At 41.7% G+C, this 105,723-nt stretch overlaps 4 protein-coding genes across 12 annotated transcripts; 2 read left to right on the top strand and 2 right to left on the bottom strand.

The window, feature by feature from the left end:
* Window positions 1-18,031: 18,031 nt before the first annotated feature.
* On the top strand, window positions 18,032-39,680 carry emp3 (epithelial membrane protein 3 (MAM blood group)). 5 transcript variants are annotated; one of them, XM_008118440.3, is made up of 5 exons: window positions 18,032-18,351; window positions 27,593-27,678; window positions 35,554-35,656; window positions 35,799-35,939; window positions 37,729-39,680. In XM_008118440.3, exons 2-5 carry the CDS (start codon window positions 27,601-27,603, stop codon window positions 37,896-37,898), a joined length of 492 nt encoding a protein of 163 aa, XP_008116647.1. In that variant the 5' UTR covers window positions 18,032-18,351; window positions 27,593-27,600; the 3' UTR covers window positions 37,899-39,680. The 5 variants fall into 5 exon arrangements, with proteins under 5 accessions (XP_008116647.1, XP_003225892.1, XP_008116644.1 ...); XM_003225844.4 differs by having other exon boundaries at window positions 18,034-18,351; window positions 27,590-27,678; XM_008118437.3 differs by lacking the exon at window positions 18,032-18,351 and adding an exon at window positions 23,017-23,168 and having other exon boundaries at window positions 27,590-27,678.
* A 7,589-nt stretch (window positions 39,681-47,269) lies between these two features.
* On the bottom strand, window positions 47,270-60,648 carry tmem143 (transmembrane protein 143). Its single transcript, XM_003225853.4, has 8 exons — window positions 59,949-60,648; window positions 59,298-59,494; window positions 56,115-56,222; window positions 54,533-54,727; window positions 52,809-52,945; window positions 51,627-51,906; window positions 49,885-50,083; window positions 47,270-49,787 (listed from the first exon to the last, which is right to left on the bottom strand). Exons 2-8 carry the CDS (start codon window positions 59,490-59,492, stop codon window positions 49,627-49,629), a joined length of 1,275 nt encoding a protein of 424 aa, XP_003225901.1. The 5' UTR covers window positions 59,493-59,494; window positions 59,949-60,648; the 3' UTR covers window positions 47,270-49,626.
* On the top strand, window positions 56,144-80,241 carry syngr4 (synaptogyrin 4). Of its 5 annotated transcripts, none has more exons than XM_062957749.1 (5): window positions 56,144-56,266; window positions 64,185-64,329; window positions 67,788-68,025; window positions 75,747-75,883; window positions 79,969-80,241. In XM_062957749.1, the coding sequence occupies exons 2-5, from the start codon at window positions 64,234-64,236 to the stop codon at window positions 80,185-80,187; spliced, it is 690 nt and encodes a 229-aa protein (XP_062813819.1). In that variant the 5' UTR covers window positions 56,144-56,266; window positions 64,185-64,233; the 3' UTR covers window positions 80,188-80,241. The 5 variants fall into 5 exon arrangements, with proteins under 5 accessions (XP_062813819.1, XP_008116641.1, XP_062813821.1 ...); XM_008118434.3 differs by lacking the exon at window positions 56,144-56,266 and adding an exon at window positions 60,705-60,807; XM_062957751.1 differs by lacking the exon at window positions 56,144-56,266 and adding an exon at window positions 60,759-60,908.
* A 1,394-nt stretch (window positions 80,242-81,635) lies between these two features.
* Window positions 81,636-91,047, bottom strand: kdelr1 (KDEL endoplasmic reticulum protein retention receptor 1). Its single transcript, XM_062957754.1, has 5 exons — window positions 90,602-91,047; window positions 87,153-87,253; window positions 85,103-85,261; window positions 83,480-83,732; window positions 81,636-82,393 (listed from the first exon to the last, which is right to left on the bottom strand). Exons 1-5 carry the CDS (start codon window positions 90,690-90,692, stop codon window positions 82,359-82,361), a joined length of 639 nt encoding a protein of 212 aa, XP_062813824.1. The 5' UTR covers window positions 90,693-91,047; the 3' UTR covers window positions 81,636-82,358.
* Window positions 91,048-105,723: the final 14,676 nt, after the last annotated feature.

Here is a 105,723-nt window from a genome sequence, read left to right as displayed (position 1 = left end):
CCAGAACCTCCCAGCATTCTTCTGATAAGATTGCATCTTAAAAGACAACATCTTCCCCATCACACATTACCAAATATTTATATTTATCAGATACTACCAAATGTTAAACGATTCCCCAAATGTGCTTATATTCCACTGAAAGAAAAACATCTCACCAGCTGAATAGTTTTAATCATTATTCTACACATTATGATGTATATTAGAACCATTTTATTTGTTCTGTTAAGCATCACCTTCTCTTCAATAGTAGTTTTTTTTAAAAAAAAATTCACAGCATGATCATAATGTCCATTCAGGCCTGTAAATACGGACCAGGCCACTCCCCAATTTTCTGGGTTACGAAGGAACTGCCTCTGGGTGGCCAAGAAAGGAAGCTTTACCAAAGATTATAATCATGCTTCCCCATCTTTTATTTTCTTTACATTGGCAATGAATTACAAACATATGAATACGTGGGTAGCAGTTGAGTAAGAACATTGTAGACTACAAGCTTGTACAGATCTGTTTGCGAGAATGCAAATGATACTCAACAAGATGGCCAATGAAAACCTTTGATATGATGTGAATGATTTCTTGCATCTCACACATTAAAGGTAACATGTACATAGGGGATTCCCATGGCATGAACTGAGCACAACAGCTGAGCGCTATGAAATTTCAAAATAGTTTACTCTATATCATCTCCAGCATTTCACTTTAATAATCGATTTGCTGTCGATTATTAAAGTGAAATCTATTATCTGCAAGCTAACCCAAGCCTAATATTGAACTAAACTGTTGTTAAATCAATGTTGTAATTAATTCTACTATCTACCCAAAATGCTTAGCATCTAGTAACTAAACATGTGCATTATTTTTTAAAAATTCATTGTATCCAATTCTTCCTCTAGGACAGTGGTTCCCAACCCCAAGTGTTTTGGCCTACAACTCTCAGAAATCCCAGCCAGTTTACAAGCTGTTAGGATTTCTGGGAGTAGAAGGCCAAAATATCTGGGGACTCACAGGTTTAGAACCACTGCTCTAGGATCTGTGCCCTGCTGCAAGGCTCTGAATCACATATGATGATTCCCCCCACCAACCAAGCAATAATAAATTTCCTAAGCTTTTTCAATCTCCCACCCAACACCTCCCATTCTCTATAAATTTCTATCAGAAAACTCAATTCCACCTAAGCCTCCCATAAAACTGCATGCCTTTGAATGCATATCTGAAACCCTTTTGTGAACATTTATTAAAAGTTCAATTTTTCCAGCTTCTACAACCTGAATTAAATGACCAACATCCATTCTTAAAGCAGCTAAAGGGTACCTTGATCTCTACTGGAGAAACTCTTGTGATAGAGGTGTTTAGGCAGACTGTTTTTCGATGTGCACTGGTAAAAACAGCCTCTTGGTGTCTCCTGCCAATGTCAGCTGTTGCCTTTGTCAACTCAGTTGTTAGCAACTGTCTCCAAGAAATCTATCTCCACCAATCCGGATGAGAGGGAAAGGGAGGGAGGCAAGGAAGGAGAGCAACAAAAGAGCACAGGATGCACAGAAGTGTATCCAGAAGCAGCAGGATTCCTAGATCTGGGCCAGGAGCTGAAAAACAGACAAAATGTGTATTACTACAGAGAGAGGAAGGTGAAGCCAATATTGGAGTTCAAAGACATTGCTGTGTTAGTTTGGAACATCAGTATCCAAAAGGATCTTGTAGCACCTTAGAGACTTAATAAAATGAAGTTGGCAACATAAACTTGCTCTACACTGTAGAATTAATACAGTTTGACACCACTTTAACAACCATGAGATGGGATGGAATCTTGGGATTTGTAGTTTGGGGAGTAACCAGCAGTCTTCGGCTGAGAAAGACACAGACCTTCTAAAACTACACCATCCATGATTCCACAGTGCCTTGCCATGCTAGCTAAATTGCTGTCAAACTGTATTAATTCTACAGTGTAGATGTGCCCCAAGATCAATTATCCTGTTATTTTGCTAGCAAGCAAAGGCCTTTCTATTTAAACAGGCACTTGATGGTTAAGTACTTCAATGAAGCCTGCTTATTGTATGTTTGATTACGGTATACAGTATTAGCTTTAATGTTATGTTTTAAAATAATTGCACATCTTTAAAATTAGAATATTTTAATGATACCTTGTTTAAACGTTTTTAACTGTTTTTTACCACAAGATTTTTAACTGTTGTCTTATTTTAACCTTGCTGTAAGTTGTCTTGGGTCCCATACTGCGAGAGAGAAAAACTGAATATAAATAAAACAAATAAAATAAGGAATTATGGAAATGATAGTCCAATAACCTCTGGAGCAACACAAATTATTCACTCCTGATGTAGACGAAAACTTCACAATGTTAATGGATGAGCAATAGGGCCAAATGAGTTAGAGCTGGAGAATACTAAGATGCACATATTTCCCATTAAAGGCAGAATAATTAGATGTCCTATCTATAATATTTGAGGTCATTGCTATATTCATTTTAATCAATTCGATCTGCCCTTTAGTTAAAAGGTTTCCCTGAACAGCTTACAGGGAAAGCCATATGACCATCCATGCTGTTAGGCTTACATTTCTGCGTTGCCTTATCTTAAATGCAAAATCACAACATATCACTCTGATGGCTGAAAGTGAGGAGCTGAGGAGCCTTATCACCAAGGTGAAAGAAGAAAGTGCAAAAGCCGGGCTGCAGTAAAACATCAAGAAAACCAAGACTAAACCAATAACGAGCGGCGTTCAGGGAGCGTACTACTCCTCTGTTACGCCAGTTCCACTGGCTGCCAATTAGCTACCGAGCACAATTCAAGGGCTTTAGCCTATAAAGCTCTAAACGGTTCCGGCCCAGCTTATCTGTCCGAACGTGTCTCCCGCTACGAATCACCTCGAAGCTTAAGATCGTCAGATGAGGCCCTGCTCGTGGTCCCGTCAGCCTCACAGGTGCGGCTGGCGGGGACGAGAGACAGGGCCTTTTCAGTGGTGGCTCCCCGCCTATGGAACGCCCTCCCCATTGAAGTCAGGCAGGCTCCCTCCCTCCTGTCTTTCCGAAAGAGGACAAAAACATGGTTATGGAACCAGGCATTTGAGCATGAGTAACAGCAAAAATGAGATAAGAACATATGACCTACTGACAGACCCCACATGAACATGGAAAGCGCCTTAAATGTATATTTAAATGTATAATTATGTATATTTTAATGGATGTTCTTAATTTTATTGTAATTTTTAATCTTGATGGATTTTTAAATTTGATGACAACTGTTTTTAATGTGTATGTTTATATTGTAAGCCGCCCTGAGTCCCCTGATGGGTGAGAAGGGCGGGGTAGAAGTGATGAAATAAATAAATAAATAAATAAGACTATGGCAACCACACCTATTGACAACTGGCAAATAGAAGGAGAAAGCGTGGAGGCAGTGACAGACTTTATATTTCTAGGCGCAAAGATCACTGCAGATGCAGACTGCAGCCAGGAAATCAGAAGACGTTTACTTCTTGGAAGGAGAGCAATGGCCAACCTTGACAAAATAGTGAAAAGCAGAGACATCACACTGGCAACGAAGGTCCGCATAGTCAAAGCAATGGTATTCCCCATAGTAACCTATGGATGCGAGAGCTGGACCATAAGAAAGGCTGAGAGAAGGAAGATAGATGCTTTTAAACTTTGGTGCTGGCGGAAAATCCCGAGAATGCCTTGGACCGCAAGAAGATCCAACCAGTCCATCCTCCAGGAAATAATGCCTGGCTGCTCACTGGAGGGAAAGATATTGGAGGCAAAGTTGAAATATTTTGGCCACATCATGAGAAGACAGGAAAGTTTGGAAAAGATCATGATGCTTGGAAAAATGGAAGGAAAAAGGAAGAGAGGCCGACCAAGGGCAAGATGGATGGACGGTATCCTTGAAGTTACTGGCATGAACTTGAAAGAACTGGGGGCGGTGATGGACAACAGAGAGCTCTGGCGCAGACTGATCCATGAGGTCATGAAGAGTCAGAAACGACTGACAGAATAAAGAAGAAGAAAGTATTATTACAGAGGCTGGATGGCCATCTGTTGGGAGTGATTTGACTGTGCTTTTACTGCATGGCAGAATAGGGTAGGACTGGATGGCCCATGGGGTTGCTATTATTATTATTATTACTCATCATTAAGCAGAGGCTGGGTGGCCATCTGTGGGGGGTGCTTTGATTGTTTTTGCTGCATAGCAGAAACTGATTGGGCTGGATAGCCCCTGGGGCCTTCTACTGAAAAACTGTTAAGTTTATGTTGGTTCATTTTAAATACTGTATTGTTCTCTCTTTTTTTCCACTACAAACAAGACACGTGCAGTGTGCATAGGAATGTGCTCATGTTTTTTTTCAATTGGTTCACACAAACATTCTCCATCCATCTTCCACTGACCTGCCCCGCCTGTCAAATTTTAAAATGCAATGGTGCCTGTTTGTCCAAAAGTTTATTGGGGCTAAACGAGAATTTTTTCCTTCTAAAAGGGCTCCACGGCTTTAAAAGTTTGAGATCCCCCCTACTTTAGAGAAATACTTGCAGCAGCTGTAAACCTTATTTATTGCTATGTTTTGTGGTGTAAAATCATTATCCGTAGATTGTGTTCTGCCTTCCCATTCCTGTCCCTTTGCTACGACAGCTGCTGCTGCTTCTTTAACAGTCTTTTCACGACCACCTTGTCTTCAGCTAACCTTTCTTCTGCTGCCAATATGACTTTTCCACATACAATATTCATTGCTTATTTCTGATGACACTGCCATGCCTTCTACAGACCCATGAGCCACACTGATTTTATATTCTGTGTAGACTGCATTTCGGGTTCCCATAACAACAGCCTGACAAAATAGAAATTTAACATTTTCTATACCACCTGTTGCCAAAAGCATTTCACTTGCTGCATTTCCATGCTCCAAGGCTATTAGTTAAAAACACAAGAATACAGCAGCCCTGCCTAGCATACATTGTTAAAAAGACTAATAAAAGTGCATCTACACTTTAGAATTAATGCAATTTTAACATCACTTTCAGGAGCCCCTGGTAGAGCAGTGGGTTAACTGCAGGACTACTGACTTGAAGGTTGGGTTGCTGACCTGAAGGTTGCTGGTTTGAATCCAACCCGGGGAGTGTGGATGAGCTCCCTCTATCAGCTCCAGCTCCATGGGGGGACATGAGAGAAGCCTCCCACAAGGATGGTAAAAACATCAAAACATCCAGGCATCCCCTGGCCAACGTCCTTGCAGATGGCCAATTCTCTCACACCAGAAGCGACTTGCAGTTTCTCAGCGGGAGCTCACCCCACTTCCCCGATTCAAACTGCCGACCTTTTGGTCAGCAATTCAGCAGCTCAGCGGTTTAACCCGCTGTGCCACCGGAGGCTCCTGGTAAAATCCACCAAAGTTCAAAGCCAATTATTGAAAGAGTCTACCCAATATACTTGTGAATAGTATCGTCTGAAAGGGAAAATTCTGCTCTACAAGACTGATATGTTTTTCTTTTGCAATGGGTCAACTTGTTTGACTGGATTTTGCACCCATAATGTTAAAATTTATTTCACTGGAATCAGCAGGGAAAAACTGTACAGGATTTCAATTTACAGTAGAGTCTCACTTATCCAACATAAACGGGCCAGCAGAATGTTGGATAAGTGAATATGTTGGATAATAAGGAGGGATTAAGGAAAAGCCTATTACACATCAAATTAGGTTATGATTTTACAAATTAAGCACCAAAACATCATGTTTAACTACAAATTTGACAGAAAAAGTAGTTCAATACGCAGCATGCTATGTAGTAATTACTGTATTTACAAATTTAGCACCAAAATACCACAATGTATTGAAAACATTGACTACAAAAATGTGTTGGATAATCCAGAATGTTGGATAAGCAAGTGTTGGATAAGTGAGACTCTACTGTACTAGCAATTCTTATAGATTTAGTTTCAATTTTATTTGACCCCAAAAATTGCATTTTGTTAAATTGTGCACACACTGACTGACTACCCTTCAGATAAGGGGGTGTAGAGCAGATTACAGGCTGCGTTGGATGGGGTTACACTCCCCCTGAAGACGCAGGTTCGCAGCTTGGGAGTCCTCCTGGACTCCTCACTGAACCTGGAACCCCAGGTTTCGGCGATAGCCAGGGGAGCTTTCACACAACTAAAACTTGTGCGCCAGTTGTGCCCATATTTTGGGAAGTCAGACATAGCCATGGCAGTCCACACTCTGGTTACATCCCAAATAGATTACTGCAACGCGCTCTACATGGGGTTGCCTTTGAAGACTGTTTGGAAGCTCCAAATGGTCCAAAGGGCAGCAGCCAGATTGCTCACTGGAGCAACGTACAGGGAGCACACTACTCCCCTGTTACGTCAGCTCCACTGGATACCAGTCTGCAACCAAGCACAATTCGAAGTGCTGGCTTTACCCTAAAAGCCCTAAACGGTTCTGGCCCAGCTTACCTGTCCGAACTATCTCAGAGTTTAAGATAATCTTGGGAGGCCCTGCTCTCAATCCCGCCTTCTTCGGTGGGGACGAGAGACAGGGCCTTCTCAGTGGTGGCCCCCCGGCTATTGAACCCCCTCCCCAGGAACATTAGATCAGTGTCCTCCCTCCTGATCTTCCGCAAGAAAGTAAAAACATACCTCCGTGACCAAGCCTTTGGAGAACTTGTGCAATAAACAGTTATGGAATGACATGTTATGACTAGAGGAACGGCCCGGTTTATGCTTGTGGATTATGTGATCAGCTATGATTGTATGGTTTTTAAGTATTTGTAACTGTTTTAATTGCATTTTATTATTGCATTTTAAATGTCTGTTTTAATTCTGTATTGTTTGCTAAGGCATCGAATAGCTGCCGTTATGTGACGCTGCCTTGGGTCCCCTTCGGGGTCGAGAGGGGTGGAATAGAAATATCGTAAATAAATAAACAAACAGAACAGCCACTATTGCAGTTAGAGACCTCACATTTTGGGAAACTTAGTTGAACAGCTAACTGGCACTACAGCTAAAATCTGAACAAAACTAGAGACATGATGGTGGGAAGGTTTAGAGCACTTGGCATGAAATGACCCCATACCAATCATATGGTTTTTCTTGTCATATCAAGGCTTTAGGAACCTTAACAGTCCTTACTATGATTACCTCAAAGGAGACCCCACTTTGCTCTCTTATTTACAGAGATTCGAAGCAGTTACCCCTCACAGGTTTGCAAAACCCCATGCAAATCTGGGGCTCAACTACATTGCTACAGTTGCTACGGTTGCTACAGTTAGCAGCGAACGCCTTTCGAATGGAAGCTTCTGGAAGGCTGCTATGAAGTCCTATGAAATAATAGATTAATCAGAGCTATTACTAAATCCTATCAACTTCCATCTATTCCCCTTGCACTCCCCTCGGCTCTCTCCCATTCGACTGCCCTTTAGCCAAACTAAAAACCACAATCAGCCCTTAAGCCACGCCCCAGCCGTTCAGCCCTGCCCTTACCTCAGGACCTATCATCCTACTGCGCATGTGCGAACCGAACAGCTTGTTGATAATCTCTTCTCGCTTCTTCCCCCTCTCCGCATGCGCACTACGAGCCTCCCTAGTTGTAGGACGCGAAGGGGTTGCCATAGCAACGTTCCATCGCCAAACCGCCGCGCAAGACCATGTTTGTCTCTCGCCTGCTGGTTTCTATGGAAACCGTTTTCAGAATGGAAGCTGGGAAGGAAGGGAAGGGGGGAGAGTTATAATTGGGCGCGCGAGGAAGGAAAAGGGGGGGGGGGGAACCCACAAATTCTTTTTATTATTATTGTTATCCTATTTTCTTCAAATAAAAGAGACTGTTGACGACTGTATAAAGCAGATGATTTTCCAGATTATCTACTTTGAATTGGATTATATGGCAGTGTAGACTGGTCCTGGGCAAACCTGGGCCCTGCAGGTGTTTTGGACTTCAACTCCCACCATTCCTAACAGCCTCAGGCCCTTTCCTCCCTCAGTCACCTAAGTCGAGTGACATGAATGGTCATCTTCAATGTGGTGTCTCTATTTACCAAGGTCCCGGTAGCAGACACCATTGCGCTAATCAAGCAGAATTTCCAAGACGACATCACAGCCCTGTTTCACCATTGCCTCACCACACGTGTACTTCCAGTGGAACAATGAATTCTATGAATAAAAATATGGAGTAGCCACGGGGAGCCCTCTCGGCCCCGTCATAACAAATTTCTACATGGAACACTTGGAGAAACAAGCCCTGGAATCAGCACCAAAAAAGCCCACTAAATGGTTCAGATTTGTGGATGATACCTTCACCATTTGGAGCCATGGAGGAGAAGAACTCGACAAGTTCCTGGGCCACCTCAACAGCATCCACCCAAACATCCCATTCACCATTATTTATTTATTTTATTTCGAATATTTATATCCCACCCTTCTCACCCGAAGGGACTCAGGGCGGCTTACAACACTGGCACAATTAGATGCCTATACAAAATCAATCCACAATACATAAAATCAATTTAAAACTATTAAATACAATATAAAATTACAGTATATAATTTTTTTTTAAATGCATGGAAAAAGAAAATGAAGAGAAACTGTCATTTCTAAATGTCTTAGTCACCCACAAACCCAGTCAACAATTGGGGCACACAGTTTACAGAAAACCTACACACACGGATAGATACCTACATAAAAACTCCAACCAACACCCAAGTCAAAGAAGAAGCACAGTTAAAGCCCTGGCAGACGGTGCAAAAAGAATCTGTGAAGTCCACCTCCTCCAAGGGGAACTGAACCACTTATACTGGGCTCTACAGGCCAATGGGGACTCCACCACAGACATCCGAAGAACTGCAAGACCAACAACAAGCCAGGAGAGCAAAGACAAAGATCCACCCAGAGAAAAAGTGTTCTTACCATACATCAAGAGAAACACTTATTGCATAGGGAAGCTAATGAAGAAACACAACCTACAAACTATCTGTAGACCCACTAAGAAAATCCAACAAATGCTATGTTCAGCAAAGGACAGAGGGATCCTCTCACTTCTGCAGGAGTCTACTGTATACTGTGCAACTGTGGACAAGTCTACATAGGGATCACCAAATGGAGCATTGCCCAGACCCGAATCAAGGAACATGAAAGGCACTGCAGGCTAACTCAACCAGAGAAGTCCGCCATAGCAGAGCACCTGATGAACCAACCTGGACACAGCATATTATTTGAGAACACAGAAATGCTGGACCACCATATCAGACTACACAGAGAAGCCATTGAAATCCACAAGCATGTGGACAGTTTCAACAGAAAGGAGTAAACTATGAAAATGAACAAAATCTGGTTACCAGTGTTAAAAAAATTCTAAAATCAGGACAGTAAATAAAAAAACAACACTCAAAAACAGGGAAATTCCAGACAGGAAACAAGGAGGGCCAGCTAACACCGCCCAACAAAGGATTCCTACAGGCAGGAAGCAGCCAGGCTTTGAGGCTGCAAGGCCATTCAATGCTAATCAAGGTGATCAATTGCAACATTCACACTTTCCACAAACAGACAAGAGTTTTTTTCTCCCACCCTGGACCTCCCACAGATATATAAACCTCCCTTGTTTAGTTTCCAACACACCTCACAACCTCAGAGGATGATTGCCATCAGGGCCGTAGCCAGAAAAAAAATTCGGGGGGGGGGGGGGTTTGAAAATTTGGGGGGGGTTGAACCCCTGGCACCCCCACCCCCGCTACAAACCTGTCAATATCTGTTTGAGATAGTGCCTGGAGGGACTCTTAATGTTTTGCGTCTCATAGATTTAGCATGGGGATTTGGTTAACCAGTTAAAATTAATGAGTAAACCAGGGTTTTTTTTATAACCTGAAAAATTTCGGGGGGGGGGGGCGGGTTGAACCCATAAAACCGCCCCCTTGCTACAGGCCTGCCTGCCATAAATGCTGGTGAAGCATCAGGAGAAAATGCTTCTGGATAATGGCCATACAGCCCAGAAAACTCACAGCAACCCAGTGATTCTGGCCATGAAAGCCTTAAACAACACATTGTTTTAAATTTGATTTTTGATATTTTTCATGGAACCCATACAATGGTTGCGTGGAACACTATGGTTATGTGTAACACAATTCAGGAACCACTGGTTTTTCAGTTGAATCTGAATCTCCAGGGCCTTTTCTATGCATTCATTTGCTAGAGTTCAATTTAATAATTTGGGGAAACTCCTTCAGTATACAATAATCAGTTTGGGCTTAAGGTGAAATTCTGGCAAGCACTGCAAAAGGCTTGCCTTATAACACAGCAAAATATGATCGAAGTCTTAAGGTGATAAAATTAGTAATTATTGATTAAGGTGGAGGATCCCAACTTTGAATAGTTCCCTCTGCTTTACAAAAACCATTGCAGGTAGAAAGACAGCATGTTGGGTAATAGATTGGGCTAGAAGATTTATCCCTAATATTCTAAGTGTATTCATTTGTTTACTTGCAGGGGAAAATATCTGGTTGCTGTAGAGTAACATTTAAGACAGTACTGCCTACTTACAGCCTGAAGCAGTTCATTTCTCTTTATGACCATGAGATTCCACCATTTTACTGTCTTGTTTTAACAAGGTAAATGGTGGGAATCTGCCTGGGACTATTTTTAATCATGAGATGTTATTTCCATTTATGTCCTCCAGCTTGTTATTATTTTTGGAAAATAAATACTTTCATTGAAAAGCCAATTAATCCAGCCACTCCCTCTTTTGTTTGTTCTCTTGCAGGTCTTTTAATTCCCCACACGTTTTATCCAATTCCATCTCACAAAACCATAGACATGATCACACTATTGTGCTTCATGTTAATTATCCTCAAACAGCTACTCTGCTCTAGTTCCTTAATCACAGCTTAAGTGCCCATTAGGCAGAATGATGGAAATTATCTTTTTAAAATGCCATGTTTTTAAAATGTCTGAAGGGACGCAGGCAGCCCTAATTATATTTTTTATTATTTTATACAAGATACCATAAGCATTCTTCTGAAAAGAAAGGCATTAAATAAGAAAATGGAGGAGGGGGATTCACGATATCGAGGAGTAGTACTTTAAAGTCATGGCACCTCTGTGATGCTCTTCACAGTGGAAGGCTAGTTGAGTATCTAGCCAATCAGTGCCAATACAGAAAATGTGTGGATTTTGCAACATTCATTTTACACACATCCCTAACTTCTGGTTTTATTCTTCTTTACAGACCAAGCATTTAAAGGCTAAATAAAAGCAATGATAGCCTCAGAAGATCATCAGATTGGTGCCCTGGGTGTCTGTAAATGTAATGCAATGGATCCAGCATTGCCCCAAGCATAGCCAAGTGCTGTAGACACCTTAATCCCTCAATTATAAATCAATCTCTCTCTCTCTCTCTCTCTCTCTCTCTCTCTCTCTCTCTCTCTCTCTCTCTCTATATATATATATATATATATATATATATATATATATATATATATGAGTCAACGTCTATCTGTACCACAACAGCGGTTGCTAGGTGAAGTGGATCTTTGTGATGTCACGGAAAGAAAAGTGACTGTGTATGAGGAAATGGGAGGAAGGAAGGAGCCACAAAGAGAACCAATTTGCCATGGAGGGTGGCAAATTGAAATAGGCCCTCTCAGCTAGAGAAGGGAGAAAAGTGAGGGGAGTGAAGGAAAGCAAGAAGCAGAATAAAGGAAAAGAGAAGGAAGGGAGGGGGAAAGAAAAAATGGAGGAAGGAAGGGGAAGGAGAAAGAAGTGGGAAAGGAATATAGAAGAAAGGGAAGGAGGGTGAGAAAGAACTGAGCCAACAATGTGATGTAGCAGCTTAAAAAGCCAATGGGATTTTGGCCTGCATAAATAGGAATGCTGTGTCCAGTTCTGGGCACCACAATTTAAGGGAGATGTTGACAAGTTGGAATGTGTCCAGAGGAGGGCAACTAAAATGATAAATGGCCTGGAAAACAAGCTCTATGAGGAGCACCTGAAAGAGTTGGGCATGTTTAGCCTGCAGACATGATAGCCTTGTATAAATATGTGAGGGAAAGTCATAGGGAGGAGGGAGCAAGCTTGTTTTCTGCTGCCCTGGAGACTAGGACACGGAACAATGACTTCAAATTACAGTAAAGGGGATTCCACCTGAACATGAAGAAGAACTTCCTAATTGTGAGAGCTGTTCAGCAATGGAACTCTCTGCCACAGGAGTGTGGTGGAGGCTTCTTCTTTGGAGGTTTTTAAATAGAGGCTGTATGGCTGTCTGTAGAGGGTGCTTCGAATACAATTTTCCTGCTTCTTGGCAGGGGGTTGGCCTGGATGGCACACGAGGTCTCTTCCAACTCTATGATTCTATGAAAAAGGTGGGAAGGAAGAAAAAGAAATGAAAGGAAAAAGGGTATGAGAGAGAAAAGGAAAAAGATAAAAAATTAAAGCAGGGGGCAGCAGTCCCTCGTGCACCCAGGCAACACTGAAGATGCGTGCTACATTGTGTATATATTGTAAATAGTTAAAGTTCATTTCAAGTTATGTAATTACCCCCTGGTATCAGATTTGTTTCAGCCAATGCCTTTGTTTCCACATGTGAAAAGTTAACAATTTGTAAATCAAACTATGGAATGAAGAACATTTACACAATATCACAACTCCCAGACAGACAAAAGTAACAAAGATGTCAAGTAGCAGCTTTAAAAAGTGACAGACTGGGAAAGAAAGATGTGGCAGGACATCCTTGAGGTCATGTGCATACCCTTTCCAATTCTGAAAAAAAGCAATTTTAAAATTAGAAGAAAGAGTGCTCTATGGAGTTCACCTTGATGGTCCCAACATGTCCCACCAGTAAAAGTTGTGCAGGTTTACAAGCTCAGGTTTCCTGCTTTTCCATCATCTTCCTGGCTGGTCATTTGGTTCTCTCTGCTATGGATAGGTCACAAGAGCGCTTTTATCTGCACCAATGTGTCTGATCTATCAGAGTTTACATTACAAGTAAGTTATTTTCCCCAGTTTTTCTCTTCTAGCTCAATTTATTGTTTTCTCTGCCGTTGCTGTTGTCCTAAATCTTCAAATTGTCTCTGATTTATGGCAACCCTATCATGAGGTCTCTTGGCAAGATTTGTTTAGACAAAGTTTGACATGGCCTTCCTCAGAGATTGGGAGAATGTGATTTGCCCAAGGTCACTTGATAAGTTTCCATAGCTGTTTAGACTCTAGTTTCCCAACCATCAAAGCATAATAATATAATTATTATTTATTTCTTATAGCCCGCCTCCATCTCCCCGAAGGGACTCAGGGAGGCTCACATGGGGATAACCCCTAAAACATCAAATTGATCTGGATCTCTTCTGGCATGCGATCCAGAAATCCTTCTCTGGATGAGTATGTAGTAACCCATTTAGGATCAAAGGACTCTAAACCATTACACTATGCTGGTGGTTATTGTACCAATGTGTGTGTTTGTGTGCATTCAAGTTGGCTGTCAATTTATGTTAAGGTAAAGGTTTCCCCTGATGTTAAGTCCAGTCGTGTCCTACTCTGGGGGTTGGTGCTCATCTCCATTTCTAAGCCGAAGAGCCAGTGTTGTCCGTAGACACCTCCAAGATCATGTGGCCGGCATGACTGAATGGAACACCATTACCTTCCCACCGGAGCAGTACCTATTGATCTACTCACATTTACATGTTTTCAAACTGCTAGGTTGGCAGAAGCTGGAGCTAACAGCGGGCGCTCACTCCTCTCCCCGGATTTGAATCTGGGACCTTTCGGTCTGCAAGTTCAGCAGCTCAGCACTTTAACACACTGAGCCACCAGAGGCTCCGAATTTATGTTAACCCCATTAATTTCATACCACTTTATTATGCAAGGAATCCTCAGAGATTACTTGCATAATATTCTAAACATAGCCAACAGCACTTGATATACTACGACTCCATCTACACTGCCATATAAAATCCTGATTATCTGCTTTGAACTGGATTATATGAGTCTACACTGCCATATCATCCAAAACAGATAATCTGGATTTTATATGGCAGTGTAAAAGGGGCCTTAATACTAACTAAGGCTGATTTTGCTTCACTTCCGGAATCAGACAGGATCTAGCGCCTTGGGGAATAATAATAATAATAATAATAAGAAGAAGAAGAAGAAGAAGAAGAAGAAGAATTTAAAAAAACTTTATTTCTAGACCGGCCTTTCTCCCCAGAGGGACCCAGGGCTGTTAACATACATATAAACTGCAAACATTCAATGCCACAATTTCATCACTGGTATCAAAAGCATAAAATGACAATAACGTACACATTATAATAAAAAAATCCACATTAGAAAAAACAATAAATTAAACGTAACAGTCAGTACTAACATTATTGCACACAGAGAGCATATACCTGGACCAATTTAAGTGACCAAGTTGCTTAAAATGTTCAGTCTTTGATCTAATTTCACTTATACCATAGCTGCTATGGGGTGGCAGTTATATTAATCTTCTTCCTCTCCGTATGCTAAAGTACATAGGTGTGTTTTTAACAGTTTCTTAAAGGAGAGGAGGGTGGGGGCCATTTTTATTTCTTTAGGGAGGAAGTTCCAAAGGCCGGGGGTGGGGGGGGGGGGAGATCATGGAGAAGGCCCCCTCTCTCATTCCCACCAGCTGCGCTTGTGACAGGGGTGGGACTGAGAGCAGGGCCTCCTCCGCTGACTGAAGTGCCCAAGATGGTCTATAGAGGGAGATGCAATTTGACAAATAGCTTGGACCAGAGCCATTTAAGGCTTTATAGGTAACGGCCAGTACTTTGTATTTAGCTCGGAAACATACTGGCAGCCAGTGGAGCTGCCACAACATGGGAGTGGTTCTCTCCCTGTATGGGGCTCCAGTTAGTAACTTGGCTGCTGATTGCTGAACTAGCTGTAGTTTCCAAACTACAGTATTTAGGATCTCTGTTCTATGTTCAATCATTGTGGTGATTGAGTGTTACTAAAAGTAGAAGTGTGGTTATAGGTAATTATTTAAAGATAACAAGGTAATACGGGATAAAAATCAACAGGCAGTGAGTGTGAGGTTCATAGAATTGTCTGTGTATGTGTGCTTGTTGGTAAATATAGCTTGTGTAAATGTTAATGTGGGTTAGTTTATTGTCGGTGTGTTTGTTTGTGTTTTGGTTCTGTAGCAGATAGTAGTAGCCCACTAACTGCATAGTTTTAGTAGTACATATTATAAAATGTGGCTTCTTTCTTGTATTCACCTTGTTCTTTCACTGTTTTTTAAAATTATGAATTAATTTTTTTAAGTTGCAGTAAATTGACAAAGTCAATTACTGCTTATACAACCTATAACTGCTTTTATAAGAACTACATATTTTATGCCCTTCCTGCTTTTTGACCCTGTGTTTACATATCCCCCTGTACTCTGATGTATGTATGCATGCATGTATTTACATGTCAACATCTGCCAGATGAAGATAATGCTAATGCATACCTGAAGAAGTGATATGCCATCTGGGAAAATGTGTGCCATTGTGTCACTACTGTTAGCCATTATGGTAAGTGTCTTTCAGGTTGCAGGTCAATTTTAATTACAGAAGAGGTTTCGGGGGAGCACATTCCAATACTGGGTGAGGCAAAAGGTTGAGACCAAAAATACCAGCATAATTGAGCTTGCAGCTCTTAGTTTCAGTCACAGAGACCAAAGGAGGGGCATTTTAGGCTTCTGAAATAGGGGTCAGTGGGAGGGAAATGAAAACTTCTTTTAAAGTTGGGAAACCACCAGAGACGATCGATGGTGTCATCTGGAATGAGGTGTGGTGAGCTGAGAAAAGCCAGAGGACCAGACTGAAGGGGTGGGGTAGAGTTTGCTTGTCCAGCTTTAAAGTGTCACATATGTGTACACTGTGGAACAGACAGGGTAAATACTAAAAATAGAGGCTTGGATCTAGATTGCGGGACATGTAAACAAAGCAATCAAAAACAGACTTCACCATTAACTCCCTACAGCACCTTCTCTAGCATCATCATAATATCATCATCATCATTATCATCATTAATACCCACTTTCCCTCTAATATATTAGGACTCAAAACAGTTTACTGCCAGGATTAAGATGAATTAAGACCTCTAAAGGCCCTAAACTTAAAGATTTTGGTGCCCACATATAGACCTACTTGAAAATATGAATAATAATAAACTGTAAAATTATTGTAGTTTTACAAGGTGTCATTCACCTCCTCTGCCAAAGAATGTTGGCACCTCAACAAACTACAACCTCCAGGATTCCATAGCATTGAGTTGTGGCAGTTCAAATGGTCCCCAACTACATCAATTCTACAGTGCACCCTTTCCCAGCAAAAAAAAATGTCAGCGTTTTAACACAGAGGATTGCAGAAATCCAACCTGTGAAGAAGTTGTTCTTGTTGTGTGTATCGGCATATGTATGTTTTCTCTCCTTGGGAACATACTGTAGAATTAATGCAGTTTGACTCTACTTAAACTGCCATGGATCAGTGCTATGGCATCTTGAGAGGTATACTTTGGTAAGGCACCAGCACTCTGGCAGAAAAGGTCACAGCAGTAGTTCTCAACCTGTGGGTCCCCGGATGTTTTGGTTTTCAACACCCAGAAAGCCTAACAGCTGGTAAACTGGCTGGGATTTCTAGGAGTTGTAGGCCAAAACACCTGGGGACCCACAGGTTGAGAACCACTGGGTTACAGACCTTGGCCCCTTCCACACAGCTGAATAAAATCCCACATTATCTGCTTTGAAACTGGAATATATGGCAGTGTGGACTCAAATAACCCAGTTCAAAGCAGATATTGTGGGATTTTCTGCCTTGATATTCTGGGTTAAATGGCTGTGTGGAAGGGCCCATTGTCAAACTACAACTCCAAGGATTTCATAACCAGGGCAGTTAAAGTGGTGTGAAATTGCATCAATTTGACAATGTGTAGATGCACTCTACATGTGTTAAATTGAGATTGGGGAGACACAGGACCCTTCCACACAGCCATATAACCCAGAATACCAAGTCAGAAAATCCCACAATATCTGCTTTGAACTGGGTTATATGGCAATGTGGACTCAGGGCCCTTCCACACAGCCATATAACCCAGAATACCAAGGCAGAAAATCCCACAATATCTGCTTTGAACTGGGTTATCTGAGTCCACACTGCCATATATCCCAGTTCAAAGCAGATAATGTGGGATATTATTCAGCTGTGTGGAAGGGCTCCATTCAGTCATGAATTCCATTGGATGACCCTCAACTAATGGCAGCTTGACCTGTCTTAGGCTCCTTCCACCCAGCTGAATAAAATCCCACATTATCTGCTTTGAACTGGAATGTATAGCAGCATGGACTCAGATAACCCAGTTCAAAGCAAATGCTGTGGGATTTTCTGCCTTGATGTTCTGGGGCCCCTTCCACACAGCTGAATCAAATCTCACATTATTTGCTTTGAATTGGAATATATAGCAGCGTGGGCTCAGATAACCCATTCCAAAGCAGATATTGTGGGATTTTCTGCCTTGATATTCTGGCTGTGTGGAAGGGCCCCAACTATATTCCAAAGCCCTACTTTTGGTGTGGCGCTAGCACTATTGGGCGGAGAAGGCTCAAGAGCCTTGTCAAATTCCAAATCTCATTATTCCATTGCCTTGAGCCATGGCAGGCAAGTGGTGCCAGATTGCATTACTGTGTAATGCAGGCATGGGCAAACTTTGGTTCTCATGTGTTTTGGACTTCAACTCCCACCATTCCTAACAGCCTCAGGCCCTTTCCTTTTCCCCCTCAGCCACTTAAGCAGCTGAGGGGGAAAAGGAAGGGGCCTGAGGCTGTTAGGAATGGTGGGAGTTGAAGTCCAAAACACCTGGAGGACCAAAGTTTGCCCATGCCTGGTGTAATGCAAACGTTGTCTGCATGGGATAAGCCTAAAGGAAAGGATGAAAAGAGAGCTGCCAGGGCGCAGAGGGGGGAAAGTGGTAGAGAAGAGCAGCAAAAGAGACTTATTAATAGGCACAGGCTACAGACAGGCATGTGGGGGGAGGAAGAGTAGGCAGGGCTCCCCCATCCTGTGCCAGGGGGGATCCAGTCCTCCTCCTCCTCCCTCCCCATTTCGCCCCCTTCTTTGGGGCACCAAGCCAGCCACGCGCTCCCTGGTCCCACCCACGGGGCCAGATGCCAAGGGCAGGGCTGGGTGAATGTGGTGATGCGATGGGGATGAACTGAGTCGAGTTGGTTATTTTATATATTTTTTTCAAAAAGGAAGGAAGAGGAGGAGGAGGTGGTGGTGGTGGTAAAGAGGGCGAGGGGGTGAAGTCAGAAGAGGAAAGTTCAGGCGCAAGAAGAGCCGATCCCGAAAAGAGACCCCCAGGAAACATCCAGGTACCCTTTTCGAGACGAATCTTGGGGTGCTAGGATTCAAAGAGGGGGTTGGACAGATCTGGGGGATCCGGTGGGGTTGAACAGATCCCCAGGGGGTTTATTGTGGAGGGAGGAAGAGCCGATCCTTTAGAACAGAACCACTGGGTCAGGCAGGGTGGGGTGAAACGGGCTTCCAAGAATGGGAGAAAAAACGACGCGCATCCCTTTGACGCATTAGGATGTCGGAGGAGGGAAATTTTTTTGGGGGGGGGGGTCTCAGAGACGCCACAAACTCGCCCTTCTCGCCCCTTGCCAGACCCTTCGTGGCTTTAACCCCCCCCCCCCCCCCGAAAACCCTACACCTTCCACGAAATAGGAAGTGCGTCTCCATCCAGCCCTCCCTTGCCACGATCACGAGTCTTAGCAGACTTTTGGTCTCTTCTCTAGAGCTGAAGCTTTGGCATTTTTATGTCTTCCTAGGGAGCATTTACACTGTTGAAGTAGTGCAGTTTGACACCTCTTTAACTGCCATGACTTAACGATTGAATCCAAAGAGATGTAGGGCCCTTCCACACAGCCATATAACCCTGAATATCCAGGCAGAAAATCCCACATTTTCTGCTTTGAACAGGAATACATGGCAGTGTGGACTCTGGCATTTTCTGCCTTGATATTCTGTGTTATATGGCAGTGTGGAAGGGCTCCTAGTTTTACAGGGCCTTTAGGTAAAGAGTACTGTAGATGCAATGCAGATTGGTATTACTTTCATGGCTCAGTACTTTGTGATCCTGAGAGCTGTAGTTTTACAAAGTCTCTGCCATGCACCGTTGTCTTACCAAACTGCGGGTCCCAGGGTCCCATAGCATCGAGGCCCCTGCTACACACTGCCATGTGACCCAAATGATCAAAGCAGATAATCCACATTATCTGCTTTGAACTGGATTATCTGAGTCTACACTGCCATATAATCCAGTTCAAAGCAGATAATGTCAATTTTATACAGTTGTGTAGAAGAGGCCTGAGCCACGGCAGTTCAAGTGGCTTTAAGTTGCATTAATTCTACTATTCCTGCCAACCTAGCAGTTCGAAAACATGCCAATGTGAGTAGATCAATAGGTACCGCTCCGGTGGGAAGGTAACGGCGCTCCATGCAGTCATGACCTTGGAGGTGTCTACGGACAATGCCGGCTCTTCAGCTTAGAAATGGAGAAGAGCACCAACCCGCAGAGTTGGACACGACTAGACTTAATGTCAGGGGAAACCTTTACCTTACTAAAACCTTACTAAAACCTGTAGTGAAAGGACCAAGGCATTGACATCTCTGGCCCACCATGACATGACTGGACTTAACGTCAGGGGAAAACCTTTACCTTTACCTAATTCTACTATGTGGATGCAGCCTTCGCCATTCTTGGTTATTATTTGTTGGTGATTTAGGGCCCTTCAACACAGCCATATGACACAGAATATCAAGGTTGAAAATCCCACAATATTTTCTTTGAACTGGGTTATCTGAGTCCATAGTGCCATATATTCCAGTTCAAAGCAGATTATGTGGGATTTTATTTAGCTGTGTGAAAGGGGCCTGAGAGCTGTGGCAGTGCATCAACAGCATTTCTGTTCCTGTTTGTTTTTTCAAGCAAGCAGATTCTCAGGCTGGATCTACACTGCCATATAATTCAGGTTATCTGATCAGATAATTCACATCTGCTTTGAACTGGATTATGTGAGTCTAGGTAAAGGTAAAGGTTTTCCCCTAACATTAAGTCAAGTTGTGTCCGACTCTGGGGGTTAGTGCTCATCTCCATTTCTAAGCTGAAGACCCGGCGTTGTCCGTAGTCACCTTTAAAGTCATGTGGCTGCCATGACTGCATGGAGCGCCGTTACCTTCCTACCAGATCAGTACCTATTGATCTGCTCACATTTGCATGTTTTCGAACTGCTAGGTTGTCAGAAGCTGGGGCTAACAGTGGGCGCTCACTCCGCTCCCCAGATTCAAACCGCCAACCTTTTGGTCAGCAAGTTCAGCACTCAGTGCTTTAACATGCTGCGCCATTGGGGGCTACCTTTGTGAGTCTACACTGTGATATAATGCAGATCAACCCGGATAATATATGGATCTTAAATGGCAGTGTAGATCCAGCCTCACTGGGTGCATCTACACTGTAGAATGAATGCAATTTGATGCCACTTGAACTGCCATGACATGGTCAGGGACATTGTAGTTTTATTATTTAGCCTTTGTTAGCAAATATGCTGTGCCTCACCAAACTATGACTCCAAGGTTCTATAGCATTGCGGGCACATAGCAGTTCAGGGTCAAATTGCTTGCATTCTACAGTGTAGATAGGGCACAGATTATGTGGGGGGATTAGGCAAAGACTCTAAATGTAATCTACAAAGTGGCCCACCTTTTTTTTAGAATTGCCCCACCCTTGGTTTTGGCCCAAACTGTGACCTCAACCCCAGAGGGTTTCCAAAGCAGAAGTTAGGGTGGGGTTTTGCAAGAAAAGAAGGAGATCCCCACTCACACATCCGTCTTTTTTAGTTAGAAGTCTGAGGGTGTGTTAAAGTGGGGTCAGACTGCATTAATTTTATATTGTAGATGCATTCATATTTGAAATCTTAATGTCAGAACTACCTTAATAATCTTTAAATGTCAGTGATGCATTGGAGAAACAGAGGGAGACCTTATAGGGAGATATGTTTCTCCCTTCCTGAGTCTCTTTTAATCTTTGTAAATATCCTGAAGGCACCAGATCTTGGAAGATAAGCAGATTCAGACCAGATTAGTACTTGGATAGCAGACCACCTACCAATATCTGTTTCTGTATTTTTCAAAGGAGGGAAATGGCAAAACCACCTCTGAGTATTCCTTGCCTTAGAAAACCTTACAAAAATCATGGGGCCACCATAAACCGACAAGCAACGTAAAGGCGCGCACACACACTAGAAGTACTGTATTCCCTTTTACTTTCATTTTTCTGCTTCTTCAACTGATTAAACTCAATCCAGATATTTTTAGGGCATTTTCATATGCGAGGATTCAGACAGACTTCTTGAATCAGCCTCTGCTAAAATTGAAAAGGAAGAAAAACAAAGAAGTTGCTGGCTAGATTTTAGGTTTTCTTCCCCCACTGGCAACACGTGGCATAAAGGAGAAACGAAAGGGCTTTAGATAAAAAGCAGTCTCTTGGAAGAAACTGTGTTCCTAACAGTAGGCTTAAAGTGAAAATCATAATAAAAGATGTAAAGGAATCCTGTGGCATTTTGAGATAAAGGAACGGACATTTCTAGCACAAGCATTCTTGGGCTCCCGTGTTGGATGAAGTGGCCTGAAGCCCAGAAAAGCTTTATTTTCGTAGTCTTAGAGGATTTCTTTTTTACAGCCACTTCCCCGCCCCCAAACAAAACAGTCTTTTATGTTATTTTAATAAAAATTTGCACTTTGTTGAAAGGTAGGCTAAGGCTGCAGTCATATGTACATGGATTCAAAAGTCAAGGTCCATTGAATATAGGAGGCAAAACCTAGTGATTCATCCCATCTAGAGGAAATCATTTAAAATTGTTGAATGGTGAATCAATGCTTAAGTAAATCAAGTAACTATTGTCTATTCTGGATGGAGAATTGGGACCAGATTTGGGCATGTCCCAAAATGTGGGAAAATTCCTTTCTGAATGATAATTCCCAGAATCCTGTAGCTCAGACATGGGCAAACTTCGGCCTTCCAGATGATTTGGACTTCAACTCCCACAATTCCTAACAACCTCAGGCCCCTTACTTTCCGCCCCGCAGCCACTTAAGCAATTAGGAATTGTGGGAGTTACAGTCCAAAACAACTGGAGGGCTGAAGTTTGCCCACACCTGCAATAGCTGATACGGATTCTGGAGAAAATCCATGCCGACTGGAGTATTGTGAAAAAAATAGTCCAGAAAAAGGAATTTTGCCACACTGGTCATGTACTGAAGTGTTTGGGGAGGAAGCTGGAAGAGGGCAATCCCCATAAATTGGGCATCAAGGGAGACTCCAGACCCGTATTTCTACATCATAGGCAGCATATACACTCTAGAACAGTGGTTCTCAACAGTAGGTCCCCAGATGTTTTGGCTTTCGGCTTCCAGAAATCCTAAGAGCTGGTAAACTGACTGGGATATCTGGGAGTTGTAGACCAAAACACCCGGGGACCCACGGATTGAGAACCACTGCTGTAGAATGAATGCTATGAATGGGTGAATGCTATGGGATCCTGGGAGTCATAGTTTGTGGAGGCACCAGCACTCTTTATCCAAATCCTGTGCAAAATGACAACACTCAAGATTCTATTCCATTGAGCCATGATAGTTCAAGTGGTGTCACGCTGCAATCATTCTACAGTGTAGACACACCCATAGACTAATCCCACTCTGAAAGGATTAATGGCTCTCTGTCTTCAGTGGCTGGATGGGTTGTCCTTGGAGAAAGGATGATTTAACGTGCACACACTCTCATCCAAAAGTAATGGAGCATTGTTCAGAACAGAAGCAACCTCAACATCCAACATGGAGACAGTAAACTGAAAATACTGTAGTGTTTGGGGTAGAGGTGACTGGGAGGTGACTGCCATAGGGAGGGGCAGGTGGGTGGGCTGGAAACAGATGTAAATTTCCACCTTTCCCATTTGTAAGCTCCTGGATCTATTTCCAGCCCACCCACTGCTGAGTGAGTTTGTGTTTAGGATTGTCCTGCAAGGGCAGAATTCAAGGTAAACTCTCTTGGTTATAAGCAATCTAACCCAGCTGGGTTTCTGAGGAAGCATGTATGGAGTTTTAATTCTATGGGATTCCCCACTAACTTTGGGTAAGTAGTTTGGTATATGTTTTCAAAGCTTTATTTTGTACATGTATTTTGTATTTGTATGTGTTTTACTGAATTTATCCAATAATCTCTGGTTTGATCTAGCTCAAGTTTTTGTCTCTGTGTTTCTATTGCCGACCTGGCCCTTTCTGCATAGTATGTATGTATGTGCTTTACAGTTGCCTGTCGACTTGTGGTGGCCCCATTAATTTTTTAGGGTCATAGGATCAAAATAATTGAGATTCATGTTTGTGTTCCAGGTCTCTCACATCGGATGTGAAATTCTTCTCACTGTTTAAACCATCTCTTATTGGTTTGGAGAACTTTGAACTGTTTAACTCAGGCATGGTCAAACTTGGGCCCTCCAGGTGTTTTGGACTCCAACTTCCACCATTCCCAACAGCCTCAGGCTCCTTCCTTTTCCCCCTCAGCCGCTTAAGCGGCTGAGGGGGGAAAGGAAAGGGCCTGATGTAACACTGAGGCTGTTAGGAATGATGGAAGTTGGAGTCCAAAACACCTGAAAGGCCCAAGTTTACCCATGCCTGGTCCAACTGGTGAATTATTTTTGCCAGTTCCACCCTATGAAATATAGCCTACAGCACTTGGTATTGGTTGGTGGTCTCTTGTCTAAGTATTAACCAGGGCTGACTCTGTTTAGTGTCCAATTATCAGACTAGATCTGGTGCCATTAAGGTGCCGTAATATTTACATCAGCTTGTTAAATGCCAACGCCATCCTGAAATTTTATTAACTCGGCCAATTCTACCAGGAATGTTTTTCAACCTGGAAAGCACCATTTGCAAAAGCGTATTATACTAAACAGTAAGTACAATAGAATTATTTGTGAAAAACACAATCAGGCATAATCTATATATCACAAGGTGCTCCAAATTTGGTTGGATTTCTGCTTTCATTGGCCCTTCTCAGCATAGCCAGTGATGAGAAGGGTGTTACAAACCACAAATATCTGGAATAGCCCATCTCTTTCAATTTCCGTGCACATATTTAGGAAGAGGGCTTCCACACGTACACATGCAAGCACAATTTTGCAGCACTGAAAAGGAAGCAGAACAAAACAGCATATGGGCAAGAGTTCTTTCTCCCACCCTGGACTTTCCACAGATATGTAAGTCCCACTTGCCTAGTTTACAACAAACCTCACCACCTCTAAGGATGCCTGCCATAGATGTGGGTGAAACATTAGGAGAGAATGCTTCTGGAACATAGCCACACAGCCCAGAAAACTCAAAGCAACCCAGTGATTTTGGCCATGAAAGCCGTAGACAAAAACATGGAAGATGATAAGATCCCAAACAGCTGCCTTGATATATCCTTGACTGTCTTAGTTTAAAATCCTCCTGGCACATCTTGATAATTTTTCTCCTCCATAATATATTATTTTGATCATAAAATTAAAGATTTCTCTGTTTCTTTCCCCCTCTCCCCCTTCCTTTCTTCTTTTTGTGTGTGAAAGGAAACAAGGATATCAAATTCCTTATTTTTCACGGCTACCAGCAGCCTTGAGTTGGAGATAACAAGTCTGTGAAGCTTGTAGTTTATGTGATGGTAGTAGATTAAGGGATAAAGGATTAACTCAGAGAGGAATGTATGCCCTCCAACTATCTCAATGTGGGAGACATCCCACGTTTTAGCTACTTTTAAAATTCCCCAGGTTTCCTTTACTCCTTCTGCTTTTCCCTCAGTTTACTTCAATTGGTGTAAAAAATAGTTTGCACTTATATTAATTCAACAGGGGGAGAGTTTTGACCTCCCTATAGATTCAGACACAAGCAAATTGTTGCAGCCTCCCTTAGTTTTTGTGTCTTAATTAATAATTCAAGCCATCTTGACTGCACTTTGATGTTGCTTGACCACATGTGTCACAAGTTTCACCTGGAGCGTAAAGGACTGGGATGTAATAGTTTGATATTGGAGAAGTTAGAAGCTAAGGTTTGTGAGAGTACATCTACACCAGGCATGGGCAAACTTTGGCTCTCCAGGTGTTTTGGACTTCAACTCCCACCATTCCTAACAGCCTCAGGCCCCTTCCTTTTCCCCCTCAGCCGCTTAAGCGGCTGAGGGGGAAAAGGAAAGGGCCTGAGGCTGTTAGGAATGGTGGGAGTTGGAGTCCAAAACACCCAGAGGGCCCAAGTTTGCCCATGCCTGATCTACACAGTAGAATTAATACAGTTTATCACCAACCATGACTCAATGCTGTGGAATCCTGGCATTTGTAGTTTGGTGAGGCACCAGTACTCTTTGGCAGAGAAAGAGAAAGATCTTGTAAATCACAACTCTCAAGATTCCATAGCAATGAATCATGGCAGTTAAAGCTGTTTCAAACTGCATTAATTCTGGAGTGTAGACATGCCTTGAGTCTTCTACATTGAAATTTTTTGGAAGAAAGTAAACAATTGCCTGAATCCAATTGTTTGTCCCAGCTACAATAATAAATCCTTTAATTCAATTGCTAAATGGCAAATCAACACTTCTGTGAGCCACCTCGATTCGGTGAGTCTACTCTAATTAGGATTAGCAGCTGAATGTGCATCAACATTTTTTCCCAGAGGGAAAATGAATAATTTTTAGTTTTGGCAGCCCAGTAATCTATTTGTGAAGACTCATCTTCAAAACGGAGCGTGCAATGGGTTAAACCTTTATGCCCGCAGGATTGCTGACTGACAGGTCGGCGGTGAGTATCAGGGGAGAGCGGGTGAGCTCCCTCTGGCAGCTCCAGCTTCCCATGTGGGGATATGAGAGAAGCTTCCCGCAGGGATGGTAAAACATCAAACATCCGGGCGTCCCCTAGACAACGTCCTTGCAGACGGCTAATTCTCTCACACCAGAAGCAACTTGCAGTTTCTCAAGTCGCTCCTGACACGGAAAACAAAAAATCTGCAAAACACTGGTGGTTTCATAAACATTTATTTCCTTTTAACTAACATTATTTTAAAGCATATATCACAAACTGCAAAATTTAAAAGCAGCAAAAGTATGCTTGCATATACATGCATCATGCCGATACTCTTATTGGGAAGCCAGGATTAGCTATGGCTTCTTTTGCAATGCATACATGGTGGCAAAATTGAAACAGTTGTGAAAAAAAACTAAAGTTTGTCTCTAATTGTGTGTTTGTGTGCCTTCGAATCACCTGTTGACCTATTACAACCCCATGGAGCCCCTAGTGGTGCAATGGGGTAAACCCTTGTGCTGGCAGGACTGCAAACAAAAGGTTGGCAGTCTGAATCAAGGGAGCGGGGTGAGCTCCCATCTGTCAGCTCCAGCTTCCCATGCAGGGACATGAGAGAAGCCTCCCATAGGATGGTAAAACATCAGGCCATCCCCTGGTCAATGTCCTAGTAGATGGCCAATTCTCTCGCATCAGAAGTGACTTGCAGTTTCTCAAGTAACTCCTGACACGAAAAAAAAAACAACGCATGGATTTCATGGGACCTTCTTAGCCAAGGAATGGTCAGAGATGGCTTGGCCAGTTCCTTCCCTTGGAATATAACCTACAGCACCTGGTATCCATTGGTGGTCTCCATTCCAAGCAGTAACTCAATCACATATAATTCTTCCCTTTAATAAGACACCAAAATGATTAGGGGAGCTTGTGTCCGGCTGTAAGGAAAAAAAGTAAACCAAGAAATTGTAAAAGGCTTCATTAGAAGCCAGGGCTCATATTCCTGGCTTCCAGCTTTCTTTGGCATTTATTTTTGTTTTGCCATTTATTTTACTACTGTAATTCCCTCTTTTTGCTGCTTGACAAACCACTGGAGGGGCCTCGCATCGGGGCTGAAGCAGGGTGGGAACAGCACAGAGACAAGCTGTTTGCTCCCTCCACCCCTGGCTTGCCCACTGCTCACGTGACCCTGCAACATCTGGATCATATTAAGCAAGGCCTAAAGCCGCAGGAATGCGAGCTGCTGAGTGGATGAGTCTTCATCCTAACTTTTCTGCTGTGTGTTTGTTGGGCGGGAGATCCGTTACCGACAACAGAGAGGATCCAGGCGTCCTGGGGCAATTTTGAACAAACAGGTGAAGTTTGGATCATAGTTTATGACTGATAGAAACTTGAGAATACAGAGGTTGTGGGAGTTCTCTGGGAGGGAAGGGAGGAATTACTGAATTAAACATTAGGAGTTGGGACTTGGCTCTCTAAATATAATTGTGGGCCGTGGAAGAGAAATGGCTTTTAGTAGTTAAATTTACAAATGACAAATTATGGGCTCAAAATCTGGGGTTCTGCCACTGGGGAGCAGAGATGCCCAGTTGCTTAAAAGGAAACTGGGGAAAGGATTTGGGCGAAGATGGAGGTTTCTAGACGTAGTTAAAGGTTAATCAGATTTTTGTCACTCCAAGATTGTGAAGAAGACAACTGGCTTCTTCAGGAGTCTAATGTTACTGTCATTGTTTTTCCCCAGCAGGTCTCACAATGGGCTTCCTCCTCTTTGCAGTCACAGCCCTCCATGTCCTGATTCTCATCTTACTCTTCGTAGCCACATTGGACAAGGTGAGACCAATAGGACTTCCAACTTTTCCAGTTTCCCCATTATTCCACTTTTTAATATGCCTTTAAAATGTCTCAGATCTTTTCTGTCTCCCTCCAGTTTTCCTCCCTTGTCCTCAGCTGGCTTCAATTACTACAAACTGAATTCTAAGTGCAATACTCATTTAGCAGGTAGAAGAAAAGAGGAGGAATTGTGCCTTTCCCAGGGCCCTTCCACACAGCTATATAACCCCAGAATATCAAGGCAGAAAATCCCACAATATCTGCTTTGAACTGGGGAATCTGAGTCCACACTCCCACATATTCTAGTTCAAAGCAGATAATGTGGGATTTTACTCAGCTGTGTGGAAGGAGCCCCAGTACGTTGAGGCAAAAGCAAACTCCTGTAACTTCTCCTAGTTTGTCTGTTTTCCCCTATTAGTAATCTTTGCCATCTTGACTACATTCTGATATGGTTCCTGATTAATATGTTTCTTATGTTCAGTTTATATATTAATAAAAACAGTGAAGGTAAAGGTTTCCCCTGACGTTAAGTCCAGTCGTGACCAACTCTGGGGGTTGGTGCTCATCTCCATTTCTAAGCTGAAGAGCCAGCGTTGTCCATAGACACCTCCAAGGTCATGTGGCTGGCATGACTGCATGGAGCACCGTTACCTTCCTGCCGGAGCAGTACCTATTGATCTACTCACATTTGCATGTTTTTGAACTGCTAGGTTGACAGGAGCTGGGGCTAACAGCGGGCGCTCGTTCCACTCCCGGGATTTGAACCTGGGACCTTTTGGTCCGCAAGTTCAGCAGCTCAGTGCTTTAACACACTTCGCCATCAGGGGCCCCTAAAAACAGTGAAACTAATCTATATACATGTATATATGCATGAACCAATACAATACTTCCTAACTTCTATACAATATTTGTATTTGGTTATAACCAGGCATGGGCAAACTTGGGCCCTCCAGATGTTTTGGACTTCAACTCCCACCATTGCTAACAGCCTCAGGCCCTTTCCTTTTCCCCCTCAGCCGCTTAAGCGGCTGAGGGGGAAAAGGAAGGGGCCTGAGGCTGTTAGGAATGGTGGGAGTTGAAGTCCAAAACACCTGGAGGGCCCAAGTTTGCCCATGCCTGTCAATCCTCTCCCCTCTTCCCACTCCTACATTCTGCTATTGTTTGGCCACATGTGTCCCAGTTTTTATCTGTGAAATAATGGAGAGGACACAAGGAGGACAGAAGATCAATCTCATTCTTACTTCTTTGAACCAGGTTTGCTCAGTTAGTACAGCCTAAAAATAGAAGTTAACATTATGAGTAATGTAATTTTGTAGAGGGAAAAGATGGGCACATGACCATATTATATTTCAATACCAAGAGTGGAAACATGTCTGTATCACACAACAAGAAAAGTTTTCTCATTATTTTAGGACATTTGGGGAGAATTTTTGAATGGGATTTGTATATCATTTTCCCCAATACTGAGGGCCCTTCCACACAGCCATATAACCCAGAATATCAAGGCCGAAAAATCTGCTTTGACCTGGTTTATCTGAGTCCACACTGCCATATCTTCCAGTTCAAAGCAGATAATGTGGGATTTTATTCAGCTGTGTAGAAGGGACCTGAATCCTCCCTCCAAGACAGAGAACAACATAGAATTAAACTTTTGAGATACTGCAGTGGGTCACTTTAACAAACTACTTTTCTTTTAAAATGCTGGAATGCGTAATAAGAACAAATTACTTTTAAAAATACTTTTCCAAGGTCTGATGCAGCTTTCTCAATCATTCTACTGTTTGAGATGACATCAACTATCATCCCCAACCATTGACAGAGCTGGCTAGGGCTAATGGGAGATATAGCCAAAATGAGAGGGATTGCACATAAAAGGAAAGCTGTGTTAATGGCTTGGGAACCAATTTTGCACCCAATAAAAATCATTTAATGTGACATGGTATAGAGTGGGAATGGGCAAACTTCATCCGTCCGGGTGTTTTGGATTTCAACTCCCACAATTCCTAATAGCCGGTAGGCTGTTAGGGATTGTAGGAGTTGAAGTTCAAAACACCTGGAGGACCAAAGTTTACCCATGCCTATTATAGTGGTTTGAGCCTACAACTCTGGAATCCAGGTTATTTATTTATTTATTTATTTCGTGTCACAAGCATTGCATAACAAATACATTTTAAAAGGATGGAAAAAAAGGAAATCACAAGCAACTAAATAGTTTTAGACCAAAAACGGGCAACAGCAACCGCATTGTCCGTAGCTTTAAACAACTCCTCCTCCGTGCATGAATTCAGGTTTGAATCCCTGCTCAGGTATGGAAACCGACAAAACAATCTTGGAAAAGTCATGCTGTCTTAGCCTCAGATGAAATCACAATCACACACACTGTGATAAAATCTTGCCAAGATAATTTTGCCTTGGGGTTGCCATAAATCAGCAAAGACAAGACACACAACAAACAAAGCTCCTTATTTGGCTATCTAATGGCCCTTGCAAGTTTTAATCAAAGTGTGATAGATCATCTAGTTCCCCATCTCACCTGATATACGTAGAAGAAGAAGCAGCCAATCTGGGGATGTTTGAGACATTGTTTTGCTTGCAGCATTATCTTGTTCCCCTTTTCAGAAAGGCTGTGGATCCTTGGCCTGTCTGGCCTCGGGCGATCTTTCATAATGCTCTTACTGCTAGATGATGCCAAATTGATTACGAAACTAATAAATATATTTATAAAGACCTTGGATAATGCTGGCACCAACTCTCGGTCTGGAGAATTGACTCCCCTGCCCTTGAAAATGCAGACAATGGGCTTTTAAGTTCAAGATAAGTAGAGCTGGCCCCCAAAAAGGTAGAAAATGGCTTATTTCCCATAAAGTCAAAGCAGACAGTAAACATTATTTTGGCACTTGAAGCAAAAAATACCACGAATGCTTCACCTTTCTTAGCAGCAAAAATATAATGGTGATAAATGTACCATTTGCTTCCTTTTTGTGGCATACTTCAAATCTGCTGCTTAATGTATGTTTTCCCCTCTTTCTAGGGTTACAGTCAACCCTCCATAAAGTTGTTTCTCAAACAACAGGCCAGATTCTAGTATGTTATATATACACAAATATATATACATACACACACACATTTAAGCAAGCCTTTGAAAATGCAAAAGGAACTCTTTCATTGACAGACTCTCTTCGACGTCTGCCTAATACATCTCAAGCATTTCATAATCTATGTTAAGAGACAGCAGTTGTTTGTATCTCAAATAAGGAGTTTCTTTATCTTTGGGGATTTACAGTGTATCCTTTGGCAGAGCTCTCCCAAAAGAGAGAGAAAGGGATTCTTTATTTGGGAGACAAGAAATGACTTCAGCTTCTGCTGAGGAAATCTCCTGAAACATTTAAAGCAGGAATGGAGTGGAGACGATTTTTCTCAGCACCTTTTGAGATCTGCATCTTTCCCTTTTTCTGATTTAGAGATTGACTTTTTTTGGTTCCCTTCTGCTGCATATAGATCCCAAGTTGATAGTCATCTTCAAATATTGGACCCACAGTTTAAGAAGCAGTGGACTAGATGGCCTTTGCGATCCCTTCCAACTCTTAGATTCTATGTTCTGTGAAGAACAACAGCAACAGCAAAAATGGGGCGTGGGGGGGGGGACCTTCCACACAATAATTTAAATCATGATCTTCTTTTTGGAACTCCTAATCCAGCAAGAGGAGTCCCTGGTGTCGTAGCAGATTAAACCGCTGAGCTCCTGACCAAAGGGTTGGTGGTTTGAATCCGGGGAGTGGAGTGAGCTCCCGCTATTAGCCCCAGCTTCTGCCAACCTAGCAGTTCGCAAACATGCAAATGGTAGGGAAGGTAACGGCGCTCCATGCTTTCATGCTGGCCACATGACCTAGGAGGTGTCTATGAACAACACCAGCTCTTTGGCTTAGAAATGGAGATGGGCACCAACTCCTAGAGTCAGACATGATTGGACTTAATGTCAGGGGAAACCTTTACCTTTTTACTAACCCAGCAAACCTACTTGGATTTTTTATTACTCTTCCTAACCCGACCTAAGAAACACAAAGGGTGTTTTTTTGTTCCTATCTTTTCCTTTTCTTTTCCGTCTGATAGCTGTGCCAGCGGCTCCATCTTGAGCCTGTGTTGGGGGCGGATGTGCCATTTATTCTGCCACTGTGTCTGTGTGTACTTCCTTGTCTTCATTAAGTCCTGACAAGTATTTCCCTGAGAGCTGGCAGCTTGCTCAAAATGGAACAGCATGCCTATTAACATAAGTTAGGGGTTGTACCGTAGGCATGAATTTGGCTTCCGCTCAGCATAGACAATTTACATGTATTATTTTTAAAAATTCATTTAACATTTCAGACTTGATGTCATCGTTTTTTAGATTCTTCCTGCCCTCCTTCCCTGCAGGAAACAATTAACACCGGAACCCTATGCATGTAAATCCCTCAATGTTTTAGGCTCCATTTGGAGCAGAAGCATCACATTATGGGACAAATACTGAGTTATTGTCATTTAATTGTTGCTTCCTAAAGTTAGTCTTTTCCCCTGTAGCTTAGAGAAAAAAAGCTTATATAGAAGACAGTTTTCATGTATGTGAATGTAAGATCAATAAATGGGGAAAGGTCTAAAATTTCTTGCACCATTCATATATCTTGATTTGGCAGGGACAGTTCCCAGATCCATCTACATGGCCATATAATACAGTTTCAGGATGCGGTTTAACTGCATTGAGTCTACATTGCCATATAATGCAGTTCAATGCATTGAAATTGCATTCTGAAACTGCATTATATAGCAGTGGAGATGAAACGCACATTCTTCTTCATGGTCTTTTGTGAATCACAGAACTGAGCTATCTGTGCCTGCACAGCACCTCTCCGGAGTGCTCTCGTATTACTAAGCAAAACATACAGACAGCCCCCAAGTTATGAACAAGAGAGGTTCTATAGGTTTGTTCTTAAGTTGAATTTGTATGTAAGTATTTATGTGTGTGTGTGTATATATATATACAATATATATGTGTGTATATATATGAATATATGTATATATACATACACACACACACACACACATACATACATGTATTTTGGATAGCATAGAGAAGGGTTAACACCCATGTGGTGCTTGTTTTTCTGTCTGTGCCCCTGTTGAGAAGATTTCTCCTCACTTTCTGACCCTGGGACAACTGGATTTTGGGGGAAAAATGGCTTATTGTGGAAACAAAGGTTGGTGACAAAGCTTCAGCGGAGACACCTTTCCCCATGATAACTCTTTCAGGAGAGAATTCCCCCTCCTGGAAGTAGATTTCTCTCACTTCCTGTTATCACATCCCCATTCTTATAGCAGCCTCAGCATGGATCCACTTTAAATTCTGCTTTCTTTCTGCAGGATTCTGGGGCTTGTAGTTTAGGGAGGAGGCTTTAAACTGCTAAACTCACTAAACCACAAATCCCAGAATTCTGCAGGAGGCCGAAGCCGGATTTAAAGTGGATCCATGTTCTAGTTTGATTAGACATTAATAACATTCAATTCAATCAGGATAGATACAAATCCCATTCTATAGCTCTGCATTTTTGTGTTGTCTACATTTAGATTGCACAAAAATGCAGAAGTATAGGATGGAAGATATTTGGTTCAATGTGTGAAAAGGATCTTGGGGTTACTGTTGAACATGGACTGAACATGAGCTAGCAGAGTGATGCTGCAGCCAGAATGGCAAGTGCTATCTTAACCTATGGTAATACAAATATGGTTTCCAAGTCAAAGCACATAATAGCCCTACTATATTCTGTGCTGGTCATGCTTCCCCTGGAGTACTGCATTCAGTTGAGGGCACTCATTTTAAAAGGAGAAAATTTAGAGAAAGTATGGAAAATGTGAGGAAAGATTAAGGGAGGTGGGCATGTTCCATCTGGTGAAGATAAGATTGAGGGTGACATGACTGCATTCCGTAAATTCCTTAAAGATTGTTATAGAAAGGAGAGTTCAGGCTTTTTCTCTTCTGATGTAGGTCCCTTCCACACAGTTGAAAAAAATCCCACATAATTTGCTTTGAACTGAAATATATGGCAGTGTGGACTCAGATAACACAGTTCAAAGCAGATATTGTGGGATTTTTGCCTTGAAATTCTGGGTTATATGTTTGTGTGGAATGTCCCTCAGGGAGCAGGAGCTGGCCTAATGGTTTTAAGTTACAGGAAGGTAGGATTTGGTTGAACAATTAGAAGGAACTTCTTGACAGTCAAAGTGGATTTGGCAATGAAATCTACTGCCAAGAGAAGGATCTTCTTCTCTGGACATTTTAAAAAAAAGAGCCTGAACAGCAACCTTCTGGGAATACTGTAGCTAGGGATCCTTCATTGAGTAGAAGATTGGATTTGATGGCCCATGAAGTCAGCTCCAACTCTATGGGTGCATCTCCACTGTTGAAGTAATGCAGTTTGACAACACTGTAACCAACAGGGCAAAATGCTATGGAATCATGAGAACTGTAGTTTTGCAAAGTCATTCATTAGCCTTTTTCTGGCTCACCAAACCACAACTCCCAGGACTCCAATGCATTGAGCCACAACAGTGAAAGTGGTATCAAACTGTATTAATTCAACACTGTAGATGCACCCTTTTCCATTTTTCTTTCCTTCTCACGAAATAGGAAACACTTGCCTGGAGACATGTGTTGGAAGCTCTGCTGGGATCTGTACAAAACTCTCCTAAAAGTAGTAGTCACGTTGCCAAAATCAATGTGTAATCTGAATTCAGATAGTCTAAAAGCAACACAAGCACCGTATTGTGTCTGCTGCTATAGTACAGTAGCTAAAAAACACACCAGGAAGTCTGTCTTCCTTATCGCACCCCTGCCAGAAACACACAAAGGCAAATTTAGTTTTTTCTCTCTCTTATTCATGTTCAGCCTCCAACTACAATAGAGGGATAATAATGCTGACTGACCTTACAAGGTTGCTTTTAGCCAAGACTGGAACAAGAGAATGTGTCTAGAGTACTGAATATCATTATTAATTGGTGTATACCTAAAATGTGCTCAAAACCATTACGAATTGGTACATACATAAAATGTGCCATATAAATGAGACAAACCAATGTTAGAATTGAACGCTGATCTTCACACAAGGAAAAAAGATGAAAGAGGAGGCTGTCCCTCATTTCATTTGTAATGCCTGAATAACATTTATAACACATTTATATGTTGCTTTTGCAAATCACTGTAAACCATTGAAATAATCTTTTGACTTGTCTAGAAACCATTAGGCTAGATTTGCCCACAGAGGTTGCTGTTTTGCACTCACTTTCCTAGGTGTAAGCTGTATTGATGCAATTGGGCTTGCTTTTGAGTAGACATCAATAAGATTATACTGCAGTGCAGATGTCCAGATGTTTGTTTAGAAGAGATCTGTCTCTGGCTTCCTTTAACACTGAGGTGCATCTGCACTATAGAATTAATGCAGTTTGACACCACTTTAGTTGGCGTGACTCAAGGATATGGGATCCTTGGAGTTGTAGTTTGGTGAGACATCAACACTGATAGGCAGAAAATGCTACAGACCTTGTAAAACTACAATTTCCATGATTATATAGCATTGAGCCATAGGAGTCAAACTGCATTAATTCTACAATGTAGATGCACCCTGAGAGAGTGTAACTTCCCCAGTGATACCCAGTAGGTTTCCATGGCCAAGGAGGGATTCAAACTCTGGTCTCCAGATTCCCAGCCCAATGATGAAATCACTACGTCATGCTGGATACTACTCCTCCCAACTAGACAAACCAATGTAAACGTTGACTGTCTTTCCCCCCCCCCCCCCAAGTTTGATCTACAAAACCTGTAATTCTCCTCCTCTTCTTTTTTTCCTTCAGTCATGGTGGGTCCTCCCTGATAAAGAAACAGTTAACATCTGGTATGATTGCGTACTGAATGACACCACACACTCTTGGTTGTGTCACTCAGTGTCCGAAAGTGGTGAGTATTTAGGAGGCTACAGTGTGTCTCCTGGAGAGGACAATAATTGTATTCATAGCTACTTCCTATCCCAGATATAGCTATATTTGCACTGTTCCTTCTTTACTCTCTCTCTCCCCCTCCCTTTAATCTTTCCACCCAGCATGGCTTCAAGCAGTCCAAGCCTTCATGGTTTTAAGTCTTCTCTTCTCCAGTTTTGCCTTCATTATCTTCATGTGCCAGCTCTACACCATGAAGCGAGGAAGTCTGTTTTATGCCACTGGAGTTTTTCAGATTCTTACTGGTAAGGAATAATTTGGGTGGTTTTCTGTTTTAGTTGTAAATTGTGTTTTTTAAAAAATTATGCCAGAAGCTAATTGAGGCAAGTCACTTCTGGTGTGAAAAATTTGTCCGTCTAAGAAAGATGTTACCCAGGGATGCCCAGATGTGTTATCATCCTGCTTGGAGACTTCTCTCATGTCCCCACATGGGAAGCTAGTGCTGACAGATGGGAGCTCACCCCATCTTGCATATTTGAACCTTCAACCTTCAGGTCAACAGTTCAACCGGCTCAAGGGTTTAACCCTACATTGTGGTGTAGTAGTTGAAATGTGCTAAATGACACCAGTAGGGAGCTGAATCTGAGTCTTCCAAACATCAGTCCAGCATTTTATTTTAGTGCTACATTGTGATGTAGTGGTTGAAATGTTGGACTGGTGTTTGGAAGACCCAGATTCAGCTCCCTACTGATCCATGAAATTTACTGGGATGATGTTCACACCCTTCAACTGTCCTAATTTGACAGCCATGATTAATCCTCCTACATCCCACTTTTTCAGTTGCTTTTGAAATGTCCCAGTTTTTCTTACCACCTTCCACTTTCCCTCTTTTATGTTATGCTTCCGTTGCTGCAGACTGAGCTGCAAAAACAGTTTATAGTCAACTCAGCAGGAGAAAGAGGGGAAGGAACAGAATCTTGTCCTTCCTATTGGCTCTGGAAAACTGCTGCAGCCTCTCCAAGATGTGTTTTCTTCCTCCTCAATAACTTTTGCCATCTTGACCACATCCTGTTGCTCAGTCACATACGTCTCAGATTTCATTGTGAAATGTTGGAAGCGATGGACCTTCCATATACCACATATATCTCAAATTGACCTACCTCATAAGGTTTGCAGCAAGGATAAGTGAGGTGGAGGAGAATCTTTGGGAGGAAATGGGATATAAATATATGATGAATTTAATATAAATATTTAAAACAGTGGTATCCAACTTTTGATCCATGAGGTGTTTTGGATTTTACTTCCCAGAATTCCTGACCCTTGGACAACCTAGCCAGGGATTTTGGGAGTTGGAGTCTCAAACATGTGGAAAGCCACATCACTGATCTAAAATCTCAGAGGGAAAGAGAGTAAGAGTCACAAGAGGCTCATTCCCTGGGGGAAGAGGAAGATCTGATAGTGGCATGAAATGTATAATGAAGATGACAAAAAGGAGGTCTGCTATGTTTCCAACAGCATCAGTTAATGTACTATAGTAACACTAGGAGACATAGACTGTATGCTTTTTCCTCAGCAGAATCTCATGCAATACAAGTTAAATTTCCCTTTTCAGGAAATCCAAAATCCAAAGCTTTTTACTGCCAGCTAGCTGCTCCTACCTTCAAGACTTTTCTATGTTCATTTCTCTGATTCTCAGTCTCTTTCCAACCTCGCGTCTCATACAGAAATTAAATGTGAGGCTGGAGATAGGCTGAGGATTTGTGAAATGGCAGAAAGTGTGGAATTGCACCAGATACTACACTTAGATTTCTGCCATTTCATAAATCCTCGGCCTATCTCCAACATCACATCTAATGTCTGTATGAGGCGCGAGATTGGAGAGAGACACAACGATCTGTGAAATACAAGAAGGCATATATGTATATGCAAATACAGGTATTCCAAAATCCCTCCTCCCTCCCCAAAATACAAAGCACCTCATATCCCAAGTATGTCAGATAAGGGATATTAACCCTGTATTGCTAATGGGTACTATTGTCCAACAAGGATACAGCCAAGGATACACTCCTCATTTTCTGATGTCCCTTTTCCCAGCTATCTCCGTGTTCACAGCCGCTGTGATCTACACTGTTCATGTGGATGAATTCCAGGATAAACGGATGCCAGGAGGCTCCTTTGGCTACTGTTTTGTGCTGGCGTGGCTCTCCTTCCCCTTGGCAGTGATCAGCGGAATCATTTACATCCACCTTCGAAAGAAGGAGTGACCCTCAACTGGGAGATCTCTCCATTTGCCTTGAAAAGGGGTCCCGTTCTCCTCTGAATTTAGCTATGTCTTAACTCTTTTGCTGTTTCCAAAGGCAATCATGGTACAAAATCCTACACGATCCACTGGGGTTATTTGCACTGTGAGTGAATAACCTCTGCTCTGCGTGTTATCATGTACTTCACATGATAGGGCAAGTTAAAGGTGTGCCACCTTACCCTGGGCATTCCCTGGCCTTTTGAGGTATTTACATGCATTGCGCATGTGAATTGTTTGCTGGCAGAATGAAGTGCCATGGTATTCAGGGAACATATCTCTGGTGTTCTCTGGCTAGAAATGGTTGCTTTGTTCCTTTAAAAAATTATATACATGAGAATAGAGAACCAACTTTTGCTTTTCCAAACTTTCCATTTTTTAATAAAATAATATTCCACAGTGTGGCCAAGAACCAACCCTTACCTTTAATACCTATTTTGAAAAGAAGAATGTGTAGGTTGTGTGGGTCTATTTCCAAAATATTTGTTTTCAACACTGCAATGTAGAAATTATTCCAACATAAGCTTGTTTTAAAAGGGGGCTCATATTTAATATGTTTGAAACTCATGCTGAAAGATCAGGTGGGCTGAGATGTAGGAAATTGATAAATTCTAATAGAAAGTCCTAAAATCATTTACATTTTGGAGAAGAAGAAGAGATAGAAAATGAGTATGTTTTGTGCACAGCAGAGCTTTTCATGAACTCAAAATCGGAAGCAACTATCAACTGTTGAAATATATGTGAAGATAACACAACTCTAATTCGGCTATAGAAATTACTCATAGCGTTGAGTTTCATTTTCATTATGGTAACATAAGGGTGTTTTGAAATTACACACACTTTGAAAACAACATCAGCAGTTCAGGTGTTAACTTGACATATTTGAGAGTGCAACCTAAAAATATAAAGGGGTGATAATGTTTGCAAATATATTTTGCTTACTGAAGGAACCACGATTGGCTGTAATTCTTTGTTTACTGACCCCTCAATTGGCCAATCTGTTTGCCCTTGTGTAATATGTGAAATAGCTCTGAGAAAGATATTCTGGTTATGTGCATTTCGTTAGAGCAGAGACATAGGCAACAACCATCATAGCTCCCTTCCCATCTTGCATTCCAACTAAGTGTTTTCCTACTCTTTCTCGCTAAGTATGAGTCCATAGTGGTACTGAAATTATAAAAAGATGGCATGGGCTGGGGAAACCAAGCTCATAATTTCAGCTCCACTTCTAAAACTGGGGAGATCCTGCCTGCCTCCTTCTACAGCAGTGCTTCCCAACCTTTGGTCCTCCAGTTGTTTTGGACTTCAACGCCCAGAAACCCTAGCCAGCTTACCAGCTGTTAGGAATTGTGAGAGCTGAAGTCAAAAATACCTGGAGGTCCAAAGGTTGAGAACCACTGTTCTGTAGACATCCCCAATATGATGGCTTCCTGAGAAGTTGGAGTACAGCTCCCATTATCTCTTAACCATGGATAGAGTTGTAGTCTGACACAACCGGAGGGCACCATGTCGGGCAAGCCTGCCCTACTAATTGCACAAACAGTTGTAATTAGAATTGATTTTGCTCTTCCTGTTGCCTTAAACGGGCAGTTTGCTTCCTAGTCTCAAAAACGGGTTCCTTTCATGACATATCTATAACCGAAATCAGTATTGTACGTCCTGACCTCCCCATGTCCCCTTTTATCATCTTGATGTGGCCTTTTTATATTTTATATGCATTTTAAGAATAAAAGTAATTATAAATCAAGAGCTATGTCTTCCTTTATGGTTTAGATAGCAGTGTTTTATATCTACTTGTCCTTTAAGCAATGTAATTCTAGCACTCTTGAGAATGCAAGTTCTTCTTTGTGGGGAGGGAATCTCATATATGGTAATGTGGGCAATTGTGTTCCTCTGGATGCACTAGTGAGCATCGTATGGGATGATGGGAGTTACAGTCCAACATCGCCTGTAAGGCCACCTGTTGCCCACCCTAATTTACTTGTATTAGTATCGTAATAAACTGTTTATCTGCTTTAGGTGTAGACTCAGCAGGCGAGAGTACAGAAGCAAGTGTCCTTTACCAAATTCATAATATCCTGCATTTTGAACACTGTAATAAAATCGCCCTCTGGCAAAAGCAATTTTAACACCTTTATAACCTGCATTCGAAATTGCTGTTATTTATTCAGCATTTTTCTTTGATCCAACTGTGCCTGGGCAAACAATATTTTATTTATCATCACATTGTAATCTTTTATTTATTATGTTTTCATTTTTCATTTGTTTCCCCTTCCAGCCAGGTTTTTCTGAAAACAAAATATGTATAGATGTGCCTGGTGTTTATTTGTTTTTAAACCCACATAGAATTGAGACAGACAGACCTGGGAGGTGGGAAAAAGAGAAAGTCCATGGAAACAGATTTGACAAAGCCGCCTGTCCTTACTCTCTAGTTGTAGTCTCCTCCTATCGTCTCTGTGTACTGGTGTTTAGATAAAAGTGCAGCTTAATGCCCATTAAGGGTGCTAATTTACCATCTGCTGAAACTGAGATGTGGGCATGTGAAAGAATAAATATTTAATCTTATTGAAGTCTGAATTTAACTATCCACCTGCCACCAATGAGGCTTGGAATTTTGTAATATAAGCAACAGTCGAAACATTGGAGAATAGCCAGAGAGGGATAGGCACTAAATCCAGAAGAAGAAAACCCCAGCAGGGGGCACTCATGATTGATGGGATTTTAAGGTTAGGTAAAAAGGTTTTCCCCTGACGTTAACCGACTCTGGGGGTTGGTGCTCATCTCCATTTCTAAGCCGAAGAGCCAGCGTTGTCCGTAGACACCTCCAAGGTCATGTGGCTGGCATGACTGCATGGAGTGCAGTTACCTTCCCGCCAGAGTGGTACCTATTGATCTACTCACATTTGCATGTTTTCGAACTACTAGGTTGGCAGGAACTGGGGATAACAGCGGGTGCTCATTCCGCTCCTGGGATTTGAACCTGGGACTGCAAGTTCAGCATTCAGCGCTTTAACACACTGTGCCACCACCAGAGGCCCGGAGATATCAAGTAGAACACATACAGCACAGTCACAGCATCCCCCAATTCAATTGTACATGGCTTGAGAAAATAAAATAAGTCAATGTTTTTGCTTTTTTACTTTTAAGAGATACTATTTTACTATGCCATTGTATATAAGGAAATTTGAGCATCCATAGATTTTGCTATTCAGAGGGGGTCCTGGATTCAAACTCCAGTAGATATCATGGACCCACTATATTTTAGAAGACATACTTCTAGTCCTCAATGCACTTAAGAAAAACTTTTTAAAAATGAACAAGTCATTAAGGTGTTGGATTGTGATCCACTCTGGCGTTTAATCCTTTACTTCCTTGCCTTGATTATTTCTGTTCCTATGCTAATCAAAAAACAGTTGAGAACTGTCTTGCCTGTGTGAAGCATTGGCCCTTGCTCCAAGTAAGGCTATCAAAGCTGTTTATGAACTCATCACTGCCACAGCAAAAACTCTCTGAAAGTGATTTGAAGTTTTTATTTATTGGGTCAGAAGCGAACTGAGGGTACAGTTGTAATGTATTTAAAAACACAAAGTTCAAAACTTGACATTATACTAAATGTCCTTTGATCTGTAGCTGGCCACTTGGAGTGCCTCTGTGTTGCTGTAAGAAGTTTCCCCATTGTGCATGTGGCAGCACTCAGGATGTATTGTAATAGGTGATCTATGGTTTCTTCTTCTCCACACTTGCATTTCGTGGACTCCACTTTGTAGCCCATTTCTTAAGATTGGCTCTGCATCTCGTGATCCCAGAACACAGTCTGTTCATTGCCTTCCAAGTCACCTAGTCTTCTGTGTGCCCAGGAAGGAGTCTCTCATTTGGTATCAGCCATGGCTTGAGGTTCCTGGTTTTAATATGCCACTTTTGGACTCTTGCTGAGGTGTTTCTGAGAGTATCTCTGTAGATCTTAGAAAACTATTTCTTGATTTAATGCGTTGGCCTGCTGGTTGATATCCGAACAGGGGATGGGCGAGATATGTCACTGCCTTGGTCCTTTCATTATTGGCTGCTTCTTCCTGAAGGATGTCAGGTGGTGCAATATCGACTAAACGGTATAATTTCTCCAGTGGTGTGGGATGTAGACATTCTGTGATAATGCAGCATGTCTCACTAAGAGCCACGTCCATTGTGTTAGCATGATGAGATGTGTTCCACACTGGGCATGCATATCCAGCAGCAGAGTAGCAAAGCACAAGGGCAGATGTTGTCCCTGTGTCTGGTTGTGATCCCCAGGTTGTGCCAGTCAGTTTTTGTATATTATTTGTAGAGGCCACTTTTTGCATGATAGTCAGGCAGTGCTTCTTGTAAGCCAGAGCATGGTCCAGAGTGACTCCTTGGCATTTTGGTGTGCTGCAATGCTCCAATGGGATTCCTAATAATAATAATAATAATAATAATAATAATAATAATAATAATAATAATAATAATAATAAGTATCTCAAATACCACCTCCCAGCAGCAAAGAACTGGTGGGATCACAAACCTGCAAAAGTATTGGAAAATGAGCACGCAAAGATACTGTGGGACTTCCGAATCCAGACTGACAAAGTTCTGGAACACAACACACCAGACATCACAGTTGTGGAAAAGAAAAAGTGTTGGATCATTGATGTTGCCATCCTAGGTGACAGTCGCATTGACGAAAAACAACAGGAAAAACTCAGTCGCTATCAGGACCTCAAGATTGAACTTCAAAGACTCTGGCAGAAACCAGTGCAGGTGGTCCCGGTGGTGATCGGCACATTGGGTGCTGTGCCAAAAGATCTCAGCCGGCATTTGAAAACAATAGACATTGACAAAATTACGATCTGCCAACTGCAAAAGGCCACCCTACTGGGCTCTGCGCGCATCATCCGAAAATACATCACACAGTCCTAGACACTTGGGAAGTGTTCGACTTGTGATTTTGTGAAACAAAATCCAGCATATCTATAGTTTGCTGTGTCATACAATAATAATAATAATAATAATAATAATAATAATAATAATAATAATAATAATACTTTATTTTTATACCCCACCTCCATCTCCCCGAAGGGACTCGGGGTTACATGGGGCCAAGCCTGGATAAAACAGCAAACCAAAATAAAATAACATCAGATAATACAGACACAGAAATTAAATTAACATTCTAAACATAGTAAAAATATAAAATGATAATCATAATAAAAATATGGATTTGGCACCCAAGTAAAGGGGATAAAACGAACTGGGTAAAGTGTAACGAGTGGATATTGTATACAAGGTAGTTAAATAAATACTAAATAAATTCCTTCCCAGGTAATCCTCAGAGTATGAAGAGTGATCAGAAGTGATTTCAAATTGCTCAAAATGCCACTTCCAGTTCTTGCCAATGAAAACTGCTGGGGCTGGGGAGGCGCTGAAAGTGGGACTCCAGTCCTTGACACAGGGCAGGTGGACATAGTGATATTCCTAACTCAACATGCCAGGTTTCTTATGTTTGAATGTTCATTTTCCACCTCCAGGGAAACTGAGATTAGATTCAAATTTCTTACCATAATGTGGTGCTGCCAATGAATATTGACAGATGTTTGGTGTCTGGGCTATGTAGATACAGGAGATGAAACATCTGACACTCTTCTTTCACATAAGAGGCCCAAATTGTTTATACTGTCATACATGTGTGTGAATACTGAGGGTTGTTCTCAATTTGCTGGTTATTTTCAGATTTCCTGTTCTAGTCTGCTTGGGGAAAGGCAGAGAAGCCAAGGATTTTGGCTGAATGTTGTCACAGAATATGGACAAAGGACCTGGACCTTAGCTGTAGCTGACAGAAACATTCGTCTAGAAAGGAACTCTTGGAAGGGACATAAAGAAAGCACAGGGTCTAATGGGTTTGTTGCATTTCCTGGGAAGCATTTAGGTGGCAAGACTCAAGTTAAAAACACAGACTAGCTTTGGCTTGACATCACAGCATATTGTGAACCTGACATGCTCAAACAACTTAGTTTTGGTGACTTTGGAAACTTATTGGAAGGCAGAGAGATTAGCTGAATCCATTTATTTTAAATGGCCATTTCCTTGCTTTAAATGATAATGTCACACAATAATTTAACATAGAAGCACCCTCCTGATGCTATTAGATTAGCCATGATGGCTAGCAATAATTGAGTTGGGGATCAAATACCATCTGGGAGGCAAAAGGATCCCCACTTCTGAAATCCATAAAAAGCTGGCATATTTAATAACGGTAGCCTTCACAAAGGATATATTATTCAGCATTACCTGGGACTTTTATGTCTTTGAAAGACCTATTGTTTCAAACTTGGGGGCAGTAATATCATTGTAGGTGGTAAAATTATTCTCTGATGTTTCGAGAACTTCGGAGAGTTGATGGTAACTACCAACATGAAAGCAGTGGGGAAGTATTTTATTCTACACTACTCAGTACAAACCATTATTGTGCAATCTTATCTTTGGACAGGTATTTTTTAAGGCAGCAATTCTCTTTTTAGAGAGAAAGAATTCCTGTAAACCTTCTGCCATAAAACTGACTATAGACCCCATGTAGTCATTTTTCATGAAAAAATATGGAATATCGTTTATGTGATTGCTAAAAGGCCATAAGGCCAATGATATAGTATCTGTTTGATATATGGAAGGTCTGCAGATTTAGTCATTACAATTTCCATATAGATAGAAAGATTGGGGGAAAATATCCACCTACTGCCTTGGAAAGTGGCTGCCCGCTGGGCAGAGAACCGGGAAAGATGAATCAACCAACTGACTTGGTAAAAGGCAGTTACTTGTAGCATAATATTACCAGGGAACTATTTTGTGTTGGTTTATTTATTCAAAATTCACTTCACGTGTTACCATTATTTTAAGCCAGAAGTGGGGATCCTGTAGCCCTCCAAATACTGAAGAACAATTTATTTATTTACAGCATTTCTATTCCACCCTTCTTACCCCAAAGGGGACTCAGGCCGGATCACAGAACATATACACTGCAAAAATTCAATGCTGTTAGACATAAAGGACAACAGATAGAGGTATTATGGGCATTTTTCCAACTTTGGCGTCCTGGAGGTTGTGCTTGATTCCGGCCACAGGGAGGTGCTGTTGCTCCATCCTCTATAAGGAGTCCTCCTGTTCTTTGATTGTGACATTTCTGATATTTCCTTTTATGATGCTGAAAAATACCTCCCCACTTCAGCGGTGCCTAATTTCTCTACTCACCGCTGTTTTCAAACTGCTTAGGTAGACAGTGAGCTGGGCTGAAGGTTGGGTGGTCACCCCGACCCGTGCTTCGAACTGCCAACTTTTCAGTCGGTAGAGATCTTTTGCTACTGGTGATTAGCCAGCTGCGTTAAAGCCCAGCATTTGCTTGACAATTGGCTCTCCTGCCCAGAATTGCTGGCAGTTGCCTTCTAGAAACATTGGTATGATCCCTATTGCTTTTTTGGGTAGTAATTCATTTTGCAAATCTCATGGACTGCCATAAAGGCAAATAAATGGGTCAGAGAACAAAGCAAGGCTGAACTATCACGAAAAGCCAAGATGACTACACTGGGGCCACTGTGCTTTGAACACGTCATGAGACATCATGACTTACTAGAAAAAGCAATAAGGCTTGTTAAAATGGAAGGAAGTACCAAAGAGGAAAGGCAGGGAGACCAGATTACAGAGTGACTCCTTAAGGAAGCCACAGCCTTACGTCTGGGAGACCTGGGCAGGGCTCTTCAAGGTATCTCATTCACTGGGTCCCCAGAAAGTGAAGGTATCTTGAAGGCAAATGGCAAAAAAGTGCTAAGAGGGGTGAGTTTATGCAAGGTCTAGCTCTTCTTTTCAAGGACATTTGTGACATGGAAGAGAGGCCAGATCTCCAATAGCTATTAAACATAGTGTGAAAGAGGAACTTCTGCATGAGAGTTACGGCCTGCTGAATTCTTGCTTACACAGCTATTAATGGTACAAGAGCCTGTTCTCTTTTTTCATGTAACCCAAGAATTTGACAGACTGTTGTTAGCAGAGGACAGACTATCAGCTGCTATAGCAGTCTGGAGTGGGTTACTATTTTACTGAACTATCAGCTGTTGCTTTTGTTAACTTGTCTCTCCTTAAAAGCGATGTATAAAACTAAAGCTATCCCGCTGATCGGCTGGCTGCAATGAGATATTTCACGAAAGCAAGGACATAATTATTAGACACAGAAAATAGTCTCTCCACTACCCACTTCATTGTGGTGCCAACTGTTAATGTGGGCAAGAGTAAGGAAAGCCTTCTGGCCACTCATGATAAGAGGAGGCAACAGAAGCAAAAGCAGGACATCTGTGACCTAGAATAATATGTTTAATTTTGACTTAATTATGTTTAATCGTTTTAAATTGCATTTACATTGTATTTATATAATTTGTTTTAAAGGTTAATTGTGGCACGTATTTGGTTTTGCATAATTTGCGGCATTTAATATTGCCAAAAACTTGTAAGCCACTCGGAGTCCCCCTTGGGGTGAGATAGAGTGGAATAGAAGTAAATAAATAATAGAATAACACAGATTCCATTTTATTTGCTGCAAGACCAGGAGTTCTTCAGCTTCTGTAAATTTCCACCTGTCCTTGTGGGGACTCAGACTTAGGTCCAAAAGCAACTGAAGAAAAAAAGCTGATTTGAAGACTTAGTAAAACTCATGAGATGCAACTGCAAGCAAGACACAAAATTATGACAAGTCAGGAAAAACTAGGAATCTGCATTGTAATAAAAATGCTTTCAAAATAACCTGCTTTATTGCTGCCCAATTCTAGTACTGTATATAACAATCTAATAAATAAAACAGAGAGAGTTCAGGATGGGCAACTGATTAGTCTACTGCCAAAACAAAAAGCACAGCTTGAAGAAGTCATTTTAGATTACAACCTTTGGCCAGAAAAAGACTGGCCAACAACCATGTTGGTTGACAAATGTTGGGTTTTATCATTTAAAAACTGCCTTCCCCTGCCAAAACTCTGCTATAATGAGAAGCAGGTATCAAGAATGCATAGGCTATGGCAGTAAGGCAGGGCCCACATCCCTTTGGGCTGTAAGTGGCTTACCAGAAAATCTCATTGCCATCCTTTGAGGTTTAACATCATTCCATGAAAGCATCACAAAAGAGAAGACTGCACACTTACAGCCCTCTGGATTCTGATGCAGTGCAGATTCCAGCATTCTTGACAACAGGCCATGTTGTTAGGCCTGGTGTGAACCGGAGTCCAACAAAAGTCATACACCCATGGGTTTCCTAGCCCCACTGCTGGATAAAATAAAGAGGTAGATAAAAACTTGTGGAGGTGGAATATTTTTATTGCACCGAAGATACAGTAAACTTTCATGCTTCTTCTCCCAAGCCATAACTAGTTTAATCTTGGATGGGAACAGACAATCTGCTCTGTTTTAAGACTCAACATTAGATTCAGTGGTGACCATCTGAGGCATAAAGTAAGGTTGAACCCAATTGTTCTAGGAATCATGGCCAGTGTAACAGGTGAAACCCCTCTTCTGCCTTCTTACAGCAGACAGGAACTGCAGGAAGTAATATTGCTCTAATACACACAAAAGAATCCAGAGTAAACAGTAGGTGAGTACTATAACTCAAAAAGTTACAGAAGCACTCTCCTGTTGTTACTTTTGGATCTTATGACACCAGGGCACACAAGTAGCAGCCATCTCATTCATTTTGGTGTTGCATTAAATTTTATGGTACCGACTTCTGTGCAGTAACATGTAATAGAGAATTTTGGCAAAGTGCTGTTTTCCCTCTCTCTGCAGGGTGAAAACATACACTTGATACATGGCCCCTTTGATGAAACTCCCCTTAAAGTGCAGACCCCTGTATCTGGAAGGGATAGGAGATGCAGCCTCAGTACAGCCAGCAATAAACAAGATTACATCTGCTTACAGTTACAAGTACATTCTTCAGAGGAAAGGACTATTTTCCCCGAATTACATACATGCACATGCATGCATTCATAAGACATCGAGGTTGAACTCAGGCAAAAAGGTACCCTCTATGATTTTAGTGTATTATAGGATGAGGTAGTAGATCTGTCTTAATTTCAAATCTAATCACTGATCATTCCTGGCATTCCCATTGCTTACGAAAATATCTGGACTGCTGGCTATGAACACCATGGCTATGAACAGCAGCAGTGGACTTCAAACATGGGTCTATTTATCTAGCCATTTAATCTGCAATAAGCCTTGCAATCTGGGTGCCAAATCTTGCAAGAGAAGATACTATAGAAATGTGCCCCGGAACATATACAGAATGGCTTTTCCTTAAAAGCTAGATCATTGCAAGAGAATATGGAAAGGTGTCCTTGAACATATAAAGAATGGGTTGTTCTGCATGTTCCAGAAGCATTCTCACCTGACGTTTCGCCCACGTCTATGGCAGGCAACCTCAGAGGTTGTGCGGTATATTGGAAAACTAAGCAAGCGAGGTTTATATATCTGTAGAAGGTTCAGGGTGGGGAAAAAACTCTTTGTCTGTTGGAGGCCAGTGTGAATGTTGTAATTAATCACCTTGATTAGCATTTCCCTGCCTGGGGGAATCCTTTGTTTGGAGGTGTTAGCTGCCCCTGATTCATGTCTGGAATTACTCTGTTTTCAGAGTGTTGTTCTTTATTTGCAGTTCTGACTTTAGTTTTTTTAATACTGGTAGCCAGATTTTGTTCATTTTCATGGTTTCCGCCTTTCTGTTGAAATTGTCTACGTTTGTGGATATAGCTTCTCTGTGTAGTCTGACATAATAGTTGCTAGAGTGGTCCAGCATTTCAGTGTTCTCAAATAATATACTGTGTCCAGGTTGGTTTATCAACATGGAACATGGCCATACAGCCTGGAAAATGCACAATCCAGTGATTCCGGCCATGAAAGCCTTCGACAACACATAAAAAGAATGGCTATTCCCCAATAAGCTAGACCATTGCCTGACATTAATGCAGCATTCTCAGTTCTCATGATCTCTTTAAACAGGTAAAACAAGAGCTCAGCATGCAGCATGCTCTTGAAACTCCACAATGCATGTCACATACTTCAAAGTGCAACAGAATAATTTTAAACTTTTCTTTTCTTTTTACAAAAATAACCCAGCAAGAAAGCAAAAGGTATTATAAAAAAACATCTTGTTCCAAATGCAAGAGATTCATTGTGTGGTATTACTTCTGTGTTCAAACATAAACAGTATTTTAAGACAGTTTTGCCCCTCATTCCTCAAAGAAAGAAAAAAACAGCTAAAAGAAGCCACAGCCACAGCATGTAATATACATGCTTTGGAAAAAGGGAAATGTTAAAAGCAAGATTCTCCCTCCCCTAACACACACACTTGCCCAAACAGTTACGAGTAAGGTGCAGTATGGCTCAGAATTACATGCTTGTGTTTTAAAAGATGTGTTCTTGAGGGCAATGTGCATCCAGACAACTACCACGGAGTAAGCAAAAACCCTGGAGTTTCTGGATTATCTGTGCAGCATCAACAATTGTGCCCCTGGATGCTCCCATAATCCCTTGCCAAAATAAGTCTTCTTGTGCTCATGCCTTCTGAACATGCGATACTCAGGATTAGGGAAAATGCCAGGAGCCAGACCATTCGGAACCCAAAGTGCTGGTTGTAACCATCGTAGGGGCCTCCTACTCAGTCACACAGGTTTGGGCCTACATGTGGGGGGACCTGCACCCCCGACTCCCAGTTCCCTGAGATGCTTGCAGGCACGTTCAGCACAAAAGGTTACATGCAGCCCAGCCTTGAGGTGTAGCCAAGCTTCAACCTCTTCTCTTAGCCACTCAACGGTTTTTGAATCTGGAAAGACAGAAAAAGACAGGTCAGAAGGCTGTTTGAACATCAGAGATTGGAGGTGGCTCAATTCCCCTCCCAAAAAAACAAGGCTGAGCCCTACCTGGGTTTCTCAGCAGGGCCTTTTGATTCTGTTGCTGAAGCTGGAGGAGGAAACTGTGTGCCAGTATCACCTCTTTGGCATGCTCTTCCTGGGCACGCAAGGTAAGGGCATCCAGAAACTCTGAATTGTTGGATGTGCTGCGGTAGTACAACATATGCACCAACTCAAGAGAGTGAATGTTTCGCCGCTGGCCAAAGACCTTGAGGGAAAAAATGAGAGTGGGTGCACGGATCTCCCATTTCACTGAAAGCCAAGTCTCCCAGAATGGGAGGGCTTGCACAGGAGATATACCAATAAGGAAGAGGTATATCTCCTGTGCAGTAGGACACATGGGCACATGAGTGTCATAGTGATAATGGCAGGATGTGTTTGTTGCAATTTCTAAGTGAAGTGCCCATCAATCTTATGGCAGGACGGATGAATATTTTTGCAAAAGACACACTGCAATACATTATTAAGAGAAGATGAAGCTAGAGATTTTAGACAAATTGATCAGCCATATCTTGGAAACACTTTAGTTGTGGATTCCTGCATGGCAGGGAAATGGATGAGATGGTCCTTGCAAAACCATCCAAGTCTGATCTTTGGCAACTCTTAACTTCTATTCCTCTTTTTGTCCTTTTGCATTGGCCTTCAACTTTGTGCTTACTATGTGCTTTTCATGATTTTGCTAGCAAAGTGCCCATCAATAAGAGGAATGGGAAGAGGTAATGCTTGTTATTGCAAAAGCCCACATTGTGGGATGAGAGTGCAACACATATGATGGGAGAGAAGTGTCTCTTTAGAGACATAAAGTAATATAGAAATAATAATGTTTATAGCAGTTTCTCAGTTTAATTTGTGAGAAATTTGAAGAGAACAAAATGACACTCAGAACCTCCCATATTGCTTATCCCAGCCCTGGAGAATGTCAATGGATAGAGGCTGGAAAATAAATACTTGGGAGAATTACAACTCTGAATGCTTCATTCCTTTGAGGCAACATTGGTTGGGGCACTCTCTGAGTCGTAATACAAAAAGGCAATTCTGACATGCTCTAGTGCAGGGGTCCCCAAACTAAGGCCTGGGAGCCGAATGCGGCCCTCCAAGGTCATTTACCTGGCCCCTGCCCTCAGTTTTATAATATAATATATTGTATATACATATAATGTTGATAATAATATTATCATGTTATACAATATAATACTAATAATAATACCATATAATAATATTAATTATATGTTATATATTACATATAATATTACAGTATAGTGGTATAGTTCAATATAGTAATATATAATGATAATATTGTGCTAAGATAATAATATAATATATTGTATGTACATACAGCTGCTCTGAGTCCCCTTCGGCGTGAGAAGGGCAGGATATAAATGTAATAAATAAATGTAGTAAATGAATAAATAAATAATTTTAGACTTAGGCTCACCCAAAGTCTGAAATGACTTGAAGGCACACAACAACAATAATCCTATTTAACTTGACTGTCTCATTGGCCAGAAGCAGGCTCACAATTCCCATTGAAATCCTGGTAAATTTATGTTGGTTAAAATTGTTTTCATTTTAAAATATTGTATTGTTCTTTCATTGTTGTTGTTGTTTTGCACTACAAATAAGATATGTGCAGTGCGCATAGGAATTTTTTTCAAATGATAATTCGGCCCCTCAATAGTCTGAAGGATTGTGGACCGGCCCTCTGCTTTAAAAGTTTGAGGACCCCTGCTCTAGTTAAAGGATATACATACCTTCCAAGCACGGAAGGCCATTAAAGCAGCGAAGAAAATCAGCAGTGTGGTCGTGCCAATCTTTAGGTCAGAAAGTACCACCATCCCAACATTGACAAAGACGGCCAAGCCGCTCACAATGAGCATGGTGTTGAGAAGGGCCCTGTAGAAGATAGAGGTGCGGACTTTGACAGCCGGCAGCAACTGCTCCAGGCCTTCCAGGGGAATGTCCTTAAAGCATTTCAGCATCAAGTGGGCATTCTTAATGCGTGCAGCCACCACCACTCGCTTGAAGTATAGCCTAGATGGAAAGAGAAAAAAGGTAAGAGCATCAGAACACACCAATACATGAAAAGTTGTTTTTTTTAAAAAAAAAGACTCCCATCATGTTAAGAATCCAGATTATTCATCAAGAAACTGATCTCTGATCAAAACGTACCAGTTCAAAAAAGCAGAATTTATATTTGTCCCTGAGAGTAAGTAATCCTAAGGTTTCTACAAAGAGAAATCCCAGGTATTATGAAGTTTTTCTGAAGAGTGCACTTCTTTCTATCCTACTTTTCCCCACAAAGAGCTCGGTATTATTTAGTATTCATAAAATGCAATCCACAGCTTCAAAAGGCTCTCATGGACATTATCTCAGTAATCCCCACAAGCCCATATTCAGCTGCTTCTCTTCACTGTTCAGCTACAAGCCATGCCAAAGCAATAGACAAGGCATGGCACAAGGCTGCAGAACAACAGAGGAGGACACACTTTGCTTGTAGGAAGATACCAATCCTGTGTATCTCCAGCAAGAAAGAGGTGAAATATGGCCAGGAACAGCAGAGAGCTATTGCCACTCACCAAATTTAGGATTTTGAAAAAAAGACCATATTATATGAATGTCTACAATATCAAATGAGTTAAATATTTAAACAAAAGGGACTAGGTTCTGTGCATGTGGCTGGCCTAGACTCTGGGCAATTCTCTGAATCCCTTTCTTTGGTCCACCCTACATTCTGAGTCTTGTGGGAAATAGGACAAATCTAAGTTTTCAGTAAGTGTCTAAACATACCAAGACAGTACTGCAGAAGGGTGCTCAGATTTTCATCACAGAGCAATTCAGTCTCTCTGTTGCTGCCAAACAGTAATCTGTGGACCACAGACTGTGGACAAAGATCTCAAGGTTGCAAAAGATACCAGGGAGACAATTTTTCTTGCCTGTCTGCTGGAATCCGAGTTGTGCCAAAGAATCCTTTCTTTGGGAGTGGAATGGTTGTTGACACACGCAGAGGTCCCATCCGCTGGCCGAGAGCCCAGAATCTCATGTATTCATACTGATCCAGATTTACTGTCACCTGCAGAAAGGAAGTCAGGCCTGGCATAAAAATACAATTGCTGTTAGAAACAAGGGTTCTCAGCAGTTGCTTTCACACCATACAATTGAAGCACTTCAATAGCACTTCAAAAGTCATGGAATCCGGGGATTTGTAGGTAGTTTTTTTCAGATTTTTCAAGTTCTCAGAGAGAGCTAGAATTCTATAAGATACAGTTATGTCAGTTAAAGTGTTATTGAAGTGCTGCAGTTGTGCGGTATGAAAGAGAAGCTATTTTCATCCACCATTGCAAGGTATATTCCAAGCTTAATATAAATGTCTTTTCCCCAGTTTGTTTATTTTTATGTTAATTTCTCTCACATAAAAGTTCAAATCCAACAATGTATTAATGATGAGAAAAACAAACTTTGTGCATAAAAATAGCAAGAAAAATAAACTGCAAGGAGAACAAAGCCCTGTGTCATATAGAAAAATAAAGCAAATGACTGAGCAGTGATAAACTATAGCATGTTGGGCACTGCGGATTGCTGGATTTGGCCTGATCCAACAGAGCTCCTCTGAAGTAAAACAAAAATTAATGTATGTACATAGTTCTTATTATTTTAGAGCTGTGCTGTTATCTTGGATTTAAGTAAACATGAAAAGCCTTTGGTTCAGCTCTGCCCAACCTATTTTTGTGTGTAAAATACTAGGTGTGGTAGGCTACATTTCAGAGGAAGGAACTGGCAAAACCACTCTGAATATTCCTTACCACCTAAGAAAACCCTGTTAAAGTAATGTAGTTGCCACGTTGACAAGCAACTTGAATACACACGCATTCTTCACTAGTCAGACGATTCCAATGTTTACCAAAGTAATGAAAGAGGGTTTAAATTGTGGGAAGAATCCCACTTCAGATATGAGAAATCTGGAGAGCAGAAGTGAATTTTGATCTAGGTCTGGAAATGGAGTCAATTGGCCTGGCCTGGCCTACACACGCAGCAGCATGTAGCCTGAAGTGATACAGTCCTTCAACCAGAGCCTGGAAAGCTATTTCTTTAAAAGTAAAATATTATGTCAGGATAGAATGCTTCTGGAACATGGCCATATAGCCTAGAAAGTTCACAACAACCCAGTGATTCCGGCCATGAAAACCTTCGACAACATATTAAAATATTATGTAATTTGATGCTTAAGGCACCAAATAGTAACTAGTTATTTTATCATTACACATTTTTAAAAATCAGCATATTATAGTGATATGTTTTCTTTTTTTTAAGTTGTTGGGGCAAATAAAAGAATGACACAAAATTAAAAAAATTAATTCCACTCTCAAACTTATTCTAAAATACATAAAGTAGCTCCTTAAGGCCAAGTTCTAAAACAGTAATGAGAAAAAGTTATTTCCCTTCTTCAACACATCTCTGACATTATTTCCATTCATTACACTGTATCTGAACCATGGATCTGTTGGTAGTGACTATATACCTTGTAACTAATTACATCCCAGCTCTGCATGTCGCTGCTTCTTGAACTTTGTTCCCACCTCATTTACACATGGATGAGGTTTCCTTCAAGTTGCAACGCGCTATAGTGATGAAGATGTGGCTCTCTCCAACAAAGCCTCACCTGGACAATATCCTGAGGATGGTGAACCACAAGGGCATAGGCCAGTGTTTCATCTGACAATCTGTTGAAGTTGGCCTGGTCCAGCAGAGGTTCCATCTTGGCCAAGACTTCCTGTTCTAATGCTAACCGCTCAGCATCTGTCAAAGACAATTCCTGCAATGTGTCCCGGTCAGGATTAATAGGTGTGTAGAGAATCTAGGAATTGGGAAAAATACATAGCAGTGCTGGTTAGTATTGTTTTTTCTATCCTTAACCTTTTGACAGATCTATATTATAGCCAGTATGTGGCACTTTCGATCCCTAGTCTGTCTGCTCATTCAACCACACGCTGCTTCTCCACCTTTCTCTTGGTTGACTCAGTGCCATGTAGCAGTCCATCTTGCATTTGCATGTTTTAAAAAGTCTGCGTTGTTTTTCGACATTTACAATTATCATCAGTGCCCTGATCCCTAACCCATCAAACAAGTGGGGGAGACCTGTATTAATGTGTCATCGTGTTTATAACTGGCCTGATTTATTGGTGAAATGGAATTCCATGCAGAAGGGAGAGATCTTAACTTAGGTCTCCCATAGTGGATGCAGAGAAAACGAAGCTTCTTCTTCTAGATCAGCATGAAAACTAAGGTTGAGCGACAAAGACTGAAGGACAGCTTTGTCTTCTCCACCATCCTGATGGGTTTCCCTGCTAGCTACAGAGAAATGCAAGCCTATTATTTGTATTGCCAACATGAACATTGAGTACACTAGCAGAAGATAGGCACAATGACCCACCTATCCTCTGCCAGTCCAGTTTGTAGAAGCCATATCCACTAGGATATGTTTTAAAAAATGGGCTAGTACGTCATTGGCCACTGGCTTGAGTACTGGATTAGGACTTTGAGAAACTAAGGTTCAAATCTCCATTCAGCCATGGAAGCTCATTGGGTGACCTCCAGCAAGGCACATTCTCACAGCTATAGAAAAAGGGCAATAGCAAACCCTTTATGACATTAAAAACTTCTTGCCATTGAAACCCCTCTTTAAATTTTAGTTTACTTGTAGGCACATAGCAACAATACAAGCACCCACAACTTCTAGTTCGAACTATGAGTTGGAGGCTACTTGAATGCTGAGTGACTAGTGTATACTAGTATATAATACCAATCACAGCATCCCTTTTAGGTTCCATTACAACTACTTCAGGAGCCCCGGTGGCGAAGTGTGTTAAAGCACTGAGCTGCTGAACTTGCCGACCGAAAGGTCGCAGGTTCAAATCCCGGGAGCAAAGTGAGCGCCCACTGTTAGCTCCAGCTTCTGCCAACCTAGCAGTTCAAAAACATGCCAATGTGAGTAGATCAATAGGTACCGCTTTGGCAGGAAGATAACGGCTCCATGCAGTCATGCCGGCCACATGACCTTGGAGGTGTCTACGAACAACGCTGGCTCTTCAGCTTAGAAATGGAGATGAGCACCAACCCCCAGAGTCAGACATGACTGGACTTAACGTCAGGGGAAACTTTAACCTTACTACAACTACTTCCCCTTAAATTTTTATACACAGAAGAACAATTAATTTTGAAACACCACTCGCATTTGCCATTACCGTTAACTGGTCTCGGACAGCATGGTAATGGCGTAGAAGGGATGAATCCACATGAGAGACAAACGACAGGAACGATTCTCGATCTGTGCGGCTAGAAGAGTGGAACTCCTGGCAGGAGGAGAAAAAAATCAGCACCGCTGAGCCCATAAGAGGTCAGAAGTCAGTTTTATACAGAAAATTCCATGCGTCATACAGAATTATAGTTGTTTATGTAAAAGGGTGCCTTACGCAGTTCTGAGATATTATGATCTCTGGTGCATTGCCATTTTTGATAGTCTTTCCCACTGCTTAAGAGATCTAATTAAGTAGCAAAAAACCCTTATTTTTTTCTTTAAAGTCTGTCTTGTCTTAAAAGTGTAGGAGTCACATTCTCTTTTCTGATGCCCATTAAACCCAGCAGTACACTAAATGAGAACATGAGCAAGGACACCTTTGGTTGGTTGCTCCCAGACCAAGCAACTCTCTATCAAGAGAAGCCAGGCTGACCTCCTCATTTATGTGGGGTTATACATTATTATATATTACTCAAAGGGGAGATTTTTAAAATATTAAAACATTAATTCTATTCCATTTTATCTATTTTTACTGTTAGTTGACTTAAGTGTTACTTTTGGCATTTGTAATATAGAGTGAGTTTCCCTTATCTGAAATGCTTGGGACCAGAGGTGTTCTGAATTTTGGATACCTTGGAGATGAGACTCAAGTCTAAATATGAAATTAATTTCTCTTTCATATACTTCTTATAAACAGAGCCTGAATATAGTTTTATTTAAAAAATATTCTTATTAATAAAGTTTGTGTACACTGGCCCACTATAAAGGAAAGGTTCCCACTATTTCAGCCTTTTGGAATAGTTTGGATTTCAGAATTCCAGATAAGGAATCCTCAACTTATAATTATTCTTCTTCTGATGGCTTCTTCTGGGATTTTCAGAGCTTGTAAAGCTATAGCCTCCCGAGATTCCATTGCATTGAGCCATGTGTTCATTCTCTAGTGTAGACGCACCTATAATGGATTGAATTAATGCAGTTTGGCACCACATTAACTGCCATGGCTTACTGTTATGTAATAATGGGGGTTGTAGTGATACAGTGCTGAAGAATGCTAGTGCACCACCAAACTACAATTCCCAGGCTTCAATTAGAACATTGAAAAATTATTCTCTATTGGACAGATAAAAATTATTGTTTTTACACAACCAGCTCTCAATGAAGTCAATGGACTCTTGATCTGCTTTCATCATCTAATATAAATTAATCTCTCTTTCACTGATTTGGTTTAATATAACAAAACACACGTGGCATCCAAGAAGTGTTAAAAGGGGGGTAATTATTATTCCTGTTCTGAAACTGAGCACCAGATTGTTTCTGACTCTAGGATGGAAGTAGCTTTGATGGAGAAAAAATGAAAGGTATGTTAGACAGTGATGACAAGTTAAAACACCTTCTGTCCCAAAGTAACATGTTTCATTATGTGCATCTGAATAAAACATGGAGAGCAATTTTTTTCATTTGTTTCTCACCAACAATTTCTGCTAACTATGGAAAGCAGCAACACTTCCTGGGTGCTAGCAATTATTTTCCAATTTTGGAAGCAATTCCACAATTTCCTTCATTCTGTCTAAGACCTTCAAGTGTGTTTTGACAACTTCAAAAGCCAGAACATTAAGGAAACACTGCAAGATGGTACTTCTACACCAGGCATGGGCAAACTTTGCCCTCTAAGTGTTTTGGACTTCAACTTCCATAATTTCTAACAGCCGGTAGGCTGTTAGGAATTGTGGGAGTTGAAGTTCAAAACACCTGGAGGACCAAAGTTTGCCCATGCCTGTTTTACAGTATTGAATTAATGCATATTGACACCACTTTAACTGCCATGGCTCGATGCTATGGAAGCCTGGGAATTGTAGTTTGGTGGTGCACTAGCATTCTTCAGCACTGTATCACTACAACCCCCATTATTACATAACAGTAAGCCATGGCAGTTAATGTGGTGCCAAACTGCATTAATTCAATCCATTATAGGTGCGTCTACACTAGAGAATGAACACATGGCTCAATGCAATGGAATCTCGGGAGGCTATAGCTTTACAAGCTCTGAAAATCCCAGAATTCCATAGCATTGAGCCATGGCAGCATTTCTATCATGTCAGAAAAGACTTGAAAACATACTGCAAGTCGCTTCTGGTGTGAGAAAATTGGCCATCTACAGAGACATTGTCCAGAGGATGCCCGGATGTAATAGCTGGGAGGTTTCTCTCATGTCCCCGCAGGCTATAGCTGATGCTCACCCCGTCTCGCAGATTTGAACAGCAACCTTCAGGTCAGCAATCCAACCTCCAGGTGAGCAGTTCAGCTGGCACAAGAGTTTAACCCTGTGGTTCTCAATCTGTGGTTCCCCAGATGTTTTGGCCTTCAACTCCCAGAAATCCTAACAGCTGGTAAACTGGCTGGGATATCTGAGAGCTGTTGGTCAAAGCATCTGGGGACTCACAAGTTGAGAACCACTGGTTTAACCCATTGCACCACCACAGCTAAAATTGTGACAAACGGTATTAAATTACAATAGTGTTCCTAGCTTTGTACTAGGAACCTGTGTGGTCTCTGAGATCCGCTGGGGAGGCCCTCCTCTCGCTTCCGCTGTCTCAAACACGGTTGGTGGGGACAAGGAAGAGGGCCTTCTCGGCGGTAACCCCCCGGCTCTGGAACTCCCTCCCGAGAGAAATTAGACTAACCCCCACTTTGGCCACATTCCATAAACATCTGAAAACCTGGCTATTTAAATGTGCATTTGATTAAATTGGCATAAATTGACGACTGTCCCTTACCTCCACCTAGACACAACTACTGCACTTCTTGTGGTCCACATTCAGTAGAGGTTTATAAGATATTGTAGACAGACATTTGCCTTGCCCCAGTGGAATATGTTCATGGAGCCTAAATAATAGTTATTGTTTCAGTATGTTTTAATGTATTACCGGTATATGTTTTATGATTTTATGTTTATATGTTTTAAATGTATTTATGTGATTGCATTTTATTGTGTATTGCTGGGCATGGTCCCCATGTGAGCCACCCAGTCCCTTTGGGGAGATGGGGCAGGATATAAGAATAAAGTTATTATTATAATTATTATTATTTCCACAACATGTTCACGCATTTCCAGAATTCGTCAGACGTATACCTTCACGAGAGCATCAACCAGCTGATCCTTGGAAAACGGGATGTATCGCTCCCGATAATCAACGGCCCAATCTTGTGGCTCCGTTGGCTTCCACATCTTCCGATATTTCACCATCTTGGCAGCCATGGAAGCCTTGCCTCGAGAAGGCAAAGTGATAACCCCAGCCCCAAGGGCTAACCGTGCCAAACACAGCATTTCTAGGAAAGTCCAAAGGTCAAAACTGTCAGAAAACAGCAGTGTCTCAAAGTATTTGGCGCCCGTGGCTAAAGTTCTTTTAATAATCGACCTTAATTTGCAAGCAGGTGCACCTGTCATAAAGCTTGGCTCGGAGACATTATTGCAGCGCCCATGTCCTTCCAAGCAGCCAGATCAGAGATCATTTAAGGCTGAGCCAAAACAGAAAGACCTGGGATTTGCAAGGCAAAGGACACTTGCGACCTGGCTTTTGCTGAAACAGCTGTCTCCAAGGGCCCAGGTTGTGATGCAGCACACAGCCACCCCTCAGAAGCCCAGATGGCCCTCTCCCAAAATTGTATATTAACTAGACAGGATGCAAGGGGTGAAAGTTTACAGAATACAAATGCACCAAATTGGTTGGACTGATGAGGCTGAAAAGGCAAGTGCTGGCATCCATTTACCCAACCAACTTACAGATTAAGCAGTTACTTCTTCTTCTTCGGGCAAGTAAAAAAATATATAAAATTCACCTTCGGCCCGATTCTAGCAAAGAGAAGCCACTGAAAAAGCAACAAGCCCTAACCTTAAAATAGACAAGGACTGACATTGACCTGTCTGCGCATGCGCAAGATTTCTGGTTCCCCTCTTCCGCCCTTTTCCTCTGATGGCTCTCCAAAGCGTCTGCCCGCTTTTTCATTGCGTAATGCGCATGCGCGACTGGGTATCGCTTGGGCGCCCGTCTCGTTGTGGCTACATAACATTGTATTATTATTATTATTATTATTCAAATAGAGTTCTAAAACATAGTTCTTAGTGGGTTTATTATAGTATTGTACATCGTGGCAGACTTTTCCTTAAATAGCTTGTCACTACTAATACTATGCTTAAGTCACTAAGAGAAAAAAATCTTGAGAATTGCGCAGGCGCAATGCGCTCCCTTTTCACCACGTTCTTTTTAAAAAAATCTGCGCATGCGCACATGTCCCAGCTTCCTTCTCAAACTGGTATAGAAATAGGCCTGGAAATAGGTCTGCCAAGTTGGACTGCGGCCGTCGCGCATGCGCAGATCGCGTGCCCAAACCGCGCTCCCCCCCCTCCTCCCCCCGCCAGTCTTAACCGTTATTTTCAACTGACATCAGCGGCAAGTTCCAAAAAGTGACGTAAACAAACTTCCAACCAATCAGGCCTCGAGTTCTCTCTTTCTCGCACTCGCGCCGGGCGGGGGGGGGGGGGGGGGAAGGGCGATCTGTGAAAAAGGCGGGAAAATTATATAGATGTGTGTTAAGTGGATTTTCTGAAGGGAATCCATCAGCTGAGAGGCACCAATAGCAGTGTAATGACATTGTTCTCTTGTTTCTCAGCTGAAGTATATGTCCAAAGTTAAGCCCCTTGAGATCACCCTGAAAGACAGGACATAGGAAGCATCTACATTGTGTAATTAATTCAGTTTGACACCACTTTAACTGTGCCAGTTACATCTACAGGCCTGCACAAAATTGGGCCCTCCAGGTGTTTTGGACTCCAACTCCCACCATTCCTAACAGCCTCAGGCTGTCTTTTTCCACTTTTGAGTGGCTGAGGGGGGAAAGGAAGGGGCCTGAGGCTGTTAGGAATGGTGGGAGTTGAAGTCCAAAACACTGGAGGGCCCAGGTTTGCCCATGCCTGGTATATGCAGTCCTCATATAGTATAGTGAGAAACGCTTGTCACTCTGAGGCCAGCTATCCTATATCTTCAGAACAACCCTTTGGGAAAGTTAGGCTGAAAGATGGAAATTAATCAAATGTGGCAGTTCAGGTCCTTGAACTCATCCCTCCCTCCTCTAGTCTCAACACTACACTGACTTGTATTTAAAACAAGAAATAAAGACGCAAGAGATTCACATTTAATCATGGTGTTTAACATACAGCTCACCATGTTACTGTCTGTGGTGAAGTAAAAGAGTCCAGCTGAGTGGCTAATTTCTTATTGCCTTCTTGTGAAGAGAGAGGAGAAAGGTTCACTCCGGGTCTATTCAGCGGAGATAATGAAAACAGCGGGCATAAACTTTATAATGAGGCCAGGGAACATAACCTGTGTAATGTTTCATTGTTTAATGAGGACTAAGCTGGGAGCGCGAAGCTTTCGTGGACATAGATTGTTTTCAAACAGAGGGAAATGCCAGATTTGTAAGGAAAGCGGTTACAATTTGGCATGAAACATAATAAGTTGATTATGGCTAACTTAGCGACTTGGGGTTCCCAATGGGTGGAGTGTATCATTCAATAAAATGCTGTCCCTCTTCATCACAATATATGTTGATGATGTATTGTCGAAGGCTTTCATGGCCGGAATCACTGGGTTGCTGTGAGTCCTACGGGCTGTATGGCCATGTTCTAGAAGCTTTCTCTCCTGACATTTCGTCCACATCTTTGGCAGACAGCCTCTTAGGATGCCTGCCAAAGGTGTGGGCGAAACGTCAGGAGAGGGAGCTTCTGGAATGGCCATACAGCCCGAAAGACTCACAACAACCCAATGTTGATTATGGCTAACTTAACTACTTAGGGTTTTCCATGGGTGAGATCTGTCATTCAATACACCGTTGTCCCTGTTTACCATATTCCTGAGGAAATACTCAGATTTCTTTACTATGGCAATAGAGTAAATGTGTGAAAATATTCAAATCTATGACAAATATTTCAGGTCATCCGGACTTGAGCACATGTCACATCATTAAAGACCCTCAAATAGATAAGACTTAAGCCAACTCCCCAAAATAGCACATTCTGTAGTTTGCTCTTCCTAGTTCAGATAATACTATATAACAAAAATAAACATTTTTTTTGTTCCTGGTTTGAAAGTGTTATTTCCTGTTTAATTGTAGAGTACTCACTTCAAAAGTAGTTGTTATACTCCAGAAACGGTTTTTGTGGCAATTGGTTGAGACTTGTTGAGATATTCATTGAAAAGCTGTAGCTATAGCAAAATGTGCTACAGGATATCCCGCAACAACAAAGTTTTTGCAGTTTAACAAACTTTTCCTATGTTTTTATGATATAGCCAATTAGGAAATGACATTTATAAACCAGGAACAAAAACTGTGTTACATAGTATAATTATTTTAGAAGCACCACATTTAAGATGATGGTTGCCAAAAGCTGCTAGTCCTTTTTATGCCACCAAAAGAACTGCATAAAAGTTCAAGTTATTTAATAAGTTATTCTCACTGAAAATAAAAATCAGTAAAACAAAAGTCCATGTCTTTTACAATTAAAGGGAGGAAAAATAGTTTCTTTAAGGTGCCATGCATTTATTACTTCATAAAAGGTTCTCTATTAATATTACTATCGCATTAAGAAATGTAAATTGTAAGCTGCATTTCTACTCAGAAGTAAGTCCCGTTGAATTCAATGAACTTGTGTAACTTGATGTTCAAGTATATTTTACTAGAGTTAGGTTTAAATGACAATCTACCAGCAGAAAAACTAATACATTCAATTATCTGGGATTGTGCATACTATAATAATAATAATAATAATAATAATAATAATAATAATAATAATAATAATAATAAGAAGAAGAAGAAGAAGAAGAAGAAGAGGGGGAGGGGGAGGGGGAGGAAGTTGTTCTGGAACACAACACACCAGATATTGTGGAAAAGAAAAAGGTTTGGATCATTGATGTTGCCATCCCAGGTGACAGTCGCATTGACGAAAAACAACAGGAAAAACCGCTATCAGGACCTCAAGATTGAACTTCAAAGACTCTGGCAGAAACCAGTACAGGTGGTCCCGGTGGTGATCAGCACATTGGGTGCCATGCCAAAAGATCTCAGCCAGCATTTGGAAACAATAGACATTGACAAAATTACGATCTGCCAACTGCAAAAGGCCACCCTACTGGGATCTGTGCGCATCATCCGAAAATATATCACACAGTCCTAGACACTTGGGAAGTGTTCAACTTGTGATTTTGTGAAATGAAATCCAGCATATCTATCTTGTTTGCTGTGTCATACAACAACAACAACAACAACAACAACAACAACAACAACAACAACAACAACAATAATAATAGGCTTTGTTTATATTTCCCCCCCATCCCCAAAAGGACTTGGGATGGTTTACAACAGAGAAAACACAGTGTGCACAATAATATCAACAACTAAATTAACAAAATTCATCAACCTACATATACATACTATGGTATATTTTTGTAAAGCAGATTTTAATTGGCTTGACTTTCATTTTGTCTCAATGGGGAGATTAGAGGTTGATGACTGTAGCCCCTTCCACACTGTCCCTATGTCCCAGGATCTGATCCCAGATTATGTGTTTATCCCAGATTATTTAGCAGTGGAAACTCATATAATCCAATTTAAAGCAAATAATCTGGGATTAGATCCTGGGATACAGGGACTGCGTGGAAGGGCCCTGAATACCAGTGCGGAAGCATGTTATAGGTCTGAGGGATAAGCTTTTGTTTACTTTTTGAATTTTCAAATGTTGATAGATGGAATCTGAGGATGCTTCCAGACTGGTCCTATATCCCAGGATCAGATCCCAGGTTTTCTGTTTATCCCAGATTATCTGGCAGTGTGGACTCATATAATTCAGTTTAAAGCAGAAAACCTGGGATCAGATCCTGGGATATAGGGCCTGTCTGGAAGGACCCTAAGTGGGGCTTGTATGATATTATTCTAGTTATTAACGGTTGCCAATTTTCATTCCCAGAAACCCTCAAGATCCAGCTTTGTTCTAGTGACAGAAGAACAACTACAGAATGAGGAGGCTGGTTACTGCTTTGAAGGACTTTGCAGATAATGACATAGTGCATTTCCTTACAAGACCTCAGATCATTGCTAGAATCTTAGCAGCGGTGAGGAGAAAAGACTAAACTAAACAGCATCTCTGTGATTTCTATATAATGGAATTCATATAAGAACTAGCTTTATTTTGAATCCTCCAAATTACAATTTCATTTTCACATAAATTTTGGGGGACTATGTCATACTGTAGTATGTGTTGAACCTTCAGAGTCTAGACTAGAGCATTAGCAAAGTTGTTGTTATTCCATAACCGCATCAACAGCTACAATTTGTGCACAAACTGCCATATTATTTTATTTATTTATTTATTTACAGCATTTATATTCCGCCCTTCTCACCCCGAAGGGGACTCAGGGCGGATCACATTACACATATTGGCAAACATTCAATGCCTTTTAACATAGAACAAAGACAAGACAAACATAGGCTCCGAGCGGGCCTCGAACTCATGACCTCCTGGTCAGAGTGATTCATTGCAGCTGGTTGCAGTTGGCTTGCTCTCCAGCCTGCGCCACAGCCCCGAGCCATACAATTTAAAGAGATATAAATTTTTACTCCCACCTAAGATGCATTTTCATTCTTGGGCAAGGTCTTGGAGCGGGTGGTTGCCTCTCAGCTCCAGGGATTCTTGGAAGAAACGGATTTTCTGGACCAATCGCAGTCTGGCTTCAGGTCTGGGTTCAGTACCGAGACGGCTTTGGTCGCCTTAGTGGATGACCTCCGCAGTGAGCTGGACAGGGGGAGTGTGACCCTGCTGGTTCTCTTGGACATCTCAGCAGCTTTCGATACCATCGACCATGGTATCCTTCTGGGGCGGCTCTCTGGGATGAGTCTTGGGGGTACTGCACTCCAGTGGCTCCAGTCCTTTCTGGAGGGTCGTTCCCAGTTGGTGAAGCTGGGGGACACCTGCTCGGACCCCTGGCCATTGACCTGTGGGGTCCCGCAAGGTTCTATTTTGTCCCCCATGCTTTTTAATATCTACATGAAACCGCTGGGAGTACGGTGCCATCTCTACGCGGATGACACCCAACTCTACTACTCTTTTCCACCTAAATCCAAGGAAGCCCCTCGGATTCTGGACCAGTGTCTGGCCGCTGTGTTGGCCTGGATGAGGGTGAACAAACTGAGACTTAATCCCGACAAGACAGAGGTCCTCCAGGTCAGTCGTACATCTGATCGGGGTATTGGGTGGCAACCTGTGCTTGACGGGGTCGCACTCCCCCTGAAGGCGCAGGTCCGCAGCTTGGGGATCCTCCTGGATTCGGGGCTGACACTTGAGGCTCAGGTGTCGGCTGTGGCCGGGAGGGCCTTTGCACAATTAAAACTTGTGTGCCAGCTGCGACCATATCTCGAGAAGTCTGATCTGACCATGGTGGTCCATGCCTTAGTTACCTCTAGACTGGACTATTGCAATGCGCTCTACGTGGGGCTGCCTTTGAAGACGGCCCGGAAATTACAACTAGTACAGCGTTCGGCAGCCAGGCTTCTAACCGGAGCAAATTACAGGGCGCGTTCAACGCCTCTGTTTAAGGAGCTTCACTGGCTGCCATTTACTTTCCGGGCCCAATTCAAGGTGCAGGTTATCACCTACAAAGCCCTAAACGGTTTGGGACCCACCTACATTAGAGACCGCATCTCCCCCTACGAACCCGCACGTTCTCTCCGCTCGTCGGGGGAGGCCCTTCTCTCGCTCCCACCACCCTCGCAGTCGCGATTGGTGGGGACGAGAGAGAGGGCCTTCTCCGTCGTGGCCCCCCGGCTTTGGAACTCGCTCCCTAGAGAGATCAGGCAGGCCCCTACCCTCCTCTCCTTCCATAGGAGCTTAAAAACCTGGCTCTTTCAAAAGGCCTTTGATACTTAATCTGGTGTCGGACTGTTCAATCTGCCCATTTTATAATAGCCCCATTCTCGAGGTGTTGCCAATGCTATATTGCACTTTGCCCATTTCAACTGTGAAATTACCTTCCCCATTTCGGCCCATTTCGGCACATGTTGCACGTTGCCTGGGTTCTATGAATTAGTCTCCAGTGTTAATATTGTATGTTTTATGTTGATTTTAACAATTGTTTTTACTGTAATTGATGTTTTTATTGGATAACTGTTTTATTGCTGTGTTTTGATATTTGATTGTTTTATCGGGCAAGGCCCCATGTAAGCCGCCCCGAGTCCCTTCGGGGAGATGGGGCAGGGTATAAAAATAAAGTTATTATTATTATTATTATTATTATTATTATTATTATTATTATTTCCATGGCTTTAAGCAAACAGTTTTGTTGATGCTGCGATTGTAACCATATTGCCTAGAATGTATTTCTATGAGTGCATCTATTCTGGCAGAGAACCTGAAGTTTTAACTTGTGGTATGTTTAGGTTACATTCCCAGCTATTTGGTAGACTGATTTACCTCTGCAGCAGGTGCATGGTGTGAATAACCTTCACCTCCTTCCCATTTTCAGTGATAAAATCAGCTTAACAGACAGCTGTTTGATATTCTGACTGGAATGTGACTTGAATTGAGAAAATTATAAATGGGAAGACATTCTGTTCAAATCATACTCCCTTTTTGCCAAGCTAATTTAAATGGGATGGGGAGAGGAAGGGGACCCAAGTCCTGGCCTTGCCCCAAATTTTCTTCAGCTTTGCCCTTACTTACTTACTTATGGGGTCTTGGGGGTGTGTCCATAGATGGCTGAAGAGACCTATTCTTGATCTGCATGTTCTCCCGCAGTGAGGACATCGGTTTCCAGGTGGAAGGCGGTCCCGGTCAGGGTTGGCTTGACGCTCCTTCCTCTTGGCACGTTTCTCCCTTAAGCCCTGCATTCGTGCCTCTTCGAACTTCGCAGCACTGCTGATCACAGCTGACCTCCAATTAGAGCGCTCAAGAGCCAGGGCTTCCCAGTTCTCAGTGTCTATGCCACATTTTTTAAGGTTGGCTTTAAGCCCATCTTTAAATCTCTTTTCCTGCCCACCAACATTACGTTTCCCATTCTTGAGTTCGGAGTAGAGACGGTGATCAGGCATTCGGACAATGTGGCCAATCCAGCGGAGTTGATGGCGTAGGAGCATTGCTTCAATGCTGGTGGTCTTTGCTTCCTCAAGCACGCTGACATTTGCCCGCCTGTCTTCCCAAGAGATTTGCAGGATTTTTCTGAGGCAACGCTGATGGAAACGCTCCAGGAGTTTGGTGTGATGTCTGTAGACCGTCCACGTTTCGCAGGCGTAGAGCAGGGTTGGGAGGACAATGGCTTTGTAAACAAGCACCTTGGTGTCTCTACGGATGTCCCGGTCATCAAACACTCTCTGCTCCTTTCTGAAAAATGCCCACAGCCAGCACATAATCCCCAACCTGCCACACATGGCTCTCAGATGGATAAATGTTTGGTCACATCTGATATAAGCATTAGCATGTTACAAAGATAGGGCGAGCTAGCTGTAAAATAAAGGGAGATTCAAATAGTATTCCAGCACCTTTCAGATTTTAACTTTTTCTTATTTCCTCCTGTCCTAGGTATTCTCTCTGATAATCTTTGCTGGTCTGGTGGCTGAAGGATATCAGAACCTGACAACCTCTTCCCAGTTACACTGTATTTTGAATGATAATGGGGCAGCCTGCTGCTATGGCATCACAGTGGGTGTACTCTCCTTTCTTCAGTGCCTCCTTTTTTTGGGCTTCGACATCTATGACACTTCCATTTCAAATCACAAGTTCAAGTATGCTGTCCTTGTACTAGATGTTACCTTCTCCAGTAAGTAACCAACTTTACTACCAAAGCAATAGAGTGGAATTTGAGTATATGTAATTTGCTAATAGGCAAGAGTCTGAAACAATTATATGGTGCTCATCCAAATAAATGCCTTCTGCTGTGGTAAAATATCATTCTGATGGCAGAAAATAGTGATCCAAGAGAGAGTTAACTTTAATTGCCAGCATTCTTCCCCATTCTACAAGCCAGGATAGCTGTTCTTCACTTCACACCATTCCTTGCTTTACCCCTTCTTAGCCTCCCTCGAAGGATTCTTCACTTACTTACTTTATTGACCTAGTATTATAAGCAAGCAGTATTTACAAAGCAGCTGTGGGACAGTACCCCCATAGGTCCCGAGGCCTGTATTTGAGGAGGGGAATCACTGCAGCCATTCTTAGTCCTAGATTTCAGACATATGAAGTACTATCGAGAGAAGAAACGTTTGGTTTGTTAGGAACTCTCTATTTTTTAGCATTCCAAACTGTGTGTCATAACACATCAGTGTGTCAGCTGCAGTGTGCATGTTGTGTCATGCAACTGTAAAAAGAAATCTCTGAGGCTATGTGAACTAAGCTATAAATTATCTATTTGTAAAAATATAAATGAAAGATATTCATGAGATAGGTTGTGTCCCCATACATTTCGTTAACAGAATTTATGTATGCATTCAAATTTCCAGTAAGGGGTTAGTTATTTTAACCTTTGCCAGTAAAATTGAACTACTGTTTTGCAAAATGATGCCTACCTAAAAAGTGTGTTAGTTACCAACATTAAATGTTTGGAAAGCTCTGCTCTAGTTCCTACTACAGTCAGACCTGTGAGGATATATAATTTGTTCCCCTGATCCAAAAACTTCACTAATACTAATAGCTAGTAATGCAAGCTGTTTCCATGCTTCCTTATTGACTCACTAGTGTCTATGAAAAACATTTGATGACCTATATTTTACCTAACCATTCCATTAGTTTTGTTTTCAACTGAAAATCCGGTAAAGCAGTTATTATTTCTGCTGAAGTATTTGTTGGATTCTATGTATTGATACATATTGATTTTGCAACATCCATATGAATTGCAATGGATCCTTTAATTTCTGGACAGTATGAAGCTCAATTTCCAACTGAATACAAGATTATTTGGAATCACAGTTTCCACATGTTCTCAAAGTTAACTACCACTACAGAATTTGAAAGAGGACAGATACTCCATCATCATCTTCACTTAACGCCCAGAGAGACTCCTGTACTTTCTGAAACCATAAATAACTACTGCTAGTCAGTGTACCCTACATTAATTGGATCAAGGGGAGTCTGTCAGTTTCTTACTTTTCTCCTCTAAGTAGTAGCGGAGGACATGTGCTACATCCCCAGAATAAAAGACAACAAGGTAGAATATAATTCTCTATTTAAAATAGTAATGCAAAAAATGGCAGATTAACTCCCTGGAAATTGTTGTAATGTTGCTGCTTTATTTCAAACATTCCTTATTCTCTCCCCCCCCCCCCCAACCCTGTAATAGATATAAATTAATGTTGCTTATAGGTACAGGCTGCTTGTTTTTTTAAAAAAAATTTGGTTGAGTATTGTATTGCGTTATTGTTCCTCTTCCTGTTGTCTCATCTCTGGAGACGGACACTGAGCTGAAGGGCTCACAAAAGACAAGAGGCAACACATGGAGCCAGAGAACAATCAGGATATACCATTTTTACACAAAAGACTGTCGTTTCCATGTGCTATCTCACTCATTGATACTGTGCTTTATTTGACAAGCTTGATCACAGGAAAGTGATGTTTCAAGCAGAGACAATGAATTGGCTTTTCAAACACTGACATTTGCTAACATATGAGAGCTCAATGCCACTGCAGCCTGGCAAAATTAAATGCCACTGACACATCTCATCTGGCTTTATGCTCCATCTGCATTCCCTGTAAAAGATGTCCCGTTCTCCTCCCCCTCCCCCCCCCCCCAACCTTATTTCGAGTTAAGCTATCAAGACCATTACCTGTAAACTCACTGCCTTCAGGCTTTAATCAATAAGGCTATTCATTTTAAGTACTCACAGAAAAAGAAAAAAAATTATCCTCTTTCAATATCTCTGTTTACCCAGATCAGGTTAGTTTTGTCTCATTATTACATTTTAATCCCATTCTTGTTCAGGTACCTCATCTTGCAAAAACAAGGTCCCAGCTTCTTTTCCTTTTTATCTTTCACAATGATTCACATAGGCGTTATGATTTATGCAGATTACCTATGTATTAAGTTTTTACCTGAGCAGAGACTTGAATTGAGTCTCCCTACTTCAAAACAATATACTATTCCATTGCTACCTTGGCATTACCTTTATTTTGTGTGCTTCAATGGTAGCATTGTTGCTGGTTGGGTTTCCCATACAAGGCAGTCTTTTACTGAGGGGCCAGATTAAATGGCCAAACAATCACTGGGCAGCCACTACTCTTGTGTGTGAGACAGAGTGAGAAAGTGTGATTGACAGATATTTCAAGAGACAATGGTTGTGGCGCTTTCATTAACTCTTATTAGACTTTGCAGAGGAAAGGAACAGTCAACCACTTCTAAATTGGTTTTGTCGTGATAATCCAATTGTGAGGTAATCTAAAAACAAGAAGTGCAATAATTTGAGATTCCCAGATTGAAAGGCAGTCAACTAGTTACTACATGTACAATACAAGCAGTGCTGTGTCTAATAACACAACTGGGTTTAGGAAAAAATAAAGCTCAGCTGCTGATTTAATTGTGGTGAAAAAATACAATAAATTCTTTAAGAGTGTAGATTATGAGAAATTATGGTCCACACTAAAAGAAATGGAGTGTCACAACATCTGATTCCCCTGATGCATAGTATACATTCTGGACAGCAGGCCTCTGTCAAGGCAGAAAACGTACAAAACAGAATGGTTTCCCATTGGCAAAGAAGTTAATATTTTATCACCATTCCTGTTTAATTTATACACAGACCATATGATATGGAAAGCAGGAATACGTTCAAAGGAAGCAGTAATTAAAAAAAATGGGGGAAGGAACATCAACACTTTAAGATATACAAATGAAACTGTATTACTATACTTACAGAAAATAGCAAAGACCTAGAATGATTACTGATGATCATTAAGGGGAAAGTGCAAAGGCCAAATATTAAGAAAACAAAAATAATGGCCACAGGTGGTTCATGTAATTTTAAAGTGGGTAACAACAACATTGAAATAGCTAATTTCTTTTATCTTGGCACAATCATTAATCAGAATGTCAACTGGAATCAGGAAACCAGAGGACAAATAAGATTTGGAAAATCAGCCATGAAGGAACTAGATAATATAATATATCTAATTATATAATTCAATATGTATAAAGACATATTGAAGAAAGAGAAAATCAGCCAGACCACAGTACTGTGCAGTATTTCCAGTTTCTATGTATGATTGCGAAACCTGGAAGTTTAAGAAAGCCAAAAGGAATATAGTCAACTCATTTGAAATGTAGTATTGGAGAAGAATTATACAGATAAATTAAAAGACAAAAAGGTCTAAGAGCAAATCAGACCTGAATTATTTGATTGTGTTTTTCCTGCATGATGGGGTTAGATGTCCCATGTGGACTCTTCCAACTCTATTCTGTGATTCTAAAATAGAAGATGACTGTAAGATGAGGCAGTCTTAATTTGCACATACCATAAGATCAGGCATGGGCAAACTTTGGCCCTTCAAGTGTTTTGGACTTCAACTCCCACAATTCCTAACAGCTGGTAAGCTGGCTGGGATTTCTGGGAGTTGAAGTCCAAAACATCTGGAGAGGCAAAGTTTGTCCATGCCTGCACAAGGTTATATAAATCACTGTGGTGGAGTGGGCATGCTTGGTAAAGTGGAAGGCAGTAGGAAAGCAGCAAGATTTACTCAATTAAGGAAGTTGTGGCTCTGAGTTTGCAAAACCTGAGTAAGACAGTTAATAAAAAGAACATTTTGTTGGTCTCATTCAGTGTCATAAGTCCAAGTCAATTTGATGGCAAATAACAGGGACAAGTAGATGCACCAGAACAGTTCTTCAGCCATTATAACTATTCCTTATTTTTACCTACCCATTCCCATAACTTTGCCTCTTTAAATATGTCCAGAGACACATCAATTCCTCTAAATTTATTTTTAAAGCAGAATGATTGGTTTGCTATCCAACAAACTGATGTAATAATATTTTGGGGGTTTTTTTTTTTACAGGGCAGCATTTGGAACAGTAACTTTATTTCAAAATTGAGTGGAATTATTTCAGTGAAACAGAGTTAAAGCACATCAAAATGAAATAAATTGCACAATGCAAACATAAATCTGTGCAAAAGCTGAACAGAATGTCCCAGAGCTGATTCTACTAAATGTGTTAGGACAATCTAGTCTCATGTTGAAGTAAAACTTTTAGCAAAGATTAGGTAAAGGTAAAGGTTTCCCCTGACGTTAAGTCCAGTCATGTCTGACTCTGGGGGTTGGTGCTCATTTCCATTTCTAAGCCGAAGAGCTGGCGTTGTCCGCAGCCGGAGCGGTACCTATTTTTCTACTCACATTTGCATGTTTTCGAACTGCTAGGTTGGCAGGAGCTGGGGCTAACAGCGGGCGCTCATTCCGCTCCCAGGATTTGAACCTGGGACCTTTCGGTCTGCAAGTTCAGCAGCTCAGCCCTTTAACACACTGCGCCACCACCAGGAGCCCCAGCAAAGATTAGGAGCTACAAATTATTCTATCTTTACAGTTCTCACCTAAGAAACATTTGGCATGTGCCACATTGAAGATAAGGCATTTGGATGGCTGGAGCCTAGACTGGTATGATGCAGTTTGGCAGCTTTTCCTTCTGTCTTATTGTTCATCAGCTTAAAAAGGCAAAAGCTCTTTGTAATGCACCTGCCAACTGTGCTGTATTGTTTGTTTTAGGGGATGATAACTCTTCTGATCCTCAAAAGGTAGTCAGTTTATCCATGAATGGAGGAGGTTTTTAAATTTACTTTGCAATCATTTTAAAAAAATAAATTTACTTTGCTGGCTCTGTTCTGGGGACAGGGGAGCTATAATGTTGCAGCTTCTGTAGTTTAGAGCAAACTCAATTGCTCACTGTGAGAATTGACTTGCTATGAGAATTTTACAATATAATTTTTTAAAAGTTTAAATTGGGAAGAAAATGTATATAAGCTACACTGTCATGTAAGAAGAGAATGACAGCACAACTAGGTGATATCAGGTTCTCTTGTCCTTTAAAAAAAAAAGTATAAGGTCTAGGGTTTCAGTACTAGAAGGGCAGGGTGTTAACATGATCTACTATATTTTTCTTACTTGAATTACTTATTCATTACTTCCATTCTAGGAATTTTGAAAAGAGATTACTTCCCAGAGACAGGAAAGTCACATATCTTTTAGGACACTGCTTCTTAAATTTTGGGTCCTGACTCTAAGTGGGGTCCCCTTAGCTCAGTATTGGGATCCCAGAAAATTTAGCAACAGTGAAAGTTTTCTCAGTGTCACCTAGTGGTTGTTTTAGACATTTAAACAAATCTGTTGTACAGTGTTTACAGTGGACTCTGCAGAAAATGCTTCAGCTGTACGTTATAAAAAGGAAAATTGGCCTGTTTCACAAGCCCAGTAAATGCTAATTTGTTATCAGGAAAAGTATGATTTTATACCTATTTTATATATCTATACACTTAGGGTCATATAAACATTTCTCGGACCAAAAGGGGTTTAAGAAGCCCTGGTCTAGAGAATTGTTAGAATTCTTGTTGTCTTTGAGTTGAGGACCAGTCTCCTTGCTCAGGAAGTTGGTCATTTATTTGCAAGAACAATCTGCTCTGCTACCAAAGGAAAATGTGTTTTATGCGAGGGGAAGCAAATCAAGGGGAGGCAGTGCTATAACCATGGGAGAGCAGGTGTTGGTTTTCTTCAGATTATTCCCCACTTCAAATTGTCTGGATAGTCTTGTGCTGAAAATGTTTCTAACTAGTGCCAGGTTAGTAAATGGGGGAAAGCATACCACCATAGCTTCAACATAGATACAGGTAGTCCCCGAGTTACAAACTTCCGACTTACAAATGACTCATAGTTACAAACGGGGGTGAGACAACAGGAAGTGAAAGAGTTCTACCTCTAGGAAAGGAAATTCACTCTTGAAAAAGTTATCATGGGGAAAGGGGGTCTCGACAGAAGCTTTATCATCTCTCCTTGTTTCTACAACAAGCCAATTTTTTCAAAATCCAGTTATCACAAGAACAGAAGTGAGGTGAAATCTGAAGGGGGGGCACAAACAGCAAATCAAACACCACAAGGGTGTTAACCCTTCCCTTTGTTATCCAAAGAACTATATCTGTTGTTGAAAGCTTTCATGGCCGGGATCACAGGGTTGTTGTGTGTTTACCAGGCTGTATGGCCATGTTCCAGAAGTATTCTCTCCAGACGTTTCGCCCACATCTATGGCAGGCATCCTCAAACGTCAGGACAGAGTACTTCTGGAACATGGCCGTACAGCCCGGAAAACATACAACAACCCTAAGCAAGGAAGGTTTATGTATCGGGAAGTTCCTGGGTGGGGGAAAAGGACTATTGGAGGCCAGTGTGAATGTTGTAATTAATCATCTTGATTAGCATTAAATGGCCTTCCCAGCCTCACATCCTGGCCTGGGGGAATCCTTTGTTCAGAGTCGTTAGCTGCCCCTGATTGATTCTAGAATTCTTCTGTTTTCAGAGTGCTGCTCCTTATTTACTGTTCTGATTTTGGAGTTTTTTTTAATACTGGTATCCAATTTTGTTCATTTTCATGGTTTCCTCCTTTCTGTTGAAATTGTCCACATGCTTGTGGATTTCAATGGCTTCTCTGTGTAGTCTGACATGGTGAGAGTGGTCCAGCATTTCTGTGTTCTCAAATAATATATTGTGTCCAGGTTAGTTCATCAAGTGCTCTGCTATGGCAGATTTCTCTGGTTGAGTTAGTCTGCAGTGCCTTTCATGTTCTTTGACTTGTGTTTGGGCACTGCGTTTGGTGGTCCCTATGTTGACTTGTCCACAGCTGCATGGAATATGGTAGGCATCCTCAGAGGATGCCTGCCATAGATGTGGGCGAAACGTTAGGAGAAAATACTTCTGGAACATGGCCATACAGCCCGGAAAACACACAACAACCCCACAATCTATCTTTTTGTCTGTCTGTCTGTCTGTCTGTCTGTCTGTCTGTCTATCTATCTATCTATATCTATCTAATTGGCTGGAGTTACACTTTAAAATGTACCTGTTCCAATTTACAAATTTAACTTAAGAACAAATTTACACAGCCTATCTTGTTTGTAGCTTCGGGACTGGCTGCACATTACAGGATGAACCCTGGGGATAACGTTTTCTCAGCTCTGTGTGTCTGGATTCACTGTATTGCAGCAGGCAAGGCTAGCTTCAAACTGCATTAAATGGTCAGTATAGATGAGAGTGGTAACAATCCTCTTAAAGACCCATGAATTTGTCACCTTTCCAGGCCTATTATTTCTTTGGTCTGACATTATTCCTTTTTCAGAAATATCCAAAGGAAAATAAAATGTAAACTGTTAGAAAGGATGTGTCTGAAAAGTAAAGAATTGGAGACTTGTGAATGTTATCTTCCACAAACTTTATCAGAGGGGCTTGCTGGGACTTGTGACTTCATTTATCTTCTCAACTATTTGTAATATGTTCTATCCTCTTTTTCCTCCTCCTTCCCAGTCATCTGGACATGCCTATGGTTTGTTGGGTTCTGTTTTCTAGCCAATCAGTGGAACAGGTCGACACATTCCTACCTGCTGGGAACTAGTGCTGCACGAGCATGTATCGCCTTTGCTCTCCTCTCTGTTCCATGCTGGGTGAGTCAACCAAGTACTCCTTTTTACATTCTAGAATCGAGAACTTCTACAGAGTGAGCCATGGAGGCAGAGGATGCCTCTCGGGTATCAATAAAAGAAAAACAGACATCTTATTAGCCAAAATTGACCTTTCCTGAAAGTAGTTGGCCCTAGTCATTAAAACAGATGAGATGATCCTAAAAGAAGAGTCATTTCTTTCTATGGAACTGAATATCCTCTCTCCTTCTTAAATGCTGTATGAACAGCATAATCTTCTCTCTATGTATAAACACTACAACTGATCCCATGCATTACTGTTTTGCATGTGATCTAGCAATTTATAAATTTGGAGCGGCTGGCATTATTCAGTATTAGATTTTATGTTATAGAAATCTAGACAAAATAATACTTAATGGTGTTTTAATAGAATTGTATGAGCTGGTAGTAGCAACTAATTTTTGAATAGAACAGGGTAAAGCAACTGAATTGCCTAATTTATTAATTAAAAGAATGAATGAAAATGGTTTAGAGAAGGCAAATAGGCTGGAATTTGCAGGTTGGCAGTGCCTGGCCAGACATACTATTATGAGCAATGTAAATAGAGCAATAGGACATGATCCTCAGTCCAATTTTGGGTAGAGATTCATTATAACAATTGCTGCTTTTGCCCATGCTTCCTCTGGATACAGCAGTTAATGAGTTGTAATCATAACTTCAATGGAAGGAAAAAGGAAGAGGGGCCACCCAAGGGCAAGATAGATGGATGTTATCCTTGAAGTGACTGGCTTGACCTTGAAGGAGCTGGGGGTGGCAAAGGCCAACAGGGAGCTCTAGCATGGCTGGTCCATGAAGTCACAAAGAGTCAGAAGCCCCCCACCCCCACCCCAAAAATGTAGGAGGGAAAAATTCCTACATGGCCCCAGTCGGAAAAATTCCTACATGGCCCTTGTAAAGTACACTGTAGAGGTGGCGGGTGGGTGGGTCAGCATCGTGGAAGGAATGACCTGGGTGGAGAGGTGCCTCTGCCGACCCTGCTCACAAAAAGTCCTGGCCGGTACTATTTTCTAGCCTCTCTCTTCATTGGAAGGGAGCAACGAGCTTCCCTGCCCTCATGCAGAGGGCAGGAAAGGAATTACTGTACTCTCACCAATCATGAGACAATAACAATCATCTCAGAAGATTTTTTTTTAAAGAAAACTGTATACAGTAATGGTATTTGTGAAGTGTGGAAATATAGGTGTGGGCCTCACTATTCCTTATAGCTTGATAGTGGATCAATGGCACAATGTTTCATTGTTTTCAGAATTGTTTGTTTAAAGTATGCAGTTCTAAATAAGGATAGAGAAGATATTAAGGGAGGCTTGTCAAGCATGTAAATCCATAGAGCATTACCAGTATTACGCTAAGGGGAAGAGATAAAAGACTTGATAGAAAGACATTTTTAAAAGAAGTGAATTCTATATTTCAATTTGAGTGGGGAGTCCTGCACCTAGAAGTGTTCACATTTATTAATGTTAGCAAAAGTAGGGAAAGTGTGTCCTATAGACTGCATGCAGACATTAGATGTCTCTAAATTGATTGAATTTTTGCCACCAGAGTGGATACAATTTGCATGGCAAAATCACTCTTCACACCTAAACATTTGGGATTTTAAAAAATTCTATCAAATTTTGGTGTGTGCATGGTCCTCCAACATCCAAAGCCCCCCCCCCCCAAATTCCTGACATTTGCCCACCCCGGTCTAGTGAATTTGAGGGGGGGGGGAAGGGGGGGGACATCATACTCTATTCAGCTTTCCAATAGAAAGTATGTATACACGTGAATTAGCCAAAAACCATTAATTGTAACATAGATTTGGAAACTGGCCACTGTTTGCATTGCTGTTAGCATCTGAAAATGCAGAATCACATTTAGAGAACGCCAGAAGCATACTCTGATGCAGTTGACAAATGGGATCCCTAGTCTTTACAGTATCCAAAAACAAAAGAAGAGAAAAACCTGTGCCTGCTCCCTATATCAGTCATAAGGCTTTAGTATACTTCTGATTCAAATAGTCAAAAAACAGCCTCAGTCTTTTAGAGGATGTTAATGCCTTCAGTCCTCATGGAACTGAGTGACTCACCCTCCCCATCAACATGTTGTAGAATGAATCAGGAGGAGCCTTCACGTACAAGCAGTTGCGGCAGGCCTTCATTACAAGCTGGCACAGAATGAACCCAAACAATTTAGGACTCAGTCCTGTCCAGCCCACGGCTGGAGTTCATTAGATCAGAACTGCTGAACAGTTAGCAAAGATTTTACCTCCAATTGGTCACAAGTATTTGATCTGTTAGGCACAAGACAACTGAATCCTTTCTATTTAAGAGATTAACTCGCTCAGTAGAATCTGTAAAAAGCACAACTTTGACCAGTCTTATTTTACAACTGCTATGAGAAACTGGACAAAGTATTGTCAGTTTCGGTTCATGATGAGGAGTGGTAATCACACTTACAGAGGCTTTTAAAAGAGGTACAAAAATGGAAAATGAAGCTGCTTTTTTTGCTTTGAAGCATTTTTCCTCTAGAAATCTTTCATTACATTTGAAACATGCTTTCTTTTCCACACACAAAAACTTAAGCCTCTTGTTGAAACATAAAACAGCAAGCTCTTTTCTCTTGCTAACCTAACCCAAACATTTTACTTGCAAAACCCAATTATAATAGAACTGATATTGTTTGATATTCCAACACATCTTCAATTCTCTTTCATTTGCCTTTTTCTGCTGCCCAGCTCTGCTTTGGCAATGTTCACCCACACATTTTCTCTGCCTCCGCAGCTTCCTTCATTTCTCAAAACCTACTTGCCAATTCTCTGAAAATATAAGAACTTAGGTGAATCTGAACAACTGTCAATTTAATCCTGTATCCATTTCTCCCAGTTACCCACTAAATGATCCCCTAATTTAACTATGTGTTGAGTGAAGAAGTACAATTTATTTAGCAAATGGATATTCTCCCATCAAATATAGAGGTTATATGAATATTGTTGAGATTCAGTTGAACTGAGGCTGCTTGTTTCAAATTTTAGAAAGTCATATATAATATCTAACCACATTTTTGTTGATACTGAAAGAACCCTAAAACAGTTGACTCTCCATCTTTGATCTTCCAAATCTTTTGGATTCCAGATTCCCTGAAGATTGGCCAAGCTGGCTGAGACATCTGGGGTTTGAAGTCCAAAATACCTGGAGGGCCAACATTTGAGAAGTGCTCTAAAACAGTTGTCCATAGAACAATTCGGCTTTCTGAGACAAAACTACCATTGGCATAATCTCAGCACACAAGAATTAGTATATAACACAAAGAGTAGGTCCCTTCTGATATGCCATTTCCCTCTTGTGGGTGAACTTCACCATTTAGAAGTAACGAAACAAAATATACTGGACTAACATGTCAAATGTACTCCATAAACCACTTTCATTGAGCAGTTCAGAAAAATGATAACATTTCCCTTAATACCTTCAACAAGTTCTGTTGAATTGAAAACATATATTTTATTTGAAAACATATAAGTCTAATGCACTTTGAATTGTCCATCTATGCTGAAAATGCAATTTCCTGCAAAAGCAGTTAAGTTTTCCTGTTTTATGCAGTCACATTAATTCATTCATTTGTTTGTTTGTTTTTTAGAAAAACTTTGCTTTACAAAAGTCTTTCTCAAAATGTTTAAAAACTTCATATTTTGACTTAATACTTGCATGGTGAAATTACTATTCACATCTCCAAATCAAGTTTTTGATATTGTATTATCTAAGATATTTTATTATCTAAGAGATATTTTATTATTAGTTATTTGCCAAGCACTTTATGTTGTGCATGTAGCAACCTCTGGATTATCTCATAATACTCCTTTTGGAAAGGTTGAGCATGATTCACCTAATATTAGACCTCAAGTTCATGACTGAGCTGTGATTTTAATCCAGAGCTTTTAGGATTGAAGCCATCATTCTTGACAGTGGCCTAGACTCACTCTCTAATTAATTTCTGCTTTAAGCCTCAGTATAGCAGCATAGAAGCCAATCACATGTACAGCTGAATGCAAGTACCTTCCCTTTTCTTTTTCACAGGTCTATCTGGCTTATCTGGCTCTGAAAAACCTGTGGGCTGAACCACCGGTTCCTTACAAGCGGACCCTGGATGAAGGATCTGTTGCCTTGACCACCCTGTCTTGTTCAACTACCTCCTCCCTTCCCAATAATATAAAGTATCCTGAGAATATGGGTACAGCCTCTTATCCATCCACTCCTGTACCTCATCGACTAACATTAATGAATTCTGATGACTAGAGAGTAATTATTTATTCCTGAAATAAATAAAAGAGGAAGAAAGAATTTGAAGACCAAAACTTATATGTAAGGCTAATTTTTCTAAAAACAGGAAGGTTTTAAACCAACAAGTGCAAAAAGAAACAATAACTTCCTCACATACTTAGTACTATGGGGTAACTTTTAAAGATCAACAGGTGTTCATCCACTATCTACTTCCCTTGTTAAAGGTATATGCCATATTTTACATGCTTGTTCCAGTTGTTTAAAACCAAGATAGCCTTAAACTACTGCTTCTAGCTGGGGGACTCCACTCCTGTAGGAGCAGTGAGTACTTTGTTTCTCTTTCTTAATAGAACAATGACATTATAGCTACAGGAGAAAGAAAAGAGAGAATGTGTATGTAAATATGCTGTAGCGCTGTTTTCTTAACTGAGTAAGCTGAATCCAACTGAATAAAACTATCATACTCACTTAAGGCACAAAGAATAAATGCATGACAGTGAAAGGGGGATGTGTGTGCTCTGTGCTACGAAGTTGCTTACCTCTGGGAAACTGCTCCTTTTCTCTGTTAAGATGCAGATTACAAAGATAATGTGGAAGATCCTAGGTGTGGACTTTGTCATACTTAACTGATTCACAAGTGGCCATTATTTATTTGAGCCATGTGAATACTACTGAATTTGGGGGTAAATCCATATTAACTCAAGATGTACGCACAAGAACATCTAATCCTGTTTGGTAACACGTTCTCAATGTTTTTAAAAGTAGCGTTTGCATTCATATCTTAAGGGAAAAGCTTAAGGAAATGTGGTACTTTGACATAAATATAACTCTGGCATGAATGCAGTAGAATTTGTACAGAGATATATTTGACTGCAGCCTAAGCAATTTCTCACATTCCTGTTTTCATTTTAAAAACCTGCATGTGTCCAAGCACTGAAAATGAGTTAGATCTCTATGATTCCTCTTCCCTTCAAAAGCTACAAGTGAATAATTCTATATTTTCTATGCCGTTTTCACATAAAATATGTTTAAAACTCCAATCTTTTAGCAGGAAGAAAGCCTCACTGAAAGTTAAATTAATTTCTAAGTCAACACATATATGATTGTGCTGCAAATCAGGCTACACTGTAAGCAGAAACTCCAGATGGAAGCTCGCTCTAGCCAGTTTATCTTCCACCATTCAACTCACTTCAGACAGGATCAGCAGCATTAGGTGTATCTCTTAATGCCATGTGAAAGCACACACACTTCCTTTTAATGTCATTTTACTATGACACAATAGTCTAGGAAACCTGAAGATGTGACAACTACAGAAAATGAGTCTGCATAATATTTAATGTAAAATACGTTCCTAAGAGAAACACCAGCTACTCTTTTCACAGAAATCTATCAGCAGTGTACAAAAGGTTAGAACAAAAATGAAAACAAGCACACACAAATAAGAAACAAAAGATTACAATAGGAACAGCCAAGAAAACATATTTTTTATTTAAATTCCCTTCCCTTTTCACAAAGGCACTAATTACCAGGGAAGGTTTGCCTTTTTATGTAAAGTGGATGATGAATTAATGATCAAACAATATACAATCTGAAGAAAGAGTAAAGGAGAAAATAAAGGAGGGAGTCTTATCATGACAATCGTATTTTTAAAAAATGAGACCTCCTTCCTAAAAGGAAACGGACCAAATTTTTGAGTGCTCCTCTTTATCTGGACAGCTCCATAGCATTAGGCCCGCACAAAAGGAGAAATTCAAATTTCTTCTTAGTACAACACTCATAGTTTGAGTGCAAAGTAAGAGAGTAGTATCTTTCAAAAAACGAAACAAAGATGTTTTCCTATCTTTGCTGGTTCATCACCAAAATGAAAATCAAGACTATAGAAATTGAGGAAAATGATTTTTAAAAAAGTTTTTGAGAAGCCTACAAACTACATATTACCCAGGAGTAGCTGTTGTCTGTTTAGAATCCAAGCTGTATCCTACTTTACCTTCATCTATATCAGTCTCTCAAGCAGAAGAACCATTCATTGTGTTTTTCCCCCAAAATCACTCTCAGATAAGTTTAGGGCGCATGAAGAGACCAACAAGTGATTAACTTGGTACAAAAAGTCAATCTGTGTCTAATTTCCTGTAAAGGAGTCCCTCATCCTCCTTGGCCAAAGACTCTCCCAATGATCTCAATCTGGATTATGCAGGCAAACTCAACTTCTTGCCTTTTAGAACTGCAGAAGGAAACAAAAAGAATGCATGAGAATTTAGGATTGTTTCGCTGCAGCTATACACCTCTTATCAAATACGAAGATAAGTTGCATGTGCAGAAGGAAAACATTTTTCCAGCAATTTGTTTTAGAAAGAAAATAAGTTAGCAAGATATATCCAATATCATTTTGGAATCCAGTAACTTTCTGAAAATTCAGTTTTTCACAGCTCATTGTCTCTATCCATATATTTATAAAGTAATGTGTGCACGTGTAAGATGCAACTGATTGTATAATGCACATTAATTTCAGTACCACTAACAGAAAAAATGTATATGTGTGTGTATTTGTGGGTGTGTGTGTATATGATTCTAAGATGTACCTTTTTTTAAGACATGTTTATATGGAGAAAAAAGTGAGCCTTGGAACTGAGAAAATACAGTGTGTGTGAATCTAAGTGATAGTATGCATGAGTTAACATAACACAAACATTGCATCAATACACAAATGGGATTTTTAAACCATATGTGGAAAAATCTAAGCAATACCCTACATTTAACATTTCAATATTATTTTAGAGATACTTTGAGTTATTTTAATGCTGAAGCAGAAAATCTAAACACTCCTATAAAAGTGAAAAAATATAACAGTAAAAGAAGTAACTGATATCAGCAGTCTTTTAATAGTGCTCCATAATTTTCTGACTTAGTTTATCACTCCAGTCTAGTACAGTCAAACTATGTTTTTATTTCCTACCATAGGAATGTGATCCTAATGCTTACATGTTGGAATATGGGGATTATTTACTGTACCATATCTTAAATGCTGGGAAGGAGAATGTGATAATTGAACTGTTAATTAATTAGTTGCCACCCTACAAGCAACATAATGCCAAAGGAATGCTTAAGAGGTCTTATGCCAGAGACTGAAGTCTGACTGTAGTTGTAGGTTGCCTCCTAGTGAAATCCCAGACATACCGCAGCTCTAACTCAAAATTTGTTCCTTTTTGAGATGTATTGTTTTCCACCTAATAGTTCTAATCTCACCCAGCTTTCAATTCCAGATGTATTTCTATGAAATACCATCAAGAAATAGTTTGTTTCAGGTTACCTTTTGTAATGTAGAGGTAGAAGAAATCACAGTAGAGTATGGTTTGCACCAAGCCAGCCACAATGGCAATTAGATCAAAGAAGTTCTCAAACTGGTAGCGCCAAATCCAATTGAACAGGTAGAGGGCACGGTAGACACCCAGGGCAAAGAGATAGTGGCTTGTGATGGTTTCTGCTTCACCCGTCTTACTGACCATGAAGAGTTGCGGCAGGATAGCTACTGACTCCAGGTAGATGGAGAAGGTCCAGAGGATCTGGAGGCATCCAAGGGAGAGAAAGTATGATGTATTTGATGAGAATTTCTAATGAAATGTAACTTAGCACTAACTCATAATGCCCACAAAGTTGTGCTGCCAAGTACAGCTAGCTGTTGCAGAGGACATGTGAACTGTCTATTATTACACTGAAGATTCCAGACTGATTTGACTGATCATATATTTAGAGCTTTTTCTCCACATGATCTGTCACTGAAAATACTGGATGGAGCTGATGCAGGTTTTATCCTGCAACCTTTTGCAACTGCTTCTCAATTAGCATTTTGGTTTTTATTTTGGGATTCTGTTTTGTTTTCGTACATTGTTAAGAACATTTCTTGTGATATTCCTATTCCTATTGAACTGTATCCAGATGAAGACAGCTAAACTTTAGTCCCAAGGAAATTAATAGGACAAGTTAGTCTTTACTTTTTTGAGTTCCACATATTTCATTGGGACTAAAGTAGTCTGTGTAGCACCACATCTACAAGCCCCTGCTATTTTTTTTTAGAGATTTTTTGTTTTAAAACAAAAGTTGAGTTTATATAACATACTTATTTACTACATATAACTCACTAATGAATGTGAAAATTCCTGTTGGGGGTGGCAGAAGGACATGTTTCCAGCAACAGTGGCAGCAGTATTAAAGGCTCATCTGACTTAAATTTGATTAAATTTCCTTAGATTTACTACTTTGAGTATGGTTACAAATGTGCCAAGGAACAAAGTTAGTGTTACTTTTAAAAAACAAAATGTAAACCCAAAATAATATTACTACAGTATTTGAACTTGCCCGATTTTAATTGCTGTTTTAATAATTTATGCTTTAATGTTGGTTTTAATTGTAATTGTTATTTTTGGACTTTGTATGTTGGGCATCGAATTGCTGCCAGTTGTGAGGCCGCCATGAGTCCCCTTCAGGGTGAGAAGGGCAGGATACAAGTATGGGAAATAGTAATAATAAAATACTAGTTTTACACAAAGGATTAGCAAACAAGGGAGGTGGGGAAGTAAGATGATAAGGAAGAAATTGAAACTGATGAAAACTTGTTTTACTTGTTTTAATTCATTATATAATATATCATATGGTATTTTTTATATTTTTCTTCCTGTTTTACACCAGCATTGAATGTTTGACTTGAGTCCCCCTGGGAAGTTAGAGCGGACTACAAATAAAGTATTGTTATTATTACTATTATTATATAAAATGCAAAGCTATTTGGAGATGCTGTATAGCTGTCTGGCTAGAATACCAAACACTGCCACCAGATTTGTGAATATGTTTAGAATTGAGATTAGAAACTCTCATTTTACAGGACTGCATGTTCAGAACTTGTCTTAACACAAGGGAACTTCCAACACTACATTACCTCTAGAGGAGTGAAGTCATGGTTCACTAGGAAAGCTAATACTGCTGTAGGGATAACCAGGAACTCCACCCGGAAGGTGTCATGGTTGCCATCATAGGTGGCTTTGAATTTGCTGTAAATCATCCATACTGTGGCATATGAGCATGCAATATAAACCACCTATAAGAAACAGAACATATCAAGAGGGATCACTCAGATCAAATACTATACCATTTCCCCAATTCCTACCCGTTTCACTAAGCCTACCTTATATATTACCGGCTATTATAGATAGACCTACAACTATTATATACATATAATTCAGAGTCCTAGAAATCAATATTCTTACTTATTGTAACTATTCCTCTAGATTCAGGCGCTCCCTTCAACCTCAACATTTTATACAGGGATACATCTTTCTTCCCTAATTCTACTAGCCTCACACTGAAGAGCATCACATCATCTATATAGTACAATCTTCACTTGAGTTTCTGATACCCTCTTTCAAAGTCCTCAGTTGTTGTTTTCAATCAACTTGCAATCTTGATTTGACTGATGAAAGGGTATATTCTGCTTAAAATTTTGCTTATGTGGTACGTAAAGTAACATTTTGCAACTCTTATTCTTTTGCAGACATGGCAAGAAATGCCCATGCCAAATCATTCTGAATGAAGTTAACTGAGGTATTTGTTTAAACTCATTACAAAAATATTGTAGGCTCTCAGAAAAGTGATATGATTTCTTTTTACATAAATAGATGAGATGCCAAATGAAGGCTTCATTTTCTGCATATTGATGAGTGTCACCAAACTCACTGGATACAGTTTTGCACTGTAAGAGCCACAATACAGGCAGTCAACAAGTTGAATTTGTATGTTGGACCAGGTCCCGCAAAAAGTACACTTATTTATTAATTATTTACTATACTTATATCCGGCTTACAATAAAACAAAAAACAGTCTTTGTAATTTGGCCAAAAAAAGATACACACTGTGGTTGCTGTGTGATTAAAATCCCTTTTTAAAAAACACCAAGGCTTCCAAGCAATGCCCCAGCTTCCTTGGGATGTACTTATGCTGTGGAATGAATGCAGTTTGACACCACTTTTAACTGCCCTGGTCCCCATTGCTATGGGATTCTGGGAGCTGTAGTTTTACAAGTCTTTAGCTTTCTCTGCCAAAGAATGCCAAGGCAATTAAAAGTGGTGTCAGACATAAAGGAGAGGAAAGGTGGTGAAATACAGGGAGGATGAAGGAGAGATTGATAGGAAGGAAATGAAAAGGGGGTTTAGAGAGATATAGAGAGGAAGAAAGAGGAAAGGGGGTTGGAGATATCCATAGGGTGAAAAGAGGTTTGGAGATATCGATAAGAAGAAAAGGGGGTTTGGAGAGATCAATAGGAAAAACAAGAAAAAGGGGTTTGTAGAGATCAATAGGAAGAAAGAGGGTTTGGAGAGACTGATAGGAAAAACAATGAAAGGGGGTTTGGATATATGCATAGGAAGGAAAAGGAAAAGGGGTTTTGGAGAAATATGGATAGGCAGAAAAAGGAAAGAGGGGTTCAGAGATCATAGAATTATAGAAGAGAAGGGTCATCTAGTCCAACCCCCTGCCATGCAGGAAGAGCACAATCAAAGTACCCTCGACAGATGGCCATCCAGCCTCTGTTTAAAAGCCACCAAGGAAGGAGCTTCAATAGGAAGAAAGGAAAAGGTGTTTGGAGAGATCCATAGGAAGAGGCTTGGAGAGATATCGATAGGAAGGGGTGGAGAGATACAGACATTTGGTTCAGCACTAAGATTTCATTGCAGAAAGGAAGGGGAGAGGCCCTGTTGTTTGTCAGATGTTCATAACTCGGGGGTTGTCTGTATCGTATTCCCTTCTATAGCTGGTTGTGATACCAAGCTATTTCAGGGAAAGTATGGATATGGAGGGAGCGGGTACTGAGAATGCTTCCACATTTCCCTAACAATTTCCCCCCTTCTTGCCATTTGACCCACAGACCCTCCCCTTTTAGTGTCCCACCTACTTTCCTCTAAAGCTAATTCCATTTGAGCTAATCAAGCTTGTACCTTCATGGAGGTGTTGTACAACGAGATGTAGTTGGTAACTAGGTCTAGGTACCGTGTAGTGAAGACAATGGCAAAGAGAGCTTGACTCTTCCCCGAAATCCCTGCACAGAGAAGCATAGGACAGCAAAACTGATGAATAATCTCAGCGTGGACAGATTAGACCAGGCCTGCACATCTGGCCCATGGGCCTTATGCGGCCTGCAAAGGGCTTTCTTCCCAGGAAGGCAGGCATTTGAAGGCCAGACTGGTGAAGAAGCAACCTTGGATGGCCTCTCTTCACTGGTCACTGCAGGCCTGTCCTCTCCTCCTTGGTCAGGCAGCAGGGAGGACGAGTAGCCCGCAGATTGGTTTTTAAAAAAAATATTGGCCCTTTACAAGCGGCAAGTTGTGCAGGCCTGGATTAGACTTTCTGTGAAATATGCCCACTCCCCAAGCAGCCAACCATGAGGAATGCATATCCCCCCCAAAAATAACACCACATAATATATTAGGACCTACAAAACTGTGAGCAAGAAGAGAACAAAACTCTTCAGAGTTTTAGTACTCAAGTCTCAACAGAGAGTAAGGTTTGAGTGCTACAATGGTTTGAAAAGAACTCGAAAGCTAAGAGTTGGGTGCTGCATGTAGATCATTAGGATTGGTGAAAGAGTCTCCTTGATCAGGTCTTCTTCACTGGGTAATTTGTGGCCTTTCCCAGATCTGTTCTTACTCAGATCTAAGGAAATCTACACCAGGGCTTAGCTTCTGGTTTTCCTCCATTCAGTTTTCTTGGCCTTTATATGACCTAGCTTCAGCAAGGCAATTATAATGCTTTTTACCCTCCAGAAATTTGCCATTCTAATCCAAACTTAGACTGGTAAAGTTCTGGAGGTTCTATGTCACCATTCTGCCTATTGTATCTTGATGTCCAAATCCCAGCAATCTAGAAATCTATATTTTTAAATATGGTTTTTACATTGTACAGATGAAATGAAACATCACATAGGCCCCATCTACACCAACCATTTAATGTAGTTTAAAACTATGTTCAAATAGCAGCGGCTAGCCAACAAACTCCCATGAAAGCATGAGAAAGAAAGCCCTTAATGCACATCAGTGCTTTGTGGTTTGTATCACTACCCAAGCCTCAAATTAGTTCCAGAATTTCCTATACAATCATCTGCACAGCGAACGCTTTATTCAATATCAGTTTGAAACTGACTTAAGTGGTCAGTATAGATGTGCCCTTAAATGTCTGTAGTTACACCTTCCCCCAATGCTAAGTTAGCCATGGATTTAGACTTCCCCAAAACACAGTTTAAAATATTGGTTTTACTTACAGAGCATTGATATAAAATAGTAAAAAATTAAACTACTATTACAACTTCTTCAGAGAGAGCATTTGTAGGATTGATTCCTTGAGGGATGCAATCCTATGTACATCTGTCTGGAAATCATCCCCACAGAACACCATGGACCTTTCAAGTAACCATGAACAAACTGTACAATAACCCACAATTTGGAAATTGAACGGTTTGGCAACAAAACATTTTATGAGAACAGTGGCCAGAGCCGTTTCTGCACTCACTTTTTATAACAACTATATTATTCTTGATGTGGCAAAGGAGGACAAGAAACAGCAGGTCTTCTGTAACAACAGGAGCATGAATTTTTGTTTTAAAGGGAAGGTTATTCATTCTAAGAATGCATATGTAGAATCAATGCAGTTTGACACCACTTCAACTGCCATGGCTCAATGCTATACAATCCTGAGAGCTGTAGTTTGGTGAGGCACTTGCACTCCCTGCAAAAAAAGGCTAAAGGCCTTAGTATAATGCTGATTTCATAGTACTGAGCCAGGTCAGGTTAATGTGGAGTCAAACTGCATCAATCCTACACCTGAAGTTAAAAACAGAAGGAGCAGGCTGCAAAGGGAATATATTTCAGTTCCTGAAATTCAAGTTTACAGAAAGATGGGAGTGAGGTTCAAAAGCCACCTCTTCATTTTTAAAGGGCCATCTATATCTATCCATCCATCCATCCATCCATCCATCCATCTTAATGCCATCTATTTATCTATTTACCTACTGTATCTATTTTAAAGCCACCTCATCACTTTCAGAGGGCCATATCTATCTAGCTATCTATTTATCTTAAAACCACCGGGAGCTCCCGATGGCTCAGTGGGTTAAACCGCTGAGCTGCTGAACTTGATGACCGAAGAATTGGCAATTCGAATCTGGGGAGCGGAATGAGCTCCCGCTATTAGCCCCAGCTTCTGCCAACCTAGCAGTTCGAAAACGTACAAATGTGAGTACATCAATATGTACCGCCCCAGCAGTAAGGTAACAGCGCTCCATGCAGTCATGCTGGCCACATGACCTAGGAGGTGTCTACGGACAATGCTGGCTCTTTGGCTTAGAAATGGAGAAGAGCACCAACCCGCAGAGTTGGACACGACTAGACTTAATGTCAGGGGAAACTTTTACCTTACTAAAACCACCTTGTCACTGTAGTGAAAGGACCAAGACATTGACATCTCTGGCCCACTCTCTGGATATCAGCCAGCATGCCAACGCCTTAAATTAAGAAACAGCTTCCTAAGATCCACAGAGATATTCACATGGGCACCTCAGTAAGCAAGAGTCCAAAAGTGGCAGGCTAAAACCTGGAACCTCAATCTATGATTGATACCAGAACCCCCCTGGACACACAGGAGACTGGGCGACTTGGAAAGTGCTGAACAGGCTGTGCTCTGGCATCACGAGATGCAGAGCCAATCTTAGGAAACGGGGCTACAAAGTGGAGTCCTCGACACGTGAGTGTGGAGAAGAGCAAGCCACAGACCACTTACTACAATGCGTTCCGAGACCTGCCACATGCACAATGGAGGACCTTCTCAGAGAGTCACTCGAAGTGGCCAGTTTTTGGTCAAAGGAAATCTAGAATAATGCCAAGTTTTTAACTTTGTGTTGTTAAATACATTATAACTGTACCCTCAATTTCCTTCTGACACGATAAATAAAATCACTTTCAAAGTGTACATGCATTGTAAGCTTGTACATACATTGCACACACGCACTCACATGTATTAAAGCCACCTCATCACTTTCAAAGGTCCATTCAACTTTAGAGAACAACCCATCCAAGCTCAGCTTCCTCGAAATTAAGAAAAATTGGACTTTAATCCCCAGTAAGGATGCACAGAATCACAGGAAATATATATCCTAGGTATAACTTAGTCCAGGCATGGGCAAACTTGGGCCCTCCAGGTGTTTTGGACTCCAACTCCCACAATTCCTAACAGCCTACCGGCTGTTAGGAATTGTGGGAGTTGGAGTCCAAAACACCTGGAGGGCCCAAGTTTGCCCATGCCTGGAGTAGGTTATACCTGGGCTGGGGTCTTCCTCCCTCCATTCATTGCAGGCCTAGGCTAAGGAGAGATTTATAGTCTGCAAGACCTTTCTTACCTGCACATGACCGCGTCTTCCAGATCTTCAGGAGCAGGATGATGATGGCCAGCAGGTGAGAGAGGTCTCCCAAAAAGCGGAATATATTCATGGTGTTCCGGGTGGGCTGTGCAAAAAATAATAAATGCGCCCGGCTTCCCAATAGGAAACCTGCAAATAGAAGGGGAAGGCGGTGATATTTGGGGGGAACAAAAGCTTGATCCTAGAAGAAGGGGAGGAATCAAAGAGCCCTTGATTTATTTTATTTTATTTTTTTAATCCTCTTCCTTTTGATTTAAGGCGAGCTGGGATGCCTGTGTTAGGATTTCTGGGCAGGAAGGCCACAAAAGGGGGAGGAGATAGGCTTGCCACTCCTACCGTTGGGGCTGGATTAATCAAACCGGATTAAGGGGAAGGAAGGAAACGCCTGGAGATTTCGCTTCTGAATCCTTCCTTTTGGTGGGAGATCCAAAGCTAAGGCCAAAGGTAAAAGGTTCTTTTTAAAGACACACATTATATGGATGGTTTCCCCCCTCCTAAACTGATTTTTTTTTACTTCAACTCCCAGAATTCCTGAGCGTTGGCCAAGATGGCTGAGGCTTCTGGGAGTTGAAGTCCAAAAGAAAAAGAAAACGACTCCCCCAGCAACACTTCACATTAGAGTTTGGATCCACTATAAATCCACTTTAGGGAGGGGGCTTTAAACAGCTCAGACAGACAGGTCCTGGGCCTCACCGAACTACAAACCCCAGATTTCTGCAGGAGGCAGAAACTGGATTCAAAGTGGATTCATGCCATTAAAGTGCATCTAATAATAATAATAATAAAAAACTTTATTTATACCCCGCCACCATCTCCCCAACGGGGACTCGGGGCGGCTAACATGGGGCCACGCCCAGAGCGATACAATATAATAACATATAAAAACAACATATCATAACACAATTAAAAGCAATACAATAGATGATAATAAACATTACATCAAGAAATTAAAAAAAACAACAACAAAAACAGTAAAACAGTAAAACAAGGGCAGGCCGCATGGACACGAGGATAAAACTCGGGAGTGAGAGGGACAGAGGGGGTGAAGCTCTCCTTTGCTTTGCCATCTAGCTATATATCTATATCCCCTCAGGAGAAGGTTAAATTGCCTCTGCGTCTGTCTCTGTCTCGGTTCTGTGTGTATATGGGCATTGAATGTTTGCCTATCTCTAATATATCGCCTTACCAAATGAACTCAGGCAACATCAGGTACTTAGGCAACTTTATTTATTTATTTATTTCAGTATTTATATTCCACCCTTCTCACCCTGAAGGGGACTCAGGGCGGATCACATTATATACATATAGGGCTAACATTCAATGCCCCTATACACATAGAACCGAGACATCCACTGTGACGGCACTTCCTCATTCCAACGTCATAAAGTAGTTAAATTTGCCTCCCCACTTTATAAGTGGTACCTTATTTCCTACTTGATAGATGCAGCTATCTTTCAGGTTGCTAGGGCAGCAACGAGCAGGGGCTATTTTTTTTAATTGATGGGTGCTCACCCCACCACGGGATGGCCTCGAACTCATGACCTCATGGTCAGAGTGATTTGTTGCAGCAGGCTGCTCACCAGCCTGTGCCACAGGATGTTGTGGATGTTGTCCATCTACAACCTTATGCATTTTATTAATGGGATAAAGAAAAATAAAGTCCTAATTAGAGGGAAAGGAATAATTGTTTTTTATCCAATTACTGCCAGTTACAAGGCTGAACTCTGCCTACTTGGTCTCCTAGCAACCTACTCAGCCCAGGGGACAGACACAGGTAGGCCTCAGGCGTCTTCCACACTACCTATAAGATACAGATGATCTGATTTTCACTGGATTATATGGCAGTGTAGACTCAATGCCCTTCCATACAGCTATATTACCCATTTACAATCTTATATTATCTGCTTTGAACTGGATTATCTTGAGTCCACACTGCCAGATAATTCACTTCAGTGTGCATTTTATACAGCTGTGTAGAAGGGGCCTCATATAATCCAGTTCTAAGAAGATAATATAAGATTATAAATATACAGTAGAGTCTCACTTATCCAACATAAACGGGCTGGCAGAATGTTGGATAAGCGAATATGTTGGATAATAAGGAGGGATGAGGGAAAAGCCTATTAAAAAAATTAAAATCTCCTTTCAAATAACCCGGGCATCGCCAGGTACCCAACCAGGTATATGGGAGTTGTAGTTCACCCGTACCAATTGAAGACAACTGACACTGGATCGACACTAAACTTGGAACAAAGGCAAACAGTTCCGTTCTCAAATAACCCGGGCGCCGCCAGGCCCCCAAGCTAGTACATAATAAAAGTGAAAATCTGAATACTGGAGAGGTTTGGGGGGAATTCACCATGATTTATGGGAGTTATAGGTACTGTACTGGGATGCGTAGTTCACCTGCAATCAAGAGCACTCTGGACCCCACCAATGATGGCCCTGAACCTAACTTAGCATACAGAACACTGCATGACCAACAAAACATATAGGAGGTCTTTGGGGAAAATTCACCTTGATGTATAGGAATTATAGTTCACCCACATCCAGAGAGCACTGTGAACACAAACAGCAATGGATCTGCACCAAATTTGGCACACATGCCTAATATGCCCAAATTTGAATACTGGTGGATTTGGGGTGGAACTGGCCTTGACATTTGTTAGTTGTAGGAACTGGGATTTATAGTTCACCTGCAATCAAAGAGCACTTTGGACCACACCGATGATGGACTGGGACCAAACTTAGCATAGAGAACCCACGCAACCAACTAAACATACTGCAGGGGTTTGGGGAGATATTGACCTTGATTTATGGGAGTTATAGTTCACCTGTATCCAGAGAAACTGTGACTTCCACCAACAATGGACTGGGACCTAACTTGGCACTGAGAAACCCCATGACCAACTGAACATACTGAAGGGGTTTTTGGGAATTGACCTTGATATTGGGAGTTGTAGTTCACCCGTATCCACAGAGGACTGAACCCTGCTGACGTCGGATCTGGACCAAGCTTGGCACACAGACCCAACATGGCCAACTGTGCATACAGGCCAGGTTTGGGGGTGATTAACCTTGGCATATGGAAGTTGTAGTTCACCCTTATCCAGAGAGCCCTGAACCCAGCGAACAAATAACTCAGCCCTTTTCAAATGCCCTTTTCAAATCACCCGGGCACTGCCGGGTCTCCAAGCTAGTCTGAAATAATATCTGCATCCAGAAGTCTGTGTCCATGAATTCAAACATCCATGGCTTGAAAATACAAACCTTGATTTTCTTATTTTAAATGTGGGACATCTTTATACTACATCATGGTATACAAGGTGAACTTGAGCATTCACAGATTTTGGTATACATTAACCCTATTGGATACTGAGAATCCACTGTATATGTCTGCTCCTTGGGGTAAAGAGAGGATAACAGGACAAAGGACCTGACTTGAATCATGACTGCGTAGTTCAATTTATTAGACTGTAATTATGGGCTGAATAAATGGTAGCTTAAATGTAAAAAGAAAACCCTGAATTTGGATGGTTTGATTTCCTGGAGCAGGCAAGGAATCCACATCCAGTATGGGGTGCTGTATCCATGAACACAGCAGGGACAACACTTGGTGTACTTTAATTTTTACAAATATTTTCGAACTTTGTTAATTCTACAGTGTTGATGTACCTACTGTTGGCAGTCCAAAGTCTGGGGTATTAGAGCAGTGGGAAAACAGCAGGAAGGCAGAGAAGACAATCACCAATATATGAAAAGTTATAAATTTGTTGTTCGCAAATGGTTCATACGGCAGTCAAACAGAATGATCAGCTCCTGTTTGGAAGGGATTTCTTCCAAAATTCATTATGTGTCTCTGTGCCCATCCCATTTTCGATCTCACAGTAACATTTTGATAAAATTGTCACAAGGCTATCTGTGATATTAATTCCTTTTGCTTCCTGAACATTTCTGGTCTGCCAATGCTATTTCCCAAATTCTGTTTATCCATCCTCTGTTCAGTCCCGGTGGCGGAGTGCGTAAAAACACTGAGCTGAAGACCAAAAGGTCCCAGGTTCAAACCCCGGGAGCGGCGTGAGCGGCCGCTGTTAGCTCCAGCTTCTGCCAACCTAGCAGTTGGAAAACATACCAATGTGAGTAGATCAATAGGTACCGCTCCAGGGGGAAGGTAACGGCGCTCCATGCAGTCATGCTGGCCACATGACCTAGGAGGTGTCTACGGACAACGCCGGCTCTTCGGCTTAGAAATGGAGATGAGCACCAACCCCCAGTCAGACATGACTGGACTTAATGTCAGGGGAAAACCTTTACCTTTACCTAATGTTCAGTCCTTTCAAATATCAATGATGTTGATGATGATATAATGTTGTAACATAGATTTATTACATGACAGTGACCACTCCCCAGTATAAACCCCTTCCTCAGTAACCACCCTGAACAGCAATGGATTTTGCCAGCCGGCAGAAGGACAAGGGGTTGGAGTCAACCTCACCTCATCTACACTTTATAATTACAGTAGAGTCTCACTTAACCAACATAAACGGTCCGGCAGAATGTTGGATAAGTGAATATGTTGGATAATAAGGAGGCATTAAGGAAAAACCTATTAAACATCAAATTAGGTTATGATTTTACAAATGAAGCACCAAAACATCATGTTAGACAACAAATTTGGCAGAAAAAGTAGTTCAATACGCAGTAATGTTATGTTGTATTTACTGTATTTATGAATTTAGCACCAAAATATCATGATATATTGAAAACATTGATTACAAAAATGGGTTGGATAATCCAGAAAGTTGGATAAGCGAGTGTTGGATAAGTGAGACTCTACTGTAATATACTTTGATACTACTTTAACTGCATTAATTATACAGTGTAGACCAGGCATTGGCAAACCTTATCCCTCCAAGTGTTTTGGGCTTCAACTCTCACTCTCAGGAATTGTGGGAGTTGAAGTCCAAAACATTTGGAGGGACAAAGTTTACCCTTGTCTGATGTAAAAGCACCCAAGGAAATGGGATCAGACTAGAGTTCCTCAGCCTGGGAGCAACCACCGAGAAGGCCCTGTTTACTATTTGCATCAAATAGGAGGAATATTTAGGAAGCATTTGCCACTGGAAGTTACACCTATTGAATACGCAGAGGAAGCTCCTTCTCACTATCTAGATTTCTACTTTCTGGACAATATTGCGGCTTCGACAGCTACCTTTCCCCTTCAGACTGGGGCAGTTCTTTCTTCTGCTGGTAAAACAACAGCAACAACACAAGAACCTCTTTCCCATTCAGCAGAGACAGCAATGCTGCTAGAGAGCTAATCTGATCACAGCCCTGTGCCAAACGCGCATCCACTGGGGAGGGCCAGAAAGAATAGGGCAGCCGGCTCCGGCAGCTGGTTTGGGGCTGTCACGAAAGGGCAGCGAAATGTTATTCTCTTCTTGTTATTCTCTTTTTACTGTGAGGGACTGGAAACGGACTTGGGGGACCGTCAGCCTTGTGTGCCAAAATAACTTATCCAGCTTTGGGGACTATGCGTGGTAGTATTTGTTGTTCAAACTATCCCAACCCATTTGAAATGCCAGATCTTGTCCATACTGCAGCTTACATCTCTGGATAAGGGCCAGACGCATTGCACACAACAGATATAATTGATTTTTGCAAATTTGGTTACTCATGGGTTGGATTAAAATGATCTCTTCAGGAATCTCTAGGTCCTCCAGAGTGCCTTCATAGCCAGTTTTAACCAGTCATGCTGGGGGACCTAAAGATTTCAAGAGGGAACTCCTCTTTAGGAAAACCTTGGTCCTCCAGTGCGTTTCTATGTTCAGCTTCCAATGGAGGCTGACCAGAGTCGTGCTGGAGGACATTTGCTGTTGTTGTTTATTCGTTTAGTCACTTCCGACTCTTCGTGACCTCATGGACCAGCCCACGCCAGAGCTTCCTGTTGGCTGTTGCCACCCCCAGTTCTTTCAAGGTCAAGCCAGTCACTTCAAGGATACCATCCATACTGGATGGACATAGCAATTCTTATTAAAAATATTAAATATTTTATATTCATGGTTTTTGATGGAAATAGCAACCTTCTTCAAGACTCCACTAGTTATTGTTATGTATATAATTCAGATTGCTTACTGTATCGTATAGGTGTATATTGGTTTGCAGTAGGCTTTAACTCTGTTGTAGGGGGGGCTGCAGACCATGTGATCAGATCTGGGCCCAGACTCCATTTTAGAAACAGTATGCTTTTAGACTTCCCTGGATCTAGACACTATGCTCCTATTGATGCAAGCCAAAATCCCATTGGCTTTTTTAGCTGCTGCATCATATTGTTGGTTCATGTTTAATTTGTTGTCCACAACGACTCCAAGGTCTTTTTCACACATACTGCTGTCAAGCCAGGCACCCCCCATTCTGTATCTTTGCATTCCATCTTTTCTGCCTAAGTGGAGTATCTTGCATTTGTCACTGTTGAACTTCATTTTGTTAGTTTCAGCCCATCTCTCTGGTCTGTTAAGATCGTTTTGTGTGCCGTCCGCCGGACAATAAAAAACTATAAAACTGAAACGTGCTGTCCTTTATCCGGGCGAACTGCAAATCCCTATAAGCTGTCCTATAGATATTGAACGACTGAGTCTGGATAACTTCAAAAAAGGATGTTTATTCATACAAGGTTGTAAACCTGGCACAGATCTTAAAGTTGCAGAAAATGAAACAAATTTCTATAGGTTTTAGGTACAGAATTATCCCTGGTTCCAGAAAGCAAAGGTGATTATAAAACCACTATACCCTAATCACGCTGCCTATATTAGAAGGAGAAACTCTTTCCTTCCCTATCTTTACAGCAAAGATTAGTTCTAGAAGCGACAGAATAACCCTGCTCCTCCAACTAGATTTCCTATTCCAGATCAATATAATTCAATACTTATCTAATTTGGATAGGCTTAGATTGGCCTGGTTTTGAGGATGATTTGTCCCAGTTAGCCTTGCACAGCTCCAGCACGTTGGAAGACTATAGCCAGAATGAAGCTCCAAAATGGAGACTAGACCCTGGTAAAAAGGGCGGTCCTAAGATGTTGCATTCTTTGACCAATCACTGCAAAGAAAACTGCAGCCAGCTCTTGCAGATTCCAAGCCACTTTTCCTAGGCCTTTGCAGCCAGAGGCTCAAACAAAATGTAAAGGAGGAAAAACAAACAAACGACCAATAGGTAAGGCAAACCATCGTCCTGGGGGACGGAACACTCCCCGCTAAATTCCCAGGATGTGGGAATTTACCAATCAAAAACATACAAACACCTTTGTATACACAACAATACAAACACTAGAACTTTAAACATCTCCAATAAGCAACACGAGGTCACTAATTGGTCTGTCCAAAATGGACACTTTGCCTCTGTTGCAAGTCTTTAATTGAACTTTCCTGACCTTACCGTCCGGGCAAGGAAAGGTCTTTAATACAATGCCCATGGGCCACGCATGGCGGGGCAAGTCTTTGTCCTTTAACAACACAACGTTGTTAACCTCAATGTTGTCCTGTGGGCTTTGCCAGATTCTTCTAGCTTAAAGCTGGCTTAAGTACTCAGCTTTCCACCTTTTCCAAAAGTGGTTGGCCAAGGACTGCACCTGTTTCCACAGGGCACGGTGAGTTCCGTCCGGAACTGGCAACATGACGTCCTTCCATCCTGGCACCTTTTGTGTCAAAATAAGTGCAGGAGTCAGTGGTTGTAAGTTCTCAGGGTCACTGGTAAGGGGAACCAGCGGCCGGTTGTTGATAATTGCGGTAACTTCCGCCATAAGTGTCACCAAAACATCATGCGTCAATGACCTATGACTCAAAAACATGGCATTAAGGATTTTGCGACTAATACCAATCATCCTCTCCCAAACACCACCCATATGGGAGGCGTGAGGAACATTGAAAGTCCACATAATTTGTTCAGTATTCGTAAAGTTCTGAACCTTTGGGTCTCTCCCAAACCTAGACACACAATTGAGTTCTTTGGTCGCACCTACAAAATTGGTGCCACAGTCCGACCGAATTGACTTAATTGGCCCTCTGAGGGCTATGAACCTTTTTAATGCGTTTAAAAATGATGAAGTGTCCATCCCTTCTATGACTTCTATATGGACAGCTCGTATTACTAAACAAGTAAACAAAACTGCCCACCTCTTGTTATTTACAACACCACCCCTGGTTTTCCTAGTGACAACCTCCCAAGGACCAAACACATCGATTCCCACATGGGAAAAGGGTGGGTCTGTCAAAGTCCTATCCTGAGGTAGTTCTGCCATCAACTGACTTTGACAGTTTCGCCTAAGGCGCCTGCATTTAACACATTTGAAAATACAACTGTTGACCAACCTTTTGGCATTAACTACCCACAGACCTTCATTTCTAAGGGCTGCCTCAGTTAGAGTTCTACCCTGATGATGGATCCTTTCATGGTGATGCCGAACGAGCAGCAATGCAGTGTGACTATTAGGGGGTATGATGATGGGGTTTTTTATGCACGCCTTGAGTTTAGCTTTGGCTAACCTTCCTCCAACTCTCAAAATACCCTCCTTGTCTAGAAATGGGTTTAACTCATTTAGAAGACTTTGATTAGGGATGTTGAGCCCTTGCTCTAGCCTAGCTATTTCCTGCTTGAAAGCAGATCTCTGTACTGACTTGAATATGACGCTCTTAGCCTTTATCATATCCTGGACCTGTAAAGGCTCACTATCTTTGCAAGCTAAACGATGTATAAGCCTAGCAACTGCTCTAAGAAGACTGTGCCACTCCGAAAAACATTCAAAACGGTGTGGTTCCAGGCAAGATCTTTGGCCCATCTTGATTTCTGTGGTTGATTTGCAGGCTTTCACCTCTGCACTTCGTGAGACTTGAGCATTCATAATGTCCGAAAACCTTTGCTCATCTTTCGAGAGCGCTGTGGCTTCGTCTCTCTCAGAGACTTTGAAGATGGAGGAATACTCTGGAGTTATTGCTTGGCAGTAGACTGAGATGTGACTTAGGCAACTGCGCACAAGTGTAGGACGTCCACCTTTAAGCACCTGTGCTTGATTGGAGTCCAACGACGATGGTGGGTGCATCTTGTTTATGCACACTGGGCCTGTAACTGTCCAGCCTAGTGGTAGCAGCTGAGCAATGGGCGCCCCTGGAGGTCCCTTAACTTGGTCGTTCACATAGAACAAGTTCGGACAGTCCGCACCAAGCAGAAGGGCAATGTCCACATCTGGACGGAAAGCAGGTATGGCATTCTTTAATCGTCGCAAATGTGGATGAGCCTCCACAACTTCTCTAGTTACAATTTGTTTTTTGTTCCGAGGGATGGAGGAACACTCAATCAGGTCTGGCAACTTGAACTGCCTCTTCTGGTCGCAAGAGGAGACAACAAAGCCAGATGCTATGCGACCCTGCAACTTCTTTTTTCCTGCACACGTAGTCATAGTGTAGTCAACCATCTTGGTTTTAAGGTCAAACATGCGGAAGAACTCTGGAGTAGCCAGGGAGGCGTCGCTCTGTGAATCCAGGGCCACATAGAGTCTCTTTCTAAGCCAAGGGCTCTTGGCTGGATATACATCCGCTAGGCAGATAGGATGACAAACTCTGTACTGGTGCGAGTCAGAACACAGCTCTGTACAGGCGACTGCTGAAACCTCCACCTGCATCTCTGGTACGACTGGCTTGTCGGTGTCTTCGACTGCTGACTTTTCTTTTGGTGAAACGTTCCCTTTGGGGTGGGAGATGACACTGGAGTTGTGCATTGCGGTGCAATGCTTGAGGCTGTTGCATTTCTCACACTTGACGTTTTCTTTGCAGTTGGACGCAAAGTGTGGAGTTGCTCCACAGCATCTAAAGCAGATTCCCTGCTTTTGAACTAGCTGTTGCCTCTCTTTGTATGACTTTCTACTAAACTCCCTGCAGTTGGCCAAGCTGTGAGGCTTTTGGTGGATAGGGCAAAGCAACTCTTTTACCTCCGACCTGGGTTCATCAGTCTTGTGTTGAGTTTCGACTGCCTTTACGCTGACAGGTCTATTGGCCTCTCTAGGTGGTTTCTTGTCCACTTCAGATGCCTTCCCTGGATGGGTCCCTTGGTATAAGGTGGGGAGGCCCGTCTGCGGATCATTCCTTTCTCTGGCCGCCCTGGTGATGAACTGGACCAAATGAGAAAATGGAGGGTATGCCTGGGAGTGGGCCTCCTTGTAGTTGAAGACCTCCTTAATGTGCAAGGCAGCTAGGGAAGAGATGGCACTCCCAGCAGCAGAAGACTTGCTAGAGTGGCTATGTTTAGATGATGCACACTCCCTTAGCTTAGATACCTGGCTAGAGCGGTTGGACTTAAGACTAAGTGCCACAGCAGGTGATTTTAAAAGATTGGTCTCATGGCTGCATAAGGAAGACTGATTTCCTTTTGGCTCAGACCTTAGATTAACAGATGGAGAACTAAATTCCAAGGCATCTAGAATTGCCCTCACCTTATTTTCTTTCTCATTAGTGTCAGCTAAGACACTCACTATTTCTAACTCTGAATCCTTGGCGTTAATGCGCTCGAGGACCTGGACTATCTTAGACACCAAACCCCTCCAAATACCGAAGGTCTCTTCAAGGTCTGTCTGTAATATGGATGGCACCCTTGTAATACCCAAGCTCTCAATTCTGTCCATTAATGTTACAATTCGCTCCCATGCCGAACCTAACCTCACATGGAGGAGCTCCTTTTCACCTATTAGATGGGCTAGCATCTTGGCTGAAGGGTGCTTTATCCTTTGGGGCCTTTCATTCCTACTTTCAGCCTCAGAAGGAGGTATACCATCTGTATCATCTTGAAATTGCATAGACATTATGTATTCTTAATAGCAAGTAAATTTACAACAAAAGCAAATACAACATACCAGCAAGTAAATTTACAATAAAAGCAAATGCAATATATAATACAATGCACAACACTTAACCATAGCAATATATATCACTAAGTAACTATACTTTACAAAGATTGTGACCTTTGGCGCCAGATTTTAGTGGGCAAGCTGCAAAATGCCAACTGACAGCAACTTGCCACTTGATACCTCCCTTGCCCGAGTGACGTAAACTGCCAAAATGGCGACTTCGCCAAATTTTCAAGCACCTCGTGCTCTGCGGCTCGAGGCCTGCCGCCAAAGGAGCACCGAGGCTGGCTTTGGAAAGGAGGAGAGAAAAGACGCCTCCTCCCCGCTGTGAAGGGAGGTCACCACCGCAGGACGATGAAGCAGGTCACCACCGCAGGACGATGAGGCAGGTCACCACCGCAGGACGATGAGGCAGGTCACCACCGCCAGGCGATGAGGCAGGTCACCACCGCAGGACGATGAGGCAGGTCACCACCGCAGGACGATGAGGCAGGTCACCACCGCAGGACGATGAGGCAGGTCACCACCGCCAGGCGATGAGGCAGGTCACCACCGCAGGACGATGAGGCAGGTCACCACCGCAGGACGATGAGGTAGGTCGAAGCCGGCCGAGTGCTCCGGCCGAACTCGCAGCAGCGTTGCCAGGCCTGTCCAGGTTCTAGCCTGGTTCTGGTGGGCTTCACGCCTCAGAGCCAGCCAAAGAACTGTCGCTGGTGCTCCGCGGCTCGAGGTCTACCGCCGAGGGAGCCCTGGACGTTGCTGGGAACTGCACAGCCTGTGCAAACCCAGAAAGCCACTGGGCCACGTGCGCACACGCGAGCCAAATAGCAAGGAAATAGAGCCCCACTATTTGACTCCTTCAGGTCTGAGAGCGGGCTCCACTGCCTCAGACGCTGGTAGAGTCTTTAGGTATGCAGACTGAGCTCAGGCGGAAAAGCCGCGGCCTAAACTAAACTTCCTAAACTATAAAAAACTATAAGCCGTGCAAGCTAGCTCAAGCGGAAAAACCGCTGATCTACCTCAAAACTGTGCCGTCCGCCGGACAATAAAAAACTATAAAACTGAAACGTGCTGTCCTTTATCCGGGCGAACTGCAAATCCCTATAAGCTGTCCTATAGATATTGAACGACTGAGTCTGGATAACTTCAAAAAAGGATGTTTATTCATACAAGGTTGTAAACCTGGCACAGATCTTAAAGTTGCAGAAAATGAAACAAATTTCTATAGGTTTTAGGTACAGAATTATCCCTGGTTCCAGAAAGCAAAGGTGATTATAAAACCACTATACCCTAATCACGCTGCCTATATTAGAAGGAGAAACTCTTTCCTTCCCTATCTTTACAGCAAAGATTAGTTCTAGAAGCGACAGAATAACCCTGCTCCTCCAACTAGATTTCCTATTCCAGATCAATATAATTCAATACTTATCTAATTTGGATAGGCTTAGATTGGCCTGGTTTTGAGGATGATTTGTCCCAGTTAGCCTTGCACAGCTCCAGCACGTTGGAAGACTATAGCCAGAATGAAGCTCCAAAATGGAGACTAGACCCTGGTAAAAAGGGCGGTCCTAAGATGTTGCATTCTTTGACCAATCACTGCAAAGAAAACTGCAGCCAGCTCTTGCAGATTCCAAGCCACTTTTCCTAGGCCTTTGCAGCCAGAGGCTCAAACAAAATGTAAAGGAGGGAAAACAAACAAACGACCAATAGGTAAGGCAAACCATCGTCCTGGGGGACGGAACATTTTGAATTCTGCTCCTGTCTTTTGGAGTATTAGCGATCCCTCCCAGTTTGGTGTCATCTGCAAACTTGATGATCATGCATTCTAACCCTTCATCTAAGTCATTAATAAAGATGTTGAACAGAACCGTGTTTCACTTTCACGGAAATCTTGTACCCTTAACCCCAGTAAATGTGGAAGTCTGACTGTGACTTCTTGATACTAAAATCCCCACATTTCCATGGAATGAAGCTGTGACTGGTACACTGCTATAGTTGTGCTGTGTGGGTACACCTTTAGCTATTAAAAACAAAGGAGGAATTATATGTATGTACCCTTCACTCTTCTTGTTGCATGCCTAAAGAATGCCTAAAGTGAGAACCAGGCATCCTGCATTCATGAGGACAACGTGAGGTCTTCCAGAGTTACTTGATGTTCTATGCGAGTCATTTCTGGGTAAGAACAGCTCATATCCATCCACTTTTGTTTACTTAGACATGATGGCCTCCCTACCTTCATGCAATACACCGTGTCTACACAGAGTGTGAAGCTGTAGTGCTTCTTCATGGCTGCCTAACATGTGCATTCTCAGCAAACTGCAGATGGTTACCATTTCCATATCCACTGCCCATGCGGTACTGTATATGGATGAAGGAAGCTATAGTCTTAAAAAGTACATTTGAATAACCTGTCAGTGCAAATACATTTCCTATGTGGGAAGCATTTTCTCAGGGGGTAGCACTGGTGCACTCCATCAGAGAACCAGATTTTCTATCTCTCCTTCCTTAAACGGTGATTTGGTTTCGTTTGCAGTCTCCATTGTGAACGGTAGAGGGTAGTGTCCCAACAGGATTGGTGTCCAGCCTCTTCCTTCCAAACGTTTCAGTTTACACTGGGGTTTTTAAAAAGCACTTTATCCACAGGTGGACTGGACATAACTCCCGTATCAGCTGGAAAGCATTCAAATACATGTTTAAAAGCTTCGTACACCATCTCGAGCGGTGTGTGTGTCGAAGAATTAGGATAAATCTTGCCTGTCTCCCACTGTTGCGATGCTATCTGGCACAGTCATTCACACAACAAACATCTGGTGCAAGGTTGTGCTTTGAATTCAATGGCTGCTTTTTCTGCCTTCCCAGCTCCTATGGCAGCCTTGGAAGCTATTGAGCCAAGGTTTCGACACAGCATGCTTTAGCTTGAGGCGCCTGACTAAAATACTGTATTCTAACCATTCTAGTCCAGACAAAGCTTATACCAAGACAGATTAACAGTCCTTCCACAATGACTGGCAATGGCTTTCCTGAGTTTCAGGAAAAGGTGTTTCCATCCATGTTTGGAGATGTTGGATGTGGAAGCTTGGCCCTCCATGATACAGACAATTGCTTCCATTGCTTTCTTCATTCAACTGGCTGCTTCAACCAGGATGCCCTTCATTAAGGTCTGAATGCATTTTGTGGAAATCTGGTCTGTGGTCAACCAAAGCTGAGATAATTTGGTCTGCATTTAGGTCTAGCCGAGTGTCTTCTAGGACAAAGGTGACATGTTTTTGTGGTCTGTAGACTCCTGAATATACCATCTCCTTTTGAAGAGGCAACAGAGCTAAGCATTCAGGCGAATCAAAGATTTGGGATTATTCATCTCTATTCATAGAAGGAAAATTCAGGGTAAAAGGATTCCTGGCCTATTTTTCATACGGGGTGCCGCGCAGAAATTTCTAAAGACGAGAATGAGGCTGTTCTGCCACCCACCGTCCTGCAGTTGCTCCCTTGTCTGGCCTGCTGACCTGTGACCGCTTTGCAGTTTTGCGCTCTTCAGTTGAAACCATTTTAGAGATTACCATAGAATACGCACAGCATCCCCGCCGGCTGCAGTTTGGCATCGGCCGCATTCACATAAGCGGTATGAAAATCATATGCATTTAAAGTGTGCCATTAGCGGTGTGACTCTCCAGTTCATGGCGTGTTATTTTCCATCTGGCCCTCTGTGCTGAACAAACAAACAAACACACCCTACCCATGTTGAAATGGAAATAGATTTGAAATGGGTCAATTCACAAAGGGCCCCAACTTAAAATCGCCCTTTTTCCATTTGAGAGTGAATTGGATAGACGTTATTAACTCCTTTCTTGAAAATCCAAGTTGGCCTAATAGTGCATTCTGTTCTGTCCCAGAGGAATTGTGCCCTGGCACCTTCTCCTGCCATTTTCCAGTCCACTAGACTGCCGAAACTACAATGTCCCCTCCTTGTGTAACTCCATGGGTTCTTCTCGCTGCTCTTCCAGAGAACCCAGAAATACTGCTTCCCGGGGCATAATAGTTATTCTGGTCTCATTCATGCGGAGCAGAGCGTATCCGAAAAAGCAATTAACAAAGTGTTTAAAAAGCAGGGAGACATGAATTTTGCCAGGCTGTAAGTGCCAATGGCAACCATCGTAAGGGTGGGGGAAAGAGATAAATGAATCATTCTCTTCCCCATAACACCACCACTGAGAC

The sequence above is a fragment of the Anolis carolinensis genome, chromosome 6 (assembly GCF_035594765.1).
Source record: "Anolis carolinensis isolate JA03-04 chromosome 6, rAnoCar3.1.pri, whole genome shotgun sequence".
In the NCBI taxonomy this organism is placed as follows: Eukaryota; Metazoa; Chordata; class Lepidosauria; order Squamata; family Dactyloidae; genus Anolis; species Anolis carolinensis.
The sequence above is the reverse complement of the archived record's forward strand: the minus strand, read 5'-3'. Positions and strand labels throughout refer to the sequence as shown.

Bases quoted from the DNA above. Each gene is read 5' to 3' on its own strand.
- syngr4 (XM_062957749.1), top strand. From the start codon at position 64,234: ATGAGGAGGCTGGTTACTGCTTTGAAGGACTTTGCAGATAATGACATA. The intron at 64,330-67,787 runs GTGAGGAGAAAA...CTCCTGTCCTAG, and splicing joins TTGCTAGAATCTTAGCAGCG to GTATTCTCTCTGATAATCTT. The intron at 75,884-79,968 runs GTGAGTCAACCA...TCTTTTTCACAG, and splicing joins TCCTCTCTGTTCCATGCTGG to GTCTATCTGGCTTATCTGGC.
- emp3 (XM_008118437.3), top strand. From the start codon at position 23,126: ATGTATGGAGTTTTAATTCTATGGGATTCCCCACTAACTTTGG. The intron at 35,657-35,798 runs GTGAGTATTTAG...CTTTCCACCCAG, and splicing joins TCACTCAGTGTCCGAAAGTG to CATGGCTTCAAGCAGTCCAA. The intron at 35,940-37,728 runs GTAAGGAATAAT...CCCTTTTCCCAG, and splicing joins AGTTTTTCAGATTCTTACTG to CTATCTCCGTGTTCACAGCC.
- kdelr1 (XM_062957754.1), bottom strand. From the start codon at position 90,692: ATGAATATATTCCGCTTTTTGGGAGACCTCTCTCACCTGCTGGCCATC. The intron at 87,254-90,601 runs GTAAGAAAGGTC...TTCTCTGTGCAG, and splicing joins GAAGACGCGGTCATGTGCAG to GGATTTCGGGGAAGAGTCAA. The intron at 85,262-87,152 runs GTACAAGCTTGA...TGTTTCTTATAG, and splicing joins TGTACAACACCTCCATGAAG to GTGGTTTATATTGCATGCTC.
- tmem143 (XM_003225853.4), bottom strand. From the start codon at position 59,492: ATGCTGTGTTTGGCACGGTTAGCCCTTGGGGCTGGGGTTATCACTTTG. The intron at 54,728-56,114 runs GTAATGGCAAAT...CCCAATTCCTAG, and splicing joins CTGTCCGAGACCAGTTAACG to ATTCTCTACACACCTATTAA. The intron at 49,788-49,884 runs GTAGGGCTCAGC...CTGTCTTTCCAG, and splicing joins GGCCCTGCTGAGAAACCCAG to ATTCAAAAACCGTTGAGTGG.